General features: G+C 45.7%; 1 protein-coding gene across 1 annotated transcript; it reads left to right on the plus strand.

The window, feature by feature from the left end:
* The first annotated feature begins 39245 nt into the window (after positions 1–39245).
* vegfc (vascular endothelial growth factor c) lies at positions 39246–119499 on the plus strand. Its single transcript, XM_078204971.1, has 6 exons — positions 39246–39449; positions 51715–51905; positions 69120–69271; positions 99090–99202; positions 113416–113749; positions 118929–119499. Exons 1-6 carry the CDS (start codon positions 39248–39250, stop codon positions 119047–119049), a joined length of 1113 nt encoding a protein of 370 aa, XP_078061097.1. The 5' UTR covers positions 39246–39247; the 3' UTR covers positions 119050–119499.
* Positions 119500–144179: the final 24680 nt, after the last annotated feature.

Raw genomic sequence — 144179 nt, forward strand, 5'->3', positions numbered from 1 at the left:
CGGTGCGGACCTGATAGGCCGAAAGGCCTCCTTCCTTCTGCACTGTAGAATTCTATGACAGCCAGTAGCTGGTTTTCTACTCCAATTCCATTTGCCTGTCTACTTCCCATATTTCTTGATTCCTTGAAATCATGAATTGGTCTATCCCAGCACTGAATAGATTCAACGATGAAGCATCCACAGTCCTGTGGCATACAGAATTCCAGAGATTCGCAAGCCTCTGAGTGAAGAGATGTATCCTCTTCTCAGTGCTCAATGATTGGCTACCATGTTCTAGACTCCCCAGCCAAGTGGAACCACATCTCAGTGTCTATGTCAAGCCCCTCAAGAATCTTGTATGTTTCAACGAGATCACCTCTGATTTGTCCAAACTCCGGAGAATGCTTAATTTACTCAGCCTTTTATCCCAGGTCAACCCTCTCATCCAATGAACCAAAGTCAGCCTTCACTGCTTTAGATGAGGGCATGTATATCACTCAGTGTGTGAGTGTACCTTTTCTTCACTTAGAACATAGAACATAGAACATTACAGCGCAGAACAGGCCCTTCGGCCCACGATGTTGCACCGACCAGTTAAAAAAAAAAACTGTGACCCTCCAACCTAAACCAATTTCTTTTCGTCCATGAACCTATCTACGGATCTCTTAAACGCCCCCAAACTAGGCGCATTTACTACTGATGCTGGCAGGGCATTCCAATCCCTCACCACCCTCTGGGTAAAGAACCTACCCCTGACATCGGTTCTATAATTTTTCCTCTGATGGAGAAATCCAGCACGAGGGGGCATGGCTTTAAATTGAGGGGGGGTAGTTATAGAACCGATGTCAGGGGTAGGTTCTTTACCCAGAGGGTGGTGAGGGATTGGAATGCCCTGCCAGCATCAGTAGTAAATGCGCCTAGTTTGGGGGCGTTTAAGAGATCCGTAGATAGGTTCATGGACGAAAAGAAATTGGTTTAGGTTGGAGGGTCACAGTTTTTTTTTTAACTGGTCGGTGCAACATCGTGGGCCGAAGGGCCTGTTCTGCGCTGTAATGTTCTATGTTCTATGTTCTATGTTCTATAACTACCCCCCCTCAATTTAAAGCCATGCCCCCTCGTGCTGGATTTCTCCATCAGAGGAAAAAGGCTATCACTATCCACCCTATCTAAACCTCTAATCATCTTATATGTTTCAATAAGATCCCCTCTTAGCCGCCGCCTTTCCAGCGAAAACAATCCCAAATCCCTCAGCCTCTCCTCATAGGATCTCCCCTCCATACCAGGCAACATCCTGGTAAACCTCCTCTGCACCCTCTCCAAAGCCTCCACATCCTTCCTGTAATGTGGGGACCAGAACTGCACACAGTACTCCAAGTGCGGCCGCACCAGAGTTGTGTACAGTTGCAACATAACGCTACGACTCCTAAATTCAATCCCCCTACCAATAAACGCCAAGACACCATATGCCTTCTTAACAACCTTATCTACTTGATTCCCAACTTTCAGGGATCTATGCACACATACACCTAGATCCCTCTGCTCCTCCACACTATTCAAAGTCCTCCCGTTAGCCCTATACTCAACACATCTGTTATTCCTACCAAAGTGAATTACCTCACACTTCTCCGCATTAAACTCCATCCGCCACCTCTCGGCCCAACTTTGCAACCTGTCTAAGTCTTCCTGCAAACTACGACACCCTTCCTCACTGTCTACCACACCACCGACTTTGGTGTCATCAGCAAATTTGCTAATCCACCCAACTATACCCTCATCCAGATCATTAATAAATATTACAAACAGCAGTGGCCCCAAAACAGATCCCTGAGGTACACCACTTGTAACCGCACTCCATGATGAATATTTACTATCAACCACCACCCTCTGTTTCCTATCCGCTAGCCAATTCCTGATCCAATTTCCTAGATCACCCCCAATCCCATACATCTGCATTTTCTGCAGAAGCCTACCATGGTGAACCTTATCAAACGCCTTACTAAAATCCATATATACCACGTCCACTGCCTTGCCCCCATCCACCTCCTTGGTCACTTTCTCAAAAAACTCAATAAGGTTAGTAAGGCACGACCTACCTGCCACAAAACCATGCTGACTATCACCTATCAATTCATTACTCTCCAAATAACTATAAACCCTATCCCTTATAATTTTTTCCAACATCTTGCCGACAACAGAAGTGAGACTCACCGGTCTATAATTCCCGGGGAAGTCTCTGTTCCCCTTCTTAAACAATGGGACAACATTCGCTAACCTCCAATCTTCTGGTACTATACCAGAGGCCAACGACGACCTGAAGATCAGAGCCAGAGGCTCTGCAATCACTTCTCTTGCCTCCCAGAGAATCCTTGGATAAATCCCATCCGGACCAGGGGATTTATCTATTTTCAGACCCTCCAGAATATCCTGCACATCCTCCTTATCAACTGTAATACTGTCTATTCTACTCCCTTGCAACCCAGTGTCCTCCTCAGCTATATTCATGTCCCCTTGCGTGAACACCGAAGAGAAATATTGGTTCAATGGTGTATGGTTGTGACCTTTTACTTAAATGACTCAAGAACAGTTTCTTCCCTGCTGCCATCAGACTTTTGAATTGACTTACCATATATCAAGCTGATCTTTCTCTCCACCCTCGCTCCAGCTGTAACACTACATTCTGCACTCTCTCATTTCCTTCTCTATGAACAGTATGTTTTGTCTGTATAGCGCGCAAGAAACAAATTTTTCACTGTATGTTAATACATGTGACAATAATAAATCAAACCAAATCAAATCAAAAAATCAAAATGTGAAGAATCAAGAATTACAATTGACACAGCCACATGTACTACAATTGATACTAAATCCAACGCCTTTATTGAGAATGTTGAACAAAACTGTTTCACTTTAATCATAAGTTACCCCTCAAGTGGTCAATCTGAGATGAGTTTACAGGGAGGCAATGGACTAGTGGTATTATCACTAGACTATTAATCCAGAAACTCAACTAATGTCCTGGGGACCGGAGTTCGAATCCTGCCACAGCAGACGGTGGAATCTGAATTCAATAAAAGCTATCTGGAATTAAGAATTGGCGATTGTTGGAACAACCCATCTGGTTCACTAATGTCCTTTAGGGAAGGAAATCTGCTGTCCTTACCTAGTCTGGCCTACATGTGACTCCAGAGCCACAGCAATGTGGTTGACTCTCAACTGCCGTCTGAAATGCCTGAGCAAGCCAATCAGTTCAAGGGCAACTAGGGATGGGCAATACATGTTGGCCAGCCAATGACGCCCATGTCCCACGAATGAATTAATTTAAAAAAATGTAGGTCACGTAGGAGTGGTGCTTGACTGAGATCTTTCTGCTTGGTTCACTGGGACTATTCCCATTGATATATTCTTTATGTCTTCTTTCTTTGCGCACTCCCATGCCGATATATGTCTTCTATCTTTCTTCTTGAGTGCTCCTGCATGGACTCTTTTCAGGGTTCATAAGAAAGTCTTGCTACAATTGTACAAAGCTTTGGTGAGATCACACCTGTAACACTGCACTGTCGTGGTCTCCATATCTGAGAAAGTGTCAGGAAAAGATTGATGGATTGGCTACGAGTTCAGAGCAGTGTTTGTTATGTGGAAATTGAATGGGTGCCAAACTTGCTAATTAGGTCGATACTTGTTCGTTACAGTCATACATTGAATTTAGTAGAACAATTTGAATTGAACAGACATTAATCAGAACTTACTTGGATCTAAAACATATTGTTCTCGGAAACTGTCGCCAATTTAAAAGGTGTTGAAAGGAAGGTGTCACTAATGTAAAATTAAAGCGTATTTATTAGTCACAAGTAGGCTTAACACTGCAATGAAGTTACTGTGAAAATCCCTAGTCGCCACACTCCAGCGTCTGTTCGGGTACACTGAGGGAGAATTTAGCATGGCCAATGCACCTAATCAGCACATCTTTCGGACTGTTGGAAGAAACTGGAGCATCCAAAGGAAACCCATGCAGACACGGGGAGAACGTGCAGACTCCACACAGACAATGGCCCGAGGCTGGAATTGAACCTGGGTTCCTGGCGCTGTGAGGCAGCAGTGCTACCCACTGTGCCACCCCAGAAAACCAGCCGTGAACTTATCGAATGGCAAAGCAGACCAGAGGGGCCGAATGGCCTATTCTGACTTCTGTTTTTCAGACTCTTTTGGTGTAACAGCTTCTGACCCATGCTGCTTTGAAGTGTTGGTTTCGATTAGGACCAGATTTCCAGAATGAGGTCTGAACTATTATCTTCTAAAGTGGTAACAGGAACCCCAGCTAGACCAAACCAACCTGGGACCAGCGCGGTGCTGAGAATATCAGGCTGAGCCACAGAGGGTCAGAGCTCGAGAATGAAAAACAAAAGACTTTTAAATAAGTGCGAACGTGTCCATTTTGGACAGAACCAGCATTTGTAATGGGGCGGATTTTTGACTGTAAACCCTCATTGTGAACCTGAAAGTCTGCTGGAAGGAAGACAGAATGGAGAGTGTCGCAAACAGGAGGCTTGCACAACCCTTACAGAACATCAATCATACTTTTCCTCTTTCATTGAAACTAATGTAAAGAATGTCAGGCAGGAGGGAGCTACACTCCCCTCACTCCCAGAAGAATGTTTATCCCAGGCTCAGCGTCTGTGTGGCAAAAGTGAAAATCTACTCCTAACCCCTGTTGCAACCCGAGCCTTCCCCCTTTCTCAAAGATCCCCAGCCCCTCAGACGCTCTTGTTCCAGCCTGCCGACCTCCTCCCCCAGTTGCAGGGCTAAGCTCCTTTTAGAGCTCTCTCGGGATGCAGGCAACTCTGCTTCAGGTCTGTGGTCACAGTTGGTAGTTTTCTTTCATAATCACAGTCGAAGCAATTGCTTCCCTCCAAGGGGTCTGCAGCCAGCATTGCTCGGGAACACTAGCTCATATTAATCTTTGGCAGCTCCCGTAATGAATTCCAGGTGACCCCCTGGTACTGTTTTACCACCAGATACAAATGTACATGGTGCGGAGTTTTGTCGTTGTTGGAAAGTTATGACAACGTTCACGAGATAACATGCGCAGAGCAAAAAGGAGGTTTCAATGCTTTTCCTCAGTCGACTGCGATTTCAGCAATTCCCGTGGTATCTTAAAAATTAACCCTGCAAATAGGGGATATGCATAACATGTATCATCATCTGACTGATGTGTTCAGGAAGAGATAAGGGGTAAAGTGCAAGGGAGGCAATTAATATCATATAACTGGTTTGTAATTATTAAATACCATGGCCATAAATTGTTCATTAACATCCATTGACTCTGTCTACACTTTCCGCTGCCTCGGAAAAGCAGCCAGCACAATCAAGGGCCCCACGCACCCCGGACACCTAAGTATTGTTTCTTGCACGCTGTACACATAAAGCATACTGTTCATAGAGAGGGAAAGGAGAGAGTGCAGAATGTAGTGTTACAGTCATAGCAAGGGTGTAGAGAAAGATCAGCTCAATACATGGCAGGTCCACTCAAAAGTCTGATGGCAGCAGGGAAAAAAATGTTCTTGAGTCGGTTGGTACGTGTCCTCAGACTTTTGTATTTTTTTCCTGTTGGAAGAAGATGGAAGAGAGTATGTCCGGGGTGCATGGGGTCCTTGATTATGTTGGCTGCTCTTCCGAGGCAGCGGGAAGTGTAGACCATGTCAATGGATGGGAGACTGGTTTGCATGATGGACTGGGCTTCATTCACAACCCTTTGTAGTTTCTTGTGGTCTTGGTCAGAGCACGAGCCATACCAAGCTGTGATACGTCCAGAAAGGATGCTGTCTCCAATGCCTGACTTCATGCCTGCACATTCCTGACTTTGGCCGGTATTTTACTGGCCCGCCCGCCACGGGAATCGAAGCGGGCGAGGTGCGAAGCACGGGAAGGTCCGTTGAACTCAGGTGGGATTTTATGGTTTCAGGATGAGTGAGGCCATAGAATCCCATCCTAAGTGTCTCAATGTTAGTCTTCCTGAATGAGCCCTCTCCATTGTAGCCAGTCACAAGCCAGGATCTCCTGTGAATCAGTGCAGGTGGTTGATCTGTAACAAAGATGCTTTAAGAAGCCTGCAAACCTTTCTACTGTCTTCCCGGGAATCCCTTGCTGTGACTGAGTTGCAAGCAGAGGAGTTGCTTCGGGAGTCAGGCGTCAGTCATAAGAACAACATCCCGTCCACTGCAGATGTTTTCCATTGAAATCATACAGTATAGCAGCAACTGAAATGACATGGAAGCCTTGGAAGAAATATTTCACAGAAGGATGTGGGCCAATTCACAGCGAATCCCCCATAATTAACAGCCAAGTGTTCAGTCGCCTTTCTTTGATCTTGGCTTGGACTTAATGCATTGTGATTCTAGGAAGCTTGTAATAATTACTCATACAAATGTGACACAACTTCTGCAAACAATTGAAACTACTTCTCAATCAAAAAACAAACAAAGATTAGGAAGGTACTTGAGACGTTGAAATACCAAAACAATGGTACAATAAAGAAAACAATTAGGATGACCTTTGGCCCATGAGTCAATAGGTCTCAAAATCAATGTCATTATTAGTAAACAGGATGTTACACCATTTCCCATTGTGTGTTCCATATCGCGCAGAGAAAAAGGAAATAGTTTACAATTAGTGTTATCCATGGGAACTTTGTGCAGGAGACATCTTAATCGCTTATGTGATGTTCTGCAATTCGCCATCGCAATAGTTCATAAGTTCATAAGATATAGGAGCAGAATTAGACCATTCGGCCCATTGAGTCCGCTCCGCTATTCGATCATGGCTGATATGCTCCTCATCCCCATTTTCCTGCTTTCCCCCCATAACCCTTTAAACTAATTTGTCATGGGAGTGGGAAAAGGAGTTGTAGTCCAGAAGTCAGTGAGGGTGGTGAGGTATTGGGGAAGGTATCAGGGTCAAGGGTGGGTACCGGTAGACAGGAAGGTGGGTTGAAGTGTGTCTACTTCAATGCAAGGAGCATCCGGAACAAGGTAGATGAACTTGGGGGGTGGATTGGTACTTGGGACTACGATGTTGTGGCCATTACGGAGACGTGGGTAGAACAAGGACAGGAATGGTTGTTGGACGTTCCAGGGTATAGATGTTTCAGTAAGTGTAGGGAAGCTGGTAAAAGAAGTGGAGGAGTAGCATTGTTAGTCAAGGATAGTTTAACGGCTGCAGAAATGCACTTCGAGGGGGATCTGCACACTGAGGTAATATGGGCTGAGGTTAGAAATAGGAAAGGAGCGGTCACGTTGTTAGGAGTTTACTATAGGCCCCCAAATAGTAATAGAGATGTGGAGGAAGAAATTGCTAAGCAGGTTATGGATATGTGTGGGGGTCACAGGGTAGTTGTCATGGGGGACTTTAACTTTCCAAATATTGATTGGAACTTTTGTAGGTCGAATAGTTCGGATGGGGCAGTTTTTGTGCAGTGTGTGCAGGAGGGTTTCCTGACACAATATGTGGATAGGCCAACAAGAGGTGAGGCCACATTGGATTTGGTACTGGGAAATGAACCGGGCCAAGTGTTAGATTTGGTTGTGGGAGAGCACTTTGGAGGTAGTGACCACAATTCGGTGTCTTTTGTTATTGCAATGGAGAGGGATAGGGCTGTATGGCAGGGCAAGGTTTACAATTGGGGGAGAGGTAATTATGATGCGATTAGGCAAGAATTAGGGGGCATAAGTTGGGAACAGAAACTGTCAGGGAAAGGCACTAATGAAAAGTGGAACTTTTTCAAGGAACAAATACTGCGTGTCCTTGATAGGTATGTCCCTGTCAGGCAGGGAGGAAATGGCCGAGTGAGGGAACCATGGTTCACGAAAGAGGTGGAATGTCTTGTGAAAAGGAAGAGGGAAGCTTATATAGGGATGAGGAAACAAGGTTCAGATGGCTCGATTGAGGGTTACAAGTTAGCAAGGAACGAGCTGAAAAAGGGGCTTAGGAGAGCTAGGAGGGGACATGAGAAGTCCTTGGCGGGTCGGATCAAGGAAAACCCCAAGGCTTTTTACTCTTATGTGAGGAATAAAAGAATGACCAGGGTGAGGTTAGGGCCGGTCAAGGACAGTAGTGGGAACTTGTGTATGGAGTCAGTAGAGATAGGCGAGGTGATGAATGAATACTTTTCTTCAGTGTTCACCAAGGAGAGGGGCCATGTTTTTGAGGAAGAGAAGGTGTTACAGGCTAATAGGCTGGAGGAAATAGATGTTCGGAGGGAGGATGTCCTGGCAGTTTTGAATAAACTGAAGGTCGATAAGTCCCCTGGGCCAGTTGAAATATATCCTAGGATTCTTTGGGAGGCAAGGGATGAGATTGCAGCGTCTTTGGCTTTGATCTTTGGGTCCTCACTGTCCACGGGGATGGTGCCAGAGGACTGGAGAATGGCGAATGTGGTTCCTCTGTTTAAGAAAGGGAATAGAAATGCCCCTGGTAATTATAGACCGGTTAGTCTTACTTCGGTGGTTGGTAAATTGATGGAAAAGGTCCTGAGGGATGGGATTTACGACCATTTAGAAAGAGGCGGATTAATCCGGGATAGTCAGCACGGATTCGTGAAGGGCAAGTCGTGCCTCACAAATTTGATTGAATTTTTTGAGGAGGTAACTAAGTGTGCTGATGAAGGTAGGGCAGTTGTTGTCATATACATGGATTTTAGTAAGGCGTTTGATAAGGTCCCCCATGGTCGGCTTATGATGAAAGTGAGGAGGTGTGGGATAGAGGGAAAGTTGGCTGATTGGATAGGTAACTGGCTGTCTGATCGAAGACAGAGCGTGGTGGTGGATGGAAAATTTTCGGATTGGAGGCAGGTTGCTAGCGGAATGCCACAGGGATCGGTGCTTGGTCCTCTGCTCTTTGTGATTTTTATTAATGACTTAGAGGAGGGGGCTGAAGGGTGGATCAGTAAATTTGCTGATGACACCAAGATTGGTGGAGTAGTGGATGAGGTGGAGGGCTGTTGTAGGCTGCAAAGAGACATAGATAGGATGCAAAGCTGGGCTGAAAAATGGCAAATGGAGTTTAACCCTGATAAATGTGAGGTGATTCATTTTGGTAGGACTAATTTAAATGTGGATTACAGGGTCAAAGGTAGGGTTCTGAAGACTGTGGAGGAACAGAGAGATCTTGGGGTCCATATCCACAGATCTCTGAAGGTTGCCACTCAAGTGGATAGAGCTGTGAGAAGGCCTATAGTGTGTTAGCTTTTATTAACAGGGGGTTGGAGTTTAAGAGCCGTGGGGTTATGCTGCAACTGTACAGGACCTTGGTGAGACCACATTTGGAATATTGAGTGCAGTTCTGGTCACCTCACTATAAGAAGGATGTGGAAGCGCTGGAAAGAGTGCAGAGGAGATTTACCAGGATGCTGCCTGGTTTGGAGGGTAGGTCTTATGAGGAAAGGTTGAGGGAGCTAGGGCTGTTCTCTCTGGAGTGGAGGAGGCTGAGGGGAGACTTAATAGAGGTTTATAAAATGATGAAGGGGATAGATAGAGTGAACGTTCAAAGACTATTTCCTCGGGTGGATGGAGCTATTACAAGGCGTCATAACTATAGGGTTCGTGGTGGGAGATATAGGAAGGATATCAGAGGTAGGTTCTTTACGCAGAGAGTGGTTGGGGTGTGGAATGGACTGCCTGCAGTGAAAGTGGAGTCAGACACTTTAGGAACATTTAAGCGGTTATTGGATAGGCACATGGAGCACACCAGGATGATAGGGAGTGGGATAGCTTGATCTTGGTTTCAGATAAAGCTCGGCACAACATCGTGGGCCGAAGGGCCTGTTCTGTGCTGTACTGTTCTATGTTCTATGTTCTATAACCCTTCAACCCATTACCAATCAAAAATCTGTCTAACTCCTCCTTAAATTTACTCACTGTCCCAGCATCCTCCGCACTTTGGGGTAACGGATTCCACAGATTCACAACCCTTTGGGAGAAGTAGCTTCTCCTCAACCCTGTTTTAAATTTGCTACCCCTTATCCTAAGACAATGACCTCTGATCCTCACATCATGTTGAGTTTGTGGGAAATGGTTCTGGTGCCTGGAAGACTGCACCAAGAAGCGAATGCTGATTAAGTGCTTGACAACAGTTTCCACCAAGGAACAGCAGAAAGCTGAGAGCACAGCAGAAAATATCGGAGAGATTGATATGGGTCAATCAGCAACTGGAAAATAAAACAGAGGTTCCAGTTTTGACAAGGGCCTCAGCAAACAATGTCTTAGCTGCCCTTTTCCTTCTCCTCCATTACTGGTTCTAGCAATTAGTGCCAGTTGGAGCATTACCACTGTTATCAGAGGTAAGAGCGCGAGAGGTTACCTCACTCAAAAGTGGTCCCAAGGAAGGTTTGGCAAACCACTTAGCAAAGGATGATGGCTCATTGACTTGGGGAAGGAATTCAGCTCGCTGCTGTCTGTTTCACACCTGAGTAATGGATGTCCAAGAGATGAACACATGGAAGAAGGCTCAAGTCCCACATGAAGCTACAATGGCCAAGCAATTCATGGGCTTGAAACAGTGTTGACTCTGTTCACCCTTTCCAGGACCTATCTATGGGCTTCCTTGGCATTGAGGTTGACCAGTAATAAGTTTATTAGTGTGACAAGTAGGTTTACATTAACACTGCAATGAAGTTATTGTGAAAATCCCCTAGTCATCACACTCCGGCGCCTGTTCGGGTACACTGAGGGAGAATTTAGCATGGCCAATGCACCCAACCAGCACGTCTTTCAGATTGTGGGAGGAAACTGGAGCACCCAGAGGAAACTAACACAGACACGGGGAGAACGTGAAAACTCCATACAGACAGTGACCCAAGCCGGGATTCGAACCCGGGTCCCTGGCGCTGTGAGGCGGCAGTGCTAACCACTGTGAACATAAGAACATAAGAACATAAGAAATAGGAGCAGGAGTAGGCCATCTAGCCCCTCAAGCCTGCTCCGCCATTCAATAAGATCATGGCTGATCTGATAGTGGGTTCAGTTCCACTTACCCGCCCGCTCCCCATAACCTTTAATTCCCTTAATGGTTAAAAATCTATCCATCTGTGCCACCGTGCCCTGTAATGATCAGGTCCAGACTATCGTATTGTATCGGTCTTCCCACTTGGTACATGCGGCCAGCTACATTGGTTCAAAAGAGGTACAATGACAACTGTGGGTCAAGCCTCCAGGTTAGTTCAGACTGGCACTCGCTGACTCAATGCTTCTTTTGGGAATAAGCCAAATTTCTTCCCCACTGATTGCACCTGTTTAGCTGATGGTCCTACTGCTAGTCATGCCTTCAGTTGCCCATTGGCTCCGGGTTCTAGAAATCCCTCTCTTTATCCACCTCTCTACCTCATTTTCCCTCCTTTAAGACATTCCTCCATCAACACAACCTTTTGGCTCTTTTCCAGTCACAGTCCATGAACAACTATTGAACTGACAAGTATATCCTTGACGCAAAATCCCCAGTTACATTCACATGAGGAGCGGGAAAAGAGGGGAGCCATTCAGCGCCTTTCCGCTTGATCATAACACATCCCCTCACCGCAACCCCCCACCCCCTCCTCTCCACCTCACCCAGCCTTCCACCAACCTGGACCTTCTGCCAAAAAGCTCCCTTTCATCCAGCTCTCAGTTCTTTGTTTTATGATCTGGATACACTTCCAGCAATGTCCACCGCTCCTGTTGGCGCTGTTGGCAGCAGAGAGCTGCCAGCCGATCAGACGACTGGTTGCTTTCGGAGGTGAGACATCCTCCTCAGGTGAGGCCGGAAGAATCATAGAATCCTACAGTGCAATTTGGCCCATCCAGTCTGCACCAACCACAATCCCACCCAGGCGCTATCCCCATAACCCCATGCATCTAACCTAGCTAGTCCCCCTGACACTCAGGGGCAATTCATCATGGCCAATCCACCTAACCTGCACATCTTGGGACTGTGGGAGGGAACCGGAGAACCCGGAGGAAAACCACACAGACACAGGGAGAACATGCAAACTGCACGCAGACAGTCACCCGAGCCAGGAATCGAACGCAGGTCTGCTGGCGCTGTGAGGCAGCACCTCTAACCGCTGTGCTACCGTGCCGCCCCAAGGGCAGCCTCTAGCGCATTAATACTCTTCAGAGCAATAAATGGCGGCAGGACCACTGTCCCGAGCAAGGGGTGAGTTCTCAGCCAACTTTTTTGACAAATAATTAGATCAAGTGTTTATCAAAATGTACTTTCGCAGCCTAAACAATGTGAAATGCACGGTCAATTCTAGGTCAGTTGTGTGGAGTAGGATTATGGCTGAATAACTGTTTCTACTTACATGACTGCCAGTTTAAGTTCATCTATAATTCAATAACATCCATATGTTAGTAATGCAGATGAAGTTAATAACCAGTAGTTTTGCCAGTAAGGCTGGAGTCAAGGCTAGTATCAAGGGATGCAATAGAAAGCTCTCGCTGTATTTAGGAAGTGTTATCTGCTTGTTGGTTTATTTTAACTGTGAAATATTGCTCAGGTAGTCAAAACAATTGTGCAATGCTATCCTTAGAGATGCGTATAAGCCTTAGAGTGCAGCCTAGCTTGGTATAGAATCAGAGAATAGAATCCTTACAGTGCAGAAGGAGGCCATTTGGCCCATCGAGCCTGCACCGACAACTGTCCTACCCAGGCCCTATTCCCATAACACCATTTATTTACCCTGCTAATCCTCCTGACATTAAGGCTCAATTTAGCATGGCCAGTCTACCTAACCGGCACATCTTCGGACTGGGGGAGGAAACTGGAGCACCCAGAGGAGACCCACGTAGACACAGTGAGAAGGTGCAAACTCCACACAGGCAGTGACCCGAGGCTGGAATTGAACCTGGGTCCCTGGCGCTGTGAGGCATCAGTGCTAACCACCATGCCGCCCAAGGCGGTTTCATCTGCAAAGGTTTCCAAGTCGGATTTTCAAATGCCAAAAGGTTCCATCGTGGGCGGTTTGAAAATTACCATCCTGGAGTGTTTCTCAGGACCGTGATGCTTCCAGGAGAGTCTGAAATTTCCATAGAACTGGCACATGATGGGAAATGGGAACCAACTTTCCACCAATTAACAGCCCATCAAGGGGCCGGGGTGTTTTCGAAGGCAACTTTTAAATTTAATTTGGTCGAACCATCGGGTACGCATGGTGGCACAGTGGTTAGCACTGCTGCCTCACAGCGCCAGGGACCTGGATTCGATTCCCGGCGTATGTCACTGTGTGGAGTTTGCACGTTCTCTCCGTGTCTGCTTGGGTCTCCTCCAGCTGTTCCGGTTTCCTCCCAGAGTCCAAAGATGTGCGGGTTAGGCGCATTGGCCATGCTCAATTGCCCCTTGATGACCCGGGATGCATAGGTTAGAGGGATTAGTGGGGTAAATATGTGGGGTTATGGGGATGGGGCCTGGGTGGAATTGTTGTCAGTGCAGACTCAATGGGCCGAATTGTCGACTTCTGCAGTGTAGGGATTCTTTGATTCTATCTGCTGTCAGGTTCACTGTGGAGACAGAGCAAAGATGTCCATTTGATGGTCAAGGTTATGGAGCTTTCGAGTAATCTGCACTGGAAGGTGTGTGCATGAGCTTTGTTTGGCCTGGTCACCCTCATTCCTCAGAATTTACCCTGTTCTCTAAGCCAATGTAGTGGCAGGCTCCAACATAGCTGCCACAAGCCTTTTTTGCTGGAGTCAGACAGACAGACAGCTCCTACCTCCTGGAGCTGATGGCCACCTCTAATAGGATGCCGAGCTTACCTGCTCTCCAATTGGGGCATTTGCATGCAAAAATAACATTGCAATGCATTTGAGGTGCAGAGTCAAGACCCGGAATTCATCTGGATGTCGGTTTCCTGAACCCTAGTTAAACAAAATCCAGACCATGGTGTCTTTCCCTTATGATGGAGAAGTTAAGAGGAATCTTGTTCCACAGAAACATTAGGGCAACTTTCCTTATTCTGACAACTCTGCCTGTCAACTTCTGACGGGGCTAACATGACCTGCATTGCTCACGTAATAATACCTTGGGATACCTGTCGCTCCAAGAAAAGTTCATCTTTAATTTTCATCAAATTGAGGATCACTACCAGAGGGCTGATATACATTTAAATCGAGTATATGACACATGTTAAGGTGAAGAAGGCATTATTGGTCATAGATACCTTGGTTGTTTTGGTGAGTTTATTCATTTCATTCATTCACCGGGCAGCACGGTGGCACAATGGTTGGCACTGCTGCCTTACAGCGCCAGGAATCCGGGCTTGATTCCCGGCTTGGGTCACTGTCTGTGTGGAGTTTGCACATTCTTCCCGTGTCTGCGTGGGTTTCCTCCAGGTGCTCCAGTTTCCTCCCACAGTCCAAAGGTGTGCGGGTCTGGTTGATTGGCCCACTTAGTGGGGGGACTAGTAGCAGGATAAATATGTGGAGCTATGGGGCTGGGTGGATTGTGGTCGGTGCAGACTCAATGGGTCAAATGGCCTCTTTCTGTACTGCAGGGATTCTATGGATTTTATTCCTACATGAGATGGAATTGCCTGTTATAACTGATGGGTGCTGTTGGATCCTCCTGTATCAATTTCACTTCAGCTTCTCACTTCTTCTGCTCTGATTCCAGTTATTTCTGCTTGAATTCAGTCAAGAGGACATTGACAAAGTCATAGGCTCGTCCTTTTAAACATTGATGCCAATCTCAGGCAAACCTCTATTTCCCTTTGCCTTCCTCACTAACTGTAACCTCAGGTTTGTGGAAGTTAGCCACATCAATGAGTCCTTTCCTCAGGCACACATTCTATAATTGATGTGATTGCTCTCCTTTTAGAAGCCTTCAGTTGTCCCCTCCATACTCTCGACCTGCTGCCCATCTCGAGCCTCTGTCTCCTAAGTGACTGCCACCATGGTATATTAACCCTCCTCAGCTTCACATGGCTGGCATATCAATGTCTCTCAAATTCTGGTCTATTCTCGTCTATCCCTGCTTTTCCCTCCCTCCCTCTGCCGTTCATGACAGATCTCCTTCCACACCTGCAAACCTCCTCTGACCCACAACCTTGAAGTTTGTTCTGAGGTTAAGTTCCAGTAGAAACATTGGCAGCGGCTCAGATTGTTGTTAACTTAGAGTGAGCATGGAGCCAATTCCCACTATCAAAACCTAAGCACCTAAGATAGACTAACACTTTGGCGCTGCACTGAACAAAGAACAAAGAAAAGTATAGCACAGGAATAGGCCCTTTGGCCCTCCAAGCCTGTGCCGATCATGATGCCTGCCTAAACTAAAACCATATGCACTTATAGAGTCCGTATCCTTCCATTCCCATCCTATTCATGTATTTGTCTGGTTACCCCTTAAATGCTGTTATCGTACCTGCTCCCACCACCTCTCCGGGCAGCGCGTTCCAGACATTCACCACCCTCTGTGTAAAAAACTTGCCTCATACATCTCCTCTAAACCTTTCCCCACACAACTTAAACCTATGTCCCCCAATATTTGACTTTTCTACCCTAGGAAAGAGCATCTCACTATCCACTCTGTTCATGCCACTCATAATCTTGTGAACCTCTATTAGGTCACCCCTCAACCTCCTTCCTTCCAGTGAGAACAAACCGAGTTTATCCTACCTCTCCTCATAGCTAATACCCTCCAGACTAGGCAACATCCTGTTGGAGATGCTGCCTCTCAAACATGTTCAACCACTGTCTAACCTTTCAGATGGATGTGAAAGATTCCTTCTTCCAAGTGACTTGGGCAATTTTTCTCCCTCAACCAACATCACTAAAACAGACCAATATTACTATTACGGTCTGTATTACTTTGCTGTCTATGGGACCTGACTGTGCACAAATTGAGTGCGCCATTGGCTGCATTACAACAGTCACTGCAGGTCAAAGAGATTTCATTGGCTATTAAACACTTTGGGATGACCTAAGATGCAAATTCATGGAATCATGGAAAGCCTACAGTGCAGAAGGAGGCTAGTCAGCCCATCGTATCTGCACCGACTCTCTGACAGAATACCTTACCCAGGCCCTATCCCCATAACTCCACATAATTACCCCACTAATCCCCCTGACGTACATATCTTTGGACACTAAGGGGCAATTTACCATGGCCAATCCACCTAACCCACACATCTTTTCATATAAATGCAAGTTTATTTTTAGCTATTGCAGTTATTGCTGATTTTTTGCCTCCAACAATATTATTGTATCCTTATAATTTGGTTGGGGGGAGGGGAGGGGGCCGGGGGGAATATCTCTTGATGCTACTCCTCTGTTTCTGAACTCTTTCTCTCTTTTATTCACATTAATCCTTTTGATTCTGTATGAATTTTATGCGTTTCCTTCCATTTCTCCTTACAGTTTTGACATTGTTTCTAGTTTCTTGCAGTTAAGTCCTCACTCTGCCTTCAGGCTACTTCCTAACACTTGGGCGGAAAGATTTACTCTTAAATCAGTGGGAGTGGAACTCATTCTCAGCATGATTCTAAAAGCTATATGAAAAGAAACAAATTGCTTCCAAAAATCTGCATCTGGTTAAAACATTAGACGACTGTGTAGCTTTCCCTTCCAGTCATTCATTTTTTATTTACGTTACTTCGCCATTGGTTCCACCTCTTTAATTGTAAAAATCTTTCCACATGTCTTTGTTCCGTTTCTATCCACTTAATGTTACCATTGTTGCTAACAACAGGGCAACACAGTGGTTAGCACTGCTGCCTCACAGCACCAGGGACACGTGTTCGATTCCCGGCTTGGGTCACTGTCTGTGTGGAGTCTGCACGTGCTCCCCGCGCCTGCGTGGGTTTTCTCCGGGTGCTCCGGTTTCCTCGCACAGTCCAAAGAAGTGTGGGTTAGATTGAGTGGCCATGATAAATTGCCCCTTAATGTCAGGGGGATTAGGACGGTAGTGCCAGAGTGTCAACCTATCTTATGTGGGGTTATGGGGATAGGACAGAATCTGGTGGGATTGTTGTCGGTGCAGGCTGAATGGGCCAAATGGCCTCCTGCACTGTAGGGATTCTATGATTCTGCCTGACAAATTTATTGAAGGAAAAACAAACAAAAACAAACAGAAATGCAACAGTTAGCATTTGTAATGAGAAATTACTGCTTAATATTTTGGATATAAAACCATTCCTCAGAGGTAAAAACAGAAAATGTTGGAAAATCTCAGCGGGTCAGGCTGGAATGTGCTGCCAGAGGAAGTGGTAGAAGCAGATACGACATCAACATTTAAGAGCCATCTTGACAGCTAGATGGAATAGAGGGATACTGACCACAGAGTGGCAAAAGGTCTTTAACGAAGAAAGATGTCATGTGTCAGCACAGGCTTGGTGGGCTGAAGGGCCTGTTCCTGTGCTGTACTGTTCTTTGTCCAAATTACCACCCAATATTAGATGTTCCGATCAGCAAATTTAATTGAGGACTCTGAGGGGCAAATTTCTTCTGTATGTTGGGTGTAGCCAATAATTGCCATTGGTTCTCAGGAGGAATGACTGAGAGCTGTTTATTTTGGAAATGCAGTGACGGAAAGACAGTTGGTATATTGGATAGCTGAGATCAATGTACAGATTGGTGGCCTCTTCACCGGAACCTATTTTATAATCTTCTGACCACCGGAGGCACAGAGGTGTCACTTGTGGCTCAGTTAGTGGCATTTCTGTTTCGAAGAGCGGCATTTTTCAGTCCCGCCGAAGTCAATAGGCTTTCGAACGGCTCGCCGCGTTTTCCGGTCCTGCGGTGGGGTGGTAAGATCCCGCCCAAATTCACAAAGTTTCAAACCCCACTCCAAAGAGTTGAGGCCATCAGCTAGGATGACACTCCATTGCAATGCTGAGGGAGTGCTACACTGTCAGGACTGTCGCCTTTCAGCTGAAATGCTCAACTGAGACCGCTTTTGCCCTGTCAGGAAGATATACAAGATGCCCTTAATTGGGCCATATCAATGGACAGCTGATTTTTTTCATAGTGACCTGGCTGCCAGTTATTCTTCACCAACATTAATAAACACATTTACCTCTAATTTTTAAAATTTTTTAAATTAATTATTAGGATGTAGGTGTTGCTGACAAGACTAGTATTTGTACCCATTCCGAATTGCCCTTGAGAAAGAATTGATTAGCTGTCTTCTTTAACCACTACAGTCCAATATTGTAGGTACACTCACAGTGCGGTTAACATTTAAAGTTTATTTATCAGTGTCACAAATAGGCTTACATTAACACTTCAATGAAGTTACTGTGACGATCTCCTCATCGCCACACTCCGGCGCCTGTTTGGGTACACTGTGGGAGAATTTAGCATGGGCCAATGCACCTAAACAGCACATCTTTCGGACTATGGGAGGAAACCAGAGCACCTCGAGGAAACCCACTCAGACATGGGGAGAACGTGCAGACTCCGCACAGACAGTGACCCAGGCTGGGAATCGAACCCAGGTCCCTGGCGCTGTGGGGCAGCAGTGCCAACCGCTGTCAAGGGAGTTCACAGGATTTTGACACAGCAACAGTGAAATGGAGTAACAACATCTTTTAAAGTCAGGGCTGTGTCTGAAACGGGACTTGCAAGTGTTAAGTGTTCACTTGTGTCTGTTGTCCTTGTCCTTCTAGGTGGTAGAGGTTATGAGTATGGAAGATGTTGTTGAAGAAGCCTTGGTGATTTGCTCTAGTGCATCTTGTAGATAGTTCACATTGCTGCCCCTGTGCACCAGCCAGGAGAAATAAATGTTTGAGGTAATGGATGACATGCTAATCAAGTGGACAACTTCTTGATTGGATGGTGTCAAGCTTCTCGAGTGTTATTGGAGCTGCACTCATCCAGACAAGTGGAGAGTATTTCATCACACTCCTGACTTATGGGATTCAGGAGCTGAGTTGCTGTCTGGAGATTACCCTGCCTTTGATCTGCTCATGCAACCATAGTGTTTATGTGACTTGTCAGGTAATCCTCTAGTCAATGGTAACCCTCCCCACTCAGCAATATTGATAATGGGGAATGCAATTGTAATGCTGTTGAATGTTGAGGGGAAACGTTTAGATTCTCTCTTGTCAGAGGTCGTCATCATCTGACCCATGGGTGTTGCGGATGTAACTCGCCTCATGTCAGCCCGAGCTTGAAGGATTTCCGTGTCTTGCTGCATCCAAACATGGACTACTGCAGTATTTGAGGAATTGTAAATGGTTCTGAACATTGTGCAGTCATCAGCGAACATCCGGAGATGGAGGGAGGTCACTGATGAAGCAATTGAAGATGGTTGGGCCTAGAACACAACTCTGAGGAGCTTCTGCAGCTGATGTCCCAGGACTGAGATGATTAGCCTCCAACAACCGCAGCCGCTTTTCTCTGTCCTCAGCTTGACTCCATAGCTTAACAAAGGTGATGGTGAACTCTATGGAACTGCAAAAGGAAAACAAAACAGAGGAGCTGGTGACTCTTTAATACATACAGATGTTGCACAGGAAAATAAGGCTTCTATCTCCTTTATATTAGTTGTTTTAGTTTGTTGTATTTTGTTCTTGTATATCAAAGATATGGAATCATAGAATTCTTACAGCGCAGAAGGAGGCCATTCAGCCTATTGAGTCTGCACTGACTCTCTGATAGAGTATCTTACCCAGGCCTTCACCCCATCCTATCCCACTAACCACACACATTTCCCAATGCTAATCCATCTAACCGACACATCTTGGGGCACTGAGGGATAATTTAGCACGGCCAATCCACCTAATCTGCACGTCCTTGCAGTGTGGGAGAAAACCGGAGCACCCGGAGGAAACCCACCCTGACACGGGGAGAACATAGAAACCACAGAATCCCTACAGTGCAGAAGGAGGCCATTCAGTCCATCAAGTCTGCAACAGCAACAATCCCACCCAGACCCTATCCCCGTAACCCCACATATTTAGCCCGCGAATCCCTCTAACCTGCACAGCCTGGAACATTAAGGGGTAATTTAGCATGGCCAACGCACCAAACCCACATACCTTTGGACAGTGGGAGGAAACCGAAGCACCCGGGGGAAACCCACACAGACACGGGGAGAATGTGCAAACTCCACACAGGCAGTGACCCGAGCCGGGAATCAAACCCAGGTCCCTGGAGCTGTGAGGAAGCAGTGCTATCCACTGTGCCACCATGCCGCCCCTAGTTAGAAACTAACTGAGCTATTAGGAACAATAATCCAATGGAAGACCAGTCTCTGAGGGAAGAGAGAAAGAAAGATTTGGCCATTGGCAAAACTGCATGCACATCCCCACCCTCCAGTATGTGTTGCTTGACTTAATTGTGACAGCATAGAATCCTGCAGTGACTCTCTGAAAAATATCTGTCCCGCACTATCCCCATAAAGCCACACCCTTCCCATCCATTTAACCTATACATCTTGGGACACTAAGGGGCAATTTGACATGGCCAATCCACCTAACCTGCACATCTTTGGAGCGCAGGAGGAAACCAGAGCACCCGAAGGAAACCCATGCAGACACGGGGAAAGCATGCAGACTCCACACAGTCACCCAAGGCTGGAATTGAACCCGAGTAACATTGGGAATTAAAATGCACAGGGTCAGATAGAGCCAGATTGAAACAGGCGTCATTGAGAACTTTCGACTGGGTTCTCAGTATTTAGTTTCAAAATTGGGATTCAAAACCAGTGCACGCTTTGAAAACTGTCCAATATTCCTCATTCCAAAATGGCTCAAAGGAAAGAAAAAAAACTTTGATTTAAGTTTGGCAGCCATACTCTTGAAGTGTACTTCATATCACATCAAGTTCTACAGAGTGGTTTGAGCCAGGGTTAGAGAGCTTGAAGGAACAAGTGCATTTTCTCATTCCTGGCATTGGAACAATGATATTCAGATCAAAAAGGAAAATTCCACTCGTAATCGCCAAGGCAAATTTCTCAAAAACAAATCAACGGCTGACCAGGAATGGGAAAGTTGTTAAGAGTGTGAATCAAATGAATTAGAAAAAGCCCCCCTTTGGTGGGCCGGAACGGTTGGTAAATCTGGCAGGTTTGGTATAGGGGTTGGCACAGTGGCACAGTGGATAGCACAGTTGCCTCACAGCGCCAGGGACCCAGGTTTGATTCCTGGTTTGGGTCACTGTCTGTATGGAGTTTGCAAGTTCTCCCCGTGTCTGCATGGGTTTCCTCCGGGTGCTCCGGTTTCCTCCCACAGTCTGAAAGACGTGCTGGTTAGGTGCATTGGCCATGCTAAATTCTCCCTCAGTGTTACCCCAAACAGGCGCCAGAGTGTGGCAGCTAGGGGATTTTCACAGTAACTTCATTGCAATGTTAATGTAAGCCTACTTGTCACACTGATGAATAAACTTAGCAGCTTGCTCCTAGATGTTCTCATTTCCAGAGGCCGGCGAGTTATCTTAATTTACCCTCAGCAAAGAGGGTTTGTTCAATGTTCCTTTGCAAAGAACAGTTTTGAGAGACTACCACCCCAATCAATGTCACCATCGAGTACAATCCTGACCTCCACTGACAGCCTATTGAATGCACTGCCAACAGTGATCGCTGAATAGACACGGTAAAGAATGACTTGCATTCATTTAGTCCCTTTCCCGACTTCAGAATATCCCACAGCATGACAGGCAATAAGGTCTGAGAATGCTGGAAAAAATTCAAGTCTGGCAGCACCTGTAAAGAGTGAAAGCAGAGTTAACGTTTCAAGTCCTTTTGGCTCTTCACCAGAGCTAAAGGGAGGGAGAATGTATCACAGCTGTGAGAGATTGCAACAAAATGTGGCAACTTTAAGAATAAAAGACAGATTGGGGTGGGAGGGTTGGCTGGAGGGCGGTGGTTGCATTGAGGCTAACACACGTATGGAATATTTTAGTCAAAGGGTTTAAGGCATAGAATCATACAGTGCAGGAGAGGTCCTTCGGTCCATCAGATCCACACTGACATATCAGGAACACCTGAACTCCCACCTAGTTCCTTCAGCCAGCACTTGGTCCATAGCTCTGAATGTTATGATGTGCCAAGTGCTCATCCAGATACTTTTTAAAGAATGTGAGACAACCCACCTCTACCACCCTCCCAGGCAGCACATTCCAGGTGTAGGAGAAAGGTTTAAAGTTTATTTATTAGTATCTCAATAGGCTTGCTGCAATGAAGTTACTGTGAAAATCCCCTAGTCGCCACACTCCAGCACCTGTTTGAGTACACTGATGGAGAATTTAGCATGGCCAATGCACCTAACCAGCACGTCTTTCAGACTGTGGGAGGAAACCAGAGTGCCCGGAGGAAACCCCCACAGACGAGGGGGGAATGTGCAGATTCCGCACAGACGGTGACTCAAGCCGGGAATCGAACCCGGGTCCCTGGCGCTGTGAGGCAGCAGTGCTAACCGCTGTGCCACCGTGCCGTCCCTGCAGGTGCAGAGAAAGGTCACAATCTAAAGCTGCCGAATTCAACATTGTGTCCCGAGGGCTGCAACGTGCCCAACTAGAAGATGAGATGAGATGCTGTTCCTCCAGCTTGGGCTGGGCTTCACTGGAATATTGCAGCAGGCCAAGGACGGATGTATGGGTGTGAGAGCAAGGTGCTGGGTTAAAATGGCAAGGTTGGGGGTAATCCATATGGATGGAGTGACGGTGTTCTGCAAAGCGGTCACCCAGGCTCTGATTAGTCTCCCCAGTGTGGAGTCTGCACATTCTCCCCGTGTCAGCGTGGGTTTCCTCCGGGTGCTCCGGTTTCCTCCCACAGTCCAAAGATGTGCAGGTTGGGTGGATTGGCCATGATAAATTGCCCCTTGGTATCCAAAGATATGTAGGTTAGGTGGATTGTTGCGCCGACCAGTGAAACCAATACAAAGCCCATCTAACCTACACTATTCCAATATCATCCATATGTTTATCCAATGACCATTTAAATGCCCTTAATGTTGGCGAGTCCACTACTGCTGCAGGCAGGACATTCCACGCCCTTACTATTCTCTGAGTGAAGAACCTACCTCTGACATCTGTCCTATATCTATCTCCCCTCAATTTAAAGCTCTGTCCCCTTGTGCTAGCTATCACCATCCGAGGAAAAAGGCTCTCACTGTCCACCCTATCTAATCCTCTGATCATCTTGTATGCCTCTATTAAGTCACCTCTTAACCTTCTCTCTAACGAAAACAACCTCATGTCCCTCAGCCTTTCCTCATGCGCGGGACTATGGGATAGGAGGGAGGGATGGGCCTGGGTGGGAAGCTCTTTCGGAGATTCGGTGCAGACTCGTTGGGCCAAATGGCCTCCTTCTGCACTGTAGGGATTCTATGGCTGGAGTTCTCCCATCCCGCCCGCCACTGGAATTCTAGCCGGCCGGTGAGGGGGGGAACATGTAAAGATCCATTGAAGTTGGACGGAAATCTCCGGTTTTGTGGCTGGGGAATCTTGCCCTATGAAAATGTGAAGGAGATCGCATAAGGCAATACAGCGTTTATTCCAAATGGTGTCAAGCTTCATGATTTTCTACTGGGCCTGACCCATGCAAATGAATATTCCTTCACACTTCTGACTTGAGCCTTATGCTTCGTGGAGCGGGGTCAAGAGGTGGGTGAGTAATCACAAACCAAACAGCAAGTGCCCTGCTCTATAGCATCAATCTAGCTTTCCACTCAGTCCGTTCAGAGAGGGGCAGAGGAGTTCTCTTCAACACTGCTGCCAATTTTCAGCCTCCAATCAAGGTCACTAAAGCAGATTGTCATAGAGTCCATAAAGTCCTACAGTGCAGAAGGAGGCCATTCGGCCTATCGAGTCTGCACCGACCACAATCCCACCCAGGCGCTATCCCTATAACCCCATGCATTTACCATAGCTAGCCACTCTGACACTCAGGGGCAATTTAGCATGGCCAATCCACCTAACCCGCACATTTTTTTTTGGATGTGGGAGGAAACCGGAGCACCCGGAGGAAACCCATGCAGACACAGGGAGAACGTGCAAACTCCGCACAGACAGTGACCCAAGCCGGGAATCGAACCTAGGTCCCTGGTGCTGTGAGGCAGCAGTGCTAACCATTGTGCCACCGTGGTTAGCACCGTGGTTAGAATTATTTGATTGCTATCATGGTGCTGTTTGCGGGAGCTTGCTGTGCACCCAGCGGCTGCCATTTTCTTACCTACCGGATGTGCCCACAACGTCAGAAGCATTTCAATGGCTGTAAACCGCTTTGGACCGTTCTGATGTTGTGAAAGGCACCGTACAAACGGAGGCCCTTCTTTTCTTTCTTGCAATCAGTTCACCCCCAGTAAAGGAAGTAGAGTCCAATGTGGACATATTTACTGTAGCAGTTTATGAGCGTCTCATTCTGTTGGCAGGGAGCAGTGTTTAGAATGGAGTATTTGTTAGGATTTTTGCAAAGAGCAGAATGTAGGTGGTCCTCAAATTGCACTCCCCAACGGCCGCAGTGAATTATGAACCATGCAGGGCTCCATGATTCAATATATTCCCCCTAACACCCCCCAGCCCCAGACATTTGTTTACAAGGCAAAGCACCATCCAGAAAGATAATTACTATTAGAATGGATTGATTTTTTTTTAAATGGATGTGTTTCGAAGAGGGAATTATCCTGCTCCTCGCCTAACAATATTGACTTTTTAGGCATTACCTATGTTTTATTCAGCAGCCTTTCTGGAATTAAGAATTACAATACATGGAATGACATTGTTAACATGCTATTTTTGCACTAATGAAGTTGTTACACGGAAACTATGACAATTCTTCCCTCTTGGAACATATAGGAACATAGGAACAGGAGTAGGCCATTCAGCCCCTCGAGCCCATTCCACCTTTCAATAAGATTATGGCTGATCTGTGGCCTAACTCCATGTACCTGCCCTATATCCCTTGATATTCCTGCCCCATAAAAATCTGTGTATCTCAGACTTAAACCTAACAATTGAACCAGCATCCACCGCCTTTTGAGGAAGAGAGTTCTATCACCCTTGCCTCCCCAAAGCTACACCCACAATGTTCCGACTCAGCCCAGAACAACTCGCATTTAGCTAGCACCTTTAACGTGGTGAAACATCCCAAGGCGCTTCAACACAATTATAAATGGACAAACAATTGACCTTCAGCCAAAGACGGAGGCATTCAGACAAGTGATCTAATGTTTGGTGAAGGAGGTAAGATTTAAGCAGCAGCTTAAAGGAAGAGAGAAGTAAAGAGAATTTAGGTCTAGGCAACTTCAGGCATAGTCACGGTGCTGGGAAGAAGGAAGTGAAGGATTCACAGACATGCAGGAAGGTCGAAAGCTCGGAAGGTTGTGAACTGGAGGAGTACGATCAGTTGTGTGAAAGTGTCGATGTTAGTTTAGCGAATATTGCCCTGAGTCAGAAAATAATCGGAACACCAATCTGCCAGTTTTTGACTATCACTGAAAAATATCAGCAACTCTGCCACCTTGGTTGAGATTAGATAGAGGATAATGATGAATTGGCAGGAATTGCAAGAAGGTATTTCATTAAGGGTCAAAATGACATCTCCATGCATATGATAATATCACAATGTACACTAGCAAAGCTGAGATGGTCAGGGCTTGCTCTCGTAAAAGCATGTCTAACATGCCTGTTTACATATACCAGGTATATTCAACATTTTAGCCCTTACAACAGCAGGTCCTCTTGATGGGAGTATCAATAACGACATTGCCACTCTAATGTCAGGATTCTACCAGGCCAGCACGGTGGCACAGTGATTTGATTGTTATCATGCTGCTCTTTGCGGGAGCTTGCTGTGCATCTAGCGGCTGCCATTTTCCTACCTACCGGATGTGCCCGCAACGTCAGAAGCATTTCAATGGCTGTAAACCGCTTTGGACCGTTCTGACTTTGTGAAAGGCACCGTATAAACGGAGGCCTCACAGCGCCAGAGACCTGGGTTTAATCCCCGGCTTGGGTCGCTGTCTGTGTGGAGTTTGCACGATCTTCCCGTGTCTGCGTGCGTTTCCTCCGGGTGCTCCGGTTTCCTCCCACGGTCCGAAAGACGTGCCAGTTAGGTGCATTTACCCGAACAGGCACCGGAGCGTGGTGACTAGGGGAATTTCACAGTAATTTCATTGCAGTGTTAACGTAAGCCTTACTTGTGACTAATAAATAAACTTCACTTTACTTTAAATTCTCCTTCAGTGGACCCAAATAGGCGTCAGAATGTGGCGAACAGGGGATTTTCACAGGAACTCCATCGCAGCGTTAATGTAAGCCTACTTGTCACATTGATCAATAAATTTTAAACTTCTCTGATCCCACTCACCCCACCACCGTTGCCAGTGAGAACAGAGAATTTGGCGCTCAGCCAAAACTTCATTCACTGCAGCGGGGCCGGCGAGGTTGGGGAATTCCAGCTTAATTCTCCAATCGGTACTCCTTTTGTGCGCAGCTCCCTATGAGGAAGGCAGAGGGTCCGTGAATCAATCTTACGGCTGGACTTTTACCGCCTCACTCGCCCCAGAATCGGGACGGGCGACGCTCGCAGAGCAGCATTCTCCATTGGCCTCAGGCGGGATCTTACGAGCCTCGGGTGGGCGAGGCGGTAAAATTCCAGCATTTGTTGTAGAGCACTTGATGGACTAAAATGGTTATTTGGACAATAAATAAATACAGGCAAAGAAAACTTTAATGCCTCTGCGTATTATACAGCAAATATTTTTAAAGGTGAGGTAATAGTGACCAATGCCAGCTGGCAAAGAGTTGATGGGATCATTTTGTACATTGCTTTCCTATCTTATCCATTTTTATGTCCCAGTGGATATAGTTCACATAACTTAAACTGTTAGTGTCGGACATTATATTAACAAGCCTCAATCAGGATGTGAGAAGGTGTTTTTATTTCCTTTCCCTGCACATAACTGTGGTGAGTCTGGCACGGTTTTGAAATGGGAAAACAATCAAAAATATAAAGGAGAAACCTGTAGAGAACCATAGAAAACCATAGAACCACAGAAAATTACAGCTCAGAAATAGGCCTTTTGGCCCTTCTTGTCTGTGCCGAACCATTTTATGCCTAGTCCCACTGACCTGCACTTGGACCATATCCCTCCACACCCCTCTCATCCATGAACCCGTCCAAGTTTTTCTGAAATGTTAAAAGTGACCCCGCATTTACCACTTTATCCGGCAGCTCATTCCACACTCCCACCACTCTCTGCGTGAAGAAGCCCCCCCCCTAATATTCCCTTTAAACTTTTCTCCTTTCACCCTTAACCCATGCCCTCTGGTTTTTTTCTCCCCTAGCCTCAGCGGAAAAAGCCTGCTTGCATTCACTCTATCTATACCCATCAAAATCTTATACACCTCTATCAAATCTCCCCTCAATTTTCTACGCTCCAGGGAATAAAGTCCCAACCTATTCAATCTCTCTCTGTAACTCAGCTTCTCAAGTCCCGGCAACATCCTTGTGAACCTTCTCTGCACTCTTTCAACCTTATTTACATCTTTCCTGTAACTAGGTGAACCTTCTCTGCACTCTTTATGACCCTCTCCACCTGTGACGTCACTTTTAGGGAATTCTGTACCTGTATTCCCAGATCCCTCTGTTCAACTGCACTCTTCAGAGTCCTACCATTTACCCTGTACGTTCTACTTTGGTTTGTCCTTCCAATGTGCAATATCTCACACTTGTCTGCGTTAAATTCCATTTGCCATTTTTCAGCCCATTTTTCTAGTTGGTCCAAATCCCTCTGCAAGCTTTGAAAACCTTCCTCACTGTCCACTACACCTCCAATCTTTGTATCATCAGCAAACTTGCTGATCCAATTTACCACATTATCATCCAGATCATTGATATAGATGACAAACAACAATGGACCCAACACCGATCCCTGCGGCACACCACTAGTCACAGGCCTCCACTCAGAGAAGCAATCCTCCACAACCACTCTCTGGCTTCTTCCATTGAGCCAGTGTCTAATCCAATTTACTACCTCCCCATGTATACCTAGCGACTGAACCTTCCTAACTAACCTCCCATGAGGGACCTTGTCAAAGGCCTTGCTGAAATCCAGGTAGACAACATCCACCGCCTCCCCTTCATCCACTTTCCTGGTAACCTCCTCGAAAAACTCTAATGGATTGGTCTAACATGACCTACCATGCACAAAGCCATGTTGACTCTCCCTAATAAGTCCCTGTCTATCCAAATATTTGTAGATCCTATCCCTTATCACACCTTCCAATAACTTGCCCACCACCGACGTCAAACCTACTGGCCTATAATTTCCCAGATATCTTTTGGAACCTTTTGTAAACAACAGAACAACATGAGCCACCCTCCAATCATCCAGCACCCCCCCGTGAATACTGACATTTTAAATATGTCTGCCAGGGCCCCTGCAAGTTCAACACTAGCTTCCCTCAAGGTCCGTGGGAATACCCTGTCTGGTCCTGGGGATTTATCCACTCTGATTTGCCTCAAGACAGCGAGCACCTCCTCCCCTTTAATCTGTAAAGGTTCCTTGACCTCCCTACCTGTTTGCCCTATTTCCGTAGACTCCATGCCCATTTCCTCAGTAAATACGGATGCAAAAAAAACATTTAGTATCTCCCCCATCTCTTTTGGTTCCATACACAGTCTACCACTCTGGTCTTCAAGAGGACCAATTTCATCCCTCACTATCCTTTTGCTCCTAACATACCTATAGAAGCTCTTTGGATTTTCCTTCACTCTGTCTGCCAAAGCAAACTCATGTCTTCTTTTAGCCCTCCTGATTTCCCTCTTAAGTAGCTTCTTGCACTTTTTATACTCCTCGAGCATCTGATCTGTTCCTTGCTGCCTGTACATTTCATACAACTCTCTCTTCCTCTTAACCAGTGTTGCAGTCTCCCTCGAGAACCAAGGTTCCTTATTCCTATTTACTTTGCTGAGAACTGAGGAAGGTAGTTGAAATCTGAGTGACTGAAGGCCATGTTCACATCAGAGGGACTTTATGAATTAGGAATGGGAGTAGGCCGTTCGGCCCCTCGAGTCTGCGCCTCTATGCCGCTTGTTGAGGCTAGAATTTGGTTTGTGCTGAAGTTCAGCAGAACAGATTGGCTTTGATTGGCTTTGAGTCTATTATAATCATTGATAGAATTAAATATGTTTTCTTATTCATTTGTGGCACATGAGCATCACTGGCTAGGCCAGCATTTATTGTCCATCCCTAGCTGCCTCAGGGCTGTTGAGAGTCAACCACATTGCTGTGGCTCTGGAGTCACATGTCGGCCAGGCCAGGTAAGAACAGTAGATTTCCTTCTCGAAAGGACATTAGTGAACCAGATGGGTTTTTCTGACAATCGACAATGATTTCAGGGTCAGCAGTAAATTCTTAACTGCAGATTTTTTTAAATTGAATTCAAATTCCACCATCTGCCGTGGTGGGATTTGAGCCCGGGTCCCCAGCAAATTAGATGAGTTTCTGGATTAATAGTCTAGCAATAATACCACTAGGCCATCGCCTCCCCATTTGCCTCGACATGGTGCCTTCCTACAATCAATGAATTATTTCTGAAGTGTGTTCACCTTTTGTAACTTATAGAACATAGAACATAGAACAGTACAGCACAGAACAGGCCCTTCGGCCCACGATGTTGTGCCGACCTTCATCTGAAACCAAGATCAAGCTATCCCACTCCCTACCATCCTGGTGTGCTCCATGTGCCTATCCAATAACCGCTTAAATGTTCCTAAAGTCATCATTCTTGATATGACATTTTGTTCGATCTCAGCCATGTTCCTCCTCTCTGTTCTCCCAAAGGGGTATGGATTGACAAGCACCTTCAGGTTATTTCATATACTCATAGAATCCCTACAGTGCAGAAGGAGGCCATTTGGCCCAACGAGTCTGCACCGGTCACAATCCCACCCAGAACCTATCCCTATAACCACATGCATTTACCCTAGCTAGCCTCCCTGACACTAAGGGGCAATTTAGCATGACCAATCCACCTAACTGGCACATCTTTGGACTGTGGGACGAAACCAGAGCACCCGGAGGAAACCCACGCAGACACAGGGAGAATATGCAAACTCCACACAGACAGTGACCCAAGCCGGGAGTCGAACCTGGGTCCCTGACGCTGTGAAGCAGCAGTGCTAACCACTGTGCCACCCCATTTCATCCATTGTTTCTCTGAATGTCAGTTTCTCTTTGCCACATTGTAACTGAACCCACTGCCAACCGTCACTCGACATGCAAGTGCGAGCAAGCTGGAAAGCAATCAGGAACAGTAACCGTAGCCGATATGCCTCCCCACCCCCTTCCCTAATCCGGGATTGCTGGCGATAACATTGGCACCAGTCAGCAGCCCCGCATTGACAGGGATCTACCTGACTGGGATCTACCTGACTGGGATCAACCTATTCCATGAGGTTTGTGGAGGAAGCTAACTGAACTGTCAGCACAAGCTGACTGACATGTTTATGGCAAGCCTGCTATGCTTAACAACATTGAGGCACCTTCATGTGATTAAACCCAGCAGCGAAGAAAGTTCTGCTGCTCACTCATTCATGGACTCCATAAACCACCAAGTCTGGAGGCCACACGTGTTGTAGGAAAGCCTAAAAACAGAGTTAAGCAGCTGTCGAGCCCTTGAAAGTGGTGATTAGAAATGTCTGTGAGATGATAAGGAGCAGTGTTGGACCAAAACCTACAAAGAGTTATTATTAAATGTGTAAATAAAATCCCCAAATTTTAACACGGATCATATACTTTCTCCTTTTCTCCACAGAGCAACCTTTCATTTGGAAATGTCTCACAATAAACCAGCTACACATTTGGTTCAGATCAGACTGACTATTTTTGATGACTGAAACATATAATAAGGATATTGGCAACGACGTGTACTTACTGCCTTTCAGTAGACCGCAAGCTGGTTGGATTAAAAACCACTGACCTATCACTTTCCCCCGACAATTCTATTGGCTCCTGTGAGGAACCTATGATTCTATCACTGCTTATGCAGTACAGCTCTGGTTGGGCTCCCGCCGGGATATAATTTTGATCTGTTGTACCTTACAAGGAGATAGATTGTACTTTACAAAGAGATAGTGCTCTTTGTCAAGGCTGTGGAACATGATGCACATACTTTGGCCTTTCTCTATACAAAATCTTTGCTGATAATCGTAATGACCCAGATTTTGCTGGAGCAAGGTATTTTGTGACATGTCCGATTAGGTTTACCAGACTTTTGCACAATTATATCTTAACTACAAAAGAACAAAGAGCAGAGGAAGTTACAGCACAGGAACAGGCCCTTCGGCCCTCCAAGCCTGCACCAACCATGCTGCCCGACTGAACTAAAACCCCCTATCCTTCTGGGGACCGTATCTCTCTATTCCCATCCTATTCATGCATTTGTCCAGACGCCCCTTAAAAGTCACTATCGTATCCGCTTCCACTACCTCCCCCGGCAGCGAGTTCCAGGCACCCACTACCCTCTGTGTAAAAAACTTGCCTCATACATCTCCTTTAAACCTTACCGCTCACACCTTAAACCTTTGCCCCTAGTAATTGACTATTCCACCCTGGGAAAAAGTTTCTGACTATCCACTCTGTACATGCCCCTCATAATCTTGTAGACTTCTATCAGATTGCCCCTCAACCTCCGTTGTTCCAGTGAGAACAAACCAAGTTTCTCCAGCCTCTCCTCATAGCTAATGCCCTCCATACCAGGCAACATCCTGGTAAATCTTTCCTGCACCCTCTCCAAAGCTTCCACATCCTTCTGGTAGTGTGACAACTAGAATTGAACTCTATATTCCAGGTACGGCCTAATTAAAGTTCTATAAAGCTGCAACATGACTTGCCAATTTTTAAACTCAGTGTCCCGGCCAATGAAGGCAAGTATGCTGTATGCCTTCTTGACTACCTTCTCCACCTGCGTTGCCACTTTCAGTGACTTGTGTACCTGTACACCCAGATCCCTCTACCAATACTCTTAAGGGTAATGTTGCAGCGAGGGCAATGCGGCATTGGTAAACATGGCTAGCTGATGTGATTCAAGGATTGAGAAATTAAATGGCTTTGATTTAATTTCACTTGATTTATTATTGTCACATGTATTAGTATACAGTGAAAAGTATTGTTTCTTGCGCGCTATACAGACAAAGCATACAGTTCATAGATACATAGGGGAGAAGGAAAGGAGAGAGTTCAGAATGTAGTGTTATAGTCATTGCTAGGGTGTAGAGAAAGATCAACTTAATATAAGGTAGGTCCAATCAAAAGTCTGATGGCAGCAGGGAAGAAACCATTGGACAATGAAGACAATAATCTATCCCAGTGAGTGAAATTATTCGCTCTTGGAGATCATTACAGGCTAGTCCCTCTCCCACCTGATGTCTACATACATGGACAATGAAGCAAGCATCATAGTGATCAGGAGTAGGAAACCTGACTGATTTTTATCCCTTCCATTGGTGTTGTAGGGGAATTAAGATCACAGGGACATCATCTTAAGATTCGAGCCAGACCATTTCAGAGGAAGTGCATTTTCAATTGCATTTTCAGACAAATAGCAGGAGAAATAAGGAATTCCCATCCTTCCTCTGCAAAAACAAAGGCTATGGAGCTTTTATTAGTGCCACAAGTAGGTTTACATTAACACTGCCATGAGGTTACTGTGAAAATCCCCTAGTCACCACACTCTAGCGCCTGTTCAGGTACACTGAGGGAGAATTTAGCATGGCCAATGCACCTAACCAGCACGTCTTTCAGACTGTGGAAGGAAACCGAAGCAAGCAGAGGAAACCCACGTAGACACGGGGAGAACGTGCAGATCCGCACAGACAGTGACCCAAGCTGGGAATCAAACCCGGGTCCCTGGCGCTGTGAGTCAGCAGTGCTAACCATTGTGCTGCCCAGATACTGGGTCAGCTCGACCTTTCAAGGCTAACAGCAATAGATTTTTTTAGTCAATGATATAAAAGCGCATGGAGATAAATTTCCAGCGAAACCAGATGGAGTTGACAGATGAGCCATGATCTGACTAAATGACAGAGCAAACCCGAGGAGTTGATGGCCTACTGTTCCTACATTGTCCCATCTATTTAAATAAGCTAACTCATTGGAGACACAGTGGCCAGTATTTTACCACCTCACTCGGGCGAGACTCATATAATCCTGCCTGAGGCCAATGGAGAATTTCATTCTGCGAGCCCTGTCCACCCCGATTCCGGGGCAGGCGTGACGGCAAAATTCCGGCATGTGATTTTTGATTCATAAGGTTCCTTATCAAAATAAGTGGTACCTTTTGCAACCTTGGGAGAAATACATCTTGCAAATGTTTCAAATCTGACTTAGTGATGTTCGGAATATAATGTTTTGAGCTGCTTTCCTTATCCACAAGGTAACTGGAGCGAAACAATGAATCCCACTTGTGTTATGTGGGCAATCTCTCTCCACAAAGTGACTCGAACGCAAAATACAAATCAAACGGAAGTTTGGGTGCTGCAGGATCTCACTGGAAAATAAGACGTGCGCAAAGCTGACAAGAAGGCATAATTGGCATGTGTTCCCCACGTGGCAGGAGTCTAAATGCAGGAATGGTTGATTAGAATCAGGCCACTGGCTATGAAGCCCTCATGTACTTGTGGTTTCATCAAACCCTGGCTAATTGAATCCACTGCATTGTGCAGGAGCTCATGCATTTAACATTTGACAGAGATTGAGTGCTTCTACATTGCAGTTATTACCATAAAACCACATGGAAAGAACATTCAGACTACAATGTTCTGCTGCTGTAGAGTGTATTTTCGGTATACAGTTAGAAGAGGGACGAGAGCCAGTGTTGTGTAATCTTCTGAGAAGACTTTCTGTCAGTTCCATCGTCTTATGGTACGATTTGGTAGCTAAACGAAATGATACTCAGTTCAGGATGAGACTTTTGAATCCGCATTTGAGATCGTTGAGCAAACAAGGTTTCCTGTGTGCTAAAATTACATTGGAAGATTCCCCTTATAGATCTAAAACTGTGCCATCAATGCATCACTTAACCAGTGGTGGAACAGAAAGACATTTGGTTGGTTAATTACAGGGCAGGAGCTATCATAGAACCCCCTTCTCCATTTATAATAGATCTTCTTTCAGTAGCTGTGGGCTACAGCACATGATTTCTTTTTTGATTAAGCTTAAATTGCACTTAAATACTGTGATCTACATGCTGTTTCAGTGACTTTGGTATCCAGAAATGAACAACTTGATTTTACAAACTTTAAGCCATACTAAGATGCCCACCATTGAAGATGCCTGACTCTCATCTCTTGCCCTTTGAGGTTACTTAAGAACAAGCATTCAGGCATGCAGCCACTGTCTAGGTGCAATTTAAGTTAGCTTTTGCTTTTATTTAAGTGCAATTCGAGAATGAATGCATAATTGTTATATTGGGACTGTTTCACCCAACTCTTTTCCCATTTACTCCTGATTGTAACTGAATGCTGCTGTGTGGCCATTTTTGCTCAAATCTATAAATAAGATTATTTAAATGAAAGAGTAAAGGACTAGAACCCAATTAGTGGTTTGGAGGAAAGTGCAACTGCAAGGTATGAAAATTTGTTCCAGCCCTAGGAAGGAACACAGAATACTTTGGAGGAATCTGCATGTCAGTTGGTGTGTGGCGCCATGATCGGATAGTGGTCAGTACCCTGCGTTGTGCCCACAGCAACTTCAGTTCGAATCCAAATCACAGCAGTGATCACTCTCATTGTTGGGGTGGCACAGTGGCCTCACTTTGGCAGGGATCCGGGTTCGATTCCCGGCTTGGGTCACTGTCTGTGTGGAGTCTGCATGTTCTCGCCGTGTCTGCGTGGGTTTCCTCCGGGTGCTCCGGTTTCCTCCCACAGTCCAAAAGACGTGCTGGTTAGATGGATTGGCCATGATAAATTGCCTCTTAGTGTCAGAGAGATTAGCCACTCCCTTCACAGTGGTTAGCAGTGCTGCCTCACAGCACCAGGGACCCAGGCTCGATTCCTGGCCTGGGTCACTGTCTGTGCGGAGTCTGCATGTTCTCCCCATGTCTGCGTGGGTTCCTCCAGGTGCTCCGGTTTCCCCCTACAGTCCAAAATATGTGCTGGTTAGGTGCATTGGCCATGCTAAATTCTCCCTCAGTGTACCCGAACAGGCACCGGAGTGTGGCAACTAGGGGATTCTCACAGTAACTTCATTACAGAGTTAATGTAAGCCTGCTTGTGACACGAATAAATAAACTTAAACAAAGTCTTCCAATGTAATTTTAGCACACAGAAAATGTTGTTTGCTCGATTGACCTAAAATGCAGATTGAAAAGTTTACTCCTGAAATGAATATTATTTCGTTCAGCTATAAAATCATATCTTAGACTATGGGACGATCAAGAACAAATTCGGGACTAATTGAAAAAATAACTATTGAGTGAAGAATTTTTCATGTCAAGTCCATGGTGGTGGCTTGGGTTGACGTTAACTTAGCTTTTAACTCCACTTCCTAACATACAACAGCTGGAAGTGAGGAACCTTTTCCCAGATGTAACCAAAGTAGATTTGTTTGTCTCATAAAGAGAGAACAATGTCAGTTGATTAGAATAGATTAAACACTCAGGCATGAATATAAATTAATTTGATAGCCATATCATCACATTCCAGTACAATTCTTTCAAACAAATTGCTTTATTATTTAGTCATTGACTAAGATAGATCGTCATATGCTTGATTTTTTTTACCACAGAAGTGCAGACTAACATTTAATAGACGAGCAAATTGATGGGATGTGTCTGACTTCGCATCCATAAACTTCTGTGACAAAGGAGTTTTTCAAAGACGGTCAGAATTGCTTTGCCAAGTTTCCTTAGTCCTGTTTATCCATGCAAGTTATCAATTATGTTGCACGCTTAATTTTTAACCTCTTTAAAGGTGACAGTGATAAAGTGAAAGTGGGGAACATTTACCTTCATATGCTTATTTGACTCCAGAGCCACAGCAATGTGGTTGATTCTCAACTACCCTCGGGCAACTAGAGATGGGCAATAAATGCTGGCCCAGCCAGTGACACCCATGACCCACAGTTGAACTCAAGAAAATGACAATAATTTGCCTTCAATCCCATGTGTTTTCATTTTTGTTATCAATCTCTCAAAGGGAAAATTATCAAGTGCCTTCTGCAAGTCCACGCTGACCATATTAGTTACATCTCCAAAAATTTCAACTGGGCCTTTTAGACATGATTTATCATTTACAACTCCATGTTATCTCTCTTTAATAATTCATATTTGTACAAGTGGAGAGTCATTCTGTTCTTTAGAGCAGACTTTAATAATGGATCTACAACAGATGTTTGACTAATAGGCTTGTATTTTCTTGACTTGTCTCTCCTACCCTTCTTAAATAATAGAGCAAGGATTGTCCAATTGAAGAGGACAATTTCTGAACATAGATTTTTGAAGAAAATTACAATTCCTCACTACTTTACACATCCGTCACTGGATATTTCTCAATTTAAGTCTTATTATTATCCCCATTATGTTTTTTGATCCTTACATGAAGTCTAGCGAGTAGATTTATTTTAAGTTTTCCTCATATCTCTGGTGCTTGACCATCATTTTCTCCTGTGAAAACTGCTGCAAAGTAAGTATTTAGCAAGTCTTCCAGCAATCAACGTTTTCCGATCCAAGACAAATAAATATGCGCGTGATCAGGACGGCATGGTGGCACAGTGGTTAGCACTGCTGCCTCACAGTGCCAGGGACTCGGGTTTGATTCCCGGCTTGGGTCACTGTCTATGTGGAGTTTGCACGTTCTCGCCGTGTCTGCATGGGTTTCCTCCAGGTGCACCGGTTTCCTCCCACAGTCTAAAAGGCGCATTGGTTAGATGCATTGGCATGCTAAATTCTCCCTCAGTGTACCTCAACAGGCACCAGAGTATGGCGATTAGGTGGATTGGCCATGCTAATGGCCCCTTAGTGTCAAGGAGACTAGCTAGGGTAAATGCATGGGGTTATGGGGATAAGGCCTGGGTGGAATTGTGGTCGGTGCAGACTCAATGGGCCGAATGGCCTCCTTCTGCACTGTAGGGTTCCATGATTCTACGATCAGATTAACACATGTCTTTAGTGGTGCTGAAGTGGAACAGAGCCCCATTCAGAGGTCAGCACTGACTGACATTCACTTCAACATTCTCCCTTCTATAAGTGAGTTATATAAGGCCTGATCACACCATCTAGAAGTGGAAGAAATAATTGATAAAAGCATCCGCATAATTTGAATATTACGACAAAGAGGGACATGTTGCCAAAGCTTGTTTGTCTGCACCTAAGGAACGATGCTGAGACCCTTCCTTGTTGGAGATGATCATTGCCCAGCACTTGTGCAATGCAAATGTTACTTGCCACTTGTCAGCTCAAGCCTGGATATTGTCCAGGTCTTTTTGTAGTTGGACATGGACTGCTTCATGGATCATAGAATCCATAGAATCATAGAATCCATACAGCGCACAAGGAGGCCACTCAGCCCATCGAGTCTGCACCAACAACAATCCCACCCAGCCCATATCCCCATAACCCTATGTATTTACCCTGCTAATCCCCCTGACACTAGGGCAATTTAGCATGGCCAATCAACCTAACCCGGACATCTTTGGACAGTGGGAGGAAACCAGAGCACCCGGAGGAAACCCACGCAGACACGGGGAGAATATGTAAACTCCACACAGACAGTCACCCAAGGCCAGAATTGAACCCAGGACCCTGGAGCTGTGAGGCAGCAATGCTAACCATTGTGCCACCGTGCCGCCCTATAGGAAAGAGACCTGCATTTCATTTTTCCCTGGGGTTCAGATGAGGTTATGTGGCTAATTTCCTTCCAGGGTTTTGGTGGAGCAAGAGGAATTTGTCTGCTGGGGTTCAGAGAGCTCTCCCTGCACCCCTGACTGTTCCAGAATTGAATTTTGAGATTCTCATGTCATGAATCCGGCTGCATTTTGTACAGTTTGAATCTGATCCAGATGAGTCCAAAGTTCATTGCTACAAAGATTATGGAAGGTCATAATGAATAAAATGATGTGCTTTCCTGCTGAAATTTGAAACTCTTGTCACTCCGTACTGTAACTAGGCATGTAGCTGAGTGGATTGAAAGGGCCTCCATGTTAAATCACCCTTTGAAATTTGGCACTGAAACCAGTCAGTTTCTGGATGCATCTTTACATATTACTTTATTAATATAATTTTTTTAAATCTGAAAATGCCTGTTTATAAAATGATTTTAACATCCTTATCTGTAAATTACTGACTGAAGGAAATAGAAAAATGAAGAGGTAGAACTTCTATTGTTCACTGTTTCTCGGAAAAAATTGCAAGGAACACAATTGCTTTTTTCACCAAAAGAGCAAAATATATCTTTAGACCTGGGTGGATTCAACTGATACATAAAATGGGGTTAATTCCTTTAATCTGCCACCCCCCCCCTTCAAACTTCAAACTGTAACTGTTTTTATTGAAAATTGGTGTTATTTATGAACTAGATTTGATTGCACAAACTGCCTCGGTGAGAGTAGAACTCCTTTTTTTTGGAATATTAGTCCGGCCTTCAACGATTGTTAGTCCAGGAGCATAATCACTACAAATTTCTCTTGTGTTCTCCATTGAAGTGCACAAGTTGTTTGTCTTTATGGCTTTCATATCTTATCAAGTGTATCAGCAAACCTCATAGTTAAGTTACTTCATTTGGGTGGCATGGCGGCACATTGGTTAGCACTGCTGCCTCACAGCACCAGGGACCCGGGTTCAATTCTGGCCTTGGGTGACTGTCCACGTGGAGTCTGCACACTCTCCCCATTGCTGCATGGGTTTCCTCCGGGTGCTCCGGTTTCCTCCCACAGTCCAAAGATATGCAGGTTAGGTTGATTAACCATACTAAATTGCCCTTTTGTGTCAAAAGATATTTAGGTTAGGTTGATTGGCCATGCTAAATTGCCCCTTATTGCCAGGGGGTTAAATACGTGGGGTTACGGGGCTAGGGTCTGGGTGGGATTGTTGTAGGTGGAGGCTCGATGGACTGAATGGCCTCCTTCTGCACTGTAGAGATTCTATGATGCATAGATCGTTCACTTTTGAATAACTCGGGACTGTGCACCTCACAATGTGTGATCCAGGAAATGGCGCTTGACAGATCTGGTGACTGATGGCCTCTGCAGCGGTCAGATATTTGTGAATGTGTGTCTCAGGTCACTGCGCTGCCCTAATTTCAAGCATCACCACCTCTGAATTGTTGCCTGTGTACTGACGCTCTGTGTGTTCTTTACCAGGGTCACATGAGCAGTGAACTGGAACATCAGTTGCGGTCTGTATCCAGTGTGGATGAACTCATGACGATATTTTACCCGGAGCACTGGAAAATGTTGAAGTGTCAGTCAATGAGAGGCCGACCGCAGTACAGGGAAACCGGCTTTGAAACAGCAACGGAGGAACCCGTGACATTTGCTGCAACGTTTTATAACCCTGAGATTCTTAAAAGTAAGTCACAATCTTGATGGTGAAAACTTTCCTCAGTCTTCTGATCAAAATCGTAAGATGCATTTCAATAATTTAACCATGTCAAATTTAACCATGTTCTAAAAGTCCGACCTACAGATATTAGTTTAGTTTATTTATTCGTATCAGAAGTAGGCTTACATTAACACTGCAATGAAGTTACTGTGAAAAGCCCCTGGTCGCCACACTCCTGCGCCTGTTCGGGTACACTGAGGGAGAATTTAGCATGGCCAATGCACCTAACCAGGTAGACCTAACCCATATAACTGAGCAAAATATTCAGGTAATTAACAGTTTCTTAACTTTGAAAGAGATCCCCTGTCAGTGTATACCCCTGAAGACATCACCTCTGTTTCTAATGTCTGGGGTCACTGCCATCATGCTGACACTTTGCTGAAATTCCTGCTCATTTCAGTTTTGCTTCAATGTTTTTGAAGGTTTCTTTTTGCTATGTAGATGGCAACACTTCCCTAACCTGGAAAACCATTATAAATAGCAGTGCCAGGGCACAATATTACAAGAGAGGCACATGGATCATCCTCCCCAGAAGCAAAGTTGCGGTGGAGTTGACCCGCTCTCCCTGTTGGGCCCCCCACTGACATAACGTTGAGGGCAAGTTAAATATGGATAGCACGGTGGCAAAGTGGTTAACACTGCTGCCTCACGGTGCCAGGGTCGCGGGTTCAATTCCTGGCTTGGGTCACTCAGTTCTGAGTGTAATGACTTCACTCAGGACATTGAGGTTGGCCTATTGGAATATGAGCTCCCTGATTAAGGAGTCAATTGATGGGCCAATCAGGGAGTCTTTTCCTTGTATTTAACTGGGAGTGTCAGTTCCTCTGGCACTCCCGAAGGTAGACTGCTGACTGATAGCACTCTGTGTACTGCTGTTGGAACTGTAAATAAAAAGATTTTGGTGAAGGGACTTCTGCCTCTGAAGACTTATTACACTGAGGTTACTCAATGACTGAACATCCACGTACTGCTCTCTGGGGTAGAGAATTCCAAAGATTCACAATCCTCTGGGTGAAACAATGCCTCCTCATCGCAGTCCAAAATGACTTGTCCCTTATCATGAGACCATGGCCCCTATAACATACTCTCCATACAGGGCCTCTCAGCACCTACCTCGTCAAGTCCACTTATGATTTTATACGTCTCAATGAGATAACATTTCATTCTTCCAAACTCCAGAAACCATGGGCCTAGTCTACTCAATCTCCCATCACAGAACAGTGCTCTCATCCCAGGAATCAATCCAGGCAGAGGTCAGATACAGATCAGTCATGATCTAACTGAATGGTAGAACAGTCTCGAGGGGCTGAATGGCCGACTCCTGTTCCTATGGCCAGTTCAATAACAGCGCTGCCAGACAAATACAATGTGGTAACGTGCACTTGAAAGCTCTAAGCATCCCTTCAATCGCTTTGAAGTTAGTCATGCAGTAGGATATGCTGTTCAGAGGGACATTCTGACCGCTACATAGCTTGTTGCAAAACAGCATCTGAGATCTCATTTAACTTTGTTAAAACTGGATTTAACGCCCACTTTTGATTGTTAATTTTGACCCATCAATAAAATGTCAATGGTTTTGAGGCACTTGCTCCATTGTGAACTGGGGAGAAAAGATTGGTATTTATATTGGACTTTCCACAACCTCCGAATGTCTCAAAGTACTTCACAGTCAATGGAGTACTTTAGAAGTGTGACACTGTTGCAATTCGGAAATGTGGCAGGAAACTTACACAAACAACAATTTGATAACCTGTTTTTGTGATGTTGATTGAAGGATAAATATTGGCCAGAAGACCAGGGGTAACTCCTCTGCACTTCTTTGAAATAGTACTGGCAATCTTTTAGTAAAGTCGCCATAATCCCAGATGACTGTAGAAACATAGAAAATAGGTGCAGGAGTAGGCCATTCGGCCCTTCAAGCCTGCACCACCATTCAATATGATCATGGTTGACCATACACTTTCAGTATCCCACTCCCACTTTCTCTCCATGCCCCTTGATCCCTTTAGCCACAAGGGCCATGTTCAGCTCCCTCTTGAACATATCCAATGAACTGGCCCCAATTGCTTTCTGTGGTCGAGAATTCCACAGGTTCACAACTCTCTGAGTGAAGAAGGTCTTCCTCAGCTCAGTCCTGAATGGCTTATCCCTTATTCTTAGACTGTGATCCCTAGTTCTGCACTTCCCCAACATCGGGAACATTCTTCCCGCATCTAACCTGTCCAGCACCATCAGGATTTTATATGTTTCTATGAGATCCCCTCTCATTCTTCTAAATTCCAGTGAGTACAAGCCCAGTTGATCCAATCCCTCTTCATATGTCAGTCCTGCCATCTCCAGCAATCAGTCTGGTGAACCTTTGCTCGACTCCCTCAATAACAAGGATGTCCTTCCACAGACTAGGAGACCAAAACTGCACACAATACTCAAGGTATGGCCTCACCAAGGCCCTGTATAATTACATCTGGGTTAAGGCCAATCTTTATCCTTCAATCAACATCACAAAAACAGGTTATCAAATTGTTGTTTGCGTAAGTTTCCTGCCATATTTCCTTACTCCTGTCCTCAAATCCTGGTGAGTGTGTAAAGTTTTGAAGGGGAAGAGCTGACTGACTGAGGATCGCAGTAAGAAGTCTCACAACACCAGGTTAAAGTCCAACAGGTTTATTTGGTAGCAAAATCCACTAGCTTTTGGAGCGCTGCCCCTTCGACGGGTGAGTGGGAGTTCTATTCACAAACAGGGCATATAAAGACACAAACTCAATTTACAGAATAATGATTGGAATGCGAGTCTTTCCAGGTAATCAAGTCTTAAAGGTACAGACAATGTGAGTTAGGCCGTCCTCATGTGTGCGGAACTTGGCTATCAGTCTCTGCTCAGCGACTCTGCGCTGTCATGTGTCGTGAAGGCCGCCTTGGAGAACGCTTACCCGAAGATCAGAGGCCAAATGCCCGTGACCGCTGAAGTGTTCCCCAACAGGAAGAGAACACTCTTGCCTGGTGATTGTCGAGCGGTGTTCATTCATCCGTTGTCGTAGGGTCTGCATGGTCTCCACATCATGACGGAGGATCACCATGCCTCAGGCGAAGGTTGAGAAGGTGGGGCCTTCATGAAGGACCTCAGCCAGTACAGGAATTGAACCAATAGCTGTTGACGTGGCTCCACATCACCAACCAGCTATCCAGCCAACTGAGCTAACCAACTCCCCAGGGATCCAATACATCCACTGGGGATCTTTTTACATCCACCCAAACAGACAAATGTCTCATCTAACGAATGGCACATCTGACAGTGCGGCACACATTCGCTCCTACTGCCCTGGAATGTCTCCATAGATCTTTTGTTCTCAAGCTCTGGAATGGAATTAGAAGCCAGAGCCTTGTAATTTAGGGGGTGTAAATAGCTTACTCTGTACAGTTTTAAGAGAGGATGTAAATGCATTAGAAGTAGCGAGGGGGTTATCTTGTGAGGAAAGGTTGGATAGCCTGGGCCTGTATGCATTGGAGTTTAGAGGTATTCTTATTCAAACATGTGAGATCCTGAGGGGATTTGACAGGGTAGATGTTGGGAGAATGCTGTGGGAGAGACGGTGGCACAGTGGTTAGCACTGCTGCCTCACAGCGTCAGGGACCCAGGTTCAATTCCAGCCTCGGGTGACTGTGCAGAGTTTGCACTTTCTCCCCGTGTCTGCGTGGGTTCTCTCTGGGTGCTCCGGTTTCCTCCCAAAGTCCGAATGATGTGCAGATTGGGTTGATTGGCCATGATAAATTGACCCTAGTGTCAGGGGATTAGCATGATACAGGAATAGGGCCTGGGTGGGATTGTGGTCAATACAGACTTGATGGGCTGAATGGCCTCCTTCTGTACTGTAGGGATGCTATGATAACTCAGAGAGAGTTTAAAAATAAGTGGGCTCGCATTTAAGGTGGAGATGAGGAGAGGGTTAGAGTCATAGAGGTTTACAGCATGGAAACAGGCCCTTTGGCCCAACTTATCCATGCCACCCTTTTTATTAAACCCCTAAACTAATCCCAGTAGCCTGCATTTGGTCCATGTCCCTCCATACCCATCTTACCCATGTAACTGTCTAAGTGCTTTTTAAAAGACAAAATTGTACCCACCTCTACTACTACCTCTGGCAGTTTGTTCCAGACACTCACCACCCTCTGTGTGAAAATATTGCCCCTCTGGACACTTTTGTATCTCTCCTCTCTCACCTTAAACCTATGCCCTCTAGTTTTAGACTCCCCTACTTTTGGGAAAAGGTATTGACTATCTAGCTGATCTGTGCCCCTCATTATTTTATAGATCTCTCTAAGATCACTCTTCAGCCTCCTACGCTCCAGAGAAAAAAGTCCCAGTCTATCCAGCCTCTCGTTATAACCCAAACCATCAAGTCCCAGTAGCATCCTAGTAAATTTTTTCTGCACTCTTTCTAGTGTAATAATATCCTTTCTATAATGCTGGTGGCATTTGCTACCAAATGCTGGTGGCCTTTGCTACCAAATAAACCTGTTGGACTTCAACCTGGTGTTGTTAGACTTCTTCCAATGTAAAGCAGCCAATATTGGATGCACAATTCACTGTGCGTTTACCAAATCTTCACTCCTATTGGGTGGAATTTTCCAGCTGCACACGCCCAAGACCGGAAATTCCCACCCGAGGTCAATAGATTTATAAATCGTCTGCCAAATTTTCTGTTCTGCCCGACACTTTTCCTGCAGCGGATGAGATGGGAAAATTCCACCGATTGACTTCACAATAAACCAAGAGATGGATAATGAGCATTAATTCCTGTTAAACCCAGGGATTTATATGATTCCATGTGGTCGTAACCAGTTTGTCTACTGATTTTCTGAGGTTTTGATGCTTTCCCATCTTGGTAAGAATGGACAAGCAGGAGAACCCCTGGTGGAAACTCATCATTCTCTGCTCTATATCTGGGTCTGGAGTAGGTACTTCCTTAGATTCAGTAGCAGCAGTGTGTACTGTCTACAAGATACACCGCAGAAATTCACTAAAGATCCTTAGACAGCACCTTCCAAACCCACGACCACTTTCATCTAGAAGGACAAGGGCAGCAGATACATGGGAACACCAACACCTGCAAATTCCCCTCTAAGCCACTCACCGCCCTGACTTGGAAATATATCGGCCGTTCCTTTGCAGTCGCTAGGTTAGAATCCTGGAATTCTCTCCCTTAACGGCATTGTGGGTCAACCCATGGATTGCAGCATTTCAAGAAGGCAGCTCACCACCACCTTCTCAAGGGCAATTAGCCATGGGCAATAAATGCTGGCCAGCTAGCGACGCCCATTTCCCACGAATGAATTAAAAAATCAGTTATAAACGGGCTGGGCACCTTACTTTTTATTGGTGTCGATTCATACTTTCCTATTGACGTATATGGTAGTGTAAGGCTAGGGTGGAACGATAATGCCCCCTGGTGACCTGTGCAAGATATTGTTTATCTTTCACTTGCGTTTGGCTTCATTCTGTCTGAAGGCAGACCGAGCAAGTACTTGGTGAGACGAAACTGGGGTCAAGCAAAGAACCATCAATGCCTGGATTACCCGCTGGGGAGATTAATACAAACAACATTCTGAATTCACTGAAGAGGAAGTTTGTCGTGATGGGCAATAATCACTGAATCAAATGGCCTTGCTCTGTATTATAGTGTCATTATCCTTATTTTGTGATCATATCTCAAATGCGTTATACCATATGGGAAATTGATGTGATGGCAATGGATTTGCAACTTGACGCTAATTTTTATAGATGCATGGGGTGACCACGGGTCTTGATTTGCACCCATTAAATTCCAGTCTAGGGGCTAAGGCATGTCCAATGGTTCAATGCCTCGTGGAATCAAGCTTAGGCTTTTGAAGGAGGTGATATTAGCAGCACAGATAATATTTCCATTTCTGCCTTGGTGTGAACTTTGTGCATCGTAGAGTCATAGGGTGAAATTTTTCCGTCCCGCTCGCCGTGGGAATCGTGTTATGGGACCCGGGTTCGATTCCCGGCTTGGGTCATTGTCTGTGTGGAGTTTGCACGTTCTCCCCGTGTCTGCGTAGGTTTCCTCCAGGTGCTCCGGTTTCCTCTCACAATCCAAAGATGTGCGGGTTAGGTGGATCGGCCATGCTAAATTGCCCCTTAGTGTCAGGGGGACTAGCTAGGGTAAATACATGGGGTTATGGGGATAGGGCCTGGGTGGGATTGTGGTTAGTGCAGACTCAATGGGCCGAATGGCCTCCTTCTGCACTGTAGGATTCTATGATTATATGATGAGGAATTTCAGTTACGAGGATAGGTTGGAGACACTTGAACTGTTCTCCTTCGAAAAGGGAAGATTGAGAAGAGATTGGACAGAGGTGTTTAAAATCATGAGGGATTTGTTGAGAGCCGACAGGAAGAAATTGTTCCCATTGGTGCAAGGATCCAGAACCAGAATCTGATTCTGGTGCAAAGGTCCATTGACCTCGGGTGGAATTTTCTGGCTTTGGGGGCAAGTGTGGCCAGAAAATTCCGCCCATAGAGTCATCCAGCATAGAAAAAGGTCTTTCGACCCACCATGTCTATGCCGACGATCAAGTACCAGTCCATACTAATCCCATTTACCAGCACTACCAGCAGAAGATTATTAAAATATTACAGTCAAGGAAAAACAACTTTCTGGTGCGATAGGATGAGGAATTTCAGTTACGTGGAACGGTTGGAGACACTGGGGCTGTTCTCCTTCAAAAAGAGACGATTGAGAGGAGATTGGACAGAGGTATTTAAAATCATGAGGGATCTGGAGAGAGCAGACAGGGATAAATTGTTCCCATTGGTGGAAGGATCCAGAACCAGAAGATACTGATTTAAGGTGGTCGGCAAATGAACCAGAGGCGACATGAGGAAACATCCTTTCATGCAGCGAGTGGTTAGGATATGGAATGCACTGTCTTTGAGAGCATGGTGAAGGCAGGTTTATCGAGACTTTCAAAGAGAGTCAGATAATTATCTGAAGAGAGAGGATTAGCAGCGCTATGGGGCAAAAGGCAGAGGAGTGGGAGTTTTTTTATTCATTCGTGGAACATGGGCGTTGCTGGCTGGCTAGTGTTTATTGCCCATCCCTAGTTGCCTGAGGGCAGTTCAGGGTCAACCACCAAGATTCCCAAATGCCATCATACCTACTTTATCACAATGCACATATAAATGAATCATAGAGTGGTTACAGAAAATAAAGAGACTATTCAGCCCATCTTGTCCCCTCTGGCTCTCTGCAAAAGCTACCCAGCTAGAGGAGGTGGTATTATCAGGAGACTATTAATCCGGAAACCCAGCTAATGTTCTGGGGACCCGAGTTTGAATAAAAAATATGTGGAGACCAGTTAAGGACAGCAGATTTCATTCCCTAAAGGACATTAGTGAACCAGATGGGTTTTCCCAACAATCAACAATGGTTTCATGGTCATCATTAGGGGCGGCACGGTAGCATAGTGGTTAGCACTGCTGCTTCACAGCTCCAGGGTCCCGGGTTTGATGCTCGGGTCACTGTCTGTGTGGAGTTTGCACATTCTCCTCGTGTCTGCGTGGGTTTACTCCGGGTGCTCCAGTTTCCTCCCACAGTCCAAAGATGTGTGGGTTAGGTTGATTGGCCAGGTTAAAAATTGTCCCTGAGATGCGTAGTTAGAGGGATTAGCGGGTAAATATGTGGGGGTAGGGCTGGGTGGGATTGTGGTCGGTGCAGACTCGATGGGCCGAATGGCCTCCTTCTGCACTGTAGGGTTTCTATGATTTCTTAATTTTTTATTGAATTCAAATTCCACCACCTGCCGTGGCGGGATTCGAACACGAGTTCCCAGAACATTAGCTGAGTTTCCAGATTAATAGTCTAGCGATGGCAGAGGGAAGTTATGTGTGGAACCGGAGGAGATTGGTGAAGCATTGAACCAATATTTCTCTTCGGTGTTCACGCAAGGGGACATGAATATAGCTGAGGAGGACACTGGGTTGCAAGGGAGTAGAATAGACAGTATTACAGTTGATAAGGAGGATGTGCAGGATATTCTGGAGGGTCTGAAAATAGATAAATCCCCTGGTCCGGATGGGATTTATCCAAGGATTCTCTGGGAGGCAAGAGAAGTGATTGCAGAGCCTCTGGCTCTGATCTTCAGGTCGTCGTTGGCCTCTGGTATAGTACCAGAAGATTGGAGGTTAGCGAATGTTGTCCCATTGTTTAAGAAGGGGAACAGAGACTTCCCCGGGAATTATAGACCGGTGAGTCTCACTTCTGTTGTCGGCAAGATGTTGGAAAAAATTATAAGGGATAGGATTTATAGTTATTTGGAGAGTAATGAATTGATAGGTGATAGTCAGCATGGTTTTGTGGCAGGTAGGTCGTGCCTTACTAACCTTATTGAGTTTTTTGAGAAAGTGACCAAGGAGGTGGATGGGGGCAAGGCAGTGGACGTGGTATATATGGATTTTAGTAAGGCGTTTGATAAGGTTCACCATGGTAGGCTTCTGCAGAAAATGCAGATGTATGGGATTGGGGGTGATCTAGGAAATTGGATCAGGAATTGGCTAGCGGATAGGAAACAGAGGGTGGTGGTTGATAGTAAATATTCATCATGGAGTGCGGTTACAAGTGGTGTACCTCAGGGATCTGTTTTGGGGCCACTGCTGTTTGTAATATTTATTAATGATCTGGATGAGGGTATAGTTGGGTGGATTAGCAAATTTGCTGATGACACCAAAGTCGGTGGTGTGGTAGACAGTGAGGAAGGGTGTCGTAGTTTGCAGGAAGACTTAGACAGGTTGCAAAGTTGGGCCGAGAGGTGGCGGATGGAGTTTAATGCGGAGAAGTGTGAGGTAATTCACTTTGGTAGGAATAACAGATGTGTTGAGTATAGGGCTAACGGGAGGACTTTGAATAGTGTGGAGGAGCAGAGGGATCTAGGTGTATGTGTGCATAGATCCCTGAAAGTTGGGAATCAAGTAGATAAGGTTGTTAAGAAGGCATATGGTGTCTTGGCGTTTATTGGTAGGGGGATTGAATTTAGGAGTCGTAGCGTTATGTTGCAACTGTACACAACTCTGGTGCGGCCGCACTTGGAGTACTGTGTGCAGTTCTGGTCCCCACATTACAGGAAGGATGTGGAGGCTTTGGAGAGGGTGCAGAGGAGGTTTACCAGGATGTTGCCTGGTATGGAGGGGAGATCCTATGAGGAGAGGCTGAGGGATTTGGGATTGTTTTCGCTGGAAAGGCGGCGGCTAAGAGGGGATCTTATTGAAACATATAAGATGATTAGAGGTTTAGATAGGGTGGATAGTGATAGCCTTTTTCCTCTGATGGAGAAATCCAGCACGAGGGGGCATGGCTTTAAATTGAGGGGGGGTAGTTATAGAACCGATGTCAGGGGTAGGTTCTTTACCCAGAGGGTGGTGAGGGATTGGAATGCCCTGCCAGCATCAGTAGTAAATGCGCCTAGTTTGGGGGCGTTTAAGAGATCCGTAGATAGGTTCATGGACGAAAAGAAATTGGTTTAGGTTGGAGGGTCACAGTTTGTTTTTTTTTAACTGGTCGGTGCAACATCGTGGGCCGAAGGGCCTGTTCTGCGCTGTAATGTTCTATGTTCTATGTTCTATGTTCTATAATACCATCTCCCCTGGCTGGGTAGTTTTTGCAGAGAGCCAGAGGGGGCAAGATGGGCTAATAGTCTATTTCTTTCCTGTAACCATTCTCTGATTCTATTTATGTGTGCTTTGTGATAAACTAGGCAAGATGGTATTCGGAAATCTTTGTCCACCTCACTTTTGGGAAACTTTTCCCTGGCTTTTGATGTGAAGTGAATATTTATGATTATGCAAACCCTGCATCATCACCCAGGACAAACCACTCCTGTTTAAATACAGGACATGGGGCTCCCTGATTGGACCATCAATTTGGCCCTTAATCTGGGAGCTCATATTCAAGCAGACCAACCTCAATTGCCTGATTAAAATCGTTACAGGTTGATTGCACCGATGCTTGCAGAGTGGTGGGGGCAGGGGGGATGTGCCCTGATGCTTGTGGAGAAGGGGGGGTTGCCTCACTGCTTGTTGGGGGGGCGCCGTGTCCATGGGAGGATGGGGGGCAATCTCTTTTCAGCGCAGATTAGGGCTGCCTTTAAAGATGGCGCTTGATCTCCGTGGAATGAGCATTGCCGGCTCTGTCGGGCCCCGCCCTGTCAGAGTGACGGCAGAAACCACGACCCCCTGGATTCTCTGTGCACAGAGTGCCGGAGAATCTGGTGAGAAAACTCAGCTGTGCAGCTGGAGAGCTGCACCCTCATTTTCTCACTGAAACCAACATTCGGACAATTTATCGGATATTACCACCCTTGGTTTTGTTTTTGTTTGGTTCTAGAAAATTTTCGAATTCTAGGGGTGTGATCTTACCGGCCATTCACACCCCGCTCCCGCTGCAGCGAGGAGGGAAAATTTGGCACCCAGCCAAATCTCTGTTCACGGCAGTAGGACCAGAAAATGCCACCGGTGTTTACGGAGATTCCGGCCTAGATGGATTCACTCAACTTGCTTGAACTGCAGGTAGCTGCTCGTTCAGATGATCTTCTGTTGGCCCTCTTGCTTGGAGGGTCATCCCACTTCCTTAATTTGATGGCTAGTCCACCCTCTGGGTCACCAATTGGCTGACTCGAGGGAAATCACTGCCAAATGACGATATCCCAAACAGCGCGGGGGTCATGACCCCCATTTGACCCCTGACATCAGGGTCCTGCCCCAAAACCCAGAGTCCCCATCAGTCAATTATGTCTTTAAGGCTGCAGTTGTTAATATTTAGTTTAAAAAACGTCGCAGAACTCAAAAGAGAACCCCATCGCTTCACTTTATAACTTTACAACTTGCCGGAGCACATCAAAGCATGAGAAGTTGGCAAAAGCCGAATACTGCCGAGGCTGGAAATGTGAAATAAAAATAGAAAATTCTGGAAAATGTTCAACAGCTCAGGCAACATCTGGCAGCGTTCCGACGAAAGCTCAAACATTGACACTGTTTCCCTCTCCACAGCTGCTGTCAGGAGAATTTCCAGCAGTTTCTATGTTTTAGGTGAGGTAATTGGTACTGGGGAATCGGACATTCCTGTGTCAGAGCAGAACTGCAATGATTTTTTGTTCCCTTTCATTCTTTCATATGATGTGGGAGTCGCTGGCAAGACCGGCATTTGTCACCCATCCCAAACTGGTCTTTGAACCGAACATTTCTGAGGGCAGTTGAGAAAAGGCTTTCAGGGAGCTGGGAAAGAAAAACAGAAGGGAAGTTTTGCAATAGGGTGGAGGGTAAAAGTACAGTTTATTTATTAGTCACAAGTAAGGCTTACATTAAAACTGCGATGAAGTTGTTGTGAAATTCCCCATAGTTTCCACAGTCCGGCACCTGTTCAGGTCAATGAACCTAACCAGCACATTTTTCAGATTGTGGGAGGAAACCCTCGCAGACAACGTGCAGATTCCACATAGACAGTGACCCAAGCCGGGAATCAAACCCGGGTCCCTGGCACTGTGAAGCAGCAGTGCAAACCGCTCGGCTCCCGTGGTAGGAGAGATTAAATAAGGAAAGGTTTCATTGGTACAAAGACGAGGAGTGTGGTAATGGATAAAGTAAAGAAACAAAAGGCGTGTGTGGATGAGATGTGAACGGCGGCACAGCATCCATCTGAAAGAAGAGTAACGGAATAAAGAAAAAACGACCAGAATTTGTCATAGTCTCCTTCTAAATGTCATTACACAATCAGTTTATTGAAATGAGGAGCCTGGACAGAGTGGATAGTCAGAAGCTTTTTCCCAGGGTGGAAGAGTCAATTACTAGGGGGCACAGGTTTAAGGTGCGAGGGGCAAGGTTTAAAGGAGATGTATGAGGCAAGTTTTTTACCCAGAGGGTGGTGGGTGCTTGGAACCCGTTGCCGGGGGAGGTAGTGGAAGTAGATACGATAGTGACTTTTAAGGGGCGTCTGGAAAAATACATGAATAGGATGGAAATAGAGGGATATGGTCCCCGGAAGGATAGGGGATTTTAGTTCAGATGGGCAGCATGGTCAGTGCAGGCTTGGAGGGCCGAAGGCTCTGTTCCTGTGCTATAGTTTTCTTTGTTCTTTGAAAGGAGATTTACTGTGTTGGCTTTTCATCCATCTAACCCAAGTAGGTTTTGATTATTGTTCTGTGATATTTGAATCTGCCCAATCAGGTATTGATTCTGAGTGGAAAAAGACTCAGTGCATGCCCAGGGAGGTGTCCTTGGACGTGGGAAAAGAATTTGGGTCAGCAACAAACATCATCTTTAAACCGTCCTGCGTGTCTGTCTACAGATGTGGTGGCTGCTGCAACAGCGAGGGAGTAACATGCATGAACACCAGCACTTCTTATGTCAGCAAGACAGTAAGTATTGATTACTTTTGTTGCTCATTTTACCAGACAATGGAAATTGCCACAGGAACAGTATTATTTTTTACCTCACTGCTCCATGTTGTTGAATGGCTACTGTAAAAAGAACATAACAAATGAGAACGGGAGTAAGCCATGTCACCCCTTGAACCACATCCATCATTGATCTAGATAGGTAAACCATAGGTAAACAGTTGGTCTAGATAGGTAAATGTTGTTGGCGCAGACTTGGAGGGTAGAAGGGCCTGCTTCTGTTCTGTCATGTTCTTTGTTCTTTGTATTCACGACGATCTCCCCTATCATGTCCTCTTCCTAAATTCTTTGATTTCTTTATAACAATCTCAGACATGCAAGTCACATTCACACCACACAAGTGCCAGACAATGACCATCTCCAACAAGAGGGAATCTAACCATCCCCCCTTGACATTCAATGACATTTACATTGCAGAATGCCCCACTGTCAACATCCTGGGGGTTACCATAGAAACCATAGAAACCCTACAGTGCAGAAAGGCCATTCGGCCCATCGAGTCTGCACTGACCACAATCCCACCCAGGCCCTATCCCCGTATCCCTACATATTTACCTGCTAATCCCTCTAACCCTCATATTTACCCACTAATCCCTCTAATCTACGCATCCCGGGACACTAAGGGACAATTTAGCTTGGCCAATCAACCTAACCCGCACATCTTTGGACTGTGGGAGGAAACCGGAGCACCCGGAGGAAACCCACGCAGACACGGAGAGAATGTGCAAACTCCGCACAGACAGTGACCAGAGCCGGGAATCGAACCCAGGTCCCTGGAGCTGTGAAGCAGCAGTGCTAACCACTATGCTACCGTGCCGCATTTGACCAGAACTAAACTGGGGTCCATGTATAAACACTATGGTTACCAGAGCAGGTGAGAGGTTGGGAATCCTGCGCAGAGTATCTCACCTCCTGACTCCTCAAAACCCATCCACCATCTCCAAGGCACAAATCAGACCTGTGCTGGATCCACTTGCTTGGATGTGTACAGCTCCTACAACTCTCAATCACAGAATACTACAGTGTAGAAGAGGCCCATCGGCCCATCGAGTCTGGACCGCCGTATGAAAGGCCCTGACCTGCCCACCTAATCCCACTTGCCAGCACTTGGCCCATAGCCTTGAATGTTATGGCGTGCCAAGGACTCATCCAGACACTTTTTAAAGGGTGTGAGGCATCCCGCCTCCACCACTCTCCCAGGCAGCACCCATCCAGGACTAAGCATCCCCATTGATTGAACCCCATCACCTTCAACATTCACTCCCTCCACCACCACCGCATAGTGGCAACAATGTGTCTACAAGATGCATTGCAACAACTCACCAAGCCTCCTTCACAGCACCTTCTAAACCCTTGACCTCTCCCAGCTAGAAGGCCAAGGGCAGTTGATGTGTGGGAACACCTCCACTTGCAAGTTCCCCTCCAAGCCACATGCCATCCTGACTTGGAAATATATCACCGTTTCTTCACTGTTGCTGGATCAAAATCCTGGAACTCCCTTCCTAACAGCATTGCGGGTGTACCTACAACATATGGGCTGTGATCTTACCGGCTCACCGTGATGGTCCATCAGCGTGAAGAGCTGGGAAGATAGCATGAGAGGACAAAAATCATGAATCGGATTTTTGGCCCCTCACGCTATCTACCTGGCCCCTTTTTACCGGAGCGCCCAGAGGAAACCCATGCAGTAACCCTAACTGGGTGGCACAGTGGCACACTGGTTGGCACTGCTGCCTCGCAGTGCCAGGGACCTGGGTTCAATACCGGTTTCGGGTGACTGCCTATGTGGGGTTTGCACGTTCTCCCCATGTCTGTGTGGGTTTCCTCCAAAGAAGTGCGGGTTAGGGTGGATTGGCCATGCTAAATTGCCCCTTAGTGTCAGGGGGATTAGCAGAGTAAATATGTGAGGTTACGGGGATAGGGCCTGGTGGGATTGTTGTCCGTACAGGCTCGATGGGCCAAATGGCCTCCTTCTACGCTGTGGGGATTCTAACTATGACTATAACACTGCATTCTGAACCCTTGCCTTTCCTCCTCCCCTATGTACTCTATGAATGGTATGCTTGTCTGTATAGCACACATGGAACAATACTTCTCACTGTATCCCTATACACGCGACAATAATAAATCAGATTAGACATGGGGAGAATGTGCAAACTCCACACAGACAGTCACCCCAGGTCGGAATTGAACCCGGGTCCCCGGCACTGTGAAGCAGCAGTGCTAACCACTGTGCCACCATGCCGCCCAGCCTCAGCGCACGTGACAAAACAAAGGTAATGATTCCCCACCCCTCGACCTCAGACAGTTATTTTCAATGGAATCAGGTCAATGAAGTATTTTTATGAGAAACGTCCAGGATATAAAAAGAAGTACCACGCCACCAGCGCTTTGAAGAACTAGCTGCCTGCATGCGTCGAGGCCTTGGTTTCCTCAATAATATAATTAGCAAAAAAATTTAAGAGGTGTTGAAATCTGTAACTCACCACTGGGGAATTGTGGAAGTGAAGCTCTGGTCGACTGCTGCATAATTGAAACCGACTGAATAAACATCTTGCTTGTTACTACATTTTTGGATGTGTGAATGGCCCTTTGTCCAAGCTGGAATCGACGACTGAATATGAATGGCTGAATGTCTACTATTATGGGACCAAAACAGTGATGGTGCGACCTTTGGCCTACCTCACTCCATCACCGTGCCCCCTCCCCAGCCCCCTGCCCCACCTGTTGGAAACTTGGACCTAAAAATTGGATCGTGCTCAGATCCAGAAGCGATCCGGATGAAGGTGTTCACCTTCAAAGAGGCCCCCTGAAGGAACTCGGGAAATTGGCTGGAAGGTTTTTGTTGTATAACACCAGTGACTACCTGTGCCAGTTGCTGCCCAGAGAGAGGTCATCACTTCAGGAATGGAGTTGGGATTGAGCAGATAGGATATCAGTCAGGAACAATAGTTAAACTATAGTTAAGAAAGTCCACCAACACTTCTGCTTTTTCAGGAGGGTAAGGAAATGACTGTCACCAACATTTACAGATGCACCATAGAAAGCACTCTTTCTGGGTGTATCACAGCTTGGTATGGCTCCTGCTCTGTCCAAGACCGCAAAAAACTACAGTGTTGTGAACATAGCCCAGTCCATCACGCAAACCAGCCTCCCATCCATTGACACTGTCTACACTTCCCGCTGCCTCGGAAAAGCAGCCAGCATAATTAAGGACCCCACGCACCCCAGACATTCTCTCTTCCACCTTCTTCTGTCAGGAAAAGATACAAAAGTCTGAGTTCACGTACCAACCAACTCAAGAACAGCGTCTTCCCTGCTGCCATCAGACTTTTAAATGGACCTACCTTATATTAAGTTGTGATGTGGAGATGCTAGCATTGGATTGGGGTGGACACGGTAAGAAGTCTCACAACACCAGGTTAAAGTCCAACAGGTTTATTTGGAATTCTGAGCTTTCAGAGCGTGGCTCCTTCATCAGGTGATGATCACTCACCTGATGAAGGAGCAGCGCTCCGAAAGCTCGTGATTCCAAATAAACCTGTTGGACTTTAACCTGGAGTTGTGAGACTTCTTATTGTATTAAGTTGAACTTTCTCCACACCCTAGCTAAGTAGCTATCACTACATTCTGAACCCTCTCCTTTCCTTCTCTCCTATGTACTTTATGAATGGTATGCTTTGTATAGTGCGTAAGAAACAATACTATTCACTGTATCCCAATTGGTGAGTGTCTGAACAAGCTGCCAGAGGTAGTAGTCGAGGTGGGTACAATTTTATCTTTTAAAAGGCATTTAGATAGTTACACGGGTACAATGGGTATAGAGGGATATGGGCTAAATGCGGGCAATTGGGATTAGTTTAGGTGTTTAAAAAAAGGTTTAGCATGGACAAGTTGGGTCGAAGGGCCTGTTTCCATGCTGTAAACCTCTATGACTCTATGACATGTGACAATAATAAATTAAAATTAATCGATAAGTCTGGGATAGACCATCGGAGGAGGGTGGGGGCAGTGGTGGAGTTAGTACAGGCTAGCAGCAGCCCTCAGTTTTAATGCTGAAAGCACACACATGTGTCTGATTAATTTGCTGACGTACTTCAAAGATGTAACAAACAAGGTGGATAATGGAGGTCCTGTCGATGTAACATATCTAGACTTCCAGAAGGCATTTAATAAGGTGTTGCACAAAAGTTTAATACACAAGGTAAGATCAAGTGGGATTAGAGGTAATTTATTAGCTTGGATAGAGGACTGGTTAAGCAACAGGAAGCAGAGAGTCAGGATCTATGGGTCCTTTTTCGGGTTGGCAAGATGTATCTACAGGGGTGCCACAGGGTTCGGTCCTCAGGCCCCAACTCTTTACAATCTATATTAATGACTTGGATGCAGGGATATAAAGTACCATAGCCAGCTTTGCAGTTGACACAAAAATAGGTGAGGTAGTAAGTTTAAGGTTTATTTATTAGTATCACAAGTAGGCTTACATTAACACTGCAACGAAGTTACAAAGAAATCTAAAGTTTACAAATGGATATGGATAGGTTAGGTAAATGTGCCAAAATTTGGCAGATGAAGTTTAATGTGGATAAGTGTGAGGTTATCCATTTCGGTCGGAAAAATAGAATGGCAGCTTATTACTGAAATGGAGAGAAACTTCGGGGTGCTTCGGTGCAGAGGAATCTGGGTGGCCTCATGCATGAATCACAGAAAACTAGTATGCAGGTACAGCAGGCAATAAGGAAGGCACGGTAGCACAGTGGTTAGCACTGCTGCTTCACAGCTCCAGGGACCTGGGTTCGATTCCCGGCTTGGGTCACTGTCTGTGTGGAGTTTGCACATTCTCTTCATGTCTGCGTGGGTTTCCTCCGGGTGCTCCAGTTTCCTCCCACAGTCCAAAGATGTGCAGGTTAGGTTGATTGGCCATGCTAAAATTGCCCATTAGTGTCCTGAGATGTGTAGATTAGAGGGATTAGTGGATAAAATATGTAGGGATAGGGCCTGGGTGGGATTGTGGTCGGTGCAGATTCGATGGGCCGAAGGGCCTCTTTCTGCACTGTAGGGTATCTATCTATCAAATGGAACCTTGGCATTTATTGCTAAAGGAATAGAATATAAAGATCGGGAAGTGTTGCTGCAACTGTATAAGGCATTGGTGAGACCGCATCTGGAGTGCTGTGTGCAGTTTTGGCCCTGACTTAAGGAGGGATGTAGTTCCATTTGAGGCAGTTCAGAGGAGGTTCACTAGGTTGGTTCCAGAGATGAGGGATTTGTTGTATGAAGGGCGATTGAGCAATTTAGGCCGATACTCTCTGGAATTTAGAAGAATGAGAGGAGATCTAATTGAGGTATATGAGATGTTAAGGGGGAGATACAGGGTAGACGTAGAGAGGATGTTTCTTCTTGTGGAGTAACTTAGAATGAGAGGTCATAGCTTTAGGATAAGGGGTGGCAGATTTAAAACCGAGATGAGGAGAAATTATTCCTCTCAGAGGTGTGGTGAATCTGTGGAATTCACTCCCCCAGAGTGTTATGGATGCCGGAACTTTGAATAAATTTAAGGAGGAGATAGCCAGATTTTTAAATAGAAATGGGTTGAAGGGTTAAGGAGAATGGGCAAGAAAGTGGAGCGGAGGCAAACATGAGATCAGCCATGATCGTACTAAATGGTAGAGCCGGGCTCGAGGAGCTGAATTGCCTACTCCTGCACGTAGAGTCATGGAGTCACGGAGGTTTACAGCATGGAAAAAGGTCCTTTGGCCCAACTTATCCATGCCGCCCTTTTTTTTAACCACTGTGCTACTCCTGATTGCCCACCCTTGGCCCATATCCTTCTATACCCATCTTACCCATGTAACTAAATGTTTTTTAAAAGACAAAAGCCTCTACTACTACCTCTGGCAGCTTGTTCCAGATACTCACCACCCTCTGTGTGAAAAAATTGCCCCTCTGGGCCCTTTCTGTATCTCTCTCCTCTCATCTTAAACCTATGCCCTCTCGTTTTAGACTCCCCTACCTTTGGGAAAAGATGTTGACTATCTAGCTGATCTATGCCCCTCATGATTTTATAGACCTCTTTAAGATCACCCCAAAGCCTCCTATGCTCCAGAGAATAAAGTCCCAGTCTATCCAGCCTCTCCTTATAGCTCAAACCATCAAGTCCCGGTAGCATCCTAGTAAATCATTTCTGCACCCTCTTAGTTTATTAATATTCATTCTCTGCTCTTTCACTTTGTGGCGGCATAGTGGCACAGTGGTTAGCACTACTGCCTCACAGCACCAGGGACCTGGGTTTGACTCCCGGCTTGGGTCACTGTCTGTGTGGAGTTTGCACATTCTTCTTGTGTCTGCATGGGTTTCTTCCAGGTACTCCCTTTTCCTCCCACAGTCTGAAAGATGTGCTGGTTAGGTGCATTGACCTGAACAGGCGCCGGAATGTGGTAACTAGGGGAATTTCACAGTAACTTCATTGCAGTGCTAATGTAAGCCTTACTTGTGACTAATAAATATACTTAGAACCATAGAACCATAGAAAATTACAGCTCAGAAACAGGCCTTTTGGCCCTTCTTGTCTGTGCCGAACCATTTTATGCCTAGTCCCACTGACCTGCACTTGGACCATATCCCTCCACACCCCTCTCATCCATGAACCCGTCCAAGTTTTTCTTAAATGTTAAAAGTGACCCCGCATTTACCACTTTATCCGGCAGCTCATTCCACACTCCCACCACTCTCTGCGTGAAGAAGCCCCCCCTCATATTCCCTTTAAACTTTTCTCCTTTCACCCTTAACCCATGCCCTCTGGTTTTTTTCTCCCCTAGCCTCAGCGGAAAAAGCCTGCTTGCATTCACTCTATCTATACCCATCAAAATCTTATACACCTCTGTCAAATCTCCCCTCAATCTTCTACGCTCCAGGGAATAAAGTCCCAACCTATTCAATCTCTCTCTGTAACTCAGCTTCTCAAGTCCCGGCAACATCCTTGTGAACCTTCTCTGCACTCTTTCAATCTTATTTACATCCTTCCTGTAACTAGGTGACCAAAACTGTACACAATACTCCAAATTCGGCCTCACCAATGCCTTATATAACCTTACCATAACACTCCCACTTTTATACTCGATACTCCGATTTATAAAGGCCAATGTACCAAAGGCACTCTTTACGACCCTATCCACCTGTGACGTCACTTTTAGGGAATTCTGTACCTGTATTCCCAGATCCCTCTGTTCAACTGCACTCTTCAGAGTCCTACCATTTACCCTGTACGTTCTTCTTTGGTTTGTCCTTCCAAAGTGCTTTACTTTACTTAATCCTTTCTACAATAGGGTGACCAGTCCTAGTTATTACATCCTTATGTTAGAGTCATAGAGGTTTACAGCATGGAAACAGGCCCTTTAGCCCAACTTGTCCATGCTGCCCTTCTTTTTAAACCCCTAAGCTAATCCCAATTGCCTGCATTTGGCCCATATCTCTCTATACCCATCTTACCCATGTAACTTTCTAAATGCTCTTTAAAAGACAAAATTGTACCTGCCTCTACTACTACCTCTGGCAGCTTGTTCCAGACACTCACCACCCTCTGTGTGAAAAAATTGCCCCTTTGGACACTTGTATCTCTCCCCTCTCACCTTAAACCTATGCCCTCTAGTTTTAGACTCCCCTACCTTTGGGAAAAGATATTGACTATCTCGCTGATCTGTGCCCCTCATTATTTTATAGACCTCTATTAGATCACCCCTCAGCCTTCTATGCTCCAGAGAAAAAAGTCCCAGTCTATCCAGCCTCTCCTTATAACTCAAACCATCAAGTCCCGATAGCATCCTAGTAAATCTCTTCTGAACTCTTTCTAGTTTAATAATATCCTTCCTATAATAGAGTGAGCAGTCCTAGTTCTTACAGTCTGATGTTGAACCCTCAGTGGCCATTTCTTCCCTGAAAGGAACATAATCGTTCTAAGCTCTGGTTCCTTGTTTTCCCCAAACCTCCCTCCATAAGAGGAAAGAAATCAACATAACTCCTCCAACAGCAGAAAGTGCCCCTCTCAGGAACAGGAAACTTTTTGTTGAAGGCAGTAAAATCCTGAAAGTTAAAAGTAAAAAAAATGATTTTGCGAAATGCAGTTGTGTGAAGATGCTTAGCTTTAGATGACAGTTGGTTCTCCTAACCACACAGCTTTGGTTGTTCTTGACTGAACAAACTGGGGAAATTTATTCATTATGAACTGATTGGAGTGAGATGGAATGAAAAGCAAACTACTTCCTCTGCAATATAACTTTCCCACGTGAAAGTAGAGCAAGGCAGCCTAATGTATCCAGTGAAAGCTGTCAGTTCTCTCAGTCTGTTTAGCTAGTCTCCACTTGATCGCTGTCTGGGAGGAAGCCTGTATTACACTTAAAATTACAATGGGTCCTATTTATCAGCACCATCATATCCGGAATATTAAAACATTCTTGAACGAAGCAATGAAAAGGTCAGCAGCAGCAGCAGTGAGTTAGTTACGTCAGCACAGGTTGTGCTGTGGAATTTAAGACTTTTCAGCAAAAGAGAATATGAACAAAAGCGAGAAGCAGAATTAGGCCATTCGGCCCTTTGAGCCTGTTCCGCCATTCATTTTGATCATGGCTGATCATCAAATTCAATATCCTGATCCCCCTTTCCCTCCATATCCCTTGATCCCTGTAGCCCAAGAACCTTATCTAATTTCTTCTTGAAGTCACACAATGTTTTGTCCTCAACTACTTTCTGTGGTAGTGAATGGGCAATAAATGCAGGCCAGCAAGCGACACCCACATCCCACGAATGAATTTTTAAAAATTCCACACATTCACCATTCTCCGGGTGAAGAAATTTCTCCTCACCTCAGTCCTAAAAGGTTTTCCCCGTATCCTCAAACTATGACCCCTGGTTCTGGCAACCCAGGTGGAGAAGGTAGTCAAGAAGGCATACGGCATGTTTGCCTTCATCGGCCGGGGCATTGAGTTTAAAAATTGGCAAGTCATGCTGCAGCTTTATGGAACCTTAGTGAGGTCACACTTGGAATATAGTGTTCAATTCTGGTTGCCACACGACCAGAAGGATGTGGAGGCTTTGGAGAGGGTGCAGAAAAGATTTACCAGGATGTTGCCTGGTATGGAGGCCATTAGCCATGAGGAGAGGTTGGAGAAACTTGGTTTGCTCTCACTGGAACGACAGAGGTTGAGGGGCGACCTGATAGAAGTCTATAAGATTATGAGGGGCATGGACAGAGTGGATAGTCAGATACTTTTTCCCAGGATGGAAGAGTCAATTACTAGGGGGCACAGGATTAAGGTGTAAGGGGCATTGTTTAAAGGAGATGTACGAGGCAAGTTTTTTACACAGATGGTGGTGGGTGCCTGGAACTCGCTGCCGGGGGAGGTAGTGGAAGCAGATATGATAGTGACTTTTAAGGGGCATCTTGACAAATGCATTATTGGGATGGGAATAGAGGGATATGGTCCCCGGAAGGGTAGGGGGTTTTAGTTCAGTCGGGCAGCATGGTCGGTGCAGGCTTGGAGGGCCGAAGGGCCTGTTCCTGTGCTGTAATTTTCTTTGTTCTTTGCTCCCCCACCATTGGGAACATTCTTTCTGAATCTACCCTGTCTAACCCTGTTAGAATTTTGCAAGTTTCTATGAGATCCCCTCTTGCTCTTTGAAACTCCAAAGAATATAATCCTAGTCTCTCCTCATATGAGAGACCTGCCACACAAGGAATCAGCCTGGTAAATCTTCGCTGTACTCCCTCTATAGCAAGGATGTCCCTCCTCTGATAAGAGTCATAACATTATAGAATTCCAATAGTGCAGAAGGAGGCAATTCTGTCCATCGAGCCGGCACTGACCACAATCCCACCAAGGCCCTATTCCTGTAACACCTCATATTTACCCTGCTGATGCCCCTGACACCAGGGGCAATTTAGCACAGCCAATCAACCTAACCCGCACATCTTTGGACTGTGGGAGGAATCCGGAGCACCCGGAGGAAACCCATGCAGACACGGGGAGAAAGTGCAAACTCCACACAGGCAGTGACCCAAGGCTGGAATTGAACCCAGGTCCCTGATGCTGTGAAGCAGCAGTGCTAATCACTGTGCCACCGTGCCGCCCCATAAGGACACCAAAACTGCACACAATATTCCAGGTGTAATGAATGGTGAAAGAGGAGGTAGTTCAGACACTCGAAGGTTTAAGGAATGAGGAAGAAGTATTAGACAGGCTCTCTGGAGCTTAAGTTGATTGAGTCACCAGAAGCAGATGAGATTCATCCAAGGAAACTGAGGGAACTGAGAGTGTGGCCATCATTTTCCAATCCTCCTTGAACCCGGGTGTGGTGTGAGGGGACTGGGGAACTGCAAAGGTTCAGCAAAGAGTGTAAACAGAATCCTGGCAACTGAAGGCCAGTTGGTGATGGGAAAGCTATCGGAAAGGATAAATCGGGACAAAATCAACAGTCATTTGGGCTAGTATGGGTTAATTAGGGAAAGTTGGTGTGCCTTTAGTAAAGGGAATTGTGTTCCACTTGAGTTTTCTGACTAGGTTACGGAGAAGGTGGATGAGGGTGATGTTTAGAACTGGGGGGGGGTGCATGGACTTCCAAAAGGAATTTGAATAAGCCAAACAGACCAAAGTTAAAGCTCACGGGATACAAAACATAAAAACTTGAAACAGGAGAAGGCCATTCTACCCTTCAAGCCTGCTCCGCCATTCATTTTGATCATGGCTGATCACCAAATTCAATATCCTGATCACCCCCTTCCCCTCATAGCCCTTGATCCCTTTAGCCCCAAGAGCTATATCTAGTTTCTTCTTGAAGTCACACAATGTTTTGGCCTCAACTACTTACTGTGGTAGTGAATTCCGAACATTCACCACCCTCTGGATGAAGAAATTTCTCCTCACCTCAGTTCTAAAAGGTTTACCCCTTATCCTCAAAGTACGACCCCTAGTTCTGGACTCCCCGCCGTAGAAAGGAAATTAAGCGACGTAATTCAGCTTCGGCCTTCACGATGCCTTCAAAATAAATTCCTCAAGGAAACCTCAGACATATAGACAGCAGATTTACTTGAGTACAAATTTACTGTTGGCATTACCTTCGACTGACTCAGCAGCAGGAAAACCCCACCCTCGATTTTTCAATACAGGTCAAAGCATTGTATGCCAAAATAAAATCAGGCACGCACATCTGTGCCAGGAGTAAATCTCCAAAATCTAGTTCCCCATTCTTGGCCATCTATTACTGCCAGCTGCCTTGGCCTCATTTCCTGCTGAAAGTGTTCCTGAGTTTTTAATTGTGCTGATGTTGCCCAGCAGAGTGACTGAGACTGATTGAGGGTGGCACGGTGGCACAGTGGTTAGTGCTGCTGCCTCACAGCACCAGGGACCCGGGTTCAATTCCCGACTTAGGTCACTGTCTGTGCGGAGACTGCACATTCTCCCCTTGTCTGCGTGGGTTTCCTCCGGGTGCTCCAGTTTCCTCCCACAGTCCAAAAGACATGCAGGTTAGGTGGATTGGCCATGATAAATTTCCTCTTAGTGTCAGGGAATCCAAAAGACTTGAGGGTTAGGTGCATTGGCCATACTAAATTCTCCCTTAGTGTACCCAAACAGGCGCTGAAGTCTGGTGACTAGGGGATTTTCACGGTGACTTCATTGCAGACTACTTGTGACGCTAATAAATAAACTTTAAACTTTAGCATTATTCCTGAAATAAGTTGGAAGACTTTGAAAGGGACTCTTTACTGAACCGGCATTTGCCAACAACAGAGGTATTAAGGGATGCGAGTCCCAGATCAGTCATGATCTCATTAAATGGCAGAACGAGCTCGATGGGCTGAATGGCCTTCTCCTGTTCCTATGTCTCTAACATAACTGCAATGTCAAGAATCGAGCCTAATGCACAGAACTAACTGGGATACATGGAAATAAAATGCGTTTCTCTGTCTTCCCATTCTAGCCCAATGCATCAATAAATCTTTAACAAAAACAGGTAAGTTAGTATCACAGATGTTTGGAACTACATAGTTCCCAGTGCAAATATTGACCCAGTGTTTTCACAATCTTTTCTAAAGCTTCCCTCAACTGCCTCCTGAAATATGCTGAAAACAAGCTGAAATCAAGGAAGTGTTCATCTGATTTGCCCTTGGAAGCCAAATCCTATCATTAATCCCAATAATTTATTTTCACCGGTCACTGGTGTGTTCCATCTCGCAGCTTATTGCTATCATGGTGCTTGCCATCCTCTGGCCTCGTTTGGTCCCATCCTTAATCATGCCTGCTCTCAGACTAGCCTTCCTGGTCTCAGCCCCAAAATCTCCCCACACCACCAAGGGCTCAACTTCAACTTGCTTCAGCCACCTCTGAACCCTGACCCAGGGTGCACCATAGTACCCCCACCTCATCTCCCCACTGCGTGGGCCTGATTTTACCATTTTGAGTCTAAGTGTCGAATCTGGGCGTCAAATAGATCCGCGCCTGGAATCCTCTTTCCAGTGCACCCATACGTGTTTTGCCAGCTCAGGTCCGATTCGCACTGTGGGAGGGGCTTAGCGCTGTCGGACCGATCGGAGCTCTGAACTGCACATGCGCAGTTCGAAAAAAAATCCGAAGCAGCGCGCCCGGGCAGGGAGAAAAAAGCAGAGAGAGCGGCTCTCTGACCCAGATCATCGGGGGGGGGGAGAGAGGCGGGGGGAGGTGGGAGGAGGAGAGGAGGCGGGACCCAGCTCACCCTCTTGGGGGGGGATGGGAGGAGGAAAGGGGGTGTGACGGGTCCAACTGGCTCACCAAGTCAATTACAATACTGCGTTCAGCATCTACTGAACCATCTTGGATACAAAGGATAATGGCATTAGGGTTCTGCATGTAAGCCTTGCTTATGCTAAAAATTATATCCTTGGTGTCGGCAGCCATTCCTGATGTTACAGTACTGATAGCACCAGGAAGGTCAACCAGTACCATTCATTGTCCTTTGTATCCAAGATGGTTCAGTCGATGCTGAACGCAGTATTGTAACTGACTTGGTGGGCCAGATGGACCCACAAGGCAGAAGGACCATCTTTGTGTTGACCAAAGTGGATCGAGCTGAGGAACATACAGCTTATCTTGCTAACGGAAGGATGGTGGAGGAAGAGCAGCAATCGAGGTAGGTTGGGGGTGTACTCTACTGAGGGGGGCCTGCCTCCCAGGGGGGTCTGATCCCAGGGGCAAGGGGGGCCTGCTGGGGGGGCCTGCCTCCCAGGGGGGTCCGATCCCGGGGGTGGGGGCGGGGGTCTTCCAGGGGGGCCTGCCTCCCGGGGGGGGCGACACAGTGGTTAGCCTTACTGCCTCACAGCACCAGGGACCCGGGTTCAATTCTGGCCTCAGGTCACTGCCTGTGTTGAGTTTGCACATTCTCTCTGTGTCTGCGTGGGTTTCCTCCGGGTGCTACAGTTTCCTCCCACAGTTCAAAGATGTGCGGGTTAGGTTGATTGGCCATGCTAAATTGACCCTAGTGTCAGGGGCATTAGCAGGATAAATATGTGGGGTTACGGGAATAGGGCCTGGGTGGGATTGTGGTCGGTGCAGACTCGATGGGCCGAATGGCCTCCTTCTGCACTGTAGGGATTCTATGATATTCTATGATATCAAAATAGAAACTAGAAGCAGGAGTAGGTCATCCGGCCCTTCAAGCGTACTCTGCCATTCATTTTGATCATGGCTGATCATCAAATTCAATATCCTGATCACCCCTTTCCCCCATATCCCTTGATCCCTTTAGCCCCAAGAGCTATATCTAATTTCTTCTTGAAAACATACAACATTCTGGCCTCAACTACTTTCTGTGGTAGTGAATTCCACACATTCACCACCCTCTGGGTGAAGAAATTTCTCCTCACCTCAGTTCTAAAAGGTCTACCCTTTATCCTCAAACTATGGCCCTAGTTCTAGACTCCCCCACCATCGGGAACATTCTTTCTGAATCTACCTTGTCTAACACTGTTAGAATTTTATAAGTTTCTATGAGATCCCCTCTCACCCTTCTAAACTCCAGTGAAGATAACCCTAACCGACTTACTCTCTCCTCATATGACAGACCTGCTATCCCAGGAATTGGCCTGGTAAACCTTCGCTGTACTCCCTCTATAGCAAGGACATCCTTCGCCAGATAAGGACACCAAAACTGCCCACAATACAATCAGGTGCATCGTAGCAGTCTGCATCTGGCTTTCCAGTGAGCTTCGGCTCCTCCCCTCCCCCCACCATCACCGACGTGAAACCCACTACTGCCAAAAGAATTGATGAACAATTAACCTGGTGTTGTGAGACTACTTACTGTGCCAAAAAAATTGACAAGAGTGTGGGAAAATTGTGTGGGTTAACTCACTGAAAAAAAACGGACTGAAACTCTCCGGTTTTCAGTCTTTTGTGAAACTTTTTGGGAAAAATTCACCTGTCGTATTTTAAACTGACTGGGTATTTGATTTTGACTTGATTTTGATTTGATATGATTTATTATTATCACATGTATTGGTATACAGTGAAAAGTATCGTTTCTTGCGCACTATACAGACAAAGCATACCGTTCATAGAGAAGGAAAGGGGAGAGTGCAGAATGTAGTGTTACAGTCATAGTTAGGGTGTAGAGAAAGATCAACTTAATGTAAGATAGGTCCATTCAAAAGTCTGACAACAGCACGTGACCTCAGACTTTTGTACCTTTTTCCTGACGGAAGAATGTGGAAGAGAGAACGTCCGGGATGTGTGGGGTCCTTTATTATGCTGGCTGCTTTGCCTAGGCAGCGGGAAGTGTAGACAGAGTCAATGGATGGGAGGCTGGTTTGTGTGATGTATTGGGCTACCTTTACGACCTTTTGTAGTTCCTTGCGGTCTTGGGCAGAGAAGGAGCCATACCAAGCTGTGATACAACCAGAAAGAATGCTGTCTATGGTAAAATGCACAGTAGCATTGGTAAGGGTAAAAACTGCGATAAGGACACCAGAACTGCTGGCAAAAGATAGCAACACTTGATATCATACGTTTAACTGGACAGGAACTGTTAACTGAGCATGTAAAAATCGGAAAACAATACATTTGAAAGGGATGCAGACTTAAGTGCAGTGGACTGTTTATCAGAATCAGCTTGTGTTATCTTCTGCCTGGAGACTTACACTCAATAAAAACTAGCAGCAAAATAAACTTTGAAATGGAAAGTCAGGACAGCAATACATTCAGTTACCCTGAGTGCAAACCATAAGATTGATCTTTAGCTTAATGGCAAAATCAACACTGGGTAATATTGAAAATAAACACATCTACAGACCAGAATCCAGCAGCCACATTATACAGCAGTACAATGTTTTGGTTTAATAAGTATAAAACTGCCTAAGTTTGGATGGGTCTGGACGCGGTACCTGAACTTTATTCAATCATTTGATGATTGGTCGATGTTTAATAGTTCAACAAACTTGTGATTGCCAAACACTTGTCTCAAATCAACCAATCATTTTCAGTTGACTTGTCTTAACCCAGCTTAAGAGAAAAGAACTGAATATTTAGTTGTGGGAAAACCTTAATACTACAGCAAGAATGAATGGCTGTCCCAATCTCCACCCACCCCACCCCACCCCACCCCACCCCATCGCAGCCCCGACCCCCCCCCCCCCCCCCCCCCCCCCCCGGTAAGCCGACTCCATCCCGATGGCCAGCCCCGATCGCTGGCCTCCCTCCCACTGTCACTGCTGAGTGCAGAGTTCCAGCTGGATTCCCACCCCCACCAATTGTTCCTCCCCCAAGACCTCGCCCCTGTAGGCCCCACCCCCTTGACATTGCCCAATGGGCCCCCTGGGCATTGCAATTTTGCCCTTTGGGCAGTACCGGGGCTCGGCTGGCACTGTCAAGCTGGCAATGTCCAGGGGCAACACCGCCCCCCCCGCCCCCCCCCCCCCGCTTTTCACCCCTGGGGGGCCTCCATGGTTCCCCGTCACTCCAGTGGTGTCAGGCTGCCAGCTCCCCGCTAGTGGAGATCTATTGTAAATCCCGCTGGACTGAATCATTCCTGGTCGGGAATGGTGGGGGAGGGGTGGGGGGGGGGGGGGCGCTGCGGGGGGGCAGGTTTGTGGGAGGGGAGGGGGGGTTGTTAGAGAAAGAGGCCAGCGAGCCCGGAGACCTCAGTTCCGGGCTTACCAATTACATCTAAATCATCATTTGCATAATTGATGCAGCTCTGTGCCGATTTCTGGCGCGGAACTGATGGTTTCGAAAACCCGGTGGCCAGCGGCTGTGGCGCCCAGCGGGAAGCCTGCTACACGGCCTCCACTTGAGTCTCCCGGCTCGCTGCACGACAAAAGCAGTGCAGCAGGCTGGGAGAATCGCCCCCAATGTTGTACCTTTCTTGTGGTATTTCATTGAGTGGAAGGATTGAGGTCAGGATGTTTCGATTGGACAATTTGCAAGAATGCCAAATGTAAAGGGAACGACAGTTTAAGGGTGTGCTGCTTGCTTGGCAAGGGCATTCATAGAATCCCTGCAGTACAGAAGGATGCCATTCGGCCCATCGAGCTTGCACAGACAACAATCCCACACCAGCCCTGTCCCTGTAACCCCCATCTATTTACCCTGCCAGTCCCCCTGACAGTAAGGGGCAATTTAGCATGACCAATGGGCGGCACAGTGGCACAGTGGTTAGCGCTGCTGCCTCACAGCACCAGGGACCTGGGTTCGATTCCCGGCTTGGGTCACTGTTTGTGCGGAGTCTGCACATTCTCCCCGTGTCTGCGTGGGTTTCCTCCGGGTGCTCAGGTTTCCTCCCACAGTCTGAGTGTCAGGGGAAATAGCAGGGTAAATATGTGATGTTACGGGGATAGGATGGGATTGTTGTCGGTGCAGGCTTGGTGGGCTGAATGGCCTTCTTCTGTACTGTAGCGATTCTATGGCACTTCGCCTAAGATATTAACTTTGTTATTGTGAACCCTACTTTTTTACATGCATATCTAATATGTCCACGTAAAAGAACGAGAAAGAACTAATTATCAAGTTTGTTATATACATATTGCTAATTACAGTCTGGATAGTGAATTCAGTAACAGCGTTTGTAATGTACAATTTTGCAGAGCAAATAGAAATGATAGTCATGTTTCAATGGCTTGTTGCTTTTCTCATTTGTAATGTAACTCTTGTTTCCTAGCTGTTTGAGATTACCGTGCCAATTTCCCAGTTACCAAAACCCATCACAATCAGCGTGGCAAATCACACGGGTTGCAGATGTATGTCACAGCTGGATTTCTTCAGGCAGGTTCACGCCATCATCAGACGTTCCATCGCCTCGTCCCAGTCTGAGTAAGTGCAACTGTGGCTGTTAATGTAATTCAGCTTACACTTCCCAAGTCTGTCAATCCAATACACTCCCTTGCTCCTGGCCAGCGCTTGTCGGGAAATTGTCGGTGTGTTGTTCAGTTTTTCAACATGCTTTACTAAGGGGACACTCTGAAACCTGGAGAAATTATAATTTTATTGAATGACTGCCTGTGTGGAGTTTGGACATTCTCCCCGTGTCTGCGTGGGTTTCCTCCGGGCGCTCCAGTTTCCTCCCATAATCCAAAGATGTGCGGGTTAGGTGGATTGACCATCCTAAATCCTTCGTGTCAGGGGGACTAGCAGGGTAAATATGTGGGGTTATGGGGATAGGCCCTGGGTGGGATTATTGTTAGTGCAGACTCGATGGGCCAAATGGCCTCCTTCGGCACTGTAGGGATTCTATGATTCTAAGGCCGGGGCAGGGGGGGAGGTTATCCCTGGTGTCCTAGCCAATATTTATTCCTCAGCATCACAAAAACAGGTTATCTGATCCATTACTCTATATGGCTGTGCGTTAATTGGACCGTGTTTCTCTTCATTATAACAGTCTCTGCACTTCAAAAGTACTAAAGTATTTCATTCACTGTAAAGCACCTTGAGACATCCACTGGATTTAATGACAATTTCATTTCATTTAAATTACATTTAAGCCTGAAGTGAATGTAATCCATGTACTGGAGATGACATTTCCATCAGCAAAAAACAGTCTTACTAATGGAAAGCAGTGCTCAATAACAAGGTCTTCGTGGTAATTGTGGGGTCAATATCAAGTTAATTAAAGGAAATGACTGACCCACCACCTCATATGGAAGTGTGACCTCAAAATCACCACAGCTCACGGCGTTGAACTTTCAGAATACCTTGCCCATTGGGCAAAAGAAAATTGTGATTAGCACAAATGACCTCTTACCCATCAGCTTACGAATTATCCAATTGACTAATCAAACTAAATCAAAGTCTAGAGAAAACCAAGCCATCAAATCGCTCAATTCTTTTTCAAAGTTACAATTTTTCAATCAGATCAAACAAATCTTATTGAATTAATTCATGGGATGTGGGCGTCGCTGGCTGGGCCAGCATTCATTGCCCTTTCTGAGGGTATTTAAGAGTCAACCACATTGTGCTGGGCCTGAGCCACATGTAGGCCAGACCAGGGAAGGACAGCAGATTTCCTTCCCGAAAGGGCATTAGTGAACCAGATGGGTTTTTACGACAATCGACAATGGTCATCATCAGACTTTTAATTCCAGATTTTTATTGAATTCCAATTTCACCATCTGCCGTGGTGGGATTCGAACCCCGGGTTCCCAGAACGTTAGCTTAGGTCTCTGGATTACTGGTCCAGCGACAATACCAGTAAGCCACTGCTTCCCCAAATTGCTCAGTTACTTGTTTTTGTCCTCTATAATTCTGCACCTTTGAAATGTACTTTACATCACCTTGCCCGATTGTTTTTCCTGTCTGTGCTTGGGTTTGTTCCTGGATTGCAAAAGGTTGTATGGCGATTTTTCAGAGCAATGTTAAGTTTGCCACATAAATGTAAGTTGTTGCGACAGTTTTCACCCTGCTGCAGTGGGATCACAATACTCCAAGGGTTCAGTAACAACGGACATTGGGTACAAATCAACCACCAATGGCAAAGGAAAACTATACATTTTTTACACAGCGTAAATAACTGAGATTCGAGATCCGGGAGAGGGAAGAACAAACAGAAATGTCTTATATAAGAATTGCTGACACAAGTGAGCCTTGCATCCCATGAATGAATGAAAGAAAAAACAAATTGTAGTTTCAGAGACTGACATATTCACAGGAGCTATTTTGTGGAATTATTGAATGTGCCTTCTGTTTGCTTATCCTCAGCTTTCACACGTACAGTACTGTAATGTGGAATACAACCAAATAAATAATGACTCCTTTCATGAGGACATAAGAAGTAGGAGCAGGAGTAGGCCACCCAGCCCCTCGAGCCTGCTCCACCATTCAATAAGATCATGGCTGATCTTTTTGTGGACTCAGCTCCACTTACCTGCCCGCTCACCATAACCCTTAATTCCTTTACTGTTCAAACATTTATCTATCCTTGCCTTAAAAACATTCAATGAAGTAGCCTCAACTGCTTCACTGGGCAGGGAATTCCACAGATTCACAACCCTTTGTGTGAAGAAGTTCCTACTCAACTCAGTCCTAAATCTGCTCCCCCTTATTTTGAGGCTATGCCCCCTAGTTCTAGTTTCACCCACCAGTGGAAACAACCTCCCTACTTCTATCTTATCTATTCCTTTCATAATCTTATATGTCTCTATAAGATCTCCCTTCATTCTTCTGAATTCCGTTGAGTATAGTCCCAGTCTACTTAGTCTCTCCTCAGAGGCCAATCCTTCTTCCTCAGCAGAATGAGCGGGGGTTAGTGTTTATCCAAGATCCAAGACCAAAGAAAAGTACAGCACAGGATCAGGGCCTTCGGCCCTCCAAGCCCATGCAGATCATGATGCCCGAACTAAACTACAAAAAAACCTTCTGCCCTTACCCAGTCTGTATCCCTCTATTTCCTCCCTATTCATGTACCCATTCAGCTGCCTCTTAAATGTTACTAATGTGCTTGCTTCCAGCACCACTTCTGACAGCGCGTTCCAGGCACCCACCACTCTCTGCGTGAGAAACTTCCCCCACACATTTCCCTTAAACTTTCCCCCCTCTCACCATGAACCTGTGCCCCCTTGTAATTGACACTTACACCCTGGAAAAAGAACCTCTGACTATCCACCCTGTCTATGCCTCTCATAATTTTGTTGACCTCTATCAGGTCTCCCCTCACCCTCCGTCTTTCGAGTGAACTGCACGTGAGCAATAATCCTAATTAATGGGCAAAACTCTCTTCCTTCATTTCCTTTTCCTTCAGCCAATGATCCAACCTGTCCTTGATGTTGCCATGGTCAATTCTTCAATCACTATCTTTGGTAGTGCATTCCATAACCTCACAACCCCCTGTGTAAAAATGGATTTCTGGATCTCTGTCTAGGGATGCATATATTGGCATGGTGGCACAGTGGTTAGCACTGCTGCCTCACAGTGCCAGGGACCCGGGTTCAATTCTGGCCTTGGGTGACTGTCTGGTTGGAGTTTGCATGTTCTCCCCATGTCTGTGTGGGTTTCTTCCAGGTGCTCAGTTTTCCTCCCACAGTTCAAAGATGTGCAGGTTATGTGGATTAGCTATGGTAAATGTGTAGGATTTTACAGTGATGTGATGAGGGGATAGGCCCAGGTAAGACACTCTGTCAGAGAGTTGGTGCAGACTCGATAGGCCGAATGGCCAACTTCTGCACTGTAGGGATTCACCCCATCTCTTTCCCAAAACCTTAAATCTCTCACTCCCAATCCTTGTACCATCAGCTAATGGGAACAACTTTTCTTTGTCTGTCTTATGTCATCAAATCTACGCTGATAGAAAAAAACAGTTCAGACCAGCATTCCTATTTCTGGGTTTTTTTCCTTCTGGGTAATCACCTTTTCTCCCAGGAGGACAGCCCCAGCTTCTCCCAATTCTCTCACCCTGGAACCAGTCTGATAAATCTCCTATGCACTCTCCTTTTAATCCTTGATCCCATAGAATCCCTACAGTGCAGAAGGAGGCAATTCAGCCCATTGAGTCTGCACCGACCTTCCGAAAGAGCACTCTACCGCACTCCCCCACCCTATCCCCGTAACCCCGTACATTGATCATGGCCAATCCACCTAACCTGCACATCTTTGGATGCTGAGGAGAAATTTAGTATGGCCAGTCCACCTCACTTGCACATCAAAAATTTATCAACTGCAGTATTGAATATACTTAACAGCTGGGCTCACACAGTTCTCCAAGGCAGTTCTAAAGATTAACGACCTTCTGAGTGAAGAAATTTCTCCTCATCTCGGTACTAAATGGCCAATCCATTATGCTGACGTTAGGATTGGCTAGTTCCAGACTCTCCACTCAGGGGAAACAGTCTCTCAGCCATCTGACAGACCGGCAGCTCCCTGCAGTGGGACCTGAGAAAGGGCCGGAAGTTTTGCCTAAATGAAATTAACGCCGCTCTTGTGTGTAAAACTGCTGTGGGAGCAGCCATCAGAACCATGAAAGTAAAGTTTATTTATTAGTCACAAGTCGGTTTACATTAACACTGCAATGAAGTTACTGTGAAAATCCCCCAGTCACCACACTCTGGCACTTGTTCAGGTACACTGAGGGAGAATTTAACGCGGCCAATGCACCTAACCAGCACGTCTTTCAAATGTGGGAGGAAACCGGAGCACCCAGAGGAAACCCACACAGACTGCGGGCGAACATGCAGACTCTGCACAGACGGTGACCCAAGTCCGGAATCGAACCCGGGTCCCTGGCGCTGCGAGGCAGCAGTGTTAACCAATGTGCCATCGTGCCGCTATTATCCTTGGCCTCTGGATTACTAGTCCAGTGACAATTGCACTACACCGCCACCTCTGCTCAATTAACCTGCTATCAATCACTGCCTTGGGATGTTGTTCTGCATTTAACACCAAATGCATGGTGGTATCAAATGCACCCCGAGATACAGGAGCAATTGAAACGGGTCTGGTATTTCACAAATGAGTGAGATAAAGACTCCTTCTGAACACTGCAAAGATCCATCTCTATTCGTCACCAAATTGGCCAACAATGCAACTCAGCCCAGCGTGCGTTCCTTTGGGCCGCAGATCATGATTTTCTCAGCATAGCAAAATAGAATAGAACCTTGGGATTCTGCTGTGGGATTGACGTAATTCAGCAGCTCAGAAAAGAGCTGCTCCTATTTTCCAGCTCCAATCCATCGCAGCTCCGACCGGACAAGATTTATGACCTTTATTTCCACCCAAGGGAAGAGTATGAAGTGCAGGCAAGGTTGGGATTTTCATCAGCAAACTCCCAGTGAAATGTTTGCAACATAAAATGACAAAAAACCTGGAAAAGAGCAGCTTGAACCGTTTCCTGCCAAAGACATCATTCAAGGTTTAGTGCCAGTGTGTTGGTGCCATGTGAGACATCTTGACTTCTCTTGCCAATTTATTTTCTGGCCAGAGGAAAAATGCCAGTCCGTGTGTGTCGAACTCGGGAAGTGCAGTTTATTAAAGAAAAACAAACAAGAAAAATGGTTTCTTTGTTGTTTTCTGGATTCTCGCAATTCTTTTCCAATTCCAGATGGGACATTGGGCAGAAATACGGAATAAGCCATAACTAACCAAAGCGAGGTTGATTCCAGAGTTGAGAAGGTTGGCTTAAGAGGAGAGATTAAGTAGACTGGGACTATTGGAATTCAGAAGAATGATGGGGGGATCTTATAGAAACATATAAAATTATGAAGGAATAGATAATATAGAAGCAGGGAGGTTGTTTCCACTGGTGGGTAAGACTAGGGGGCATAGCCTCAAAATAAGGGAGAGCAGGTTTAGGACTGAGTTGAGAAGGAACTTCGTCACCCAAAAGGTTGTGAATCTGTGGAATTCCCTGCCCAGTGAAGCAATTGAGGCTACCTCATTGAAGGTTTTTAAGGCAAAGATAGATAGATTTCCGAACAATAAAGGAATTAAGGGTTAAGGTGAGCGGGCGGGTAAGTGGAACTGAGTCCACGATAAGGTCAGCCATGATCTTATTGAATGGGGGAGCAGGCTCAAGGAGCCAGGTGGACTACTCCTGCTCCTAGTTCTTATGTTCTTATCCTCCCCGGTTTCCCTTAGGGTACCAAGAAGGATGCTTACTTAAATAAAGGCAAAATACTACGGGTACTGGAATCTGGAACAAAAACATAAAATGCTACAAAATCTCAGCAGGTCTGACAGCATCTGTGGAGAGAGAATAGAGCCAATGTTTTGAGTCCGAATGACCCTTTGTCAGAGCTGACGACAGGGAAAGTAGGACAAGATTCATAGTGTGATGGTGGGGGCGGGGGGGGGGGGGGGGGGGGGGGGTGGATGTAATTGATAGGGATGGCATTGACAAAAAGACAAAGGGAATAAAGGCTAGAAATGGTGCTAAGAGCGTCGGTTAAGAGATCAGAATGCATTGAAGTAAGTCTGCTTACAAAATCAGTTGAAGTGAGGTTGCTTGCTTCACTGTCAATACATAAGGTCGCATTTATAATGAAGCTGTTATGTTCTCTTCATCCATAAGATATACATCATTTTTTCAAAAGTGATCTTTTCCTTCTGGGTTTTGTATTATTTTGTTCATTCTTGGTACATGGGTGTTGTTAACAGACCAGTATTTATTGCTCATCTCTGCGTTCCCTTGAGAAGGTGGTGGTGAGCTGCCTTCCTGAACTGCTGCTGTCCATGTACTAAAGGCTCACCCACAGTCCTGTGGGGGAGGGAGTTGTAGGATTTGGACCGAGCAACGATGAAGGAGCAGCAATCTAGTTGGGAAAGGGTGTGGCCTTAAGGGGAATTGAAGCAGGTGGTGACCATAGAACCATTGAATCCCTACGGTGCAGAAGGAGGTCATTTGGCCCAAAAAAGCAACCTCCCCCTCACTCCCGCCCCCTATCACTGTAACCCCATGCATTTACCATGGCCAATCCACCTAACCTGCACATCTTTGGACTATGGGAGAAAACTGCAACACCCGGAAGAAACCCACGCAGACACGGGGAGAACGTGCAAACTCCACACAGACAGTCACTCAAGGTTGCAATCAAACCTAGGCCTCTGGTGCTGTGAGGCAGCAGTGCTAACTGTGTCTCCATGTGCTCACTGCCCTTGTCCTTCCAGAAGGGGAAGCGAAGGCCAAGTGGTATTATCGCTAGTCTGTTAATTCAGAAACGCAGTTAATGTTCTGGGGACCCCGGGTTCGAATCCCATCACAGTAGATGGTTCAGTTTGCATGCAACCAAAAATATCTGGAATTGAGAATCTACTGATGACCATGAAACCATTGTCGATTGTCGGAAAAACCCATCTGCTTCACTAATGTCATTGAGGGAAGGAAATCTGCTGTCCTTACCTAGTCTGGCCTACATGTGACTCCAGAGCCACAGCAATGTGGTTAACTTTCAACTGCCCTCCAGGGGCAACCTGGGATGGGAATAAATGCTGGCCAGCCAGCGACACTCATGTCCCACGAATGAATTAAAAAAAGAGGGAGGTCACAGGTTTGGATTGTAAACATTTTCTTGTAAAGCACCCAGAACCTCAGGAACTTTCCTGGTAAGTACCTTTTTGCAGCACAGACCAGCAATGCATCAGCTTCAAGCCTCGGTATGTGCTAAATTGACCGATTTCAGCCAGGGGAGCAATAGTATTACTTCTCAGAACTCCAAGATTATGAAAGGGAATGAAATGATTCCTGCTTGCAATGCTGCCCAGTGACACTAGCTGGAAGTGTATGCCTGTATATGGAAGTGTACGCCAATACATGAAAGGATGAGACACATCCGTGAAACCCCATGCAGTCAAATAGCATGCTGGCTCTCTCACACAGAATAATATCCCTCAGGTGACATGAGGACGAGCAATGCCTTTGAACTTATACAAAATCAATAGATTTTGATTTGATTTGATTGATTATTGTCACATGTTTTGGTAAAAAAGTGAAAAATATTGTTTCTTGCGCACGATACAGGCAAAGCATACCATTCATAGAGAAGGAAAGGAGAGAGTGCAGAATGTAGTGTTACGATCATAGCTAGGGTGCAGAGAAAGATCAACTTATGGTGAGGTAGGTCCATTCAAAAGTTTGATGGCAGCAGGGAAGAAGCTGTTCTTGAGTCGGTTGGCACGCGTCCTCAGACTTTTGTCTCTTTTTCCCGACGGAAGAAGGTGGAAGAGAGATTGTCCGGATTGTGTGGGGTCCTTGATTATACTGGCTGTTTTTCCGAGGCAGCGGGAAGTGTAGACAGAGTCAATGGATGGGAGGCTGGTTTGAGTGATGGGCTGGGCTTCATTCATGAGCCTTTGTAGTTTCTTACGGTCTTGGGCAGAGCAGGAGCCATACCAAGCTGTGATCCAACCAGAAAGAATGCTTCCTATGGTGCATCTGTAAAATAGGTTATAGCAGGAGGTGGAGATCCTGAATGCCTGATCTTCTCCAGAGGTCCACGTTAGTATGAGGTCTCTCCATTCCCACAATTCACCTCCCAATGGATAGAGCTCCCCACTGACAATGCTGAGAACATGGAAAATGACTCCCAACGTGCCAGCAAGGATAAAGAAAGAACTTGGCAGCGGAATGCCGCAATGATTCTAACATTGAAGTGTGTTTGTGGAAGATGTGCGTCTTTTGATGGTGAAGGAAGTGAAGCTGACCATATTGTAAGTGAAACATTCTCACCGCGGCAAATTGAGAAATTGAATGAATTAAATCTGGGAAATTGATGGGCTGGCAGCAGATGAATTAAACGTGGAAAGCATTAGACAGTTTTTAAAAACCTAATACCGTAATAAAACCCTCATTGATTCACTAATGTCCTTGCCACCCAGTCCAACATGATTGAATCCATTGCCCTACAGAGCAGCTGAGGACGATCAATCAAAATGGCATCACCCACATCCTGACAACAAATATTGGAACGATAGCGATGTTCCCTGGTGCATTTCCCAGCACTATTTTGTTTGTTGTTTGGAATCATTCTTTCCTACGGCTTCATTCTTTGTTGTACAAATTCAACCGCAGAGAGGTACAAGTTGAATTTTGATGGCTCATTTTTCGAAGTAGGCTGAGACTAAGTGGGTTATTGCTGCATCAAATCACATGGTCGGGGGGATCGGCGCATTGCAAACCACTCAAAGAACAGAGGTGACTCTGGTACCTAAATCAATGAAGTGTAAGTCGACCATCTACTCGTAAGGCAGGTGAATAGAGCCTTCTGGATGAGATAAGCTCTTGCATTTGTTAACTGGAATAACTTGCCGTAGAATGTGTTGGCAAGACACTTACATGGTTCACTGTTTTCCATTCGCTTTTAGGTCAACTTTTTACTCCTCTCCCACTGTACCATAAAGAGATTTCTGGGCAGAATTTTAGACCAATGCCATTGTGTGTTTGAGATGGGGATGGCATTTAGTCGGCTGAGAGGGTGATAGGTGAGACCCCGCCACCTTCCTGACTCTACCCATGGTGGGAAGGCCCTTGGACAGTCTTTCCTCCCTACCGCCAGTTGAGGCTTTTAAGCAGTCAATTACTACTTGCACGGTGGCACAGTGGTTAGCACTGTTGCCTCACGGCGCCAGGGACCCGGGTGCAATTCTCAACTTGGGTCACTGTCTGTGCACATTCTCCCCGTGTCTGCATGGGTTTCCTCCAAGTGCTCCGGTTTCCTCCCACTGTCCAAAGATATGTGGGTTAGATGTATTGGCCATGCCAAATTGCCCTTTAGTGTCCCTGGAGGCATAGGTTAGTGGGATTAGCAGGGGAAATATGTGGGGTTACGGGGCTACGGCCTGGGTGGGATTGTTGTTGGTGCAGACTCGATGGGCCGAGTGGCCTCCTTCTGCATTGTAGGGATTCAATGTATGAAGGGCCTCTCTCCACCACTGCTTGTATTAACCCAATGCTGGGTTGACATGTGGGGAGCACAACATGAAAACCTGTGTGGGTAGCTTGTGGTTTCCTGCGGGGGGGAATGCGGCAGTCCCACCAAGGGAACTGGCATCAGGAAGGGGTGGTGCCCCCTGAGAGCCACCCATTGCCGCCCACCCATCTTAAATCCCCTTTCCCACAAACCCCACTCCAGGAAATCCCTCCTGCCATTACTTACCTCTGGCCTGTGTCGCTCTGCAATCCTGAACTCTGGTGGGTGTCATTCCCTCCCCAGTGGCATTGCTTGAGCAAAAGAGCTGCCAGCCTCTGATTGGCGGATGGGGCTTCCCACTTCACAGAGTTCTGATCCTGTGGAAGACCCGATGATGGCTTCCCAACTGCCTGATTGGCTTCTGATTCTGTGCATCTTTCCCAGACGACAGGTGAGGCCCTCGTCATCTCAGAAAAATTCCCTCTTCTCATCTGCAACGCCGTACCAATATAGTGTTGATATGTATTAATGACACCAGTCTGTGGACTCTGGTTCCTTCCTTTCCCTCGACAAAACTGTTCGATAAAAGCACCTCAGTTTAATTGTTAGTGTCACAAGTAGGCTTACATTAACACTGCAATGAAGTTATTGTGAAAATCCCCTAGTCGCCACATTCAGGCACCTGTTCAGGTACACTCAGGGTGAATTTTCCAAGGCCAATGCACCTAACCAGCACATCTTTCAGATTGTGGGAAGAAACCAGAGCACCCAGAGGAAACCCACGCAGACACGGGGAGAACGTGCAAACTCTGCACAGACAGTGACCCAAGCCGGGAATCGAACCCAGGTCCCTGGTTTTGTGAGGTAGCAGTGCTGACCACTGTGCCAACCACTGTGCCACAGTGTCGCTACAGACAAAACATAAAGAATAAAGCTTCTAACATGTACAATTCGCCTAAAATTGGACACACCATCATAAAGGTGTAAGGACATTTAATCACAGGTTTGGCAGCTTATCGAGTTTCTGTAATCTTTTACGCTGATTTATAAAACATTGTTCTCTTGGCCCCACTCACAAAACCGATCTCATGCCCAGAGAGAGTACAGCGAAGGTTTACAGGTTGATTCCTGGGGTGGCAGGTCTGTCATATGAGGATAGACTAAGTCAGTTAGGATTATATTCACTGGAGTTTAGAAGAGTGAGAGAGGATCTCATAGAAACTTATAAAATTCGAACAGGATTAGGCAGGGTAGATTAAGAAAAAATGTTCCCAATGGTGCGGGAGTCCAGAACTCGGGGTCATAGTTTGAGGATAAGGGGTAAACCTTTTAGAACTGTGTGGAGAAATTTCTTTATCCAGAGGGTGGTGAATGTGTGGAATTCACTACCACAGAAAGTAATTGAGGCCAAAACATTGTCTGATTTCAAGAAAAAATTAGATATCGCTCTAAGGGCTAAAATATCAAGGGATATGGGGGGGAAGGGTGGACCGGGATATTGAATTTAATGATCAGACATGATCAAAATGAATGGCGGAGTAGGCTTGAAGGGCCGAATGGCCTACTCCTGCGTCTAGTTTCTATGTTTCTATGAATCATCACGGCAAGTTTACATTGATTGTATTTGGTTGCAGCCCTTCAAAGAGGCTAATTAAGCTAACACTTGCAAACACAATGCTAATCGGTGCATTTTAAAAGTTCTTAAATGTTTAATGTCCTGAGAAAGTGACCAATGTGTACCAATGAAATGAATAAATGTTTTTAATGGTTTATTTAAAATCACTTTCTGATGTTTGAATGCAAGTCACTCATGGATGGTAGATGAGACAATTTTATTCAGCTGTTTTATTTTTGTGATAAATCTGTTTTTGGCTGTATCGATAAAACTACACCAGCACTGTTGAAAAAGAGACATACTTGTCAAAACTTTTTATCTTGCACTCATCAGGACATTTTGCAAGAATACAAATCTAGGTGTTACGGTCCCAGACCAGAACCTCAAGGTATATTATGAAGCCAGACTAGACCGCAACAATTTTTCTCTTTTGGTTCCTGGTGCTGCGAGAGCATTGCTAACTACTGTGCCACAGTGCCATCCATGTGTGAGCATTGGGCAAACACAGCAGTAGCCTCAGTGAAATAATTTAGAGTGGACGTGGAGAGGATGTTTCCACTAGTAGGAAAAACTAGAACCAGAGGGCACAACCTCAGGCTAGAGGGATGATCCTTTAAAATAGGGATGAGGAGGGATTTCTTCAGCCAGAGAATGGTGAATCTGTCGAGCTCTTTGCCGCAGAAGGCTGTGGAGGCCACATCATTAAGTGTGTACTACAGACCACCCAACAGCCCACGGGAAGTGGAGGAAAGGATATGTCAGGAGATTCTGGATAGGTGCAGAAAAAATAGGGTTGTTGTAGTGGGGGACTTTAATTTCCCTGGCACAGACTGGAAAGTGCTTAGAGCTGGGGGACCGGACGGGGAGGAATTTGTAAAATGCGTACTGGAAGGTTCTTTGGAACAGTATGTAGATAGCCCGACTAGAGAGGGGGCTATACTGGACCTAGATCTGGGAAATGAGCCCGGTCAGGTCGTCAAAGTTTCGGTAGGGGAACATGTGGCAAATAGTGACCACAACTCTGTTAACTTTAGGATAGTAATGGACAAGGATGAGTGCTGTCCTACGGGCAGGGTGCTAAATTGGGGGAAGGCTGACTATAGCCGGATTAGGCAGGAATTGGTGGATGTTGATTGGGAGAGGATGTTCGAGGGTAAGTCCGCGTCTGGCATGTGGGAGTCTTTTAAGGAACTATTGATAAGACTGCAGGATAGGCATGTGCCTGTAAAAAGGAAAGATAGGAAAGGTAGGATTCGAGAGCCGTGGATAACCAGGGAAATTGAGGATCTGATTAAAATGAAAAGGGAGGCGTACGTTAAGTCCAGGCAACTGAAAACAGACGGAGCTCTGGAGGAATACAGAGAGAGTAGGAAAGATCTCAAACGGGGAGTTAGAAGGGCAAAAAGAGGGCACGAGATGTTCTTGGCAGGCAGGATTAAGGAGAATCCTAAGGCATTCTATTCATACGTTAGGAACAAAAGAGTTGTCAGGGAGAAAATCGGACCTCTCAGGGACAAAGGAGGGGAATTATGCTTAGAACCCAAGGGAATAGGGGAGATCCTAAATGAATACTTTGCATCGGTATTCACGAAGGAGAGGGGCGTGTTAACCGGGAGTGTCTCGGAGGGAGGTGTTGACCCGTTAGAGAAAATCTCCATTACGAGAGAGGAAGTGTTAGGTTTTTTAGGGAACATTAAAACTGACAAAGCCCCAGGGCCTGATGGCATCTATCCTCGACTGCTCACGGAGACGAGAGAGGAAATTGCTGGGCCTCTGACGGAAATCTTTGTCGCTTCTTTGGACACGGGTGAGGTCCCTGAGGATTGGAGGATAGCGAATGTGGTCCCGTTGTTTAAGAAGGGTAGCAGGGATAACCCAGGAAATTATAGGCCGGTGAGCTTGACGTCCGTGGTAGGGAAGTTGTTGGAGAGGATTCTTAGAGACAGGATGTATGTGCATTTAGAACGGAACAATCTCATTAGTGACAGACAGCATGGTTTTGTAAGAGGGAGGTCGTGCCTTACAAATTTGGTGGAGTTTTTTGAGGAAGTGACAAAAACGGTTGATGAAGGAAGGGCCGTGGATGTCGTCTATATGGATTTCAGTAAGGCACTTGACAAAGTCCCACATGGCAGGTTGGTTAAGAAGGTTAAGGCTCATGGGATACAAGGAGAAGTGGCTCGATGGGTGGAGAACTGGCTTGGCCATAGGAGACAGAGGGTAGTGGTCGAAGGGTCTTTTTCCGGCTGGAGGTCTGTGACCAGTGGTGTTCCGCAGGGCTCTGTACTGGGACCTCTGCTATTTGTGATATATATAAATGATTTGGAAGAAGGTGTAACTGGTGTAATCAGCAAGTTTGCGGATGACACAAAGATGGCTGGAATTGCGGATAGCGAAGAGCATTGTCGGGCAATACAGCAGGATATAGATAGGCTGGAAAATTGGGCGGAGAGGTGGCAGATGGAATTTAATCCGGATAAATGTGAAGTGATGCATTTTGGAAGAAATAATGTAGGGAGGAGTTATGCAATAAATGGCTGAGTCATCAGGAGTATAGAAACACAGAGGGACCTAGGTGTGCAAGTCCACAAATGCTTGAAGGTGGCAACACAGGTGGAGAAGGTGGTGAAGAAGGCATATGGTATGCTTGCCTTTATAGGACGGGGTATAGAGTATAAAAGCTGGAGTCTGATGATGCAGCTGTATAGAACGCTGGTTAGGCCGCATTTGGAGTACTGCGTCCAGTTCTGGTCGCCGCACTACCAGAAGGACGTGGAGGCATTGGAGAGAGTGCAGAGAAGGTTTACCAGGATGTTGCCTGGTATGGAGGGTCTTAGCTATGAGGAGAGATTGGGTAGACTGGGGTTGTTCTCCTTGGAAAGACGGAGAATGAGGGGAGATCTAATAGAGGTATACAAGATTATGAAGGGTATAGATAGGGTGAACAGTGGGAAGCTTTTTCCCAGGTCGGAGGTGACGATCACGAGGGGTCACGGGCTCAAGCTGAGAGGGGCGAAGTATAACCTTGACATCAGAGGGACGTTTTTTACACAGAGGGTGGTGGGGGCCTGGAATGCGCTGCCAAGTAGGGTGGTGGAGGCAGGCACGCTGACATCGTTTAAGACTTACCTGGATAGTCACATGAGCAGCCTGGGAATGGAGGGATACAAACGATTGGTCTAGTTGGACCAAGAAGCGGCACAGGCTTGGAGGGCCGAAGGGCCTGTTTCCTGTGCTGTACTGTTCTTTGTTCTTTGTCTTTAAGACAGAGATAGATGGGTTCTTGATTAATAAGGGGATCAGGGATTATGGGGAAAAGGCAGGAGAATGGGGATGAGAAAAATATCAGGCATGATTGAATGGCGGACAGAATCGATGGGCTGAGTGGCCTAATTCTGTTCCTATGTCTTATGGTCTTATGATGGCATTCAGTGTAGACTCGTACATGACAGTTGACCATGTGCCAGAGGGTGATTGACACTAGTAGATCTGTAACCTAGAATGGATGAGTTAAGAGAGGGGGAGGGAGAAAGGATGCTCATGTATACATTTTGACTTGTGCATATTATTGCAATGTATGTAGAATTACAGCAAGAAAATTCTTTGTGATGTAAGATGAAAGGAAAAATACGCATGCACTAAACCCTTAGTTCCCAAAAGAGTCAGATCTTGTCTAACAGATCTCACTCGGCTTTGTTGATTGGCTTCTCTGTGGATTTATCTTCAGTGCGTGAAAAGGTTTGTGAGAATGCTAAGTGCAGATGCACATGAAGCTTGATGAAGGCAAGGCTGGATATCATCCACTTTCCATTCAGAGAAGCTGGAATCAGTGTGTGGCTGGCCAGTAATCTACAGAATTCTTGATAAGGGCCTGTGGAAACAGTATCTGCCATCAAAATGTAGCTTCCCTGGGCTAATTGGTTCACAATGTCTTGCCATATGCAAATTTTAGGAGGAGTCTCAAAAGAATGTTTGAAAATGTTAAACTGCGCGTCCCCTTGTGGCTAATTAACTGCTTAATCCGAAATTTTCATGGGATTAAAAGGAGTGCCGAGAATGGAAAGAAGAGCTGATGACTCATATTGGCTTGCTTTGTTTTTGATTCATTATCATATCCAGAGCAGGAGGAATCAGTTATCTCCCTGCGGTTTCGAACTGAATCAGCCCAGCTGCAGATACTGGGAAATCTGCTAAGAGATTGTTTTGTTCCCAGTTTAATTACTGCCTAAATTTAATAATCTCACAATTTATACATCGCAACTCAGATCACAGAATCACAGAATTGTTATGATGCAGAAGGGGGCCATTTGGCCAACCATACTGCACCAGCCTTCCAGCTAAGCGACATGGTGGCACAGTGGTTAGCACTGCTGCCTCACAACACCACAGACCTGGGTTCAATTCCTGACTTGGGTCATTGTCTGTGTGGAGTCTGCACATTCTCCCTATGTCTGTGTGGGTTTCCTCTCACAGTCTGAAAGACGTGCTGGTTAGGTGCATTGCCCATGCTAAATTCTCCCTCAGTGTTCCCGAACAGGCCCTGGAGTGTGACAACGTGGGGATTTTCACAGTAACTTCATTGCAGTGTTAATGTGAGCCTTCTTGTGACACTAATAAATAAGCTTTAAACTTAAGCACCATGATTTTTCCCCATACTCCTGCACATTTTTATTATGTCGTTCTGCAACGTTGCATTTTTAAATTTAGTTTTTATTCATGTGTGCGACATGGGCGTTGCTGGCTGGCCAGCATTTATTGCTCTTCCCTGGTTGCCCGAGGGCCGTTGAGAGTCAACAACATTGCTGTGGCTGTGGAGTTGGGGAAGGAGTTCCATGATTTTGAACCAGCAACACTGAAGGAATAGTGATACATTTCCAAGTCAGTGATTTGAAGGGGAACATCCAAATGTTGGTGCTCCAGGTATCTGTTGACTATGTCCTTCTAGATGGTAGTGGTCGTGGGTTTGGAAGCTACTACTTATGGAACCATGATTAGTTTCTGGAATGCATCTTGTAGATGATACACATGGCTGCCACTGTTGGTGGTGGAGGGATCAAATGTTTGTGGAAGGGGTAGCAATTAAGTGGTGTCGAGCTTCTTGAGTGTTGTTGGAACTGCATTCATCCAGGCAAGTGGAAAGTATTCCATCACACTCCTGACTTGTGCTTTGTAAATGATGGAGAAGATTTGGAAGGTCAAGAGGTGAACTAATGCTGCAAAATTCTTAGCCTCTGACTTATTCAGGTAGCCATGATGTGGAGATGCCGGCGTTATTCAGTAGCCACAGTATTTACAATAAGCCAGTTCAGTTTCTGGTCAATGGTAACCCCCAGGAAGTTAAAAGATCCAATACAGCTATTTAAAATTGGGGCATATTTTGAAAAGTTGAATGGAAAGAATTAGTTCCACTGGTCAGTGAGTCAATTGCAGACATAAATTTAAGATGATCACAAAAAAAGATAAAAGTTATTTTTGTAGGGTTTATTATTGCATACCAAGAGAGATGGCGCAGCAGAAACGACCCATAAAAGCTTTTAAGAAGAAAGAAGATAAATATGTTTGAAAATACCCTGTATATTTTTAGAAATATCTTGATAGAATTGAGAAATGGCAGTAAGTGCATCGGTCCTGTTATAGAGCTGGCATGGATCTGATGGGCCAGATGCCAGATGGTGTTCTTCTGTAGTATACATTCTATGGCAATTATGCTCCAGTTCCCAAATGCCCTGTGAGAAAGGACCCCATCCTTAAAAAAATAAACCAATTGTCAGGATATCACCAACCAAGGGACAACATAGTTTACTTTTCCTAAAAGTTTCTTTAGACAAATGTAATGCTGACAATAAGATTTATGATTTGATATGTCAGAGAATACTTCAAAAATTGCATTAGTTTTTTTTTGACATTTTATACACATATTTATTTCACCATAGCTTAAGTGTGATGGGGATATGTAATGTGCATCTAATTTTAAATTATTATTGAATTCAAATTTTGCTATCTGCCATGGTGGGATTTTAACCCAAGTCATAAAGCATTACCTGGTGTTTCCAGATTACTAGCCCAGTGATAATGCCACTACACTACTGCCTCCCCACATGCTTTGCCCCTACTCCTGTTCCTATGTTTCCATGTTCCATCAGACCCTGGTTTGAATCCCACCACAGCAAACGGTGGAGCTTGAATTCTATAAAAAATCTGGAATTTAGAATCTGATGACCATGAAACCACTGTTGGAAAAACCCATCTGGTTCACGAATGTTGCTTAGGGAAGGAAATCTGCCGTCCTTACCTGGTCTGGCCTACATGTGACTCCAGAGCCACAACAATGTGGTTGATTCTCAACTGCACTCAGGCAACAAGGGATGGGCAATAAATGCTGGCCAGCCAGCGATGCCCATGTCCCACGATTGAATAAAAAAAAGTCAAATAAACTGTCAAAAGGACTGAAAAGATTTGCGAATGTCCCTCTTATTCCTCACATTAGCCCTGTGCTAGCTTAGTGTAGACTCCAAGAAAAGTCCACCAGGCAATTTTGATCGGATTTATAAAGTGAGGCATTGGTTTGAGTCTGGAAACAAGTTAACTGCTTGGTCAAATAAAGTGGGACAAAGAGAGGAACCTTACAAGAAAGAAAAATACATTTTGCAAGGGGGAGAGTGCGGCAGTGATTGCAAAATCATAGAAGACAAAATATTTCCATTCCCAATCGATTTCTAATCTTCAATTTATAATTTAGATTAATTTGTTATCTGTTAGTGCCAATCACCTCTTTTGATCAATGGACTGAGAAATACTGCTGCAAAGTGTTAGACAGAGCTGAGTTGAAACAAAATACCCATTATTGTGATAAAGATGGGGAAATTTAATTCAGAACGATTAATCTTTCGAAATTGTATAACTTTATAGGTTGAACTTCAAGTCCCACAGGATTGATGCTTTCTGAGCCGAGGTGTCATCCTTTTTTTTCATAATGCTTACGTGAAGTATCTTGGGGTGTTTCATTGCATTAAAGCCACAATATAAGTTGTTCTTGGTGTTACCTAATATTTTAGTTGGCTCAAGCAATGTTTTGCGATTTATCCTGACTTTTCTTGCTTGCATTAGACTGTAACCCCAGAAAATACAGTGAGAACATTTTATTTTCCCTTTATTCATTCATGGGACGTGGATATCGGTGGCAAGGCCACCATTTGTGGCCCATCCCTCACTGCCCTTGAACTGAGTGGCTTTGCTCGGCCATTTCAGAGGGCATTTGAGAGTCAACCATGTTGGAAGACTTGAGAGTTCTATGGCTTTGTGCAAAGGATCTTAAAGACCAGTTTTTACAGACTGTAAGCTTTTGAAAGTATGAGTAGTGAACAACCCAATCTATATTGTACTCTTTAGCTAGTTCTTCGATGAACACATTTCTGAAGGAGCTGCAGAAACAATTTGAATTACAGGCGGAACGTCTGATGTGAAATGTTTTTCTCCACAGTGGAATAAACATAAAGTCTAAAAAAAAATTATTGTTTAAAAAAAATTCTTGGGAGAGTAGATGTAAACATTGGGATGGATTCTCTGGCCTTTCATGCCTGTGGGATTCTCCCGTTCCACTGTGGTGAATGGAGATTTGGCTGAGCACCAAATTTTCTCTCCACTCTGGCAGCCGTGGCGGGGTGGAGAATTCCAGCATATTAAACTCGACAATTCATAGGAATGTCAGCTGGTGAACGATTCGGGCAGGATTTTCCAGCCGCACTTACCCCAAAACCGGAAAATCCCGTCCAAGGTCAACAGACCTTTGCCTGTTCCACACTCTGCCCGCTACAATTCCCGTGGTGGGCGGGACGGGAAAATTAGTGTGTGTGTGTGTGTGTGTGTGTGTGAACTCCTTTCGCTCTTTTACGGGATGGATATACTTTCATTGAAAAAAGATGAAGCAACACACAGCCGAAGGTGGGCAGGAACAGCAAGAAAGAAAGGCAAAGAACAAAGCAGTTTTAATGGAGGCATGATGGCACGGTGGTTAGCATTGCTGCCTCACAGGGTTCAATTCCGGCCTCGGGTCACTGTCTGTGCAGAGTTTGCAGATTTGCCTCCTGTCTGTGTGGGTTTCCTCCGGGTGCTCCAGTTTCCTCCCACACTCCAAAGATGTGCAGGTTAGGTTGATTGGCCATGATAAATTGATCCTAGTGTCAAGGGATTAGCAGGGTAAATATGTGGGGCTACAGGAATAGGGCTTGGGTGGGATTGTGGTCGGTGCAGACTCAATGGGCCGAATGGCCCCCTTCTGCACTGTATTCACAGAGTCACAGAGTCACAGAGGTTCACAGCATGGAAACAGGCCCTTCGGCCCAACTTGTCCATGCCGCCCAGTTTTTACCACTAAGCTCGTCCCAATTGCCCACATTTGGCTTATATCCCTCTATACCCATCTTACGCATGTAACCGTCTAAATGCATTATTAAAGACAAAATTGTACCCGCCTCTACTACTACCTCTGGCAGCTTGTCCCAGACACTCAACACCCTCAGTGAAAAAATTGCCCCTCTGGGCTCTTTTATATCTCTCCCCTCTCACCTTGAACCTATGCCCTCTAGTTTTAGACTCCCCTATCTTTGGGAAAAGATATTGATTGATCTATGCCCCTCATTATTTTATAGACCTCTATAAGATCACCCTGAGCCCCCTACACTCCAGGGGAAAAACTCCCAGCCTCTCCTTATAATTCAAAACATCTAGTCCCTGTAGCATCCTAGTAAATCTTTTCTGTACTCCTTCTAGTTTGATAATATCCTTTCTATAAAGTGACCAAAACTGCACACAGTATCCCACTTATCACTGGTAAATGTTTAAAAATGTAAATAAAAGCATCAGGGTTTCAAATAGGCATTTCATTTAATGTTTCTTACTTACTCAATTACCAAAGTCTCGATTCTATGGATTCTATGGAATGAAAGCAAATTTGAACTGTAACTGGGCTCTGGCAAAATAGAGAACAGTAAGCTTTCATAGCAACACTGCTACAAACTTCACCAGATATTCCATCTCCAGTCACTCCTGTAAACAAATCTTCCAATTCCTACTGAACTTGAGAATGCTTCTACTGTCCAGTATCCAATTAAATTAGACGATACCATGGCACGGTGATTAGCACTGCTGCCTCACAGCTCCATGGGAGCCGGATTCAATTCCGGCCTCAGGTGACTGTCTGTGTGGAGTTTGCACATTCTCCCTGTGTCTGTGTAGGTTTCCTCCGGGTGCTCCGGTTTCCTCCCGCACTCCAAAAATGTGCCAGTTAGGTGGATTGGCCCTGCTAAATTGCCCCTTAGTGCCAGGGGGGTTAGCAGGTTAAATACAATGAGTTACGGGATAGGGGCTGGGGTGGGATTGTTGTCAGTGCAGGCTCAATGGGCTGAATGGCCTCTTTCTGCGCTGTTGGGATTCTATGATTCTATGATTCTAAATAATGGCATCGCGCCAAAAGGATGACATTACGTCCCCTCTGTTGTAAATGCTGCACTGTAAGCACACATTCCCTATCACATTCTTACTCCCAGCTTTGCTTTTTCTTAATTCTTTCATGGTATCTGGGTGACATGTGGGCAAGGCCAGCATTTATTATCTATCTCTAATAGCCCCTGAACTGAGTGGCTTGCTGGGCCATTTCAGAGGTAGTCACGATGTGGAGATGCCGGCGTTGGACTGGGGTAAAACTCTTACCATTTCAGAGGGGCAGTTAAGAGTCAGACACTTTGCTGGGGATCTCAAGTCACATGCAGGCCGGGACAGACCAGGTAAGGATGGTAGATTCCTTTCCCTGAAAGGACATTGGTGTGAACCAGGTGGGTTTTTATGAAAACAAAACCATGGTGCTTTTTTACTCAGATGGTCTGGAATGCACTGCCTGGGAGGGTGGTGGATGAGTACTTGGCACGCCATAACATTCAAGGCTATGGACCAAGTGCTGGCAAGTGGGATTAGGTGGGTAGGTCAGGGCATTTCATAATAAATGCAGGGGTTCAAATGTTTTAGTCGAAGTAGGGAAGGAGGTAGAAGAGGGGGAGGGGTAGCATTATTGGTCAGAGATTGTATCACAGTGTCAGAGAGGAGGTTTGATGAGGACTTATCTGTTGAGGTAGTATGGGCGGAGATTAGAAATAGGAGAGGAGAGGTCACCCTGTTGGGAGTCTTTTATAGACCTCCTAAAAGTTCTAGAGAGGTTGAGGAAAGGATTGCGGAGTCAATCCTGCTGAGGAGTGAAAGTAATAGGGCAATTGTTATGGGGGATTTTAACTTGACTAATATTGACTGGAATTGTTATAGCTCTAGCTCGTTAGAGGGGTCAGTTTTTGTTCAAAGCGTGCAGGAAGGTTTTTTGACTCAGTATGTAGACAGGCCAACTAGAGGTGAGGCTATATTGGATCTGGTGCTGGGAAATGAGCCAGACCAGGTGCTAGACTTGGAAGTTGGTGTGCATTTTGGTGATAGTGACCACAATTCGGTTACGTTCACCTTAGTGATGGAAAGGGATAGGCATGAACCTCGGGCCAGTGGTTTTAGCTGGGGGAAGGGTAATTATGAGGCTATTAGGAGAGAATTAGGAAACATAGGTTGGACTAGGAGATTACAGGGACTGGGAACGTCCGACATGTGGAGTTTTTTCAAGGAGCAGCTACTGCGAGTCTGTGATAGGTATGTCCCTGTCAGGCAAGGAGGAATTGGTAGGGCTAGGGAACCGTGGTGCACCAAAAAAGTTTCTTTGTTGGTTAAAAAGAAAAAGGAGGCTTATGTTCGGATGAGACGTGAGCACTCGGGTAGTGCACTAGAAAGCTTTAGATTGGCTAAGAGGGAGTTGAAGAGCGAGCTTAGAAGGGCTAAAAGGGGACATGAGAAGACTTTGGCGGATAGGGTTAAAGAGAATCCTAAGGCGTTCTATAGGTATGTCAAGAACAGAAGGTTGGTTAGGGCAAGTTTAGGGCCAGTTATGGATGGCAGAGGGAAGTTATGTGTGGAACCGGAGGAGATTGGTGAAGCATTGAACCAATATTTCTCTTCGGTGTTCACGCAAGGGGACATGAATATAGCTGAGGAGGACACTGGGTTGCAAGGGAGTAGAATAGACAGTATTACAGTTGATAAGGAGGATGTGCAGGATATTCTGGAGGGTCTGAAAATAGATAAATCCCCTGGTCCGGATGGGATTTATCCAAGGATTCTCTGGGAGGCAAGAGAAGTGATTGCAGAGCCTCTGGCTCTGATCTTCAGGTCGTCGTTGGCCTCTGGTATAGTACCAGAAGATTGGAGGTTAGCGAATGTTGTCCCATTGTTTAAGAAGGGGAACAGAGACTTCCCCGGGAATTATAGACCGGTGAGTCTCACTTCTGTTGTCGGCAAGATGTTGGAAAAAATTATAAGGGATAGGATTTATAGTTATTTGGAGAGTAATGAATTGATAGGTGATAGTCAGCATGGTTTTGTGGCAGGTAGGTCGTGCCTTACTAACCTTATTGAGTTTTTTGAGAAAGTGACCAAGGAGGTGGATGGGGGCAAGGCAGTGGACGTGGTATATATGGATTTTAGTAAGGCGTTTGATAAGGTTCACCATGGTAGGCTTCTGCAGAAAATGCAGATGTATGGGATTGGGGGTGATCTAGGAAATTGGATCAGGAATTGGCTAGCGGATAGGAAACAGAGGGTGGTGGTTGATAGTAAATATTCATCATGGAGTGCGGTTACAAGTGGTGTACCTCAGGGATCTGTTTTGGGGCCACTGCTGTTTGTAATATTTATTAATGATCTGGATGAGGGTATAGTTGGGTGGATTAGCAAATTTGCTGATGACACCAAAGTCGGTGGTGTGGTAGACAGTGAGGAAGGGTGTCGTAGTTTGCAGGAAGACTTAGACAGGTTGCAAAGTTGGGCCGAGAGGTGGCGGATGGAGTTTAATGCGGAGAAGTGTGAGGTAATTCACTTTGGTAGGAATAACAGATGTGTTGAGTATAGGGCTAACGGGAGGACTTTGAATAGTGTGGAGGAGCAGAGGGATCTAGGTGTATGTGTGCATAGATCCCTGAAAGTTGGGAATCAAGTAGATAAGGTTGTTAAGAAGGCATATGGTGTCTTGGCGTTTATTGGTAGGGGGATTGAATTTAGGAGTCGTAGCGTTATGTTGCAACTGTACACAACTCTGGTGCGGCCGCACTTGGAGTACTGTGTGCAGTTCTGGTCCCCACATTACAGGAAGGATGTGGAGGCTTTGGAGAGGGTGCAGAGGAGGTTTACCAGGATGTTGCCTGGTATGGAGGGGAGATCCTATGAGGAGAGGCTGAGGGATTTGGGATTGTTTTCGCTGGAAAGGCGGCGGCTAAGAGGGGATCTTATTGAAACATATAAGATGATTAGAGGTTTAGATAGGGTGGATAGTGATAGCCTTTTTCCTCTGATGGAGAAATCCAGCACGAGGGGGCATGGCTTTAAATTGAGGGGGGGTAGTTATAGAACCGATGTCAGGGGTAGGTTCTTTACCCAGAGGGTGGTGAGGGATTGGAATGCCCTGCCAGCATCAGTAGTAAATGCGCCTAGTTTGGGGGCGTTTAAGAGATCCGTAGATAGGTTCATGGACGAAAAGAAATTGGTTTAGGTTGGAGGGTCACAGTTTTTTTTTTTAACTGGTCGGTGCAACATCGTGGGCCGAAGGGCCTGTTCTGCGCTGTAATGTTCTATGTTCTATGTTCTATGTTCTATGCGTCGATGCAGATGCGATGGGCCGAAGGGCCTCTTCTGCTCTGTAGCATTCTGTGATTCTGTGATTTGAACCCATATTCCCAGGGCATTCGCATGGGCCACAAGTCTGGTGGCATTACCACTATGGCACCATCTTCCTTTAATGCAGAACTGGAAATTACTCTAGTGACATGAAACATAATTGTGAACCCACCAAAGGAGAGAGAGGCCTTGGTGGTGGGGGGAAAGGCCATTGAGGGGGAATGAGAGGAGGTTGGCAGTGTCACGGGTGGGCGGTGGGTGAAGTCTGATGGCCAGGGGTTGGCTGGACAGACATTCTGTGTCCAACAGTTCTGTGGAAAGGTACTTACTTCCTAATCCAGTATCATTAACCTTAGTTTAACAGGAAGCTCGACCAGCCAGAGATAAGTTTAAAATTATAAACACAAATGAATATGCAGCCTTATTAGAACATTAAAAGGACCAAACCTGCCTGGAGTAAGTTAATCACTCATTGAATTTCCCAGACCATTGCCGTGTAATCCTTACCCAGATGCCGAGAAGAAAAGGAAAGCGTACAAAAGGCTCAGAGAGCTTGGCGAAGATAGGGATTTAGAAGAGTATACGGCTTGTAGGGAGGGACTAAAGAAGGAAATTAGGAGAGCCAGAAGGGGTCACGAGAAGGCCCTGGCAGGTAGGATTAAGGAGAACCCTAAGGCGTTCTATAAATATGTGAAGAGTAAAAGGATGAGACGTGACGGAATAGGGCCGATAAAAGGTGAAGGCGGGAAAGTCTGTACGGAACCAGTAGAAATGGCAGAGGTGCTCAATGAGTATTTTGCCTCGGTTTTCACAGAGGAGAAGGACCTGGGTGGATGTACTGCGGGCGTGCGGTGGACTGAAAGGATTGAGTATGTGGACTTTAAGAAAGAGGTTGTGCTGGAATCTTTGAATGGCAGCAAGATAGATAAGTCGCCGGGTCCGGATGGGATGTACCCCAGGTTACTGTGGGAGGCGAGGGAAGAGATTGCAGAGCCTCTGGCGATGATCTTTGCGTCATCGAGGGAGACGGGAGAGGTGCCGGAGGATTGGAGGATTGCGGATGTGGTTCCTATTTTCAAGAAGGGGAATAGGGATAGCCCAGGTAATTACCGACCGGTGAGTCTAACCTCAGTGGTTGGTAAGCTGATGGAGAAGATCCTGAGGGACAGGATATATGAGCATTTAGAGAGGTTTAGTATGCTCAAGAATACTCAGCATGGCTTTGTCAAGGGCAGATCGTGCCTTACGAGCCTGGTGGAGTTCTTCGAAAATGTGACTAAACACATTGACGAAGGGAAGGCGGTAGATGTGGTTTATATGGATTTTAGCAAGGCATTCGATAAGGTCCCCCATGCAAGGCTTCTCGAAAAAGTGAGAGGGCATGGGATCCAAGGGGCTGCTGCCCTGTGGATCCAGAACTGGCTTGCCCAAAGGGGGAAGAGAGTGGGTATAGATGGGTCTTTTTCTAAATGGAGGTCGGTCACCAGTGGTGTGCCCCAGGGATCTGTTCTGGGACCCTTGCTGTTTGTCATTTTCATAAATGACCTGGATGAGGAAGCGGAGGGATGGGTTGGTAAGTTTGCCAACGACACTAAGGTTGGTGGGGTTGTGGATAGTCTGGAGGGATGTCAGAAGTTACAGAGGGACATAGATAGGATGCAAGACTGGGCGGACAAGTGGCAGATGGACTTCAACCCAGATAAATGCGTCGTGGTCCATTTTGGTAGGTCAAATGGGATGAAGGAGTACAATATAAAGGGAAAGACTCTTAGTACTGTAGAGGATCAGAAGGACCTTGGGGTCCGGGTCCATAGGACTCTAAAATCGGCCCCACAGGTGGAGGAGGTGGTTAAGAAGGCGTATGGTGTGCTGGCCTTTATCAATCGAGGGATTGAGTTTAGGAGTCCGGGGATAATGATGCAGCTATATAAGACCCTCGTCAGACCCCACTTGGAGTACTGTGCTCAGTTCTGGTCGCCTCACTACAGGAAGGATGTGGAAAACATTGAAAGGGTGCAGAGGAGATTGACAAGGATGTTGCCTGGATTGAGTGGCATGCCTTATGAGGATAGGCTGAGGGAGCTCGGTCTTTTCTCCTTGGAGAGACGAAGGATGAGAGGAGACCTAATAGAGGTGTATAAGATGTTGAGAGCATAGATCGGGTGGACTCTCAGAGGCTTTTTCCCAGGGTGGAAATGTCTGCTACGAGAGGACACAGGTTTAGGGTGCTGGGGGGTAGGTGCAGGGGAGATGTTAGGGGTAAGTTTTTCACACAGAGGGTGGTGGGCGAGTGGAATCGGCTGCCATCAGTGGTGGTGGAGGCGAACTCAATAGGGTCTTTTAAGAGACTCCTGGATGAGTACATGGAGCTTAATAGGATGGAGGGTTATAGGTAGGTCTAGAAGATAGGGATGTGTTCGGCACAACTTGTGGGCCGAAGGGCCTGTTTGTGCTGTAGTTTTTCTATGTTCTATGTTTTATGCCCCGGGCACCTTGGAGGTACTTCTGAATTACACTGCCCTGGAGCTCAGAGATCCCAGGCTATAACAAGTTCTCCTGAAATGGAATATATAAAATGCAGAGTTTGTTGAACAGAAATTAGCATCCCTGGACTTGTACTCCCTTTGAGATTTTCAACTCCGATTTCAGCTTCTCTGCTGTTTGGCCATTCACACCTTCTATTCTCTCTATGGACTGCCGTTAGCAGCCCTTTCCTCTTGTTTTTGTGGCTCTGACTCATCTTTCATTCCGTCACCCTACAGTATAAATATCTCCCACTTTCTAAGCCTTTGAGCATTGACAAAGGGCCATCTGGACTCGAAATGTCAGCTCTTTTCTCTTCTTAGAGATGCTGCCAGATCTGCTGAGATTTTCCAGCATTTTCTCTTTTGATTTGGCTTTTAGTTTTTTTTTCAATATTGGTTGTATAGTGGGTAAAATCCATGCAGAACCATAAAACGATGCTCGAACTGCCAGCCTATTTAATAACTGTTTGTGAGCACAGTTTGAGGAAGTGCCGAAGATGATTGATGAGGATAGGGCAGTGAATGTTGTATACATGGACTTCAGTAAGGCCTTTGACAAGGTCCCTCATGGTAGACTGGTGCAGAATGTGAAGTCGCATGGGATCAGAGGTGAGCTGGCAAGATGGAGACAGAACTGGCTCGGTCATAGAGTTAACCTGGTGTTGTGAGACTTCTTACCTCAGTCATAGAAAACAGGGTAGCAGTGGAAGGGTGTGTTTCTGAATGGAGGACTGTGACAAGTGGCATTCCTCAGGGATCAGTGCTGGGACCTTTGCTGTTTGTAATATATATAAATGATTTGGAGGAAAATGTAACTGCTTTGATTAGTAAGTTTGCGGACAACACAAAGGTTGGTGGATTTGCGGATAGAGATGAGGATCATCAGAGGATACAGCAGGATATAGATAGGTTGGAGACTTAGGCGGAGAGATGGCAGATGGAGTTTAATCCTTAAATGTGAGGTAATGCATTTTGGAAGGTCTAATACAGATAGGAAATATACAGTAAATGGCAGAACCCTTAAGAGTATTGATAGGCAGAGGGATCTGGGTGTATAGGTACACAGGTCACTGAAAGTGGCAATGCAGGTGGAGAAGGTAGTCAAGAAGGCATACAGCATGCTTGACTTCATCAGCCGGGACATTGAGCTTAGAAATTGGCAAATCATGTTGCAGCTTTATAGAACCTTAGTTAGGCCGCACTTGGAATACAGTGTTCAATTCTGGTCGCCACATTACCAGAGGGATGTGGAGGCTTTGGAGAGGGTACAGAAAAGATTTACCAGGGTGTTGCCTGGTATAGAGGGCATTCGCTGTGAGGAGAGTTGGAGAAACTTGGTCTGTTCTCACTGGAACAACAGAGGTTGAGGGGTGACCTGATAGAAGTCAACAAGATTATGAGGGGCATGTACAGAGTGGATAGTCAGAAGCTTTTTCCCAGGGTGGAAGAGTCAATTATGAGGGGGCATAGGTTTAAGATGCGAGGAGCAAGGTTTGAAGGAGATGTACGAGGCAAGTTTTTTACACAGAGGGTGGTGGGTGCCTGGAACTTGCTGCCGGGGGAGATAGTGGAAGCAGATACCATAGTGACTTTTAAGGGGTGTCTTGACAAATACATGAATAGGATGGGAATGGAGGGATATGGTCCCCGGAAGAGTAGAAAGTTTTAGTTCAGTCGGGCAGCATGGTCGCGTAATCTTGGAGGGCCGAAGGGCTTGTTCCTGTGCTGTAATTTTCTTTGTTCTTTGTTCACCCTTGGCAAGTGCTGACTTTCAGAGTCTATTGTCAATGCAAAACTTTGAAAAGCGCTGGAGTTCTCAAATGCATCATAACATTGATTAAACCTGAAAGTGCCTTTTGGGTTAATGGCAGTGCATGCATATCAGGGGTAAACTCCATGAAAACAACTGAGAAGCTTATCTTTAAAGCTAAACTACACTGTTTTGACATACTGACTGTCAGATAAGATTGTGTTTGTTCTTTTTGTTTGAAGCCCCTCTCTGTCTGTATGTTGTTCCGTGGTGGAATCTGCCACATTTTGAGTAGTTTGTATGCTGGATTTGTTAGCAAAGACATCATTTAACCTGACTCAGCTCACTCCCATCCCCTCTTATGCACTCAAATGTCATTTTGCAAAACCACTGATTTTAAACAGCCTGCAATTAGCTTGTCCTCTCGCTAAATATGCCAAAAAACATGAAAGTACAATCACGATTGATTTTAAATAAACTTCAGTAATTTCCATGAGGACCACCAGGACTGCCTGGAATTTCTAAAATGTTATTAGTTTAAGAAAATGGCTGACTGTCGTGTTGGTTCTGATGATTTGGAAATAAAATGAAGAAGTTTTTGAATGCTGCTGAGGGGAGTTCTTTCAGCATGCGTGAACTGAGGCTGCTTATTTGATCAGAGAAACAAAGGATTGGACTTAACCCTACATCACTCCAAAGCATCTTGTCAGTGGGAGTTGGGTTGGGTTCGGATTGTCAGTGGGAATTGGGTTGGGTTCGGACTGTCAGTGGGAGTTGGGTTGGATTAGGATTGTCAGTGGGAGTTGGGTTGGGTTCGGATTGTCAGTGGGAGTTGGGTTGGGTTCGGATTGTCAGTGGGAGTTGGGTTGGGTTCGGATTGTCAGTGGGAGTTGGGTTGGGTTCGGACTGTCAGTGGGAGTTGGGTTGGATTAGGATTGTCAGTGGGAGTTGGGTTGGGTTCGGATTGTCAGTGGGAATTGGGTTGGTTTCGGATTGTCAGTGGGAGTTGGGTTGGGTTCGGATTGTCAGTGGGAGTTGGGTTGGGTTCGGACTGTCAGTGGGAGTTGGGTTGGGTTCGGATTGTCAGTGGGAGTTGGGTTGGGTTCGGACTGTCAGTGGGAATTGGGTTGGTTTCGGATTGTCAGTGGGAGTTGGGTTGGGTTCGGATTGTCAGTGGGAGTTGGGTTGGGTTCGGACTGTCAGTGGGAGTTGGGTTGGATTAGGATTGTCAGTGGGAGTTGGGTTGGGTTCGGATTGTCAGTGGGAGTTGGGTTGGGTTCGGATTGTCAGTGGGAATTGGGTTGGGTTCGGATTGTCAGTGGGAGTTCGATTGGATTGGTGGAGGATTTGTAAAACATATTTTGCAAACTTTTACATGTTAAAGAGCTGAACCAAACATATCTGTGCAGTTGTGCCAATGTAAGTGCCTGGGAAGCATTTTTGGGTGGAACAGAACGAACACTGATGAGTTTACTAATGCTTCCCTCCTTCCCCCCCTCCCCATTTCATTGAGAATAGAAGGGCAAAATTGTTTAGCTGTTTCTCTATTCTGCATGAGTACAAATAGCCTCCAATTCCATTACATGGATATGTATTGAACCAAGTGGTCATAATATTGTCCGCCTACTCTCAACAAAAACTATCTTCACTCCATCCACAGCTGCCTGATGCCAAACAGGACATGTCCCAAGAATCATATCTGGAACAGTTTTTTATGTCGATGTGTGAAACAACATGATTTCAGCAGCTTTCTGCCCTCTAAGAGTGACTCAGGTTAGTGGATTTGTTTTACTCATTGGTTCATTTGTTGAACAGGTAACGATAAAGGTGCGTGTTGGACATGATGCATCCTGGCTCAACACAAGTCGATTCTGATTGGCTGTGGTGTTGGCATAGAGAAACCAACAGGGAACCAAAGGCTCCCTCAGCTCCCAGATAATTCAAAAATGGCGCAAAGCTGAAACATAGCCAGGGATCCATTCTCTGCAAACAAGAGTATGTTCAAACCTTGGGCCTTTTTTGAATCACCCAGGAGCTTGGGGACTTACCAATTCTCCATGAGGATGCATTCTCCATGACGATGTCTTCTCCATGATGATGCCTTCTCTATTACAATGCCTTGGCCAATCAAAGTTGACTTGCAAACTCATCAGCACCCTTTTTCTCCTGCGGTGTGAATTGTTGTGACAGTTTGAAATTTGGCATTCTTGCATTTGTCCTGATGAACAAGGAACAAGAAAAGTACAGCACAGGAACAGGCTCTTCGGCCCTTGCCGATTATGATGCCTGAACTAAATTTTTAAAAGCCTTCTGCCTTTACTCAGTCCATATCCCTCTATTCCCTCCCTACTCATGTACCCATCCAGATGCCTCTTAAATGTTGCTAATGTGCCTGCTTCCACCATATCCTCTGGCAGCATGTTCCAGGTACCTACCACTCTCTGCGTGAAAAAAGTGGAAGTCAGGAAGCTTAAGACCACGGGGGGAATTTTACCATTTTGAGTCTAAGTGCCGGATCTGGGCGTCAAATAGATCCGCGCCTGGAATCCTCTTTCCAGCGCGCCCATACACGTTTTGCCGGCTCCGGCCCGATCCGCGCTGTGTGCGGGGCTTAGCGCTGGCGGACCGATCGGAGCTCTGAACTGCGCATGCGCAGTTCGAAACAAATCTGACAGCGCGCCTGGGCGCAAAAAATAAAGCAGAAAGCGGAAAGGGCGGCTCACTGACGTTCATCCTCTGGTCGGGGTGGGGGGGCGGGGGGTCCGAGGGGAGGGGGTGTGACCGATCATCCCCTGGGAGTGGAGGGGGTGGAGAGGGGATGTGACGTATCATCCCCTGGGGGGGAGGGGGGGGGGGGGGAGGAGGAGAGGGGGTGTGACCAATCATCCCCTGGGGGGGGGGGGGGCGGGGGAGGTGAGGGGGTGTGATGTATCATCCCCTGGGGCGGAGGAGAGAGGGTGTGACGTCTCATCCCCATCCATCTTTCCCATTCTCTCACACCTGCAGGGAAGAGTAATCTGTGGCTGGTAGTGTACCAGTGATGGTGCCAGGAGGGATCGGCCGCAGACAGGCAGAGGAACCTCCCCGACCAGAGGATGAGACGTCATACCCCCTCTCCCCCACCCCCCAGGGGATGAGACATCACACCCCCTCTCCTCCCCCCCACCCACCCGCCCAGGGGATGATACGTCACACCCCCTCTCTTCCTCCCACCCCCCTCCCGCCCCGACCAGAGGATGACCTGGGTCAGAGAGCCGTTGCAGTCTCTGACCCCGCTCTTCGGAGGCTGCAGCGGCAACTTCAGACTTTTATTTTGCAGATCGGTAACAGCGCGGACGCGGATCGGGCCAGAAGACGGTAAAGTGGGATTTGGCGGTAGAGTTGGGCACGCGGTTCATTAAGTCAATTTAAATGCATGCAAATGCATTTAAATCGTCAGGCCGCCCAATTTGCGCGCGGGCCGAATCGGGTGTCGGTAAAGCTGCGATCTGCTCGGAATCGGGTGCAGATCGCGGTCTAGGCCCGACACCCAACTTTACCGCGATTTCGCGCCCAAAGTTTTGGTAAAATCAGGCCCCACATGTCTCTCTTTTCCGTAATGTTCAGATTATACTTCAGCTCCCCGTAAACTTCTAATTTTCTTCTTTCACTGCTTTGCTCTTACCTTCTCATTTCATCTTCATTTGCTTTTATTTTTTAACATCTTTTAATCTTCAGCTGCAGCATTTCACCCCATAGTGTTATTTGTCCTGTGTCACTCACTAACCTGACCTGTGGTTCCTTTCATTCATCCTCATAGAATAATAGAATCAAAGAATCTACAGTACAGAAGGAGACCATTTGGCCCATCAAGCCTGCAATGACCACAATCCCACCCAGGCCCTATCCCCACAACCCCATATATTTACCCTTCTAACCCCCCTAATATTCAGGGGCAATTTATCATGGCCAATCAACCTAACCCGCACATCTTTGGACTGTGGGAAGAAACCGGAGCACCCGGAGGAAACCCACGCAGACACGGGGAGAACGTGTAAACTCCACACAGACAGTGACCTGAGGCCGGAATTGAATCTGCGTCCCTAGCGCTGTGAGGGAGCAGTGCTAAGCGCTGTGCCACCATGCCACCCTCATCACTGACATGCCCTTTCCCTCCCGACCTCCTACTCTCTCAACGAGAAACCTTTCAGCCTTACGATCTGCTGCTGTCCCTTTTCACCCTTTGACTCTGCCCTCTTGATATTTGGCTTCTTTTTGCATCTAAATCATTCCTTCCCCCAACAGCTGTGACCGGAGTATTTCCCAGAGATTTTAATCTTTCTTCTTTATTTTAAGTATATCGGGGATTGCTCTGCTTTGCCAAAGTCAATACTCAAATATTATTTTGCCATAGCTTGCACCACCAGGATTAGCTGGCAAGCGATTCATTAATTCGCCCGCAGGTACTTAGAACCTGTTCCGGTCGCAGTGTCACACAGATAAGTTATCAGGCTGTTCAATAGGGTTGAATATAATAGAAAATATCTCAGGCTTCCATGGGGCGTAAGAACCATTTGTTGGCAGGGAAACACTAATGGTTACAATTTGCGTATTTTGGTAAGTCGGATTCAGTTTACTCAGATGCTTTGACTGGCTTGGAGACAATTCCGGTACTTAACAGCTTTATCGATCATGCTGAGACTGAGTGATGCATAACAGCAACAGCTGTTAAAACAGCCCCGCCGCCAACTTCTGCTTTATCCTCTCTTTCTCCCTCTCCCTTTCTTTACTTCTTGCCATGGAGAGTTTCATTTTAATCACTGAGTCACTGGAACCAGAGGGTAAATATCTCCAGTCGATTGCTATAACCAAAGCAAGGGGCTGGGAGTGCTGGCAATCCGACTGGTGAAAATGCCTGCCACACCGGGCAGACAGCTCACTCTGGGGGGGAGCCTCACACCCGGCTGTAAGTGGCATCTGAGCCCACAGGGATACAACAGTGGACGTCCTGAAGAAAACACGTTGTAATAATCAGACCAATTTCAAGCAGACGCCCAGTAATCTGGCATCAACAGACTAAAATAGCCCCAGTGCAGTCAGTTGAATGGAAATTTCCATTGCGATGATTCCTGCCTTTTTTTTGGAACGATTTCACCCACCTCCCAAGGGTCATCCAGCACTGCACTCTGGCTAATGGGTTGTGGAGGAAATGCCCACAGTATCAACTTTAAGCTGACCACTAGCGACGTGTATCTACATTGCTTGTTGGTTGGCCAGAAGTGCAGGATGAGATTGGGACCCTATCTCACGGGGAATTATAATGGACCCACCAGCCCAACTCTGAGCGACACAGGGTCTTGATAGAGTAAGAAAGCAGAGGCTGTGGTAGTGAACAGGCATGTGTTAGCTGAGAGAGTGGTGGCAAAAAGTTCAATCATGGCTACCAAGTAGGAATTAAGTTGTTCTTTGAAAATTAAGAATTTGCAGGGTTACAGGGTGAAGGCTGAGGAGTGACACTGTAAGACCATAAGATATAGGAGCAGAATTAGGCCATTTGTCCCATCGAGTCTTCTCTGCCATTCAATCATGGCTGATATGTTTCTACTAGATGAATACTAGATGGATTGCACCTTCAAAGAGCCAGTGTAATATGATTGGCCGAATGGTCTCCTCTGTGCCGTAACTATTCTATGAGAAGGGTCAATAACCAGACAACACAAATTGGAGGTAAAGGAAAAAACGAGATATGAGGATTGTGTTTATTCAGCAATGACCTGGGATGCACTGCCTAAATGGATGATGTAAGCAGATCCCATAGTAACTCTCAAAAGAGATTACTTAAAGAGGAAAGGGAAGTCTGAGGGTGATGGATAAGGCAGGGGGTTTTGACTAATCTTTCAAAGAACAGACTTGACACAATGCACTAAATCTCCTCCTCCTGTGGCCTATAACTCATTGATTCAGCTTGGCCCCTCACCACAGTATTCCCAACAATTGAAAAGCATTGCATCAGGGGTAAGGATGAAACGCACTGATTTTGACCAAACAGCCTTTGATTACTGCTGAATTCGCCGGGGCTGAATCTTACAGGGAGGGCACAATTCCTGCTCTCCTGATCTTAACAACCAATCCTCAATGGTTTGCTGCTCACTCACTTCCCAGTGAAAACAGGGGGCAGCAAGGTTGCCTCACATCCTTTAAAAAGTACCTGGATGAGCACTTGGCACACCATAACATTCAAAGCTATGGGCCACGTGCTGGTAGATGGGATTAGATAGGAGTTCAGGTGTTCCTCTCGTGTCAGTACAGATTCGATGGGCCGAAGGGCCTCTTAGGTGCATTGGCCATGCTAAATCCTCCCTCCGTGTACCCAATCAGGCGCCGGAGTGTGGCGACCAGGGGATTTTCACAGTAACTTCATTGCAGTGATAATGTAAGCCTATTTGTGACACTAATAAATAAACTTTAATAAACTGTTGTACGCTATGATTCTATGGTGGGGACCCAGAGGTGCAAGCCCCAGTACGAGGTATGTGTTCCAGAAGGGCAACACTTACGGGGGAAGGCTACCCAGACCCAACTTTCCTTATGGCACCCAAAGGTACAAAACCTCCTATCATTGGAACGCAGGTCAATGTTTCAATTATCACCTCAACTCATTGAAGCTTCTGACTTTGAGACAAGAACTATCAACTAAGCCACAACTAATATTGCAATGCAGGTTGCACTTGATGTTGCGAAGAGACAATTTTTATTTGAGTTTTAATGAGCAGTAAATGGGAGATGTTTGGTTGGAGTAAATAGTGCGTCAACATATGAAACAGCTGGTTCCTGTTGGAACAGATTATTTCTTGAACTTAGCCCACACGAGAGAAAGCAAAAACAGTGAGATGACAAACCCTTCAGCCAGAATAAAACCCAGCAGCAAAAATAAACTTGCCAACAACAATTTGTCTTCAAACAGTTTTGACCTGAAAAATAAGCGGCCTTTCCATCATGCTGTGTTTTCTTCAGTAGTGTGGGCAATATCCCAGTCAAAGTGGGGGCTACATTAACAAGGGAGCTAGCTGCAAGATACTTTTGGCTGAAGTAAGATGTTTGAATGTTCCCTTCCGGAATAATGTAGTCTTTCTTCACTGAACAGCAAGATGCCAGTCCTTAACTGGGGAAAAAGCAACGGAAATGCAGTAATTGCCTCCAATGACAATCAGCAGCCAGGTCCTGAACAATAAACTGCACAGAGGTTCCATCCATCACTGTGCAGAGATGTCTGAACTGCCAAACACATTAGAACCAGAGTCTACTGCCATCTGTACGGCAGCCCAAGCTTGTGCCACTGCAAACCTATGAAGTGTCAAACGTTGGCACAGGTTTGATCTCAGTGTGAGAAGTTGGGAGCCCATAGAGTCTCACAAGCAACAGAACAGTTCTTAAACACTACTGGTCTCGAAACCAAGTTTAGTAATTATGAATACAGCGCACAGGGATTGAAAGTTAAAATTCTACTTGGCTTTGTAAGTGTCTTTCTTTTCATTGTGACCTTTATGCAGTTTAGGGATGTCATGTTCTGCTTTATTCACTTTGATCGCTTGATCCCCGCAGAAGCACAAACCAATATTTGAGCTGTGAAGAACATCTGCTTTGAATTTAAGCAGTCCTGTGATGACGCCATGACTAAAATCACGGACAAATGTTATTTTGCTTCAATCTTTTCAGTTGGAGTTACAGTGAGTTGAAGTACAGAGAGTACCAAGATGGTAGGGTAGTGAGTGGAACCTGGAAAAAGAACAATTAGAACAAAGAAAAGTACAGCACAGCAACAGGCCATTCGGCTCTCCAAGCCGTGCCAATCATGATGCCCTAACTAAACTAAAACAAAACTTTCTGCTCTTACTTGGTCCATATCTCTCTATTCCCTTCCTTTTCATGTACCCATCCAGATGCCTCTTAAATGTTGCTGATGTGTCTGCTTCCACCTCCTCCTCTGGCAGCGCGTTCCAGGCATCCACCACTCTCTGCGTGAAAAACTTCCCCCGCACATCTCGCTTAAACTTTCCCCCCTCTCACTTTGAACATGTGCCCCCTTGTAATTGACACTTCCACCCTGGGCAAAAGCCTCCGACTATCCACCCTGTCTATGCCTCTCATAGTTTTGTGGACCTCTATCAGGTCTCTTCTCAGCCTTTGCCTATCCAGTGAAAATAATCCTAGTTTATTCAATCTCTCCTCATCGCCAATGCCCTCGAGACCAGGCAACATCCTGGTGAACCTTCTTTGTGCTCTCTCCAAAGCTTCCACATCCTTCTGGTAGTGTGGTGACCAGAACTGCACGCAATACTCCAAATAACTGGTTGGATTGAACATTGGAGAGTCCACATAATTCTATATAACCATTTCATAGAATCATAGAAACCCTACAGTGCAGAAGGAGGCCATTCGGCCCATCGAGTCTGCACCGACCACAATCCCACCCAGGCCCTACCCCCACATATTTACCCGCTAATCCCTCTAACCTACGCATCTCAGGGGCAATTTTAACCTGGCCAATCAACCTAACCCACACATCTTTGAAAGATTCTACTCCATTAAACTCACAAAATTTATCCTGGAATTGCCGAAATTTATATTACTCTTGTCAGTCTGTCATAAACAGCAAAGATGTGGAGATGCCGGCGTTGGACTGGGGTAAACACAGTAAGATGTTTAACAATACCAGGTTCAAGTCCAACAGGTTTATTTGGTAGCAAAGGCCACACAAGCTTTCGGAGCCCCAAGCCCCTTCTTCAGGTGAGTGGGAATTCTGTTCACAAACAGGGCATATAAAGACACAAACTCAATTTACATGAATAATGGTTGGAATGCGAATACTTACAGCTAATCAAGTCTTTAAGATACAAACAATGTGAGTGGAGAGAGCATCAAGACAGGCTAAAGAGATGTGTATTGTCTCCAGACAAGACAGCCAGTGAAACTCTGCAGGTCCAGGCAGGCTGTGGGGATTACAAATAGTGTGACATGAACCCGTGAATGCACGGGCATTCGGCCTCTGATATTTGGGTAAGCGTTCTCCAAGGCGGCCTTCACGACACACGACGGCGCAGAGTCGCTGAGCAGAAACTGATAGCCAAGTTCCACACACATGAGGACGGCCTCAACCGGGATATTGGGTTCATGTCACACTATTTGTAATCCCCACAGCCTGCCTGGACCTGCAGAGTTTCACTGGCTGTCCTGTCTGGAGACAATACACATCTCCTTAGCCTGTCTTGATGCTCTCTCCACTCACATTGTTTGTATCTTAAAGTCTTGATTAGCTGTAAGTATTCGCATTCCAACCATTATTCATGTAAATTGAGTTTGTGTCTTTATATGCCCTGTTTGTGAACAGAATTCCCACTCACCTGAAGAAGGGGCTTGGGGCTCCGAAAGCTTGTGTGGCTTTTGCTACCAAATAAACCTGTTGGACTTTAACCTGGTGTTGTTAAACTTCTTACTGTATAAACAGCAAAGATACAGAGCTGATTTACTGAGTTCCTTGCTGCACAACCTTCTTGATTGTATACTGCAGAGTCTAGATTTTCCAGGTGACCTTGTTTTAATGCTGGTCAGCAAAGTTAGGCTCATCAAACTATTTCCAGAGCTTTGCACGTTCTCCCCGTGACTGCATGAGTTTTTTCCGGGTGCTCCGGTATCTTCCCATAGATTGGCCATGTTAAATAATTGCCCCTTCGTGTCAGGGGAAATTAGCAGCATAAATATGTGGGGTTACGGATATAGGGCCTGGTTGGGATTGTTGTCAGTCCAGGCTCGGTGGGCCAAATAGCCTCCTTCTGCAATGTAGCGATTCCATGATTCTATGAATAGTGGGGAGGATAGGATAAGTGACAAAGAAATAGGTTGTAAATAGTTCCTGAAAGAAGAAGGGAGAGGCTGACAGGTTTAGGGAGGGACTTCTACAGTTTAGGGCTTAGACACTGTGGGCATTGTATTAGATAGAACATAGAACATAGAACATTACAGCGCAGTACAGGCCCTTCGGCCCTCGATGTTGCGCCGACCTGTGAAACCAATCTAAAGTCCATCTAACCTACACTATTCCAATATCATCCATATGTTTATCCAATGACCATTTAAATGCCCTTAAAGATGGCAAGTCCACTACTGTTGCAGGCAGGGCACTCCACGCCCTTACTACTCTCTGAGTAAAGAATCTACCTCTGACATCTGTCCTATATCTATCACCCCTCAATTTAAAGCTATGTCCCCTCGTGCTAGCCATCACCATCTGAGGATAAAGGCTCTCACTGTCCACCCTATCTAATCCTCTGATCATCTTATATGCCTCTATTAAGTCACCTCTTAACCTTCTTCTCTCTAACGAAAACAGCCTCAAGTCCCTCAGCCTTTCCTCATAAGACCTTCCCACCATACCAGGCAACATCCTGGTAAATCTCCTCTGCACCCTTTCCAGTGTTTCCACATCCTTCCTATAATGCGGCGACCAGAACTGTACGCAATACTCCAAGTGCGGCCGCACCAGACATTTGTACAGCTACAACATGACCTCATGGCTCCGAAACTCAATCCCTCTACCAATAAAAGCTAACACACCGTACGCCTTCTTAACAACCCTATCAACCTGGGTGCCAACATTCAGGGATCTGTGCACATGGACACTGAGATCTCTCTGCTCATCCACACTACCAAGTATCTTACCATTAGCCCAGTACTCTGTATTCCTGTTACTCCTTCCAAAGTGAATCACCTCACACTTTTCCGCATTAAACTCCATTTGCCACCTCTCAGCCCAGCTCTGCAGCTTATCTATGTCCTTCTGTAACCTGCAACATCCTTCCGCACTGTCCACAACTCCACCGACTTTAATGTAATCCGCAAATTTACCAACCCATCCTTCTAAGCCCTCTTCCAGGTCATTTATAACAATGACAAACAGCAGTGGCCCCAAAACAGATCCTTGCGGTACACCACAAGTAACTGAACTCCAGGATGAACATTTCCCATCAACCACCATCAACTTACAGCTAGCCAAGTTCTGATCCAAACCGCTAAATCACCCTCAATCGCATGCCTCCATATTTTCTGCAATAGCTTACCGTGGGGAACCTTATCAAATGCTTTACTGAAATCCATATACACCACATCAACTGCTTTACCCTCATCTACCTCTTTGGTCACCTTCTCAAAGAACTCAATAAGGTTTGTGAGGCACGACCTACCCTTCACAAAATCGTGTTGACTATCCCTAATCAAATTATTCCTTTCCAGATGATTATAAATCCTATCATAATCCTTTCCAAAAATTTGCCCACAACAGAAGTAAGGCTCACCGGTCTATAATTACCAGGGTTGTCTCTACTCCCCTTCTTGAACAAGGGGACAACATTTGCTATCCTCAGTCTTCTGGCACTATTCCTGTAGACAATGACGACATAAAGATCAACGCCAAAGGCTCTGCAATCTCCTCCCTAGCTTCCCAGAGAATCCTAGGATAAATCCCATCCAGCCCAGGGACTTATCTATTTTCACACTTTCCAGAATTGCTAACACCTCCTCCTTATGAACCTCAATCCCATCTAGTCTAATAGCCTGTATCTTAGTATTCTCCTCAACATTGTCTTTTTCCTGTGTGAATACTGATGAAAAATATTCATTTAGTGCCTCTCCTATCTCTTCGGACTCCACGCACAACTTCCCACTACTGTCCTTGACTGGCCCTAATCTTACCCTAGTCATTCTTTTATTCCTGACATACCTATAGAAAGCTACCTGCCCAAGACTTCTCATGTCCCCTCCTGGCTCTTCTTAGCTCTCTCTTTAGGTCCTTCCTGGCTAACTTGTAACTCTCAAGCGCCCTAACTGAGCCTTTACGTCTCATCTTTACATAAGTCTCCTTCTTCCTCTTCACAAGAGATTCAACTTCTTGAGAAAGTGAAGGGGCATGGGGTACAAGGGGACATTGCTTTGTGGATTCAGAACTGGCTTGCCCACAGAAGGCAAAGAGTGGTTGTCGATGGGTCTTTTTCAGCATGGAGGTCGGTCACCAGTGGAGTGCGATTAGGCGAGATTTAGGATGCATAGGATGTGGAAGGAAACTGCAGGGGATGGGCACAATTGAAATGTGGAGCTTGTTCAAGGAACAGGTACTGTGTGTCCTTGATAAGTATGTACCTGTCAGGCAGGGAGGAAGTGGTCGAGCGAGGGAACCGTGGTTTAGAACATAGAACATAGAAAAGCTACAGCACAAACAGCTGCAGCATTATCTCCCGATTTCTAAACTCAATTCCTCTATTGATGAAGGCCAGTATTCCATACGCCTTCTGTTCTGGGACCCTTGCTCTTTGCGATTTTTATAAATGATCTGGATGAGGAAGTGAAAGGATGGGTTGGCAAGTTTGCTGATGACACAAAGGTTGGTGGGGTTGTGGATAGTGTAGAGGGATGTCAGCAGTTGCAGCGAGACATAGATAAGATGCAAGACTGGGCGGAGAAGTGGCAGATGGACTTCAACCCAGATAAGTGTGTGGTGGTTCATTTTGGCAGGAATAGGATGAAAGAATATAATGTTAAGGGTAAGACCCTTGGCAGTATGGAAGATCAGAAGGATCTTGGGGTCCGGGTTCATAGGACGCTCAAAGCAGCGTCGCAGGTGGAGGCTGAGGTTAAGAAGGCGTATGGAATACTGGCCTTCATCAATAGAGGAATTGAGTTTAGAAATCGGGAGATAATGCTGCAGCTGTTTGTGCTGTAGCTTTTCTATGTTCTATGTTCTAAACCACGGTTCCCTCGCTCGACCACTTCCTCCCTGCCTGACAGGTACATACTTATCAAGGACACACAGTACCTGTTCCTTGAACAAGCTCCACATTTCAATTGTGCCCATCCCCTGCAGTTTCCTTCCACATCCTATGCATCCTAAATCTCGCCTAATCGCATCATAATTTCCTTTCCTCCAGCTATAACTCTTGCCCTGCGGTATTTACCTATCCCTTTCCATCGCCAAAGTAAACGTAACCGAATTGTGGTCACTATCACCAAAGTGTTCACCTACCTCCAAATCTAACACCTGGCCTGGTTCATTACCCAGTACCAAATCCAATGTGGCCTTGCCTCTTGTTGGCCTATCTACATACTGTGTCAGGAAGCCTTCCTGCACACATTGGACAAAAACTGACCCATCTAAAGTACTCGAACTATAGCTTTTCCAGTCAATATTTGTAAAGTTAAAGTTCCCCATAACAACTGCCCTATCCAGAATCATCTTTGCAATGCTTTCCTCTACATCTCTGGAACTTTTCAGAGGCCTATAGAAAACTCACAACAGGGTGACTTCTCCTTTCCTGTTCCTAACCTCAGCCCATACTACCTCAAGAGACGGGTCCCCGTCAAATGTCTTTTCTGGATCGAAAACTAGCCTCATTCCCCAGTGGGGCGATTAATAGTTATATTATTCCGTTTCTTTGATATTCCATCTTGTGGATTTGGCTGTCTATCTCTTATATTTCTTACCTTTAGAAGTTATCATTCATATTGCCCCACTGATCGCTGGAAAATAATGCTTCCGATATGGCAATTCGCACCTCAGTTTCTCTAGATGCCTGCTAATCTTGTTACCTGTCTTGTTATTTTCTTCTCATCTCAAGCTCAACTGTCAATCTCATCAACTTGCTAAAATCTTAACATTCCCATGTGGGCAAGTACAGCTAAAGGCCTATGTCTTAATTAAGACACTTAGGCCAGAATTTTATCACCTCACCCACCAGGGAAATTGGAGCGGGCGAGGGGGCGGAACATGAAAAGGTCTGTAGACCCCTGGCGGGATTTTACGGTTTCAGGATGAGCGAGGATGTAACAACCCACCCTTAATACTGGAGTTCTGAATTTTTGTACAGTTAAAGGAATCAGAATTGGCTGGCCATTATAATGGTAAAGGCTGAGTTTACACAGTTATTGATGAGTATGCTTAATAACTGACACTAGATTTGTCAACTCAAATCTACAAAGATGTCTGTCATGAGCAGTCCTAGGTAGACCTTCCAACCAGCTGAAAGCAGATCTGCATCAGATAGCTCAGGAGGAACCTGAGGCATGGATTGGTGCTTTGGAAAGGTGACATGATGAGTTGGAGTGTATGGCATGCTCTCAAGATGAGCTGTTGATACCGAGAGGCAGGTTTGAACTAGGTGCTTGTCAGTCAGTTGTATAATTTTTTGAATCAATTTATGGGCGTTGCTGGCTCGGCCAGCATTTGTACCCATCTCTAGTTGCCCTTCAGAAGCTGGTGATGAGTTGCCTGTTTGAACTGCTGCCGTCCCTATTCGACTCTAATAATAGCCAAGCAGTTACTGTCTTCCGTTGGGGGAAGGTGGTTCAGAGATGACGGGCCTGGATTTGGAAGATGGAATCCAAGTCGATCTTATTGTGCAGGATTGGGAATGCGATACCTGAACAGGGCAGATCCCCAGCGCATCTCCCACAGGGTACACTTCATACACAATTAACCAGCCTGGCTCATTAATGGCAAGTAGAAGGTTCACTGTATTTCTGGAGCCTGGACTCCTTCCACCGTAGACCAAATAACTGTGTCAATGGCCTGAAAGTAATCCAGATTGGAGAAATATTAGGAAGTTTACATTGCACTGGAAGGCTATGCAAATTTAGCTGATCGAACTGCAGCAGGACACTGTGCTTGTTTGGCTACACTTAACCCTTGTCTGTGCAATACCTGTGCCACAATGATCTGGATTTAAATAAATGGTGTTTTAGCCATTTCTGTTCTTTAGCTCACCGATTAAAGCATAGATTGCGCTCACTTATCCTCCGATATCCTCTGATTTTTCCTTCTGAATATAAAAAAGCATAAAAGAACGATTGCATTCACATAGCGCCCTTCACAACCTCGGGCTGTCCCAGACCACTTCAGAACCACAAATTTGCAGAAGTGTCGTCACTGTTGAAAAATAGAAGAGTGTGGCAGCCAAATAGGGCACAGCAAACACCCCACAATCAACAATGTGACCATAATCTATGTGAAGGTGTTTGGAGTTAAATATTGGCCAGGACACCAGGGGGAACAAAGAACAAAGAAAATTGCAGCACAGGAACAGGCCCTTCGGCCCTCCAAACCTGCACCCACCATGCTGCCTGTCCGAACTAAAACCCCCTACCCTTCCGGGGACCATATCCCTCCATTCCCATCGTATTCATGTATTTGTCAAGACACCCCTTAAAAGTCACTATGATATCTGCTTCCATTACCTCCCCTGGCAGCGAGTTCCAGGCACCCACCACCCTTTGGGCAAAAAACATGCCTCGTACATCCCCTTTAAATCTTGCCCCTCGCACCTTAAACCTATGCCCCCTAGTAATTGACTCTTCCATCCTGGGAAAACCATAGATGCTCCTGACTATCCACTCTGTCCATGCCCCTCATAATCTTGTAGACTTCTTCTAGTAGAACTCCCATACTCTTCTTTGTAATAGTCCCATTGGATCCTTGATATCCACCTGGGATGACAAAGGGTCAGGTATGGTTGAAGCCACGGTCTTTTGAGTGAGAATGTGGCCTTGGTGCCGAGGCTGACATCTTACTCAAAAGAGCGAGAGGAGAAATGATATTGTTGTCAATGTGCCTGGACCTCTTGACTTAAATGAGCATTTCAGTGGGAGGGGTGAACATTTTTGTTGGGTTTTGTGAAGGACATTGTTATCTTGTTCCGACATCTGAATCTATTTAATTGGCGAGGGGTCGAGAAAAATTTTAAAATGGAAACTGCGTACCAATCGCAAAGCTGATCTTATCATCCATGTTACTCTGTGACATCTATCCAGGCAATGTTTGATGCAGAAGCGTGGAAGAGGAAAATTTGCCTTCACGCTCTCGGCATCAAACATTTTACGAAATGCGAACGCATAATTTTCTGGTGGATTTTCCAATTTTTTGAGGCCTGTTCCCTTACAGAATGTGTCTGCTTTTATTTCTTTCACAGATGGAGACACCAGCTTCTACAGTGTCTGTGGGCCCAATAAAGAACTCGATGAGGATACCTGTCAGTGTGTGTGTAAGGGAGGCCGCCACCGCACTCGCTGTGGACACCACAAAGAGCTAGATAAGGACTCGTGCCAGTGCGTGTGCAGAAACGGACTGTATCCCGCCATATGTGGTGCCCACAAGCAATTCGATGCAGATACTTGCGAGTGCATTTGCAAAAGAAGCTGTCCGAGGAACCAGCCTTTAAACCCAGTAAAATGCACCTGTGAATGTACAGAGTCTCCAAATAAATGCTTTCTGAAAGGAATGAGGTTTCACCCTCCCACCTGTAGGTGAGTGTTGTGTCAGTTTACACCTTAGGTAAGGCTTGCGTTGTTCCAGAGTGATATGAAAAGCAAGTTGTACTTGAATTCTTTGAGACATTTTAACAATGATTCTTTTTTTAAATTTGATTTATTATTGTCACATGATTTAGTATACAGTGAAAAGTATTGTTTCTTGCGTGCTATACAGATAAAGCATACCTCATAGAGAAGGAAATGAGACAGTGCAGAATGTAGTGTTACAGTCACAGCTAGGGTGTAGAGAAAGATCACCTTAATACAAGGTAGCTCCATTCAAAAGTCTGATGTCAGCAGAGAAGAAGCTATTCTTGGGTTGGTTGGTACGTGACCTCAGACTTTTGTATCTTTTTCCCGACGGAAGAAGGTGGAAGAGAGAATGTCCGAGGTGCGTGGGGTCCTTAATTATGCTGGCTGCTTTGCTGAGGCAGCGGGAAGTGCAGACAGAGTCAATGGATGAGAGGCTGGTTTTGAAGTCCTACGTTAAAATAAAGATTCATTCGCAAAACGTGGCCACCGCTGGCAAAACCATTGCCCATTATTGCCCATCCCTAATTGACCTTCTAAAGGTTGTGGTGGGCTACCTTCCTTGAACTGCTGCTGTCCGTGTAACGAAAGTGCTCTCACTGCTGTTATAAGAAGTTTCAGGATCAAGTGACAATGATGGAACAGCGATATATTCCCAACTCAGGAATTATGCAACTTGGAAGGGATAGTCTTTCTGTGTGCCTGCTGCCCTTGTCCTTCTAGGCAGGAGAGGTTACAGGTTTGGGAGTTTTGCCCTGGGAGTGCTACGGGGCATCCTGCAGACAGTACACAAGGTAGCTACAACACATTGCTGCTGGAGAGAATGGATATTTAAGTAAGTTGTGGGCAGCACAATGGCATAGTGGTTAGCACTGCTGCCTCATAGCGCCAGGGACCCATGTTCTATTCTGGCCCCAGGTCACTGTCTGTATGGAGTTTGCACATTCTCCCCGTGTCTGCATGGGTTTCCTCCAGGTGGTCCCAATTTCCTCCCACAGTCCAAAGATGCATGGGTTTTATTGATTGGCCATGCTAAATTGCCCCTTAGTGTCAGGGGCAGAGGGATTAGCAGGGTAAATATGTGGGGTGACAGGAATAGGGCCTGGGTGGGATTGTGGTTGGTGTAGACTCGATGGGCCAAATGGCCTCCTTCTGCACTGTAGGGATTCTATGCTCGATGGAACATAGGGAGAAGAGTAGGCCATTCAGCCCCTTAGGTCTGCTCCACCATTCAGTACAATTGGGATAGTGGCAGATAAAGTGAGAAGGAGGCACTAAAGTGAGAGGGAGGCACTGCTTTGGCAGTGCACCAATGCACTGTTTTGGCAGATGGAGTTCAAAGTGATCATCCAGTTTGAACCCAAGAAAGTTGTCGAAGAATCATAGAATCCCTACGGTGCAGAAGGAGGCCATTCGACCCATCAAGTCTGCACCGACCACAATCCCACCCAGGCCCTATCCCTGCAACACCACATATAATAGAACATAGAAACCACTGCTAATCCCTCTGACACTGTTCAAATGCTAATATTGGCAGAATTTTCAGTTTCTATTTCACATTTTCCACATGAATGCATCCTGTGCTGGCCCCATCTCACTCCAAATAAGCATCCCTATTTTGACCTATCGTGCAATGCATAATTGCACATCTAAACATGAGAAGCTTAACATAGGGGAGGCGATGGCCTTGTAGTATTATCACTAGACTATTAATCCAGAAACTCAGCTAATGTTCTGGAGACCTGGGTTCGAATCCCGCCACGGCAGATGGTGTAATTTGAATTCAGTCAAAAATATCTGGAATTAAGAATCTACTGATGACCATGAAACCATTGTCAATTGTCGGAAAAACCCATCTGGTTCATTAATGTCCTTTAGGGAAGGAAATCTGCCATCCTTACTTGGTCTGGTCCACATGTGACTCCAGAGCCACAGCAATGGGTTGACTCACAGCTGCCCACGGGCAACCAGGGATGGGCAATAATCGCTGGCCAGCCGGCAATGCCCATGTCCCATGAATGAATAAAAAATATTCAGAAGTTAATATCGATCGCATCCGCAGAATCCCTACCGTGCACCGACTCTCTGAAAGGACATCCTACCCAGGCCCAAACCTCTGTCCTAACCCCGTGACCCTGCACATTTCATAGAATCATAGAATCCCAACAGTGCAGAAGGAGGCCATTCGGCCCTTCAAGTCTGCACCAACTGCAATCCCACCCAAGCCCTATCCCCATAATCCCATACATTTACCCGAGCTAGTCCCCCTGACACTCAGGGGCAATTTAGCAGGGCCAATCCACCTAACCCGCACATCTTTGAACTGTGGGAGGAAACCCACGCAGACACGGGGAGAATGTGCAAACTCGTCACAGACAATGACCCAAGCCAGGATCGAACCCGAGTCCCTGGCACTATGAGGCAGCAGTACTCAGCACTGTGCCACCGTGCCGCCCCTAACCTACCTAACCTACACCCAGGGCTGAAATGGAACCCAGGTCCCTACCGCTGTGAGGCAGCAGTGCTAACCCCTGTGCCACCGTGCCAGTAGAACGAATGTTCTGCAAAACACAAAGTTAATTAGTGAATATCAAAAAATTACACAATAAAAAATAATATCTCCTATGCGTCACTACTTTGCAGTTGAGTAAAACCAACCCTTGCATCAATCCATTATCTTACAAGCTGAGCACACTCTCCAACCAGTTTGTTATTCTTCCCATGATAAATGGATAATAAAGGAATATTTTTGGATGGAGACGTCCACTCTATGATTAATTAGTTCACAATCTCATCAGTGGCAGTCAGAATCTATTTCTAACCTCCTGCTGCTAATTTCTGTCTAACTGATGTAACCCTAATCTGTGTCTGTTCACATAATGAATGTCTGTTAGCATAACTGGATCTCTCTGTAATCATGCACTCATCATGCACTCATGACAGGGGCAAAGCCTCAAGGGGAACTATTTCTAACACAGGCACTTGTGTGTGAAGGTGGAGTGGTTTAATCAGTAAAGTATTTTATCAGCTGCAAAGACAACACGAGGCTTCCTTCCATGAATTTCAAATTTCCCCACTGCTCACATCCTATCGCAGTGCACCACTCTTATCAGTTATTTAACCCACAGCGACCTCAGGGAAAACCCATACATGTTTTGCTTGTTCAATTACAAATATGTCCTCCTCTGAATCATAGAATCCCGACAGTACAGAAGAAGGCTACTCAGCCCAAAAAAAGCTTTTTCACTCGGAGGTGGTGAGAATCTGGGATGCACTGCCTGTGAAGGCAGTGGAGACGAGAAGAATTGCAACCTTTAAAACATATTTGGATGAAATATTATAACTTTCAAACATATGGGGCAAGTGCAGGAAAATAGGATTAGCGCTCCTTTAGTGGTAAATATTTTCAGTGCAGACTCGATGGGCCGATGGGCCTTTTCTGTGCTGTATGCCTCTATGAAGAACAACAGTTTTCTGCTTATTACATTGAAAGTGGTGTTCTTCTCCATATATAAAATTGGGTTGGGATCACTGCTGTTACAACAATGATTTGGTAAAGGAACAGGATAAGATAGACCATTCCTAACTACTTGTCATCTCAATAGTTCAAAGCCATGTCCTTGACTAAAAGGAACAAAGGTGGAGATAAACAGTTAAACAGGAAAGTCTAAATGATCCAGCCCTTGCCACACGCAATTCAGTCCTACTCAATTGCGCTGCACGGTGACACAACGGTGACACTGCTGCCTCACAGCGCCAGAGACCCGGGTTCAATTCTGGCCTCAGGTGAGTCTGTATGGAGCTTGCATGTTCTCCCCATGTCTGCGTGGGTTTCCTCCGGGTGCTCCGGTCTATTTGCCCACAGTACAAAGATGTGCAGGTTAGGTGGATTGGCCATGCTAAGTTGCCTCTTAGTGTCCAAAGATGTGTAGGTTAGATGGATTAGCCATAGTCATTAGCCATGGTAATGGGTTATGGGGATAGGGGTGGCCTGGTTAAGATGCTCTTTCAGAGTGTTGGTGCAGACTCGATGGGTCGAATGGCCTCTATCTAGACTGCAGGGACTCTGTGGTTCTATGGTATTGTGCAGGTTTGGGTATGGTATGCTTGATCTTATTTCAATTTTGTTCAGGTTTGAACTCCATTTATTCTAATTCTTATTTTCAAATCCTCCTATCATCGCTCTCTGTCTCCAGAAAAGTTACCCGTGCTACCAGCCTTTGGAGCCTCCCAATTTCATAACTCACCATTGACTGCAGAGTGCCTTTACTCTTCGCCTCCCTCTCTAACCCACTTTGTCTCTCCCTCTCTTCCTCTCTTCTCCTGAGAATGCTTCTTGATACCTTTCTCTGTGACCAATCTGTTCAAATATCCCATGCGGCTCAATATAAAATTTTGTTTGATAACATCCCTTTGAAGTGTCTTTTTTTTTACATGAAAAGTTAGAAGCAGAGAGAGGAAGAGGCCATTCGGCCCTTCGAGCCTGCTACACCATTCATTATGATCATGGTGATCATCCAACTCAGTAGCCTGATCCCTCCTTCCCCTCCAGATCCTCGGTCCCAAGTGCTATATCTAACTGCTTCATGAAAACACGCAATGTTTTGGCCTCAACTGCTTTCTGTTGTCGCGAATTCCATAGGCTGACCACTCTCTGGATGAAGAATTTTCTCCCCTCTCTGTCCTAAAATGCTTCACCCTGTATCCTCAGGCTGTGACCCCTAGTTCTGGACATTCCCACCATCGGGAACATCCTTCTTCCATCTACTCTGTCTAGTCCTATTAGAATTTATAGGTTTTTATGAGATCCCCCCCTCCCCCTTCATTCTTCCGAACTCCAGCGAATACAATCCTAACCGACAACTATGCAGTCCACAGGGTCAAGGTGCCTGCATGCACTGGTGATAAAAGTACTAGGCGGGAAACGTAGCGGGCAGGATTGGGTCATGCAAAGGCCCGTTGACCTCAGGCGGGATTTTCCGGTCTTGGGGCGACTGCGTCCGGAAAATCCCGCCCGCTGCGTCTAGTCCTAAAAATACTAATGCAGTCCTCTTACACGAATTGAAATCTCCCATAATGAGAATGATTGACTGTTAAGTAGATTGATTAAGGCAATAATCTTGATTCTTTTTATCTCTCACAGTTGCCACAGGCCACCCTGCGGAGGCCGGTCAAGACGCTGCAACCCAGGCTTTTACTTTAGCAGGGAGGTATGTCACTGTGTCCCCACGTACTGGAGAAGACCGCACACTGACTATTATTGATGGTGACTGTCACTTGGCGACAAAGGAACCTTTGTCAGACTTTTACCGGACGCTTCTACCGAAAGGAAGAATATTGTGTAAAAAAAACAGGTGCCAACTATCTACATCTTGGATCCAGCAGTGCACCAGAGACGCAGGAAAACCCGAAGTAATCCCAACACTGCACGGTTAAAAGAAAAATGCAGACTTACAATGTAGAAACTTACCTGGAGGCTACAAGTCATGCAGAGAACTTGCCCAGGCTTCATGTGACACACTGATGTCCAAAAGGCCTAGATCTTTTCAAGCTAATTTTTGTTTTTAAGATAATGAATCTATATCTAATTTATTGCCACCAAAATGTTGTGCAACATTCCTGTTCATAACAGTTAACAACTGTAAGAGTTCACTGTGATCAGTATTTTTATATCATGTAAAATATCTTTAAAATAAATGGCAAAAGTGTATTGTACATCCTGTATCCATTGTAGGATTAACCCAACGTTGCAAGTTGAAGTTATCACTTATCCCAATGCAAAGTTATAAAAAATGTGGGGAAACAGGCAAATAGACAGGGAAACAATAAACGGATGGGATTGGGAGGTTGGATACTGATGGTGGTGGGATTTTCCAGTCCTGCCAGTGACAGACATCATGGTGGGTGGAATGGGAAACTTTGGAGAGCGGCAGATTTACCCATCCCGCCCATGACGATGCCCGCCTCTGGCGAGACTGTTAAATCCTGACCTGACAGACTATTTCCCTGGCTGGAGAGTCTTAAGAACGAGGGGGTCATAGGTCGTGATCTTTCCCGCCATTCATGCCACGCTCCTGCGTACAGTTCTGGTCACCCTATTATAGAAAGGATATTATTAAACTAGAAAGAGTGCAGAAAGGATTTACTAGGATGCTACCGGGACTAGATGGTTTGAGTTATAAGGAGTGGCTGGATAGACTGGGACTTTTTTCTGAGGAGCAAAGGAGGCTTAGGGAAGATGTTATAGAGGTTCATAAAATAACGAGGGGCACAGATCAGTGAGATAGTCAACATCTTTTTCCAAAGGTGGGGGAGTCTAAAACTAGAGGGCAGTTTAAGGTGAGGGGGAAGAGATACAAAAAGGTCCAGGGGGAAATTTTCACCAGAGGGTGGTGAGTGTCTGGAACGAGCTGTCAGAGATAGTAGTAGAGGCAGGTACAATTTTGTCTTTTGAAAAGTGTTTAGACAGTTACATGGGTAAGATGGGTACAGAGGGATATGGGTCAAACGCGGGCAATTGGGACTAGCATAATGGTTAAAAAAAGGGGCGGCATGGACAAGTTGGGCCGAAGGGCCTGTTTCCATGCTGTAAACCTCTATGACTCTATGCTGCTACACGGTCGGAGAATTTGGTGGCCAGCTAAATCTCCGTTCACTGCAGCGAGATGGGAAAATCCACCTCATGGATGGTGATAAGATCCCGGCCATAATCTCATAAGATGTAAGAGTCCTCCATTATCTGGCTTGAAATAAGGAGAAATTTCTTTACTCAGAGAGCTGTAAAGTTCCCTCACCCAAAGAGCAGGTTGTTGGGGATGTTCAAGGCAGAGATCTTTGTATTCTGGGACACCAAGGGAATCAAAGGATTCAGGGAGAGGACACTGGTGCAGATATTCAGCCGTGATCATTGTGAATGTTGGAGTAGGCTCACTGGGCCATATCACCTACATTTACTTCTGCCAAACAAATGCTAGGATGAAGACACAAAGCATGACGTTCAACCATTTGGTCGTCCCGCACGCAAAAATCTTGACAACTTTCACAATAGTCAGAGGCTTTTTCCCAGGGTGGAAGTGTCAATTACAAGAGGGCGCAGGTTCAAGGTGAGAGGGGGAAAGTTTAAGGGAGATGTGTGGGGCAAGTTTTTCATGCAGAGAGCGATGGATGTCTGGAATGCACTGCCAGAGGAGGTGGTGGAAGCAGGAACATTAGCAACATTTAAGAGGCATCTGGATGGGTACATGAATAGAGGGATATGGACCGAGTCAGAGCAGAAGGTTTTTTTAAAATTTGGTTACGACATCATGATCAGCATGGGCTTGGAGGGCCGAAGGGCCTGTTCCTGAGCTGTATTTTTCTTTGTTCTTTGTCCCACCACCTCTGGCAGCGCGTTCCAGGCACCCACCACTCTCTGCGTGAAAAACTTCCCCTACACATCTCCCTTAAACTTTCCCCCTCTCACCTCGAATCTGTGCACCGTTGTTCTTTTACTCTTTTACTGATAGCAGTGGATTTCTTATTCGCCCACGGTTCTCTGCAGTTGACTGGTGTGTGGAGGTAGGTTGTGGCTTTTGGGTGATCAGTCCCACTGGACGGCAGGCAGTGCATGCCGGCTGCTTGTCTGATGAGATCTGTCCAAGGCCTGATCAACTTTCCCAGTCAGCCCTCATTTCTGTAGTGTCACAGATTGTTCCCCAATTTGGGAGGGACCGGTAACCAGGTCATTCCTCTGTGGAGCTGAGCCAGAAGTCAAGAGTTGAAAGGAATGATTTGGGGCGATTGTGTTGGCAGGGGCGGGTCGGAATATCTTTATGTTGCAAGGTGCAACATTCAACAAAGAACTCAGCTCTGAAAGAGCGGGAAGTGATGGCTGTCAACCCTGAATACCAGCCGCAGCATTAAGTGGCTGAATGTCTCCCCGGCTGCTGAAGCATCTCATTCAATATTAGAGACTGGGACATTTTGACAGAATCAATCACCGTGCAATCCCTTGGGACACCACCACATTGTACAATCGCACAAAGCGCGGAGGCAACTGGTCCATGAAGACTGGCCCGCACACTGTAATGGCTGCAGCACCAAGATTTGATTCTTCCTGCTCCACCTGCCCACTAAAACCATGTCAACTCCTGCAAGAGGAGCATCAAAACAGATAAAAACCCAGGGCTAGGAAGAACCATGTAAATAATCCTCTCTCACCCCCTCGTGTGCAGCTTAGGTAGATTGGCCATGCTACATTGCCCCTTCATGTCCCAAGATGTGTAGGTTAGGGGGATGAGTGGGGTAAATGCGTGAGGTTACGAGGATAGGGCAGGGGGTTGGGCCTGGGTAAGATGCTCTGTTGGAGAGTCGATGAAGACTCGATGGGCTGAATGGCCTCCTTCTGCACTGAAGGGATTCTATGATAACTGATTGAAACTAGTCCAGAAGGTCTCATGTACACCTGGGACATGTGCCATTCCCAAAGTCTAGCATTGTTATGATATAAATGGTGGAAAAACATTGTATGTGTCTATTATATCATCATTTCCATCTGATTATAAAAGACTGGATTTTCACAGGGTTTCTTACAATTAGTGGACCTTTAAAAATGGAAGACAAGATCCAGATATGGAAGTTCCGTCCCCATTTCTGGCAGATCACATTTTCACTGGTAAAGGAAAGAGTGTAGGACCTCAAGTGCGCAAGCTTGAAATGCAAATCAGCTAAGCTATTTAGACTCAGTGCACAGGGCAAGCCTACCTGGAATGGCCTCCAGGAATTGCCTCAACCCGCAGTGTGTGGTTCCACGGCTTTATGCTGGAGACGGAAATGCTCTTGAAGGGCAGATAAGGTATGTAGAATTCTTAAGTTATTTAAATCTCCTGCACTTTAAACATTTTTTAAAAACTGCCTGCCTGTGTCTCCGAATAAAAAACCTGTTTTGGCAGTTTCAATAGTTGCGTGTTGATACAATCCTAAGTGCTACCATTATAGCATTATTACTACTTTCCACAACCTGTCACTGTCATAGTTGGGGGCGGGGAGCTATAAGTTCAGAGTTTGATTGACAACTCAAAGTGGCCACTGAAGGATTAGTTGCCTTTGATGCAGGGTTATGAATACATGTCGTTGTTTTTTGTATAAGAGACTAAGTACTTGAGGTGATTTAAATGCATTGAATGCGCTTTATGAATGGAACATCTTTATAAGGGGGAACTCTATTAGATACTTAGAACTGCATTTTGTTTCATCTCAGCACACCTCCTGATGTCTGCCTATGGTGGATACTGGGCCATTTGGTATAGACTGCTACAGTGCAGAAGGAGGTCATTCAGTCCATCGAGTCTGTACTGACCACAATACCCCCATGCATTTACCCTACCTAATCCCCCTGACACTAGGGTCAATTTAGCATGGCCAATCTACCTAACCCGCACATCCTTGGACTGTAGGAGGAAACTGGAGCACCCTGAGGAATCCCACACAGACACGGGGAGAATGTGCAAACTCCATACAGACAGTGAGCCAAGCTGAGAATCAAACCCAGGTCCCTGGTGCTGTGAGGCATCAGTGCTAACCACCGTGCCACTGTGCTGCATGGTGAGTCCAAGGGTAAAGGGTTGGGCTGGGGAGCAGGGGTTGGTATAAGCTCATACTAGGTTGGCATAGGAGCCACAAGGGACAATGGGAATGAGTGAGGTGCGGTTGATATGTGTTGGAGAGGATGGGGCACAGGAAGTGGGTAGAGTGTGAGAAGTGAGGGCTGGAGGGTCGAATATTTAACAAAACAACTGGGAAAATTCCCAAGCAGCTGAGGCAGGTCTTTTAACCAACTCACATTGGCACTTGGCAGCCTGTGTGCCCACCTCCAATCTGCATCCAGGGACAACAGGTCTGCCTCCATCTTGCACCCTCCATCCTGAAAAGAGAATAATGCCATTTGGGGCACTGAGGCGGGTGCATCAAGCCAGGAAATCTGGTGACTCAAGCCACCTGACACAGGAGTGAAAATCAGGCCAATGTGTCCAGTGACATCTGGACATACATCAGTCATTCTCCATGACCTCACCCCTCTTGATCTCTGTAACTTCCTCAACAGCCACTCCCACAGCCTCTGTTCGCCTAATTCTTACTTTTTCTGCATCCTCATCCTTTTGCAATGTTATTGACAGACATGTTCTGAAAACTCTCCCTGAAGACCTCTGCTTCTCCATCTTTCTTTCTCCTCATTTATGAGCCACCCTTATGGGGAGATGATGGCCCAGTTGGATTATCGCTGGACTATTAATACACAAACTCAGCTGATGTCCTGTGGACCCGGGTTCCACTTGACAGATGGTGGAATTTGAATTCAGTAAAATAAAAAAATATATTGGAATTAAGAATCTACTGATGACCATGGAACCATTGTCGACTGTCGAAAAAACCCATCTCATTCACTAATGTCCTTTAGAGAAGAAAATCTGCTGTCCTTACCTGACCTGGCCTATATTTGACTCCAGAGCCACAGCAATGTGTGGTTAATTCTCAACTGCACTCGGGCAACTATGGATGGGTATTAAATGCTGGCCAGCCAGCGATGCCTATGTCCCACGAATGAATTTTTAAAAAAATCTGCTTGACCAAACTTGATGTGAATCCCATTGGAATGCCTTCAGTTTCGACAGAAATTCCAGATTGTCCTTAATTTTCTGTGAACCAATTTCGGATGGGCCTTCCTTTCTACACGGACAATATTATATAAATACAAGTTCTTGTTGTTGAGTTTTAATATAAACTATATCAGGGGGCTACTAAGTTTAAGTTTATTTATTAATGTCACTTGTAGCCTTATATTAACACTGAAATGAGGTTAGTGTGAAAATCCCCAAGTTGCCACACTCCGGCGCCTGTTAGGATACTGTGGTGAACCACAGTATGTCCACTATGGGTACTTGTACATATGTTACTCTTGTTACTGTTGGGGTTAGGGTTGGGGTGTTCCACCTGTTGGTATTGTTCTGTGGTACACTCCGTTTGGCTCCGCCTTCCTATAGGAGTATAAAGGTCACTGCACTTCCTAGTGACCCTTAGTCTGGGATTGTATTGTTAAGCAGAATGCTCTATTCTTGTTGCGAATAAAAGCCTTTATTCCCGGGTACGATCTAGCCTCCCGAGTGGATTAATCGCGCATCAGATACACTGAGGGAGAATTTAGCATGGCCAATACTGTAAAACACCATACAATATATGAAGATTCACCTTTTAAGCTTAAAGTTAATTTTACCATACAAGTTAGATGTTGTAAAGGAGGTCTTTTTTTTGGTGCGAAATTACCCCAGAAGGATTTAAAGAAAAGATGCTTTAATTTGTGTTCATTCAAGTTGCATTAAAAAAAATATGAATTTCGCTCATCTTTTAAGTTTTTTTGCACTTTATTTTTTTATTGCTAGTTTTTCAATAGACAGGCCAAGTCCAGTCTTGCTATAAATCATTAAACTTTTCTAAAAATAGTGCATCTGGGTGTAAGCTATGAGCTGTAAAAGTTTAAAAGTTCACTTATTAGTCTCACAAGCAGTCTTATATTCACACTGCAATGAAGTTACTTTGAAAATCTCCCAGTCGCCACACTCTGGCTCCTGTTCGGGTACACTGGGGGAGAATTTAGCATGGCCAATATACCAAACCAGCATGGCTTTCGGACTGTGGGAGGAAACCGGAGCATGTGGAGGAAACCCATGCAGACACGGGGAGGACCTGCAGACTCCCCACAGACAGTGACCCAAGCTATGAATCGAACTCGGGTCCCTGGCACTGTGAGGCAGTATAATGTATTCAGAGCACCTGACAAGCTTGGGAACTTGACATTGTGCTGTAATATAAAACAGGCAAAATTGGCTCCATGACAGTCTGAAGGCCACTAATTCACAAATCTGTGGAAACAAATATCAGAAGGATTATTTGATTACAAGTTCAGCAGATCGTAGCGCACTCAGGCTGATTCAACAGGTGCTGCCCAAAAACGGAATCAAATCTAACAGTAGGTATTTTGTTTCATATTTTGCAAGGGTGGGCTGCCTGAGTTGGTCTATTGCCAACAGGCTAATTGGGCAGCACTTGCTAGACAATCCTGAGTGTACTAATAGTTACACTAACAACCAAATTAAGATCATCAGTTGAGCTGGTAATGTGGCAAGGATGGCAGGAATGTGGGATAGAGGTGACAGTCAGATCAGCCATGATCTACTTGAATTTCAGAGCAGGCTTGAAGGGCCGAGTGGCCTACTCTTCCTGATCAATCCTATGTTCACATGTGGATCATTTATGCTTGCCTGAAGTGTCAGCCATTAATACACAGTGACCCTTTCTTTGCAAACAAAAGGAATATGTTCTTGCAAATTTTTTCAGTTAGCTAGCAGCATGGGAAACCTATAATTTCCCATTGCTTTCTCTGTGGCAATGCTTTGGCCATTCAGAGATGGCTTCGAAAAAAATCATAGAATCCCTACAGTGCAGAAGGAGGCCATTCAACCCATCGAGTCTGCACTGACAACAATCCTACCCAGGCCCTATCCCCATAACCCCACGTATTCATCCTGCTAGTTCCCCCGACACATGACGAATCAATCCAACCCGCACATCTTTGAAGTGTGGGCAGAAACCGGAGCACCCGGAGGAAACCCATGCAGACACAGGGAGAACGTGCAGACTCGCCAAAGACAACCACCCAAGGCTGGAATTGAATTGGATCCCTGGCGCTGTGATGCTGCAGTGCTAACCACTGTGACACCGTGCCAACCCTTTTTTTTAATAGCTTCACAATCACTATTACCAAGTATAGCTTTTTAATTCCAGATTTATTGGCTGAATTTAAATTCCACCAGCTGCTGTGGTGAGATTCAAACCTGTATCCTCAGAGTATTAGTGGGCCTCTAGATTATTAGTTTGGTGACATTACCACAATGCCACCCCCTTCCCCTTTTGGTCAAGCATGTCATCATCTGAATCATCATTTGCTCTATTACCTCATCAATTTCCATTCTTTTCAACCTCTGCCCTGTTTTTTTAATCCTTACTGTAATAAGTCCTCAGAGGCAGAAGTCCCTTCACATAAAGTCCCTTTAATTACAAGTCTGACAACAGCAGACAGAGTGCTTCCAGTCAGCAGTCTACACTAGGAGTGCCAGAGGAACTGGTACTCCTGGTTAAGTGCAAAGCAAGAGGCTCCCTGATTGGCCCATCAGTTTGATTTGATTTGATTTATTATTGTCACATGTATTAACATACAGTGAAAAGCATTGTTTCTTGTGGACTACACACACAGAGCACACTGTTCATAGAGAAGGAAACGGGAGAGTGCAGAATGTAGCATTACAGTTATTAGCTAGGGTATAGAGAAAGGTCAACTTAGTGTGAGATAGGTCCATTCAAAAGTCTGGCTGCAGCAGGGAAGAAGCTGTTCTTGAGTCGGTTGTACATGACTTCAGACTTTTGTATCTTTTTCCTGATGCTGAGTGCAATTTCATTGCTGTGTTGCCCTATATTAGACGACACTTCAAAATAACCTTACTTGCCAACAAATCAGCAACGATTTATTTTCCTGTAGCATTAATTGTTGTTGAAATCCACGGATTTCCTTCCCTAAAGGACATCAGTGAACCAGACCTTACCTGCTCTGGCCTACATGTGACTCCAGAGCCACAACAATGTGATTGAAACTCAACTGTCCTTGGGCAACTAGGGATGGACAATAAATGCTGGCCAGCCAGCGATATCCATGTCCCACGAATGAATAAAAAATAAACTGAAGTTAGCTCATGGATGATAGAAGTCGAGGAGTCTCCTGGTTTTGGTGCAGCTAAGCTTGGAGAAGTTATTTCACAACTGATTAGAGAGACTACAGACCAGAATCCAATGGTGTATGACTAAGCTCGGCTAGACCCCAGCAATTTTTCTATTTTGGCAGAAATGGAAGAAAAGGGTATTTCCTTCCAGGAATGGTTCCATTGCGAAATTAGGAATTATTTTTATAGGGAAACAAACTTTATTTAATAGCATGGTTTAAACGTAACTCAAACAAGTGAAGCAGCTTAACTTTTAACTGTTCAACAACATTTGAAAATAGATGGAAATTTTTCTAGGAAGCAACTTTACTTCCTAGTTTATGAATGTTCCAGTTCCAAATGAGGCCCATCCACGTATGAATCAAATCCACTTTTAAATAAATCGAGTTCGCAAATTCAGGCAAATTCAGGCAAATTACTTTAACATTTATTAATAGTCTTGGAGCTTTCAGAGAGAAATAGGGTTCCAGAAGCCTGCAAAATCCTTCTGATTTCAACCAGGCTGCAGCTGAAAACTAAACTGCTTTCTACAAAGCCTTTTTTCTCTGCTACAGACCTAGGACTGCACATTAACCACATCACCACATGACCCTGTCAATCACTCTAATCCAAAATCCCTGGGGAATTTAAGTAAACGAAAGTCAATTAACTCTACTTAACATAACCACTTGCAAGGCTGTAATGAGTAATCATCCTCTCTCCCAAAATCTGAGCTGCATTCCCTCCAAACATACCGACTGCCAGTAGCATATAGCTGAATTTTTAAACATTCCCCTTGAACACAAATATATGAATATTAAATGACTAATATCATCACACTACCTTCACACTCATTACACAACACCTTCTATGAATCAATGGGGTGGATTTTAACACAAAGAGGGCTTCCTCTATGTGTGTTCATGTTTTCACGTGATTTTCACAGCTGGGCCTTGTTTAAATGCCACAGGTTCATTCTTTACCGGAGACCGATTTTGAAAATGGGTGCAGGGCCGTTGAAGTCCTGAGAACTAGAAGAGATCCATAGAGTAAGTGGAATCCTTGAACAGGTTTCTTATGCTGAGGCTCCACTATGCATTTCACAGTCTCCAATTCCTGGATTATCCTTTCCCTCTCATGTGGTCCTTACGGTTCACCTGACCTTCCTCCAGGCGCAGTCCCTCAGTGGTGGCATTTCGCTGAAAACCCAGCAGTTAAGATCTTCAGTTGCCTCTGGCAGGAAATAAGCACTCGTGAATGGTATCCTCCCAGGGCAGCACTGACAGCAGAGCAACCCTGCCGAAAATCATCAGCTGGATGCAACTCCTAGGGCAGCATGGTGGCACAGTGGTGAGCACTGCTGCCCCACAGTGCCAGGGACATGGGTTCGATTCCCAGCTTGGGTCACTGTCTGTGCGGAGTCTGCACGTTCTCCCCGTGTCTGTGTGGGTTTTCTCTGGGTGCTCTGGTTTCCTCCCACAGTCAGAAAGCCGTGTTGGTTAGGTGCATTGGCCATGCTAAATTCTCCCTCAGTGTACCCAAACAGGCACCGGAATGTGGCGACTAGGGGATTTTCACAATAACTTCATTGCAGTGTTAATGTAAGCCCATTTGTGAAACTAACAAATAAACTAAACTAGTTTTCCCAATAGGTTGTTGGTGTGGATTATGGTCAGGTCTGCTCTGCTGTTAGTGCTGTCTGAACCGTGGTAATCAAGTGCATTATGAAATTTTACAGCTCCCCAATGGTGGGTTTGAAAGTTGGGGGCACGGGTTTGGGGGAGGGGGTGGGGGGGGGGTGGTGCAGCAGGGGGAGGCAGGCTCGTATGGTTGGCCTGCCCATCACTACCTGGTTTCACTCAGCTTGTCTCTCATTTTACAGGGAGCAGGGGAGCAGTGGAGGCCCTTGGGCCTATTGAGTTGGACTGGGGTACCCCAGTCCAACGCCGGCATCTCCACATCATGACTCATATTGAGTTGTCCAGCGACCAATTAATTGCCACTTGAGTGCCACTTCCTGCCCCTGCCACTATTTAACCTGAGGCCCACACCAGGTGGGTAGCCCGGCAGCTTTTACTGGCCAAGCTGGTGATGAATGATGGGGGACAACCCTGTGCACTTTGGAGGTATCCCACCCCCTTTAACCCTCCCCCTCCAGCTTTTCAAACCCAGTTCCCACCCACCCCACTAACCCCCCCCCCACCTTGCTGGATCCATTGATACCCTGACATTGCCTTCAGTCAGGCCTCTATATCCTCCTCTTTTTCAGGATCTGGCTATAGTTCCAGCAGTGGTCACCACTCAAACCTGGCTGGTACTACAGTGCAGCTCTCTAAGGCAGCACTTCCTCCCTGGGTTGAGGGGACAGAAGTCACATCCTGTGCCAATTAACACTCTGCAGAATGTTAAATGGCAGCAGGGCAGCCAGGATTGGCAGGGTGCAAAAAAACTATCAAATGAAAAATCACCAATGCCCACGGTGGCACAGTGGTTAGCACTGCTGCCTCGCAGCAACAGGGACCTGGGTTCAATTCTGGCCTTGGATTGTTGTCTGTGTGGAGTTTGCACATTCTCCCCATCTCTGCATGGGTTTCCTCCGGGTGCTCCGATTTCCTTCCACAGTCCAAAGATGTGCAGGTTAGGTTGATTGGTCATGAATTGCACCTTAGTGACAGGGGACTATCCGGGTAAATACGTGGGGTTACGGGGATAGGGCCTGAGTAGGATTGTTGTCGGTGCAGGCTCAAAGAACAAAGAAAAGTACAGCACAGGAACAGGCCCTTCAGCCCTCCAAGCCCATGCTGAGCATGATGCCCTAACTAAACTAAAAAAAACCTTCTGCGCTTACTCAGTCTGTATCCCTCTATTCCCTCCCTATTCATGTACCCAGCCAGATGCCTCTTAAACGTTGCTAATGTGCCTGCTTCCACCACCTCCTCTGGTAGCGTGTTCCAGGCACCCACCATTCTGTGTGAAAAACTTCCCCAACACATCTCCCTTAAACTTTCCCCCTCTCACCTTGAACCTGTGCCCCACCTCCACCTTTGGACAAAGCCTCTGACTATCCACCCAGTCTATACCTCTCATAATTTTGTAGACCTTTGTCAGCCTCTGTCTTTCCAGTGAAAACAATCCTAGTTTATTCAACCTCCCCTCATCATCAACACCCTCGAGACCAGGCAACATCCTGGTGAACCATGCTCTCCACATTCTTCTGATAGTATGGTGATCAGAACTGCACATAATACTCCAAGTATGGTCTAACCAAGGTTTTATGTAGCTGCAACATGATTTCCCAAATCTTGTACTCAATGCCCTGACTGATGAAGGCAAGCATGCCATATGCCTTCTTAGTCATCTTGGCCACCTGTATTCAACTTTTAGGAACTGTGGACCTGTAAACCCAGATCCCTTTGTATGTTAATGTTCTGAAGGTTCTGCCATTTACAGTATAATGCACATCTCTGATGCGCGACAATCAAGCACGAGGTACAAGGCTTCAGCGATTGAAGGCTTTTATTGACAAACAATGGAACTATCTAACACGAGTACACCAATCCAGACTGGAGGGGTCCCGCCTGAGCAGAGGGTCTTATACCTCTCCCCAGGAGGCGGGGCCCGACCGGGATGTGCCATAACAACATCTACCACAGGTATATTAATCCCACAGTGTAAACACCCTAACCCAACAACATTATAACAACCCCCACAGTGGCAACCCCCTAACCCAACAGTAACATTGGAATAACCCCACAGTGGTAACCAACGATGGTTCACCACAATCTCCAAAAGCATCACCTCACATTTGTCCAGATTAAACTCTCTCAGCTATTTCTGTGCACAAGTTACCAATCTATCTATATCCTGTTGTATCCTCTGACAATCCTCGGCACTATCAGCAACTCCACCAATCTTCATGTCATCTGCAAACTTACCAATCAGACTCTTTAAATTTTCCTCCAGATCATTTATATATACTATAAACAACAGAGGTCCCAGCACTGACCCCTGTGGAACAACACTAGCTACAGATTTCCATTCTGAAAAACACCCTTCCACAACTATTCACTTTAACCAAGCCAGTTCTGCATCCATCCAGCCAGCCCGCCCCGAATTCCATGTGATTTTAGTTTTTGTACCAGTCTGCCAGGTGGGACCTTGTCAAACGCCTTACTACAGTCCATATAAATGACATCCACAGCCCTTCACTCATTAGTTACCTTTGTCACCTCTTCAAAAGACTCAAGGCTCAAAGGACTGAATGGCCTCTTTCTGCACTGTGGGCATTCTATGATTCTACGAACGCAGCTAACCTCATCTCATTCACCTTCTAGCATTCTGGCAGTTAAATGATACAATGATAATAAGGCTTTGACTGAGCGATCTCTATCAATTAACCTAGAAAGCACCTAGTCACGAGGGGAGGACACCCTCCCAGCCTAGAAGTGGAGAGCATTGAGAATTATTGGTCTAAAGCTAGCCGCTTCTCCCAGGCCTGTTACATTTACCACACACCTTAAATTTTCTCAAACACTGGATCCCCAAAATGCTATCTGCTGAAAAAAGTCTGATTTGCACATTCGCCTGGCAACAGCACGTGCCATCTGATACGAATAAGATGGCTGACTTAACTGACTAAGACCAGGTATTTGTCTGAAATTGGTTTGAAAGAAAGCCAATAAAAAGTGGCGTGACTGATCCCAGGATAAGAAAACCAAGATTCTGGCAGTGCTAAGGATTCCCATTTAAGCTCAGAGATATAGCACTGGGAGCTTATGCAAGCTCTATTCCTTAATCAGTCACAGGTTCCCAAAAGCAGAAGTGAATAAGGCACATTTGCTTTTGTTTAGAGCCAGCTTGTGATGCGTTTGTAATCCAAAATTTTATTGACCTAGCTTAAACTTTTAATGGTGTTCAGTAAAATGTAAGATTTAAAGAGAGAGAAAAAATGTACATTTATATAACATCCTTCAGCCTGCCAGCATCCCAAAGCACAGCCAATGGAGTATTTATCAATTGTCATCATTGTCGTAATATAGAAACTCCTGCAACCAATTTTCACGCAGCAACGTCCCACCAAGCTGATAATGACCAGATAATCTGTTTCATTGATATTTGGTAGGTGAATATTAGTCAACAAACCAGGAAGGACTTCCCTCCTTTTCTTTGGAATAGTTCCAGGGGATCTTTTCTGATGAGAGCATACAAACATAGATACAAATGCATGAACTAGGAGCAAAAGAAGACCATTCAGCCCCTCAAGTCTGCTCCGTCACTCAGTAAGCTCATGGCTGATCTTATAATGGCCTCAACTCAATACTTTGCCTATCCCGATATCCTTTGAATCTTTTGTTAGTCAATAATTCATCTACCTCTAGCAGGACTGGCAGGACTTGCAGATAGTGAGGAACATTGTCAGAGGCTACAGAAGGATATAGATAGGCTGGAAATTTGGGCAAGGAAATGGCAGATGGAGTTCAATCCTGATAAATGCGAAGTGATGCATTTTGGTGGGAATAATGTAGGGAGGAGCTACACGATAAATGGAAGAACCATAAAGGGTGTAGAGACGCAGAGGGACCTGGGTGTGCAAGTCCACAGATCTTTGAAGGTGACGTCACAGGTGGAGAAGGTGGTGAAGAAGGCATATGGCATGCTTGCCTTTATAGGACGGGGCATAGAGTATAAGAGTTGGGGTCTGATGTTGCAGATGTATAGAACGTTGGTTCGGCCGCATTTGGAATACTGCGTCCAGTTCTGGTCGCCACACTACCAGAAGGATGTGGAGGCTTTGGAGAGAGTACAGAGGAGGTTTACCAGGATGTTGCCTGGTATGGAGGGGCTTGGTTATGAGGAGAGATTGGGGAAACTGGGGTTGTTCTCCTTGGAAAGACGGAGGATGAGGGGAGACTTAATAGAGGTGTATAAAATTATGAAAGGCATAGATAGGGTGAACGGTGGGAAGCTTTTCCCCGGGTCGGTGGTGACGTTCACGAGGAGTCATAGATTCAAGGTGAAGGGGGGGAGGTTTAACACAGATATCAGAAGGACATATTTTACACAGAGGGTCGTGGGGGCCTGGAATGTGTTGGCGGGCAAGGTGGTGGAGGCGGACACACTGGGAACGTTTAAGACTTATCTAGACAGCTATATGAACGGAGTGGGAATGAAGGGATACAAAAGAGTGGTCTAGTTTGGACCAGGGAGCGGCGCGGGCTAATTGTTCCTTGTTTCTCGTTTCAAGGCTTCATTCTATGATCACCTTGCTGGTGCCAGTACAGAGCGAGACTGCGGATAGTTGGGAACCTGTCTCGGGGGCAGGGAATTCATATGGTGTTCGTGGAAGTGGAAATGACTAGGGTTGGGAAGCATTTTCCGATCAGGGCCAGTGTGATCTCCTGGACTCGTTTCGATCGCCTCAGGGGGTCGGAGAGGAATTTCCCAGATTTTATTTTCCCCATATTGGCCCTGGGGTTTTCACTCTGGGTTTTCGCCTCTCCCTGGAGATCACATGGTCTGGAATGGGGGGGTGGGGGTGAGTTAATAGGTTGTGATGAACAAAGCATCGTAGCTGTGAGGGACAGCTCGGTGGATAGGATATTGGTATGTAGATAGGCTGGAAAATTGGGCGGGGATCCTGGATTCAGGATTCAATCCTGGACCAGGGAGCGGCGCGGGCTTGGAGGGCCGAAGGGCCTGTTCCTGTGCTGTATTGTTCTTTGTTCTTTGTTTGTTGTTGCTCTAGTCTTAAAAGTATTCAATGACCCTGCCTCCACTCATCTCCAGAGAAGAGAGTTCCAAAGATTCGTGATTCTCTCAGAGAAAAAAAATTCTCATCACCATTATAACTGAGAGGTCATAGAGTCATAGAGGTTTACAGCATAGATACAGGCTCTTCAGCCCAATTTGTCCATGCCGTTCCTTTTTTAACCACTAAGCTAGTCCCAATTGCTCGCATTTGGCCCATATCCCTCTGTACCCATCATACCCATGTAACTGTCTAAATGCTTTTCAAAAGACAAAATTGTACCCGCCTCTACTACTACCTTTGACAGCTTGTTCCAGACACTCACCGCCCTCTGTGTGAAAAAATTGACCCTCTGGATCCTTTTGTATCTCTCCCCTCTCACCTTAAACCCATGCCCTCTAGTTTGAGACTCCTCTATCTTTGGGAAAAGATATTGACTATCTAGCTGATCTGTACCCCTCATTATATGATAGACCTCTATAAGATCACCTACGCTACAGAGAAAAAAGTCCCAGGCTATCCAGCCTTTCCTTAAAACTCAAACCATCGAGTCCCGGTAGCATCCCAGTAAACCGTTTCTGCACTCTTTCAAGTATAATAATATCCTTTCTATAATAGGGTGACCAGATAAGGTCCCTACAGTGCAGAAGGAAGCCATTTGGTCCAATGAGCCTACACCGAGAACAATTCCACCCAGGCCCGATCCCAGTAACCCCACACATTTATCCTGCTAATCACTCTGACACTAAGGGGCAATTCAGCATGGCCAATCCACCTAATCCACACATTTTGGAGTGTGGGTCGAAACCGGAGCACCCGGAGGAAACCCACGCAGACACGGGGAGGAAGTGCAAATTCCACACAGACAGTGACCCGAGGCCAGAATTGAACACGGGTCCCTGGCGCTGCGAGGCAGCAGTGCTAACTACAGTGCCACCATGCCACCCTACTCTCTCTCACAAGGGGAAGCATCCTTTCAGCATTCACTCTGTCAAGTCCGCTCAGGATCTTACATTTTTCAATGAGGTCACCTCTCAGTTTCTAAACTCCAGTGGATATAGGCAGAGACTGTCAAATCTTATCCATAGGGAGCAGTCAGGTGAACCTTCTCTGAACTGTTCTAACCTATTTCTATACCTTCTTAAGCACAGAGACCACAAACTCTACACAGTACTCCAGATATGGTCTCACCGATGCCCTATACATTGTAGCAAAAATAGCCCAACTTTTATATTCCCCTCCCCTTGTAAACAGCAACATTCCATCCGCCTTCCTAATCACTTGCTGTGCTGTATACTATTCCCGATTCACATATCAGGACTCCCACATTCCTGTGTACAGAGCGGAGGGACCTCATGTTCAGCCGTGATCAAGATGAATGGTGCAGCAGGCTCAAAGGGCCGAATGGCCTACTCCTGCTTCTAGTTTCTAAATGTTCCTATGATGTTTTCATAGTGTCTGTGTGGTCCAGATGCCTTCTCCTTATCACTATCAACCCGAGATTATATGAAGTATATGTATCACTTTGAGTTATCTGGGACGTTATACAAACCTTGCAAATGGATTTGAAAGCATCCAAGTGTGCAGAGTCTGAAAAAAAGTGATACTTGAGCTGATTAACTCATTGTGCGCACAAGGGATTCTATGTTGGGCAGTGAATGACTGAGTAAGATGCTATCAAACCACTGAAGCATTGCAGGCTTGGATAGCCAGGCAATGTGGCTTATCTGAATTCAGACACATTGCTCCATTCTGGTGAGGAGACCTGTTGCTCGAAAAAATTCCATTTGACTGTGGTTGGGGGAGAAAAAGAGAACACTCACAATATAACTTCCAACTGCTTTTTCTGTAAGTGATGAGTGAAAGTATAGTGGATTAGCACAATCACAGAGTCGTACTTAATTACCATAGAAAATAGCAGATTGCAAGTAACTCATATGGCCCAGAAATGAAATTCGAATGGTTTATAACTAGCCTAGCATCCTTAAGATTACATTTCAGTCTTTTAAACACTTTAAATCAAATTTTATTGTGGAATAATCAAAGAAGGGAGAGGACACACGATGGCAGGGTGGTTAGCACCTCTGCCTCACAGCCCCAGCGACCCAGGTTTGATTCCTGGCTCTGGTCACTGTCTGTGTCTGCGTTGGGTTTCGGCCGGCTGCTCTGGTTTGCTCCCACAGTACGAAAGACGTGCTGGTTAGGTGCATTGGCCATGCTAAATTCCCCCTCAGTGTACCCGAACACGTGCCGGAGTGTGGCGACCTGGGGATTTTCACAGCAACTTCATTGCAGTGTTAATGTAGGCCCACTTGTGACACTAATCAATAAACTTTAAATTTTAATGGTGGGGTTAACAGCATCGCGAATTCGGGAGGCTAGATCCAGGCTCAGCAGCAAAAAAATTTTATTGCGCCTAAATATTTCTTCAATCTTTATTATGTAATTTTCACAATTTTCTAAATGGTAACAGTGCATCTTAAAAATACTTTGATCATAGTTGGAGCTGAAAGCATGCAATATTAGCAATAAGGTGCACATTGGTTAACACGGCTGCCTCACAACGCCTGGGATCCAGCCTCAGGTGACTGTGTGGGGTTTATACATTCTCCCCGTGTCTGCTCCAGTTTTCTCCCACAGTCCAAAGATTAGGTTAGGTGGATTGGCCATGGTAAATTGCCCTTTAGTGTCAGGGGGACTAGCAGGGTGAATACCTGGGGCTACAGGGATAGGGACTGGTTTGGGATTGTTGTCGGGGCAGGCTCAATGGGCTGAATGGCTTTCCTTCTGCACTGTAGGGATTCAATGATTGCATGATGCTAACGCATTTGTGTTTGATTCATTTGTCCAATGTCCTGATGAATGATTAAGCCGCAATGTAACCTTGATTCAACCTTAAAGGGCCACAGTACAGTTTCTGTGTTGCAAGGATTTTTCACAAGGTAAGTGCAACCTTGCTTTGCCTGTATAGTACCAGGTTTATCTGTGATATTCATCATCGGCTGAAGGCAGTCGAGGCGGCCAGTCCCCACTTAACAAGCAGTTATTTATCGTCCTTCCTTGGTAAATCTTGGACTGATTGTCACTGTCATCATTCTACAGGAAAGGTCCTTTCTTGTCGCATTTCGCATAGTTTATCCAAATGGATAATCTGCCATCAGGTCAGCTGAATATTTTCCTATTTATAACGCTGCTGATTTATAGAGGGCTGTGAGGAAGTTGTTTTGCACTCAACATTTTGGTCCATTGTCTTACTTTGCAGTAGGTCTGACAACCTTTCCGTACACAATCAAAATAAACACCACATTTTTGGAAAGTTAGTGGCTGTTAGCTATTCTTGGGAAATGCATAAGGGGAGTGCTGACTGGTTCTTAAATATTCTTCATTCATTGAAGGCTGGGTGGTTCATTAATCATTTCCCTGTGGATCTGGTTCACATGGCATTGATTGTGCAAATAAATTCTGCCTTTTGGAGATAAATTCTGCCTTTGACTGTGTGAAAATTCCACATAGGGCCATGACATCACCTTGCATTCAGCACAGGAAATCTAGCTGCAACACCTGCCATTGTTCCAGCACCTACCAGAGTCTGTATTAGTCAACAGTATCTGCTTGTTCCTCACCACCACCCACACCCCCCGCCCTGGACTGTCCGGCTCGGAGCTACTCCACAACAAATAGACGTGAGACAGCTCAATTCCCTGCTTATGTAACTCACGGGTAGTGTGTGAATGATTGAGGATTTAATAAGCCCAGCCTGACAACATACAATCTATACACTTCAATGCAAAATGCAAAGTGCAGATCATTTTTATTCTATAAATTAGAGACCTGCATTTTGCAATGTATTGATATGATTTGATTTATTGTCGTCACATGTATTAGTATACAATGAAAAGTATTGTTTCTTGCGCGCTATACAGACAAAGCATACCATTCATAGAGAAGGAAAGGAGAGAGTGCAGAATGTAGTGTATGTATTGTAATTATTTGCACACTGAAATATTCATAAATGTGTGATGGTTTTATTAGTTTATGCTTTAGTTTTATTGTAGTGATTGTTGATTACTATGTAGTAAAGTATGTTTACTTGTGTGAACTGCATCATTGTCACAATGCAAAACTTGCCACCATGATAATTTTTCAATAGACTAATTATCAGCCCCTCTGTCTGTCTGTCTATCTGAATGTCTGATTGTTTGTCAGGAGAATTGGCAGGCACTAATTATTTTAAAATTCATTCGTGGGACATGGGTATCGCTGGCTGGGCCAGCATTTATCGCTCATCCCAAGTTGCCCGAGGGCAGTTGAGAGTCAACCACATTGCTGTGGCTCTGGAGTCATATGTAGTCCAGACCAGATATGGATGGCAGATTTCCTTCCCTGAAAGTCATTAGTGAACCAGATGGGTTTTTCTCACAATCGACAATGGTTTCATGGTCATCAGTACATTCTTAATCCCAGATACTTTTTACTGAATTCAAATTCCACCATCTGCCGCAGCGGGATTCAAACCCGGTCCCCAGAATATTAACTGAATTTATGGATTGATAGTCCAGTGAAAATACCTCTAGGCCATCGCTCTGAGCCAGATTGCCAGAGTTCCTTCAGGAAAATAATACTCTTGCTCTTACAGGAACACTAAGAGTAATTCCAGTCTTAGCTTGGGCAAGCCTCCTCTCTTGCATCGCCATCGATTTGCTGGCCTAAACCAGCATTGCACGGGCTCAGCCAGTTCCTACACAAATTAGCAACTAAAGTGGATATCTGTATTAAAAGGACCCTGTCTTTGGACACCCGACACTAGGCCCCATTTGTAATGGTGTCGGCGACCTTGCCATGGATAATAGGGTGTTAAGACTATCAACCTCACTTTCACCAGACAACCTCAACCCAGGGTCACTCAAAAGCAACCCCAAAGTGTTTAAAATGCACAGCAGGACTGACAGCTGCTTTCCAAACTCCACATTTTTCTAGCCTGTTGCTTCTGATTTCCATTTGAACCTATTTCTTTTCTCTTTCAAGTAATAGCCGCACGCCTAAGAATTCCCCGACACTGCAAGAAATCCCTCTCAATAACCGCCCAACAATAATATCTTGGAAATAGCACTTTGGGAATATTAGTAGGCAAACCCTCAAAGCGTTCAGGCCGAAACTCTTCCCTGCTGTTTTAATGGAGCCATCAACTGATGTAAAGGAAATGGGTTGACACATCTATTAAAAGGAATTTCATGCAAAGAACTTGTACATTGCTATCACACAGTGTCATTTTTTGAATCCATGAATCAAGGTTCGCAGTATTGATAGGAATTGAAGTTGACAGCAATTTTTTTTTTCCGTGCACACAAAAGGCTTTTTACAATTCCAAACAAAGTGGCTTTCATTCCAACCTGATGGCTTCATACATCCAGCGCTGAGTTAAGCACTTATTGTTAAAATAATTCGCAGAATATTAATGGTGAAGAAATAACTCCATTGTTTTTATATATGGCGTTGCTGTCCCCTTTCAGCAGAGTGGATGGGAGGATCCAACCACCTCCTCCGACACGGGTTTCATTCATGTTGGCCCAGCTGGCAGGCGATGGAGGTTCCCCCCCCCACCCACCCCCGGGGGATTCTCTTTTCTTCATCACCTAACTTCATCACCATGAAACCTTCCATCCATCAGCCTGTCATGTCTGCAGCTGATGCTATTTCCCAGGCCGAGTCTGCCAGAGCGTCAGATGAAAGGCTAATTTAAGTTGGCTTGTGACGGTCGCTTTCTTTAAAGTGACACCATTCGTATTGGAGACAAAAAACTGTTCAGCAAATCTTGCCTTTTCTTTGGGAAGAGAGCCAACGGAGATGGCATTGTGGACAAACGGCTCCTTTATCTTTTACCTCATTGTGTTGTGCGCTTGAAATTAAATGTTGAAAAATCTTTCAGGGAGAGGCAAGAGCAGAGAAATCTGGTACTTCACACATACAATTCGTTGAAGGTGGCAAGAACACATTGAGAGGCCTTAAACGAAAATATGGGATCCTGGGCTTTATAAACAAAGGCATGTACCGGAATTTTACCGGCATAGCTGTCATGGAACCAGGGTGGGCGAGGCTCGTAGAACGGAATTTTCCGTTGGCCTCGGGCGCAATTTTACGAGCCTCGCCCAAACGAGGTCAGAAAATACTGGCCGTGGAGTGCAAAAGCAGTGAAGTTAAGCCAAACCATTATAAATCACTGGTTAGGCCTTCGCTGAATTAATGGGCTCAATTTTTATTCCAGGAGCAACAGTCTTCTGGGCGGCACGGTGGCACAGTGGTTAGCACTGGTGCCTCACAGCGCCAGGGACCCAGGTTCAACTCTGGCCTCGGGTCACTGTCTGTGTGGAGTTTGCACCTTCTCTCTGCGTGGGTTTCCTCCGGGTGCTCTGGTTTCCTCACACAGTCCAAAGATGTGTGGGTTAGGTTGATTAGCCATGATAAATTGACCCTGGTGCCGGGGGATTAGTCGTGTAAATGTTTGGGGTTGCAGGACTAGGGGGCCTGGTGTTGTGGTTGGTACAGGCTCGATGGGCTGAATGGCCTCCTTCTGTACTGTAGGGATTCTAATCTAATCTGGGGACCAGTTTTGGATTGCAACCCCACACGCCATAATCTCAACCTGCCAACTATCATTTTTTAAGGGAATGGTCAATTAAAAGGCAGGCAGGCAGCAGGTCTTGCCATCAAATTAGAGACAGTGGCCGGGTCCAGAGGCTGGAGGGCCAATGGAAGCTCCTCCAGTAGTGACACATCAATAGCCCGGCCAGCCATTGTGAGAGATACTGAAGATAGAACGAGGGAGAAGGCCAGTTAATTCTTTTTTTTAATTTTGAAAATGGCCAGAGCTGCTTGGGCACAATGCTGAAGGCAGCAACACCAAGAGTTGACGGCAAGTGACCAAAGGGAGCAATGGCCAAGTGTGATTATCGATGGACTATTAATCCAGAAACTCAAAAAATGTTCTGGTGACCTGGGTTTCGAATCCCGCCTCAACAGAATTTGAATTCAAATTAAAAATATCTGGAAATAAGAATCTATTGATGACCATGAAACCATTGTCGATTGTCAGAAAAACCTATCTGGTTCACTAATGTCCTTTAGGGAAGGAAATCTGCCATCCTTACCTGGTCTGGCCTACATGTGACTCCAGATCCACAGAAATGTGGTTGACTCTCAACTGCCCTCTGAAATGGTCCAACAAGCCACTCAGTTGTGTCAATCACTAAGAAGGCAGCTCACCATCATCTTCTCAAGGACAACTAGGGATGGGCAATAAATGCTGGCCAGCCAGCGACGCCCATGAATGAATAAAAAAATAGTGACAGCCAGTGAGTGACCGCAGAAGCGAACTGGCAGCCATTACAGGCGTCCATGGGTTCAAGTTCCCCTTTTCCCCACTTTACCAACTTGAGCCCATCTTGTTGCCCTGGACCTGTTACAAGAACACTGTGGTCTTCCTTCCCTGAAGGGCATTAGTTGAGTCAATAGATGATAGTTTCCTCAGTCACTATTGATGAGACCAACTTTATATTTCATATTTATTAATTGAATTTAAATTCCACCAGCTGCCATGGTGGGATTTGAACCCATGTCCTCAGAGTATTAGCCAAGACTTATGGATTACTAGTGCAGAGGCATTACCGCTATGATACTTGACAGTTTAAGTTATAAGGAGAGGCTGGGTAGACTGGGACTTTTTTTCTCTGGAGCGTAGGAGGCTTAGGGGTGATCTTATAGAGGTCTATAAAATAATGAGGGGCATAGATCAGCTAGATAGTCAATATCTTTTCCCAAAGGTAGAGTTAAGTTAAGTTTATTTATGAGTGTCACAAGCAGGCTTACATTAACACGACAATGAAGTTACTGTGAAAATCCCCCAGTCGCCATACTCCTGTTTGGGTACACTGAGGGAGAATTTAGCATGGCCAGTGTACCTAACCAGCAGGTCTTTCAGACTGTGGGAGGAAACCGGAGCACCCGGACGAAATCCACACAGACACGGGGAGAACGTGCAGATTCCACACAGACAGTGACCCATGCCGGGAATCGATCCCAGATCCTCCCTGGCACTGTGGGGCAGCAGTGCTAACCACTGTGCCACCGTGCCACGCAAGGAGTCTAAAATGAGAGGGCATAGTTTTAAGGTGAGAGGGGAGAGATACAAAAGGGTCCAGAGGGGCAATTTTTTCGCTCAGAGGGTGGTGAGTGGCTGGAACGAGCTGCCCGAGGTGATAGTAGTAGAGGCGGGTACAATTTTGTCTTTTAAAAAGCATTTAGACAGTTACATGGATGAGATGGGTATAGAGGGATATGGGCCAAACGCGGGCAATTGGGACGAGCTTAGTGGTAAAAATTGGGCGGCATAGACAAGTTGGGCCAAAGGACCTGTTTCCATTAAACCTCTATGATACGTCATGGGAGAAGAGGGTCAGAGATGCAGAGTGAAGTGCCAAGGAAGCAGGAGCGAATTCTCTTTGTATGGGTGTGTGATGCGAGTTACAAGGCTGTGGAAAGGTAGGGGGTAGGGGGAGCTGGTGAGGAAGGGAGTTAAGTAAGTGGCATATTTATTCCGATCAGTGGTTGAGGTCAAAGGAATGATGTGGCTGTGGTGAACCATAGATGGTTAACACTATGGGTACTTGTACATATGTTACTCTTGTTGCATCAGTGGCCATGATATGGGGTGAGGTTCAGTGGGTTGTGGGGCATTTGTGTGAAAAGTGAGGTAGAATGAGGATAAGAGAGTCGAGAAGTCAGGGTATAATGTTGATTACTGAAGAGTTATGCAATGTGGAAGCTGTAAAGGAAATAGAAAAAAACATGAATTTATATGGCCTCTTTCATAAACGTCACAAAACATTTCACAGCCAATCTGATGTGTAGATGTCACTGCTGTAATGTAGAAAATCTGACCATCAATCTGCAAACAAAAAGCTCCCATTAATAGCAATGGGATAAAAATAGATTATTTGCTTCTCGGGGTGTGACTTTCAGCTGCACTCACCTCAAAACTGGAAAATCCCGCCTGAGGTCAACGGGCCATTGCATAGTCCCCCCCCCCCCTCCCCCCCCCCGCCCCCAACCCCCCACCCCAGCTCGCTACGATTCCTCTGGTGAGCGGGACAGGAAACTTTCCCCCATAGGCATCAATTGAGGGATTGATATTGGGCAGATCACTAACTAGAATTCCCCAAATCTTCTTCGAAATAGTAATGTGGGAACATCGACATACACGGCAGAAAGGAGCTCAATTTAACCTCTCATCTATAGGGCTGCATAGCTGACAGTGCAGCATTCCCTCAGCTGCAGATCTGGTGAGGAAGTCAGTATGTGGTTTGGGAGAGTGACAATATGGCCGACATTTCAAATGCACAGAAGGGAAGTTGGAATGTGATGAGGTACACAAAGGTTGAGAATAAGGAGCAGGGGGAGAGGTGGAGGTGGGACTTCGTGATAAGACTTGCACCATAATCATGGAGTTTGCAGTAGGGTGGGGCAAATGATGGAAGAGAAACATAGAAACTAGAAGCAGGAGGAAGCCATTTGGTCCTTCAAGCCTGCTCCACCATTCATTATGGTCATTGCTGATCATTGAATTCAATATACTGATCCCCCCTTCCCCCACATATCCCTTGATCCCTTTAGCCCCAAGAGCTATATCTAATTTCTTCTTGTGAGTAAATGTGAGGTCATCCATTTTGGTAGGAATAATAGCAAAATGGACTATTAGTTAAATAGTAAAAAAATTGCAGCGTGCTGCTGTGAAGAGGGACCTGGGTGTCCTTGTGCATGAATCACAAAAAGTTGGTTTGCAGGTGCAGCAGGTAATTAAGAAGGGAAA

This window comes from Mustelus asterias, unplaced genomic scaffold, assembly GCF_964213995.1.
Source record: "Mustelus asterias unplaced genomic scaffold, sMusAst1.hap1.1 HAP1_SCAFFOLD_531, whole genome shotgun sequence".
Lineage (NCBI taxonomy): Eukaryota > Metazoa > Chordata > Chondrichthyes > Carcharhiniformes > Triakidae > Mustelus > Mustelus asterias.

What these genes read in the sequence shown, in the direction of transcription:
- vegfc (XM_078204971.1), top strand. Translation starts at nt 39,248, where the DNA reads ATGAGCAGTGAACTGGAACATCAGTTGCGGTCTGTATCCAGTGTGGAT. An exon ending in TAACCCTGAGATTCTTAAAA is followed by an intron (nt 39,450 to 51,714) that starts GTAAGTCACAAT and finishes CTGCCCAATCAG; the next exon opens with GTATTGATTCTGAGTGGAAA. An exon ending in ATCGCCTCGTCCCAGTCTGA is followed by an intron (nt 69,272 to 99,089) that starts GTAAGTGCAACT and finishes CTCCATCCACAG; the next exon opens with CTGCCTGATGCCAAACAGGA.